Genomic DNA, 106,155 nt, shown 5'->3' with positions numbered 1-106,155 from the left:
CTGTATCCGCCTGATAAATGACCTTTGAGAGCATGTCAGCAAAATAGCTCTAACTCACAATGCTGTCTGCCCGTCTGGTGTTCCTGTACTCCAGAAACATTTCCTCTGCACTGGTGTGTGTAATCACGACCGGCTTCTTGTTTTTGTCAATGCAGTAAGGAAACCCATTGTTAAGTGCTTCTTTTGAAAACCAGTTTAGGTTTTATTAACGAAAAAACATGGTCAAAAATAAAAAAAGTGTCTTACAATCTCCCTTTACAACTTTTAAACCTATTAAAAAAAAAAAATCGAATTCAATTTTAGCATAAATATGTATATCGTCTATGTTTTAGTTATTTAAACTGCAACATCAGTGTGAGAACATTTATTTAATCATTTATGGCCTTTTCATAATGATTGTTGGCTACTACTGCTACCAAAAGTAAACACAATCTGTATTACAATAAAAAATAATAAAACTAAGGCGAGATTAAAAAGAGAGTTTTGTGCATCCAATTTAAACATAGTCACTGTTACATAAAAGCCTAAATTACACTATTCTCATCTCTTTATGTCTTTTTAAAAATGTTTTCTACAAAAAAATGCAACAAAGACAGTTTTCTTGGATTCAAAGTCCTGCAGATCACAAGGGCGGCTCTTTGCTTCAGCGGCTGTTTTCTGCTGACTAAGGTAGCTCTAACTGCCCAGTTTATTCCCAGCCTCTTTCTGTTGCTCAGAAAATCCAGCCATGGCCAAGGAAAGCACAAAGCCGTTACCCCCGAGTGTCTCGGATGAAGAACATGGAGATGAGAAAGTGTACGGAAACATTTTTGCAGAATTAGAATCTCTGGATCTGCCTATGGGGACAACTTTAAGGTAGGGAACACAATTTACCCCATTTAAAGATGGACATCTAAAGCTGAAGTAGCCTACTTATAATGGTAAGTGTGGATATAGGGATAATGCATGTGACAATGCACTGTTCAACTGTAGTGGCATTTCAGATGAAGAGAAAATAGCCCAAGTGAAGAGCAGAGAATGGACTGTGGACTTGTGTGGAGTAATCATTAAACACACAAAGCCCGTGGGCGGTTCCCGGTAGGACACTCGAACCAAAGTACAGGACTTCCATAAATCACAGCCCGGGTGTGCTGTATAATAGCAGCCATTGTGTGAGTAGGCTATTTTTATGCAGGAAAACAATTCAGCGCATGCTGGGGTTGTCTCATCCCCGGAGAGGACTGGAATTAAAACCAATATTGACTTAATTGCCAGGGCTGGATTACTCATTGGGTTCGGGTGTTGTCTCATCTGATAAAGTCTTGAGTTTCAGTTTCTTTGAAGAAGGCCAAACTTCTTCCAGCAGTGTCATTGAAATAATACGATCAACTTGATAGATAATAGTGAAAATCAGGAATGGATAAAGAATAGACTCCAATCTTACAGCACGCATTCATACAAAACTGGATTTTAGTAGCCTGTTCTTCTGGTAGTGACTTGAGATATTATTATAGCCTACTGTATATTAAAGCCTGTCTATCAACTTAAACTTAATGAAATAAACTCAGTGTAAAAATAAATTCACTGATCAGTCAAACTTGTGTAAACACATTAGTAGTTGCCTGGGGAGAAACTTGCAGTCAAACCTGCCTGCAGGAATGTGCACAGTTTTCTGTTAGCCTATATAAGAATGCATATATATGTATAATGGGCAACAGTGCTGCATGAGATATATATTTATACTCTGCACAATGCACACTATAAGTTCATGACATGTATTGCCATAAGCTATAAATAACGGACTCCTGCAACAAACCCCGGAAAAGCCATTCTCCCTCCAGCGGACACCTGCGCGCCTCGGCCCTCCGCCGCCCCCTGCCGGCCGCCCGGCGCAGCCTCTCTCCCCGCAGTGTCACTGTGTCGCCGAGAGCACAACAAACATGGCGGACAGCGAAACCTTGGAGAGTATCACGGAGCATGAACGGATCCTGCAGGAGATCGAGAGCACCGACACGGCCTGCGTCGGCCCCACGCTCCGGTATGGAGAAAAGCGGCTGTTTGTGGCGGCCTCGGCCCGCACAGGGGTGTCGTTCGGCGGCGGCGCGGCGGCTGTCCGGCCGGGCCTTTGTTGGCGGCGGCGGTGCGGGGATGAGCGCCCGGGCTGCGGCGGCTGCTGCGCTCGCTTCCGTGTTTCTAACGCGCTGGGAAACAGGGCGGCCCGGTTTAAATTGCGCAGTTTGCGCTAAAGTCTCCCCGAAATGAGTTTATTGATATGGGGGTGTGCTGAGAGATGGGGCAGGGCGCAAAGGCGAAATATGGGAGCTGCGCTTCAATGAGAGGCGCATTCACAGCCATGGGCCGGAGGACCGTTGTTTCTGTACGTAGCGGTCCGTATGCATGTATAGAGACCACCATGTCATTTACCCGCTGAGGCGTGAGCAGAGCCCCTCTCCACCACTGGCTCAAGGGGGTCGGGGTCGGAGCATTTCTCGCAGAAACTGTCATTGTGTGGGTGTGGCTGGATGCTGGGAGCTCAAGGTTGTTGCATTAGACACAAATCAGGTGTTTGGATAACCTTTGCATTTTTATTGATGCATTATGAGGGGAAGACCCCCATTAGACTCTGACTGCCCGCACAAGATGAGATGCTGGAGTTGGATTAAATGAGCATCAAAAGCCGGGCAGTTTCTGCAATAAAAGGGACATCTGCATTGGGCGCAGTGGAGGGAGCTGGATCAGTGGGGATGCAGGGAAGCGCTGCGTTTTGCAGCCCATCTGTCCACAGTGTAGCCAGTTATTTTCATCTGCTATTGTCAGTAACGTGCTTTCCATCCAGGTTTTGATCCGGGGTGACCAAATGCACCACCCACATCTCGGTGCATTACTGATGATGGCAGATGAGATTGTGAAGGGGTGATTTGGAAGTAAAATACCTCTTTAGGTTTAGAGTTGATTAAATAGGATAAGGCTTGCTCATCTTTGAGATTTGATTAGGTTGTGTAAAAGTTCAGACAAATCCACATAGCATCTGGGTGGGTGATGTCTTATATGCTCTTACAAAGCCAAATGAATAAATAATGACCCCATTTTGTCCTGATCTGAGGTATGGCGTGTGTTGTACCTTGTCAGATGTGAGCAGTTTGTATTTACCCTGATAATGAGGAGCTGGTGGTACTGTTTAGGACAGAAAATTAGCCTGTGCCCGACACGGTTTGACCTGGGGTTATAGCTCATGTGTGAATTAAGCTCAGTGCTCTCCTATTGCCATGTCGTCATAAGGTCACAGCTCCAAATCCTCCTAAAATTTGGCTCTGTTCATTGTTTTGCATGTCTGTTGGGTAGTTTGTTTGATGCACCCAAGTGAATCATGAGTGACTATGTATATATGGCCGCTGTGAACAAAATAACCTGATAATAAATTATTTAGATGCATGTTTTTCTGTGTGTGATTATAATTTAAAGTGGCTCTGAGGTGAGCACCGGGCTAAACAAGGAGATAGTGACTTGCACTCATTTCACTCTGAAAAGTAGGTCACGATTACCAAGTTGCCCTGATTTGCAGACAAGCTTCATGATTTTCTGTTAAATGTAGTTTCGGTGTGAGTTTGCGCAGCCTGCGCTGGAGTTTTGTGACGTTGTCTTTTTATTTCCACCCTACTAATAGATGCTGTTTATGTGACGGTTATTAAACAGATGCTTGGAACTGCAATTTGCTGGAAAATGTTGAGCTGTCTTATGTACATCTTATTGTAAGTGCTATAAAACAAGTTTTTCTCTGGATTGAAGTTCGATTTAAAAAAAGATGAAATCCAAGACAGGTGCAGAAAACAGGTGACTCATCAGCCCAGATTTACATTAAACACATTTGTTGGCTGGTGGTATCAACAGTAATAATAATAAAGACCATTTCCTGTTAAAATAATCTCTTTGCATGGAAAATAAACCTCTAACCTTCAACTAAGGCACACTAGATGTACTGTAGATTGCTTTAGCCAAGTTACAAACGGTTGTTTCGGGCAAAGGAGTGATTACACCTCTCCTACTGCTCTTCACACTTAGACGCTTGTGCCCTGCGAAACATTGGGGTTCATCATTTCACTTTCAAAAATGGCTTCATGATTGTCTGCCTTAATGCGCTCCAGCTTTGCAACAGGCTTTTCTGGCAGCACAATCAGTGAGCGAATGTAAAGGTGAGGCTGTGCTGCTCTGTATAAAACCGCTCTGGCTTGCGATCTTTTGTTCGAGTTGCAGTTTGTCGTTTCAGATCTGTGCAGGTGAATCATCCCGTCCTGTTTCGCGAACGCACACTATTCAGATACCAGTTTTTCACGTTTCTCTCCATAGCATTGTTATTTCAATTTCTGGAGGCTCTCTATACGATTTGCTTTCTTTGTGGTTACATATTTTTACTTTACGGTCAAAGTGCTTTGAGGTTAATTCTCACACAACGGTCAATACTTTCCCTTTTACACGTTTGCAAAAGCTGCAGGCCCATGCATGGTGACTTCAAATGTTAATAGTTTGAAGATTAAGCAATGAGACAGACACGATTTGTTCCTCTTCTCTTTTTGTTTCTTCGATATGCAGGTTTTACTCTCCTAAAGCTGGTCTATTAAGTATACGCAGAGAGAATCTCCTCCGAGTAAGAAGTATCCTTCAAGCATGCTCTCTGTTTTGAAGACAGATCTTCAGTTTAAGAGCCGCCCCTGCTTATTTTACAAACTAAGAGATAATCACGCCTATTCAATAAGGTTAATAGCCTCAAAGCCATTTAAATGGCCTGTAGCAGTTACACATTGACTTAATCACTATTGATATAAAATCACTCACATTATCTGAACCTCTCAAGCATATAGTCATTTGCAGATTCAATTTTAGTTTTAATTGTAGTCTAAAGGTAAAAAACAAAAACAGAACTGATCAAAAGTGGGTTGAATCCCTACTTTATATTCTCCCAGGTTTAAATGTATTTTTATGTTTTTAATTCTATGACAAGAACAAGGCCCTTCAAGGGTAAAGCACTGCACATTTCCCTTTAGTGATTAAAGCTCCGGATATTTCCGTGATTTATCAGCTGGTTATTTGAATAAGAATTGCTAGAGGACAAACCATAGAATCGTCCTTAACGTTAACAAGCGAGTTTGTACCTTTTCTCCGGGCCTCACAAAACGACCCGATCGTGAGCAGTTGAAAGCCTTTGAAAGTGGAGCAATTCCTTGTACGCAGGCTCTGAGTAATGGGAAAATAAGTAGAGGAGTAAATGATTTAACCTTGTTTTATGAACTTTGAAAGTATAATTAAACCACTAAAGCGAGCGATGCGTAATGCTCATTCTCAAACACAGACTTTGTCTTCTCTCTCTTCAACAACTTGAATTGATCTATAAAGAAACACTAAAATCATTGAAATGGCAGCCTTTCAAATAAATGTATTTTGATACTTAACAACATTGGTTTTATGTGCAAATGCAAGGAGCCGAATGAGTCTGTTGTAAGTCTATAAAAATCCAGTCGGGTACATTTAATCGACTAGGCCTGAATCCTTATAGGCCTATATGTTGTGTTTTTACTTCTTTAATCTTTCGAGCAGATTTTATGGACATTCATGAAAATGACAAACACAATGCCTGTTTCACTTGGAAAGTATTGAGACAGTCACTTTGGTCTTTCCAGCAATAATAAGATTTCCGATGGATTTAGAGGCACTTTAAATAAATACGGACATGATTAGCTGAAGTCCCAGTATGTGCCCATTCCTATCCAGTCGTACTGTGTGAAAAAGAGCGACATAGGTTATCACCTAGCAATGTCTGCTATAGATCACTTCATGATTGTAGTGGATTATTGTTCAGTCTTTTAGGTGTAGCAGTTTTTAATGGCTGTTGTTGACAATTCACGATAAGGCCACGCTCGACAAGTGTGAATTGACTGCCCTTTCTTTCTAAATGCTTCCCGGTGCCCTCAGACTTCTCCTGGCATTGCCACGCCAGTTGACATCGGGCAGCTTTTGGTGTGGGCTTTTTATTTGAACCTTGAAAGGGTTGGCTGAAGCTAGCCTTGAGTTGCCGTATTATTTCAGGTCTCTGACTGTAGTTCCCTATTTTATCTCGCTCTGCAGCAGCAGGGGGTTGGCAGGAAGATACATCCTTTTAGTCTGCAAACTAAAAACAGGAAGGAGGAAACCTATTGCAAATATGGGGCTGCTGATTAACAGCCAGAGTTTGTGTGTAGAGGATGTCCATTAACCACAGTTCATGATGTACCGGGCTTATCCTCGTGCACAATGATAACGGCAGTGTCATTACAAGGGTGTATTGACCCCGGCTATAGGAAGCAATGTTAACTGAAAAATTGCGCGCAGCCCTTTCCTGCACATAGAAACAGGATACTATTAGTGAGAACAATTTACAGGATTTGCACATGCAGGAAAGCCGAGCAAGTGCTATTTAGCAGCAGGACAAAGAATTGAGCAGTAACGACAACAACAGATACGTTTAATGAGTCCGTTTCACCGCTAAAGCATTGTTGTGCCGCCACAATAGAACTGACGCGATGGGCCGCTGGAGAAACGATGTCATCTGGCAAGCAAAGTCAAATTAGTCCACTACTGATGGACTGTCTGACCTTGACTTGCTGAAATCATTTTGTGGTGGTTAGAAATAGCATTTCCATCAGGCCCTTAATTTGTCTTTTGAGGGGGCTTGGCTCTCCTGAAGTCTACTGCGGTACAGTGTCAGAAAACAGCGCTATAAGGTCTGACTGTGGTCTAAACAATCGGCGTCTCTGCTGCTGCATCTGAAGACCAGCAGACTGTGCTTGTTCTCCTCGTGGCCTTTACTCATACTCATGTTTTATGCAGTGATTTGTGAAGGCTGTAATCATCCTCAGATTGAAGAGTCGCAGGAGAATTTGGATCTGGGCCTATGGTCTCAGTCGAGCGTTATCACTCAGCGTTGCCTGCGGTCTCCTGTCATCCCTGCAGAAATGTATTAAAACAAGGAACTGTGCAAAGATTAGGCCTACGTGTCCTTTTGTTGCCCTGATTGTGAGGTATGGTGCAATCTGGCTCGAGTGTATAGCTGGTCACATAAGTTAATCGCCCTTGGAAGTAAAAGCAGGGGTTATTCAGCACTCCAACTTAATCCAAACACAAACCGCCGCTTCCCGTCAGAGCAGCCTGCCCTGCTTTCAGGCGGCGTTTGTGGGTGTTTGTGCTGCAGCTTTGCCGGTTGCATGAGGGTATCCACGAGGGTCGCGGTGGAAGTGGCCTGTGGGAGCGCAACGCAGACGTCCTCGTGTAGGAACGCACATTCACAGGAAGCACCTGCGTCTGGATTTCTTTCATTTGCCATTGTGAGGATGCAACCAACCAAACAAGTCTGTGTGTTGCAAGGTCTCGCTTTTTTTTTTTTTCTCAAGCTGCTCTCAGCCCATGCTGTATGAAAAATGGCGAGCCGTGCCTTCAGTTAGAGAAGGTTATTGGCAAAGAATTAAAATCACTAGAAAGCCTTAAGCCCTTGAAACACTTTTTTGGTTTGTTTTTGTCTTATCCCTCAATAAAAAGATGTACATTTTGAGCTGGAAAACATGATTGTGTTCAATTGTATATTTTTATTCGTGCCCTGGCATCTATTTTTTTTATGCAGGCATCCATTTTAGAGTGGATTTTGAAACACACGGTCTGATTTTGATGCATTTTGATGCTCCTGTTTCCTAAAGCAGGTCTGCTGATGCCTTTCCTTACCTCTCAATAATGGCGCAATGGCCTTTATTGACGTCTATCCACGAGGATCAGACTTCAGCACGGAGCGCGTTTCGGGAATTCAGTGACACGTGAACTGCACCTACAGGAATGCTTTGCGGTTTGTCGGAATTTGTGTAGTTTGAACCGCAGGCGTGCTGCGTCTGGAAAAGAAACGGGGGGAAATGGATTTGCTTATCTGGACGAGATATCGTTAGTTTCCAGCGAAGACCTTTCTTTCAGGTGCAGAACTGGAGTCCATGATGTTACGTGCCCCTCTAGTGGAGATCTGATTAAGTGTAGGAAGGACAAATATTTGTGATGTGAAATCCAAAGGCCTTTATCTGGAAATGCACTACATATTTTGTTCTACCCATTTAAATAATCGGGTACGTGTGTGTTATCAGCATATAGGGGCACTGACAATTTATTCTGATAGATGTACTTGTTTTGAGATTTGTTACAGACATTGCTTGTGTGTGAAATATCAAGGTATTTACATTTGCCGGTATTTCTGACTTTAACGGGGACGATTTTAAACTACACTGATCTCATTACCAGATGTGGCGACCATATCATTGTCATCTCATCCTCTGAAAACAAAACATAATCCTAATTCAGTGTCCTTGTTCACGTGTCGCCACGGCACGTGCATCCCTCCCGTGAGCCGAACACGGAACTGTGACAAAGTATTAATCTGCGTAAAATGAGAGGTGAATGCAGTTGGTATGCCGATCCTATACAATCCTGTGCACTTGCGCAGCCAATCTGGATTAAAGTAGTTTGCGTGTGCACCCATGTCTGTGCTGTAGCGTGTCTGAAGCTGAGTCCGAGTGTGTTGTGCACAGAATGGGTTCACCATCCATTATGGAAAGGTGGGAATTTGTAAGGCAAATTACAGTTTTAGTTCAGTGTTCGCTGCAATCGCTCTCCATGGCAGCATTACAGCACTAGAACCGTGCAAGGCCCTGCGCTCTCTGAAACGGAGATTTTAAAAACGCACACAATAATCATTCTGTGATATTGGTGGTAGAGGAGAGTCCTTTTCTTTTAGGAAAACTAAATAAATAAATTTTAAAAATCTAATGATCCTAACCATGATATCATGTCTTCAGACTGTTCTTTTATGGATTTCTCTTTGTTTATTGCATCTTTGATAATTTTTTATTGCACTGGGAAAGTATGGGGCTGTAGATGCGGTTTCATTTGCTCTGCTGAAACATGGAGGTAGTAAACTACATGGGTCTCTTGTCACAATTGGGTTATTGTGTGCTTTATCAATTCTGATAATCTGATATACTGAAGTGATACCTAAAGCAATAGACTTCCATCTTATATGCCCGGCAAAATGGAAATAAAGGCTTTGCGGGAGATCAACGTACAATTAAAGCATTATTCTTTTCTTCGAGTGAAAGGTTAATAATTCAAAGCTAATTGAAATGTCTTGCATCATTTTATGTGTCTATTGTAGAAACAAAGCTGTAAACTGTCCCATAAACTGCCGTTGTGTGGTGGTTTAGATGTTAATTGCTTTTAGATGTGTTTACCTACCTAATCCAGTGACATAAATTGGCTTAAACCAAGTTTTATCGGAGGGACAGTATCGACAGTAGCTTTGTAAGCTTGTTTTTTAAGAGCTTAGAAACTGCCTTGTTGACTTCCATTTACGATGTGTGTTTAATGATGGAATGAGTTTTGAAGGAGGCTTTATTGCACCCATCACTTCAGTGGTGTTGCGGCCACTACAAGGCTGTGACTTTTGGACTTTAGATCGTAACCCTCAGATTATCACGAGCAGACAGTGTCTCATATTAGGTCTGGTAATTGGAGATTGGTTTCCTCAGTGGGACTCTTTTATCATATCATCGTTTCGAGGTTTGCTCATGTTAGGTCAGTCGCTGTCCTCAACTACTTCTTCCTCAGCCCTGTTTGTGTGTGTGAGGAAAATGTGTCTAATTGATAGTGTAGTGTACAAATCAGCCAACACAAGTACTAAAGGGTAGTCCCACTTCCTGGGCCTGTTACCTTGCTCTGCATTATAAAAATAAATGGGACTTTCATAACCTTGTGCTAACAGCCTCTCGGTATTGCCCAAATTACACGATTCTCACTTCGTTTTCTTATCCCTGCTCAAGTATGTGACGGAGGAAGGGCTAATTATGTCTTATTTACCCCTTCCTGTGTGTTCCTAATTGGTAGGTGCGTTCGACACTAGACGGATGTGGTCAGTATTCGTGCATACCGTGCACCACATATAAGTATCCTTGTTTCTGCATTGGCTAAAGTGAAAATTAAATGTAAAGTGTATTTTTAATTGGATCTCTTAAGAGAGAGCCTAACACTTGTAATACAGTTTTACAGTTGCAAGATCCCCCTTTAACGCCGAAGCATGCGACTGTTTCACTTTGAACGCGTAAATGACACCGTGTAACAATCGCGCGATTATTCCTTCTCATTGATCTGGGGAACACAAACGTAATAGGCATCCTGTTTATGATGTCATGTTTATCTCTCCCTTCAGAGATAACCGCATCTGAAACAACGCGGGGGGTTCTGTGAGAAGTGTTTGCAGATTGCATGACTTTTATTGCAGGATAATTTCGGTGCTTAGTGACATGTCCCTGTCTGTGTTGGAATGGACTAGTTAAAGTGAATTGCTGCAATAATAATACTGGAAACCTATTGTTTTAGATGGTGACATTATTTTGCTAAATTCAACTGCCTTCTCTCCCTCCCCCCCATTCCAAGAAAAGTGTTATAGACTCTTCCCTCCATTTTCAGTGTTTCCATTCCAATTCCAATTAAATTCTGATTCCAGTAGAGCCTATTATATCAATGACAAAATGTATCGGAATTGGTGTGAGAAAGGGAACTGGAACTGGGAAAAAGTTGAATTGCTCCCAGCCCTGTTCATTATAAAGTAATATGAAACTGGATAATATTCCTCTTACCCAGAATAAACCTTTTAAGTTGAGTCTTTTGCCTCGTGATTGTTTTGGGCGTGGTGTTTTGCTTGTTTGTTTGTGTCTTTTTATTACTCTATTTTAGTTCTCTGCTTGAATTAAACTAAACGAATTGGTCAACGTGCAGCTGTTATCTCTGATTGAGACAACAGTGGATTAAGATTGTCAAAATGATACTGGAACAAACAACATTTGCTGTCCAGGAGTTTTACAGAGTGCTTCTGAAACAGCCCCGAGGTATAGTAGAGTTATCAACAGCCTCAACAGTTTGCAAAACAGTAACTTGTCAGTGGTGTCATTTGAGTTCAGTGTTTCTGTTGTAAATCATCTGTAAAGTGGCCAGTAGGGGATACCCTTCTCAAGGCAATGCAACAACTTGAACTGTGCTGCATAATGAGGTCATACTGCCCTCTTGTGGCTGTTGGCTTTTTCCTGTTCATGAAACCAATAGAATAAGTATTGACATGATTGGTAAAATTGTTTTATTGTTGGTTTTAAAATGATACCCAAACTGTTACAAGAGGAGAATTTTTACGATCATTTATGATTGAGTTCATAGGCAGAGAGATTCTGACTGTTAATTTGTTTCTACAAGGAAGTCGTGTCTGCATTGTGAATTATAAACATATTTAATTCATGCACACATGACAGTCAGTTTGGTTAACTGTTAGGTTTATAAAACTCTTCATTGGTTTCATGTTGTGGTGAGATGAAAGGGAACAATGTGCATAAAGTGTGAAGAGTATATGAATTCCATGAAATACTTTGAGCCAATACTACATGACATCATCGCAGTGTGTTGATGTGTGTGTCTTTGGATTTGCTTTTATTTTGCCTATAGGTGCAGTTTAAATGCATTGTAGTGTTAGGCCAACACTAGATGGCAACATAAAACCTAAAATAATATCCATGCTCACGTTTATAATTAAAGTGTCTGAACTATTGTCTGTGTACTTCAGTATGTTTTGGTTGATACAAAAAATGCATATATGCATGTGTATAGATATATGGTTATATAGATATATGGAGTGTGTCTGTATGTTTTGATGTTTGTAGATGTACCAACACACTTAACATTTTATATCCTTATGTTTTGGATAATATATCACTTGTAATAAGTAGAAAGCTGTAACAATTAACATTTTATTTCCTGGGCTTGGATTAATATAATTTAGATAATTTGTGTGATTCCTTGCATTTGCAATGTGTGTTTGTAATTTACACAATTGCATTTAATTAGAAATACATATATATCATTTGTATTCATTTGTTTAAGTTAGTTTTTAGTGGGGGGTTAGATTTTAATATTCCTTGATGTGCAACTACAGTGTTTGTCCACAAGGTGGGATCAAGTATTGTAGTAAAAGTGAAGTGGTGATCTTTAAAAGTGACAAATATTTCAGCACTACAAGCAAAGAATATGTGAGACTTCGTGAAATCTAAACTCCAGAGATATAAAAACATGACATCCAGTCTTACTGTGGCCGAGTCAACAAGCTGGGTGTTCTAGCGTAACCTGGACTTTTTGCACTGCACTATGTCTACAAATCTTATTTTTGTTTAATCAACCAAAACACGCTATCCAGGATTGAAAGAGCCTTGTAATTATGCCTTTTCAAACAGGAAAAAAGTTTCATTCTTTTTGTCCCCTCTGATGAACAAAAGGATGCATTGCTAGTTAGCCTGAAAAAATAAACTTTGCACATTCACAGAACATAGTCTCGGGGCACACTTTGATTGTTCAGGTTTTTCATCTTGTGAGTTTGTTGTAACACGTTAAACAGCCTCCTTCTCTCTTTTTATCCACACGGCCTCCTGTGTGTGATAGTGTTTATAATGCACTCTTAATAGTGTGTTTACAGTTGTGATGGCTCCTTGTTTGCGCAGCATCAAAGCGTATCCAATGGAGGATAATGGAATTTTAAGAAGCTTGTGAAGTTGCCGACTTCCCCCCCGTTTTCTGCACGAGTGACAACAGTTCGACGTCTGCACTATCTTCCCGAGCAATTTAAACCAGCCCAGTGCTGCTGAAGAATTTGGGTATTTATGCCTCGGAGTAATCCTGTGACACATTGTATTAATAAGACAAGGAACACCTGCTCAATTTAGATAAATCTTTGAACCAAATAATTACCCAGGAGGATAGCAAGCCTTCTTAGTTAAGAGTTGAAAGTGCTGGGGCAGACGGAAGATAACCCAGTCCCTATTTACCTGTCAGATATCCTTTTAGTTAGATAAGACACTCTCACTGCGTTCTCTTTTAAAGTGAACAGATAATGTGACATGCTTTGTTGTGGTGCATCCTTTCTTGTGTCCTGCCTGAAATAATTATCTTAACCGTGTGTGTGTGTAATATTAAAATAAACTAGATTCACATTGTAGCATTCAAACCAGAACCGAACCAAAACAGACGGCGGCTGTTCCGTACACGTGTGCCTTTATCTTTGCTGCAGTAGCACCTCGGCTCCATACATTGCGATTGTAATTGTATTGCGGCGAGATCACAGCGTTGTTAAATGGCAGTGTTGTGAAGTATGAGCTGCGTGGCGATCCTGCGGCAAATTAGCAGAGGGCATCTCTTTGCTGCCCTGTGCGATGAGTGATCTCTCGCAGGACGCTCTGTGTGCTCTCTGGAGAGAGGAAGTGGAATGTCGATCATTAGGCCGGGCCAGGCTGCTGCCCCTGGAGAAAGGGATGTTGTGAGTCCTCTCTCCACACACCCCTGGATCTTTTATTTGATTGTTGGTAGCTTGCAGCCTTTGGAAATGAGATGATTAATACTTTGTTTCCTTGGTCAAGCACCTTCTCGCTGCTCTGGGCTCCTGCCCGGGCCCTGTCCCTGTCAATAGGCCTGTGTGTGGTCCAGCTTCTGCACTTTTATTGTGATCTTCATAGAGAAAATTTGCCTGTCGGAGTGTAGCAGTTCAAATATCTTCAGCTTTGAAATACAGCGTCCGTATTTGAATCCCATTGTCTCAAATATGATTGTGAGGAGAAAAGAATTACACTGATCGATATTTGGATATTTGGAGTTGTCAGACTGAGCTCATTGAGTGAAGGTGGTGTTTTTCTGATTTTGTGTCTGCCGTGTTTTTCAGATCCGTGTACGATGACCAGCCCAATGCCCACAAGAGGTTTATGGAGAAACTTGACGCCCGCATACGCAACCATGACCGAGAGATTGAGAAAATGTGCAACTTCCATCACCAGGGGTTCGTGGACGCCATCACAGAGCTCCTGAAAGTCCGAGCGGACGCAGAGAAATTAATGGTAAACCGTACAGCACATCGGAATCGATGTTTGGGGGGCTTTCATGTCTCCCCCGCAACTTTTTAAGTGATATTGTTTGGGTGTTGGGTATTGTTTTTACTTTAATATATGTTATGGAGGGATTTCAAAAGCACTTCAGTGGTGCAGTAAAGAAGTGACTTTCATCGGTGGTCCTTAGTTCAGCTTATATCTAGAGAGACTTTCTTGTAGAGAGGGATAGAAGAGCAGATTTCCATACGTTTAAATTATGCTTTTCTTTTTTTTTTTTTTTTTTTTTTTTTTTTTTTTACGTCAGACATTCATTCCTGTGTTTCTGCTCTCACCATTGATGAGATGGTTTGAAACCGAAAGCAGATGATGGGGGGGCAGTATGCAGAGGTCAATCTAGCTCTTTTTGAGCCTTTCCCCCCTGAATTAGAAATATGCAGACTTCAGAGCGCAGCGTTTCTCTCATGCTGAGGTGGGAGCACATTGTGCCCCCGTCTTTCTGCAGGCTTGCCTCCTAATCCCATTGCCTAATGCCCTGAGCAAAGAATACCCTGAGCAGAAGTAGTATCATGTTATACTTGCTCTCGGCCCCCCCTCTGAGTGTGTGTCCAGTCCTCCCCTCCGCTCTCTGTGACCCCAGTTTAAAGGCATGAAGGGCCCGGTGAGAATCTGTCTGGATTAGCATTTATATTGGCAGGATGGGCTGCTCACCAGCTCCGCCAGCTCCGGCTTACTCACAGGCTTTAACATAACACGGCCTAGTGCCACACATATGCCGAGGCAGAAAAGAGCAAGTTGTGATCCGACCACAAGCAACAGCGATCGGTCTGTGGTTTCGGTAATATCCTAATGTGTAGAAAGTGTCATCAAAAGCATCAACCCTAAATACAATACTGTTTCACTTTGACCACCGTATACAGTATAAACCCCGAATCTGTGGACATGCCAGCGCGATGCGAGAGAGCATCCATCTGCGGTTTATTGGTAGCGTTAACCCTTAAACAGCACCCTCTTGATTTGGGGTCGGAGAATTGAACATGCAGGCCCAGGCCAATTCTCTTTAGCTCCCTTTACACTTCTGAGAGTGAAATATGTGCAGCAAATGGTGCAAGAGTAGTTCACCCAAGGTTGTAATTAGACAAGCATTATATAAAGGATATTCAGATAACAAGGGACCAAATACAGCATCAATGAGGTCACTGAGCATCTTTGTTTAAAAATTAATGAGATTTTTAATAAACCGAAATTTGCTTCCTTATTATGATGACCTAATGAGTCACTTAATATGTGGGAAAGTCTGAGGTCGGGCTGCCCCTGCACCTGCAGCATTAAAATGTTGCTGTGTTGTGGAGGTTTCCACATTTGATGTTAATCAGCCACCCAGTGTTTGTATTCAGCAAAGATGAATGTTTAATTACCAGAAAATGCAATCGGCATTTTGTTCTAGACAAAGAATGGCATATAGAGCTCATTGAGGTTATCAAGAAGGGACCAGTGGTCAATTGGGTCAATGATTTGAATTGTTTGACAGACCTAGAGGAACAAGTAAAGTTCAAAAATCCCAAGTAAAATTGAGAAGTTTGTCACAGAATCTGTTAGAAAGAGCTGTCATAAGTGATTAAAGTGTATAAAAGCCCTCCGCAATCAAAAGTTCAAGTTCCCGCTGCAGATTTAATTTGAATTTGCATCTCTTTGTTCTTGACTCCTCATGAAGCTTGATCTGATTACAAGGGTGAGCAGTTACAACAGGGAATTATGTGCTTATTTGTCTAACAAAAGTGATATTATTTTTAAGGGCCAAGTTACTGATACCAATCGAAGACTGCAGGATGCAGGGAGAGAGGTAAATACAATTTGTTTTCGTTTTTCTGTGACATTTAGATTTTTATTTGTTAAAAGAACGTTCACGAACTGCTTTCTCATTAAATCTGAGTATTTACACTCTTTGACCTTTGTGATGTAAGGTGACAGCCCAGACGAAGGAGGTGATCCGATGCCGGGTGCAGCAGAGGAATATTGCCACCACAGTTGAGAAGCTCCAGTTGTGTATTCCTGGTGAGGAATTAAAAAAAAATGAGTTTTTCTTTTTTTTTTTTTTTTTTTTTTTTTTTTTTTTTTGAGGATATATTTTCCTCTTTAAAGTACCCCAAAAAAACTTCTGCTTTAGTCTAGCACTAAACTGCTTTAGTCTTAAAGGTTTTCAACATCAAACAAAAATAGTTCACCCCACTTCCCCACAAAACACATTTTGAATATTAAAACATGTCAATTGTTTACCTTAAGATTTGGGGTCGCTTATTTTTTTAATCGTTTTTAATCTAATGGCAAGAGAGAACACTTAAACCATTTTATTATATTTATCTATACCATTATCTTTAACAAGTTGTATGACTGCTTTCATTAAACTAATAATGTTTAGAAAAGTATCCAGATTACTCTACAACAACTAACAACTAAATAGCGTTCACACCATTATTGTTCGCTTAGCTGTCTTACCTTTATTCACTTGTTTTTGAAATATACAGTACTTACTGGAACTGTCTATCTTTTATTTAATTTTAATTTGGAAATTAATTGGGGATAAAGTAAATTAATTAAGTATAATTACCATAATGCTAAATTAGATGGTTGACTTGGAATTAATTCAGGAAACTGATAAAGCATTGTAACTGCAGTTCTAGGTCTGCACTACAGGGTTTCAGGGTTGGACCTGTAGGTTATAGCCAAGTTGTGGTGAAATTATAATTTGATGTGATTAAAACTGTTTTCTTTACATATTTACCTTTTATTTAGTTATAATCTGTTCTAAATAACCTTAATAGATTATCAGTCTTTCCACAGTACTGTTCAGGCATGTTATTAACGGATTTATTTAACGTGTTTTATTTCCTTGCAGTTCTGGAAATGTACAGCAAGTTGAAAGAACAATTGGACTCCAAAAGGTGATGCAAATTGATTTTGTAAATTTGTTTCTTTGAATTCACTCTACATACATAACCTACATTTTAAACACACACACACACACAAAATGTCCTTAATTGATGTCCTTGGTTAAAAACAATGTGGTCAGGTATGAAATACGAAATACATGGAATCTGAAAGAGAGACAAAATATGACGTCAAACGAAATGAAAGGCTTTTGTGATCTCAAATAATCGGGAGAAAAAACGTTCCCTCATTGAGTTCAGTCAGAACAAGGAAATAATGACCCTTCGCCATTCATTTAAGGTCTTCTTAATCAATCCTATTACATTATAAATGAATTTACTATTCAAACAGAAAGACAATTGACCTGGTATGTGCCTTTCTTCACAGTACTGCGGTACAGCACAGGGCCGTCAGAGGCGTCGTCCAAATTGAGGCAATTAGTGGAATGTGTTTTTCATTAATCTGTGGGTCACTGCGGTGCACTAATGACTCTGGTGTGGACACTGTGTACTTTAGGCCCTGGTCCGTGAAACGTCGCGACTGAATATTTGTTTGTATTCAATTAAACTCTACAAATGTAACGCAGGAAAAGGTTGTTTGTTAAAGATGCATTACGTTTTGTGGACGTCAGTGTGGTGTTGCATGGGCGTTCAGGATGTCACACGTACTGTACACATTGAGATTTCATCGCGGGCCGACCCGACCCATTCTAGAAGTGTGTCAGGAAAGCGTTTTGATGTTAGGTTATATTTTTTAATACGTTTTTAAAAGTTGAAATGAATACTGTACCTCTTGTCTGATTGAGACGCCTGCCAAACATCTCTTTCAAAGTCCGTCTAACTTAGTTTTCATTTTATTTGAAAGATGACAGGCTTGCGCATAAACAATTGAAGGGACAAGTTCAGATGTGTGACAGCGGTGTGCTTTTTGTTTCCTTATTGGAAGCTCACAATTATCTCTCAGTCATGAGTGCACTTTGACGTGTGTAGGATTTGCACAGGATATGCATTTTTTAGACTTTTTTACAGTTCTGGTACTGTGTACAACAGGAAAAGCATAGAGCGGCCTGTGAATTATGCCCCAGACTATAGTTCATCACTGTCATTTTTTCAATTTTGTATTTGATTGATTTATATATAAAAACTCAGTTTATAGTTGGGCTTAGCCATGCGAAAACTATGCAGAAGTCTATACTATTGGTAACCCTCACTGTCCAAATAGCAGGATTCTTTGCTTTCATTGCATGTAAAACAAAAACAGACAAGACTTTGAGATGCAGAAATCCTGAAGTGTTTTCATTTGTATTATTCAGAGCTGAACTGTACTTTTGAACCTTGGAAACGCCTTCAGCTTTGTGACTGTAATCTTAGGATTTAGCTGTCTGTGACTTGTAAAACAAGGGCCCTGTTTACCTGTCTGGCAGAAGGATTGCATATTTTTGATTCAGAGATCCAGTGAGGTTTTTTTTTTTTAGGTTTTTTTTAGTTCCTCTTCACAGACGTCCACGTTTTAGTGAAGCTCTGGTTCTCTGGAAGTTTCTCCTTAGTAGGGTTTGTAGGGACAGCAGGGTTTGGTTGAATAAGTGATTATTTTGCTAAATTGCCAGCAGTTTTCTGGAATAGATGTGAAAACGTTATTTATTCCTCAGGAAATGCTAGTTCTTGCTGTATGTGGATCAGTGTCCAAGTCGGCTAATATCACACCTCCCCTCAACAGCAGAAGCTAATGAGCTCTTTACTTCCTTTAAACTTAATTAGAACAATATGCCTGCTTTTGCTCTCTGAGGAGAATATCGATAATGGCACCTTCATGCCACCGCCCCCACGTGTGCCCAAACTAATGTGTCTATTTCCACGGCTCACTTTAGAAAACATTGTGCAACAAATGTTATTTTGTGGAACACTACAGATATTTAAAAAGAAGAAAGTTAGTGCATTTTTATATATTCATGATTTATAATTTTTGTGTAATTATTTCAACATTATACCTATGCGGTGTGTTAAAGAGGCCGTGGATCAGTTCAGTGTTTTTCGTATTTCCGAATGCATTATATTCACACCATCCGGGCAGGGGGGTGTTTGAGCCACAGCACTCTGATTTATAATTGTATTTGGACTTCAAACACTTTATGCCATTAATTAAGTCTAAGGATTCCTATTTGTTAACAATCTTTATTACAAGCGGCCTTTTATTGGCGTAATCCGATTACATGGAATTCAAAAGTGGAAGCAAGCATATTGAATATGGCATCAAATGGTATGCAAAAATTATGCAGTTTAAATCCTGACCTGCAGCTGACCTTCAAATTCAAAAGGCCTCGATGTTTTATCAGAGCAGATGTTAAAAGGGCAAGGCCTTGAGCTGCAGATGTATATAATTAGTACGGGAGTCGAGAATGGATTTGAGATGGATTATATTAATGCCGATCTCAGAAACAGCAGTCAGGACCCTCCGGATGAACTAACTCGGCTCTGATAAGCTGATCCGTATAATTTGAATAAAACCTTTGATATGATTTTGATGCTATTATGGATTTATCCCCTATGAAGCTTCGTGATATGGTGCTCCTTGGGCTTTTGCTCTTTTGTGCACAGTGATAAGGGCATAACCTATCTGAGGAGCCACACTGCACTGGTATTATAAACATAATGGGGTGATGGCGGGGTTGTGGTGGCGTGGGGGGGGGTGGCTGACACTGTGGAATGTATTACCTTTTTACGCCATCCGGGATGAGAGGTCTTTGGTTTGCTTTTGAATCCTCTGCTTCCGCGTGAAGGAGAACACAAGCTCTTTTGGGTTCCTTGTTTAGTGTGCATCTTTAAACCACCACCATGTTTGGATGTGGTCGAAGTCTGGGTCATTGGTGTGCTGGGAGACCAAGCTGTCGCACAGCCTACAGAGGTTTACATCATGTGGCAACATCTTTTACTTTAAATGCACAACCACCAGAGTCACCTTAAAGCAGTACATGTTTAGTGTATATGAAGCATTACAGTCAAAGCCATAACTGTTGTATTATGCATCGTTTTCTCTGATATTTACAAAACATATGCTGCTTTTGTTTCCCCATTTTAGATTTTTGATTTGATGTCAAATTATTATTTTTTTTTCCTTGCATCCTTAATATTGATGTAATTTCCCATTTTTGTCTTTAAATAAAAACACCAACAATGGTCTATTTTGTCTTACAGATACTACGCTGCATTAAAGACCATGGAACAGCTTGAAAATATTTACATTCCTCGAGTTAGTCAGTACCGTTTCTGCCAGATTATGGCCGAAACTCTTCCCAAGCTGCGAGAAGAAATCAAAGAGATCTCCATGTCTGACCTGAAAGATTTCCTGGAGAGCATTAGAAAGCACTCGGATAAAATCGGTGAAACCGCAATGAAACAGGTGAGCTTTCAGTGATTAGTAATGCTGTACCTTATCAAACTATCATTTCAAAACCACAGAGTTTGTTTGTGTAGGATTTGGGGTCCGGTAGGCCGGGCCTCGTCTTGCCTGGTCTCGGCGTGGTCTGACATTTCGGTGGTTCACAGTCGGGCCAGGCAACGTGAGTCATGCCCAGACTGCAGGAATTCAAATGCTGTTCTTTGTCCCCTGTCCAAGAACAGGAGCAGGGTGTGACTCGGAGCGAAAGAGGAATGCGTCCGAGACGTGAAGCAGCTTAGATACGGCACGCCGGACTGTTCACCGGATGAGCCGCCTAGGGCAAACGGTGTCATTTATTTGGGGTGTATTTTCTGTGTTCTTTCACCCCCCGTTAGGCGCAGCAGCACAGAACATTCAACAGCGCCGTACAGAAGCAGGCCAGCGCTGGCTACGGAAAGCCGGTTTACATGCTGAACGGCAAGGGCCCCAGCCAGCAGAACGGGACCACGTCTCAGGAGGGAGTGGAGGAGGAGGAGGAAACCGACGAAGAGGTATTAACCAACACGAAAAACGTACCACCTCAGTTTGCACCCAATTTAATATTTCGCCACTTTACTGCACTTTTCTCTCTACGCACTTTAAATGCCCCCTGCCCTTTCATTGATCATTTCCTTGAGGAGTTATCTTCTCCTTCAGCTCACAAACGCACAAAATCTCCATGCGTTTTCTGCTCTAGTTTGTGATGATGAGAACGCACTTGTACTACTCCGCTGTTTGTTGTATCTGCAGACTGAATTGTTTTGGAAACTGCAAACGTTGACACTTTCTTCTAATTAGGTTTTTCCACCCGCTGACCTACTGTGTGCTTTGTATGCATTCGCTAGGTTTTGACCGCACAAGACCTGGTCGATTTCTCACCTGTGTACAGATGTCTTCACATTTACACAGTTCTGGTAAGTAGTGTGTTTGTTGGAGATGGCTACAAGATTTTATTTCACAATATGTTACGGTGCATTTCTAAGTTCAGTTTTAGGGTATTATTAAGACCTTATAGTTAGATACTATAGAAAAAAAAAAAAAAGTAATTCCTTTCTTTACATTTAACACAGAACCTGAGGTTTTGTCACTTCTGGGCCGCTAGCAGGTTGGTTAGTGTTCATCAACTGCTCACTTTCATCTCTGTGTATCCGAGGTCATTAGGTTATATAAGCGGCGCATTGCCTTTGATTTCTAAAGGCTTTATTTTGCTGTTATTTCTGTGAAATATTGAATTAAATATCTGAGGACCCTGAGCCAGTTCTCTCACTGCTAAGCCTGTTATCTCGTCTGCATTAATCCTGTGTTCTTAAAGATCCTAAACACTTCAGTGTCTAATAGGTTTGACCCAGCAATAACCCCTCGCAGTAAAAACAAAACACAGAAAATGCTAAGCTGCTTTATTCATCTTGCACACAATTTGTGTTGCATTCACCCGGCGGAGGATGAGTCAATGGTGCGCTGGCGAGTGGAGGGGGGCAGATGGCTCCTGTGAATAGCTCTGTTAATGAGAACACAGGGATGTCAGTGGAGCCACTCACAATGCAAAACGCAGGCAGGGTGCGAGCCTCCGTCAGCACCAGCCACGTGACTTTAATAAGAGCTTGCGGCTTCATTAACTAAAATAAAGTCCTCACGGGGAATTAATGAGCGTTTTCCGAATTTTCCTTTTATCACTAGCATTTTAAAACTTGCGTATGATTAACAGCTGGGCGCCAGTATTTGCGCCAGGGCCTGCCGATGATCGTTTTCATTTCGTTCCTCAATCAGGGTTTGCCACTCTAGCTTGACGGCAGCCATCCAGACAGTACCAGATTGATCTCGGCGAGACGGTTCATTGAGCACTCTTTGACTTCACTGTGAGAGACCCAGAGCAATGGCTAAGCATCCACACGGGGCCGGGACAACCAGTGTCTGCGTGTTCCCTAATTGTACCACATTGGGATCACTGTCTATACTGTATCATCTCATTTGCCAGTGGGCTGGGCCAAAGCTAAAACTAAGTCAAATATAATTACAATGTTCACCAGTACAGTATTTATTTTACTAATTGTGGGCTTAGTCTTTTTTTTTTTTCTTTCCCTACCTTCACGTAACTTCCAGGAGAATCCACAGTTTGCCTGCGTATTCATTTTTAATTAAACTTGCGGTAATAAATACAGCTTGACACATGTTTAATTATGAGTGTTGCAAAGTACACTTGAAATAATTGGTTTCTCTTGCCTTTGGGCATTGTTATTCTTGGATCCAGTTCTGTTTTTTTGAAGAGGTAAAAAAATATATATAGACGTAGCTTTATGATGTGGTGAGTCGCTATACTATGCAGTGCCTGATTGTATTTCACTGAAGGGCAGGAGAATATCGGATATTAAATGTGTCACTTTTCATCCGTTTCATCTTCCTGCTATTTTGATTGAGCTTAATACAGCAAAGAGATGGCTTTTTCATATGTCAGAAATAGTTAAACATTTGAAGTAAAACATTATAATCTGTAGCTCCCCAGGCTTTTAGTAGGATTTGAGTATTTTTATTATTTTATTTCAAACGTATCTAAAAAATGTCCGAAGTCTTTCTTGCTCTGTGCAGTGAGTAAACTTTCTCCTGAAGACTGGGAGGCATTTCAATCAAAACAATGGGTTACTTTTAACTTAAAAACCTGGAAAATTAAAATAATGTCAGTATAAAATCACAATACAGGATAGTATTTTTAAACGGGGGAGGTAAGGAACAAGTGACCTTGATTTTAAATGTCTTTTGTTTTGTAAGGATCCTAAGAATACATTGTGATTTTAGGAATGTGATACCAAAGTAGGAAAAAGTAAAACATTTTTCACATGATCATTTTAATCTTCAATTGACCTGCGGCAAAATATGCAATGGTTTCATGTCTTAAATGTTCATAATTTATTTTGCTTTTACACATTTTTAGGGAGACCGAGAAACCTTTGAAAACTATTATCGTAAACAAAGGAGAAAACAAGCGAGATTGGTGTTGCAGCCACAGTCCAACATGGTGAGTAGCAATTCATCAAAAATTATAACCGGACGATGGTCAAATTAGGTGTTTTTGTTTGGTGAAATCTAAAGGCATTTTTTCCCCGATTTGTCTTTTTCAGCATGAAACTGTGGAAGGTTACCGGAAATACTTTAATCAGATAGTCGGGTAAGTTATATATAATTTTCCTACACCAGCAATCGATGTAGATGCATGCTGCCAGACTTATCACAACACACCGAATTTAACTGGACTGGGGAATGAAGATAAAAATGTTGACTTCTTGCGAATGTTTCTTTCAGATTCTTTGTGGTGGAGGATCATATTTTGCACGCCACGCAGGGGTTGGTAACCAGAGCCTACACGGATGAACTCTGGAACATGGCTCTCTCCAAAATCATCGCTGTGCTGAGGACGCACTCGGTGAGTGAGCGGAGCATTTTGTGTGCCGTTTTTAACCGCCGGGATCGGAAGGAGGGGAAAAAAAAAAAAATGCAGATCCGTGTGTTTCCCCAAAGTGGGTTTGTGTCAAACTGAAAACTTACACCACCACCATGGCTTTTTGTAATTAAAAGTTAGTTAGGTTTGGGAGCTGGCCTGCCAGGCTTTTGTTTCCCCCAGTGGTTTCAGGCTGTGAGCCTCAGTTGTGGGGTATCTGCATAATCCTCCTGTGATTTACAACTGACTGGGCCCTCCAAACGTGCTCTTAGTCCGGCAGTTTAGAATATTCAGAGTTAATCTGCTGTTATTGTTGCAATCTGTCCTCATTAGTCTCCACTGACCTCTTCATTAGATCAGATTGAATAGTTCACTGAAAGCACCACCAGGAAATAGTTCCTAATTATCATTCCAAATGCCTTGTTTCCAAAATAAACTCCACCGAAGAGAAGAAGGAAAAAAAAAAAGAAAAAAAAAATCCTCCCTGTGCTCTCCTCCCTTCAAGACCAAAAGAGAGGATTTGCAACACAGTAGCATCACTCCTCCATCTAAAAGTTTTTGCAGAGTTTCCTCTGAAACAGTCTAAGTGGTTCGGTGACCGGAGGTAAGGGTTAAGAGAATTTGCCGTTTTTAGAAGTGCACTTTTAGCTTAAACTGTTGCTTAACAGGTTAATTTATCCTCTCAGTTGCAGGCTTATATTCCATTTACTCAATACATTAATTTAGTATTTTAAGATATGCAACGGATACCTTTTTGCCTTGGTTTACCTTTGTACTGCAATACTTCGCAATATTCTGCCAGCTTATCTGATGCAGGAGAGCTCTTTCTAGTCCGTATAAGTGGTTGGTTTAGCCTGTGATATAACTGATTTGCAACAGATGTTTTAAGTAATTACAAATGGTTTTGTTCATGTTTCTAATGATTGTTTTTTATTATTAGCAGTAGTATGATTGTTGGGTTGTTGCAGGTCCTGTTGATCTTTGTAGAACTTAGCAGTTGCTTTTTTATCTGATATTGTGCAAGCAATGTTTGGGAACTTGGCAATGGGACGCAAGACCCAAGTCACGTCAAGTGGGATTGTTACAGGCTTTGTGCCCTGAATCCATAAACAGTGGGAGTTATTGCTATTACCAGTGTGGTCCGGGGCTGGGGGTGATGCTACGTGTCTCGGTCCAGGTCTTGGTCATTCATACGGGTGATTTACGGACTCTGAGGTTGCCTGTCTGACAGGTAGGGGACAAAGGGGCTACTCTGGGTCCTTGTGTAAATGTTTGACTAGAGAGCCATTCAAGACTTAGGGCTGTAAATCAACTTCGAAAGGTTGAGCAGAAAGGTTTTGAAAAGTTAAAATACGCTTTATCTTGTTGTTGTTGTTGTTGTTGTTGTTGGGGCAGGGCTACTGCAATAAACCATTGTGCGGTGTAGATTTCTCTTGTCTAGAAAATAGAAATAGATCTTTATCAGAGGAAATTGATATAACCGTGTTGGTAGGCACATTTGAAAACCAAAACCTGTGCAAATGGATCCATGTTTGTGGTTTATTACATCTAACAAACAGTGTTACAAGTGTAACGCACATGTTTGCCAAACTGCTCCCAGCGTTGTTGGCTGCTTTTGGACGAGAGTTACAAGTGGACTGCTGCACATGTCAGGGCTGGTGGAGGTGACGACAGCCGCAGTGTTTGTGTGCGAGTCGTCACCAGCGTGAGGACCATGTCCCCCGAAGCACTGCTCTTTCACACAGCCCTGTAGGAACGAGCCGGGCAGGGGGAAGACCATGTGGAAGTCTTCACCAGACCCGTCTGTCAGCACTGTTGGGCCCGGATCACTATTACACTGTTCTGTTCCTTCACTTCAAACGTGACGTTCCCACAGAAACACTCTTTCATCCTTTGCTTCTCAAGCTGCATCAAGCATACCTTCTCTTACTGACTGACACGCTGCTGGGCAGAAGAAGAAAGGAGGCACAAGACCTAATTTTATTTGTTCATGCACTTAATATATTCAATTTAGTGTATTGAGAGAGAATAAATAAATCTGTTCTCCTGAATGTGCTTCAGTACTTGGCCGAGTCATGTTTTTAAAATATATGTTTTGAATGTGAATTGAACCTTGTCAAATATTTAATTTTGTTTAACAATACGTGGCTTGATTTTAATCCAAATCGATTTTCATGATTCCCTCCCCTTCTTACAGTCCTATTGCAATGATCCCGACCTTGTCCTGGAGCTGAAGAATTTAATTGTCATATTTGCGGATACTTTGCAGGTTAGTAAAAAAATGTCTTTCCTATTAGAACAAATATTAATAGTTTAATACTTCCAGGAAATGAAGGCATGGGTTTGGCAAGTTGTCTTTACATTGCTGCCCTGTTCTGATCAGTGATTGCTGATTTAATGAGTTTGAGCATGGTTTATAGATAGAAAGTGAGACCCAGCTGAACCAGCACAGATTTCAGTGTGAATCCACACGGCACCTCACTGCTTCACTTGACTGAATACAGGCACCCCTAACTGCAGTGAGACAGAGAGGGGCAGAAATAACCCGGGGCATTTGGAGGGGCCTTTGTGTTGAGCTGGGCTCACAAATGCAAACTATTCATGTCTCAGATCAGAGACGGTTAGCAAGAGCAATCTAGAATTTGATGCTGTGATTCTAATCTTATGCAAACTATATGCATGTAATTTTAATTCAAATATACAAAACAAAGACGGTGTGTAAAACATGTGACATTTGCCAGAGATATGACGTTTTGCTAGATATTGCAGTGTTCCCTCTCTCAGCCTGCGTGGAAATTGGCTCTTGTCCACAAGGGAATTTCTGTGCTTTGCGACTTTTGAAATTGATCACATTGAGCAGCTTTAGGGGCTTAGGTCTCTGGCCATGGCTGTTTAGACTGATCACACAGCACTACAATACACAGTACTTTAGCAGAGACTGCAGTTTACACCTGGACCAATGTTTTCACGTGCTCTTCAATTTGGTCTCCTGCACGTTGAATAGGAGTTTTTAAAAAGCAACATGAAGTGTTTAACTGCCTGTTTTTACACAACACCTTTACGACACACTCATCTCATTTGATTTTATCTAAAACTGTACCTCTCACTCATTTTTCCTCAGGGTTACGGGTTTCCGGTGAACAGACTGTTCGACCTGCTGTTTGAAATCAGGGACCAATACAACGAGACTCTGCTGAAGAAGTGGGCTCTTGTGTTCAGGTTGGCAAAGATTTATTAAACATAACTAACTATGCATTAAGGCACTGCATTTGAATCCCCAGGTGTGTGTGTGTGTGTGTGTGTGTGTGTGTGTGTATATATATATATATATATTACACACACTTTATTTTTATAGTATGAGCAAAACCATTTCAGTTCTTGAATGAATGAATGGATGAATGCATTTGATTTCCATATTTCCCAACACACTGGAACATGGCAACCTCTTTGTGCTTGGTCTTGTTTGATGTGGGATTTGCTTTCACACTCATTAAAGAGAGGATTTGAGGACAAAAAAGGTCTTTGCCCGCTCTTTCTTCCATTATTCCCATTCTGCCCCCACCTCCCCCTTAAGAAAATAATAAAATAAACCATACTACCTTTCAGCGCTCACAAAGCTCCACCTACCCACCAGGCTTTGCTGTAGAAGACCTCTGCTCGACATTAGGACCTCTGTGCCTTGCGAACAGTCCTATTAAGAGGTTTCAATGTGGCCCCTAATGCACGGGACACCAGCAGAGTTTTAGTGTCTGTCGGACTACGTTACTAGGGTGATGGGGCCCTGAACCTGACCGGTTTCTATATTAATTACTGGTGCGGAACAGTCCACAGACATCCTAATTGACAGGGGAGCCTTTCCTACCCGTGTCCAGCTGGGATGTCCTCCAAGCCTTCCTTATTACAAGACTCTGCGTGTAGCATGGCCTATTGTACACTTCACCGCAGCTATGCGTGCGTGTAGTGTGTTTAAGTCACAGACCCGTTCCATCATCGGGCAGAAGGCTTTTTCATTTAACACATCCTCGACAAAGGCAAGCAAAACTAGGTATTAAAAGGATCAAGTGCAATCACGTTGAACTTGTGTTGCACTCCCGCGTTTCACGAGTGTATTAGCTCTTTGTTCGGCACCGAAATTAAAACCAGTTATGTCTGTGTACAACACCACTGCTGTCTCCTTCATTTTCATGCCCAATACCCCTATTATTATTGTTATTATATTATAATTATTGTGTTTCTGTCATCAGAACCTTGTTATCTTTTATTGTGAAATGACTTGCTTTATGGTTGCATAATGGATGGAAAAAATGAAGCTTTTTTCTGTGTGTGTGTGTGTGTGTGTGTAGGGAAATATTTGAACAGGACAACTACAGCCCCATCCCAGTAGAAAATGATGAAGAATACAAATCGGTCATCAGTAGATTTCCCTACCACGATGCAGAAATTGAAAAGGTACATCAAACTGTGACTGATGGTTGTGATTTTGATCAGTCTAAAGAAAACCATTAGAAATAATTATAAAATGGCAGTAGGAGAGTATAATGTTCATTGAAAAAAATGCTAAGAAACAGTATTTTAATAATTTGTATTACTTTACATTGATAATTTTAAAATAAACTTGTATTAAAAGCACCATAATTACAGTAATAAGGTGATGAAGACAATGTTTGCAGTGATTTATATACTTTTGCTTTTACCTTAATATATTTAACTGTTCTCCTCAGATTTAGGTGAGTGGTAACATGGGTTTGTTTACAAAGCTGTTTACACTTTTAAAATCTGATCTCGTTTTCTTTTAACAGCAACAATTTCCAAAGAAACTTCCAATGTCCCAGTCAGTGCCTCAGATCTACATTCAGGTGAAAGAGTTCATTTACGCCAGCCTTAAGTTTTCAGAGTCCCTTCATCGCAGGTAAATCATTTTTATTTATATATTTGTATATTTCTTAAACTAATAAAACATTAATTAAATCCCTTTATAGTGATCGCCTGTGTTTGTATGTAGGGAAAGCATGTGGCGGCTCATTGTAAACTCTACATGACAGATGGGCTTTCAACCTGCCAATGGAAACTAGCAGAAATCGCATAGTCGGGGATAAATATGGGAACAAGGCAATGACAGACTGCTCGTGTCATCAAATATGTAGCCATCTGTTGTACTGACTGGAGTATTTCAATTCTAGATGGATATTAGATTATAGATAGAGAATTAGGGTTACAATTGACGTGTGTGTGTGTCAGTCACATAGTGTTAATTTATGCACATCTGTTGTGATTAGTTGCTGTAGAACTCATTCAGATTTCTGTGCGATTAATTGTATTGCCGGTACTTGATCGGGAAATTGTTTATATAATGTGAAGCTATAAGGTAAGACTATTGTGAAATGTATGTTCTTGTAACTATTCGCTTAGTATAATACTACGCATGTTGTAATGCATTCGGAGAAGCAGATGGCACTTTTATAAAAGACTTACTGGTAGTGTAAGGCTTACCAAACACTTAGACCTGACTTTGTTTTTCCACAGAAGAGACAGGCGAGAACACGGACTAGGGTATTCTTTCTGAAGCGTGTCTTGTCTTGTCATTTTCGGGAGCAGCACAATCCTATTTAAGCCCCAAACAATAGATTATTAAAGAGTCGCTGGAATCCCAAGTGTTCCAAACGGTGTTGTTTGAAGCTGTTAAAGCCCTGGGTTTTGGAAAGAAACATGGCCTGTTATACCCAAGTTTCTGTCTTGTGTAATATTACTTTATCAAAAATGTTTTGTGTGACTCCCATTTTCTACTAGTTTCCTGCAAGATTTCTGTTCCAGTTTTGTGTGTGAAGTTATTGTCCAATTGGGCCAACTACAACTAACCAGTATGAATAGACAACAAAAGTACCAAATCCATATCTAAACATCTTTCCTGTTGTCCACAATAACTGACCCAGTCGAGTTCCTGCACGCTTTCTTGTGTAAATTGTAGCCTCTTCTAAGAAATATATAATAATAATACTAACTGCCACCCCTAATGCTGAGCACAAGGCTTCCAACACCAGCGGAGCCGTTTCCTGACACGGATAGTGTGTAAACCCTGATACCAGCAGTCAAAGGCTGTGGAGCGAGTGCAGGAAAGTAACACTCCTCTGTGCTGAGGTTTATGAGCTTTGTGCACTGAGGACAAGCCCGGGTTTATTTTCTCCATGGCTTCAATCCCTCCTGCCAATATTTGTTCTTTTTAAGCTCTATGGGTTTTGCAGTCCTGTTGTAATGGGTCTGTGTTGTGCTTGTTATTGGCACCCCAGGTCCTTTCCCAGGAAGGTTAGCTTTAAATGTATCCATCAGGCTTACTGTCCTAACTGCAGCATAGCTGTGCACCAGCTCATTATGAGCTGCTTTGTGACACCAGACATTGTGAAAGTGCTGTGAGTCGCATTCAATTTCTGCCTCCAATCAAATGTGGAACAACAGGGAAAATTCCAAGGTGTTTACTCCTTATCTGGTTAACCCACCGCCATTTTTGGTTTGCATAATCCTTCTATAATTAACCCACTAGTGGTTAGTCAGCCAGTCTGTAGCAGGTGATAACTCTGACGTGCATTACATTTTATGTTCAATAGTTTTCTTCCTCAACCAATTTAATTTCTTATTGTGACGCCATACTTGGGAAAACAAGAATAGTCATTAGACACCAGTGAGTTAAAAACGGGCTTCCATTGGGTTTTTGAGAAGTTTATTTTCTGTGTATCACTCAACTTCACAAGTATTAAAATTGCTTTTGGATAACTGGGTGGGGGGGGCGTGGAACGTCAGTCAGTCAGTCGTCATCAGTGGTCTCTCATTCCATTTAGCGGGCTATCAGTAGGTATTAGTCTCGTTATCCGAAATCTGGAAGGGTTTTGCACCTCCTGTTCCCCAGCCCTCCTGTTAATTAATGCAAATGATTGTTGATTCACACGCTGCTAATTGGTTCTTTGTAAAGTTGACACTTGGTAATGACCATCCTGTTGCCCTCCTATATAAATGTTTATCAGCCTGCCCACTGGCTCCCAATAAACGCCTCGTGTACTTGGCTCCTATCTGTAAACTCGGCACACTGTGGCGGTGTCGTGCTTGTACACACAAACATCTGCACAGAGCCCACTCTTGTCTGCCTGAACGGCTGGATTAATGCTCCAATGGGCAGCTTCGCATTGGCCTTTGTAGGAGGTGTCCAGTGTAGCTAATTGAATGTGTTTCTTAATCAAAGAATACTGTCTGTGCAGAGATGTACACTGCAGTGGGATTTGTGGTGAATATAATTATTAAAAGTGTGTTTAGAAAGCAATTTCAGTGTCTTTATATACGTATCATGAGTCTAAAAGTGCTGCTCTAAGATTTTTCTTCTCTCATGAATCATTTTTATTTGTATAAATCTTTCCTGGAAAACCAAAGGGTTGGCTCTGTCACTTAATTGCCCTCTGTGTTCACATTTACTATGAACAGAATATTCCATTACGTTCTTGGTACCATTTTACAAGTTATTTTATGAACCCTCCCCCCCATCTGAAAAGTAAATTAAAGGTACACAGATAAAACCAGGGATTTAAAAGTTTGCGGTTGGATACTATAAAGCTTGTTCAGTCCAGTGGTTTCAACATCACAAAAATCTATGCAGGAGGCAAATGAGAAAAAGGGGGTTGGGATGCTTAAGTGAAGAGCCATAAAGGGGAAAATTATATTTTTCTCCATCTAAATAAAAAGTGTAGTTGAATTATTTAAAGCAGTGTTGAAATTATAGTTTCAGTGTCCGAAGCAGGTGGACCTCAATCGTAAAATACTGTTCTAGTTTATTTCCCACCCTTGGAGACATGGTGACCTTTGACTTTAAAGAGTGGTTTCTTTTGAGAGAGACCTGTAGACCACATTGTTCACCTGTCCACCGTGCTCTTTTATAATACACCCCACTGTGAAGTTTCATTAGTCCTTATGGTTTTGACTGTTTGGTCGGACCAGTTCTGTATGTGGCAGACTTTGAAACTTTAATTACATTCCCTGTATGTTCAGCCATTACTGATAAAGACTCTAATCCATTCGAACTTTCCTTGACGTCTTACTTCAGTTTGAAGGGACTGAACGTGTTGAATGGGTTGACGCATTGCCTGCACTTACAATTGTCTTTAATTCCAGTTCAACGGAAATAGACGACATGCTGCGGAAATCCACAAACCTGCTGTTGACCAGGACATTAAGTAGCTGTTTGCAGAACCTCATCAAAAAGCCACATATAGGTTTGACCGAGGTATGGCATTTGCATTTGATTTGTATTTATATTGTGAAGCTGGAAATGGAGATACTGTAATAGTTGCACAAACAGTTGTGGCAGAAATAACTAATTTGTTTTGTATACAGATAAGTCAATTTGAGTGCTCTTATCTTTACCCTGTGTAGCTGTGAACGACAGCCCTAGTGTAATAAAAATAAAGGTGGGAGACGAGTCCAGCCAAATTGTAGATCCGCACCTTCTTCAGCTATAAGTCACGTTGCTCTGTTTATGAAGCGTCACTTAAGAAGCCAAGACTCCTCCCCCGATTCAGAAACAATGCACTTTTAATCTAAGAATGACTTGTTGGCTTCGGCCGTTACAGGAGCTAAATAAGGTTAAGTGCCGTTTCCTGCAATATTCTTAATCCCTGGAAGTCATTCTCTGGGTGGCGGCTCATCTGGTTTTAATGTCAGATAGTGAGATGGGGGGCGGGGGTGGATGGGAGGTGCCACCGGGTGATGTTGTCATTCTTGTGCGTTTTGTGTTTTGTAGCTGGTGCAGATCATTATAAACACGACACACCTGGAACAAGCCTGTAAATACCTGGAAGACTTCATTACAAACATAACAAACGTGTCCCCAGAAACCATTCACACTACCAGGCTATATGGGCTGTCCACGTTTAAGGTATGCAAAGCTCCTCGGTGACACGTTTTCCGGGCTCGGCAGCGGCTCAAGTTGCACAGATTGTGTGCAGGATGTTTTTTGGTGTTTCAGTGCAAAGAAATGCAAGAGGCCAACCATATTGTTTCTCAAGGTGTGTGCAATGATTTGTTAAAAAATCTTTTACTGGACAAGTAGTTTCCCTTTTGGATCTCCATGTGAGGTGTGGTTTGACTTCACAAGGGACTCCAAGTGAGCTTTTAGGAAAGAAGGCTTTAGCGAAGAATGATGACTGTCACACAAACAGTCTCCGTGCATAATTTGTGCTTTTGTCCTCTGGCAAAGTCCAGATCTACAGTTCTCCCTCCGGTTGTAGGAGTAGGAGAACACGGTAAATACGAGTAAAATAACTGTCAGACCAAAGTCACTGCCTGAAAGAAAACCACCCCCTCTCTCTTTAATGCATTTTAAAACTCAACTACTTTCATAAACCCATCAGCTAGGAAAGGAATGCCAGCTAATGGAACTTAAAAAGGAAATCGAATAGTTTCTTAATTACGGTTTGAATTATATTGAAGGTGATATTAATGATTACGTACCTGTTGTATGTAGGATGCCAGACACGCGGCCGAAGGCGAAATCTATACGAAATTAAACCAAAAGATTGATGAGTTCATTCAGCTGGCGGATTATGAGTGGACCATGTCGGAGTCTGATGGAAGAGCCAGTGGATATTTAATGGATCTCATAAATTTCCTCCGAAGCACATTCCAAGTCTTCACGCACTTGCCCGTGAGTATATAAAGTTTATCCAACGGTGTCTGATAACCTCACACGTGGTTGAATGGCTAACCTGCTATTTGTCTGTTTGTTTGTGTGTTTGTTTTTTTGGTTGTTGCTGTGTTTTTGTCTCGACTGCTTAGTGTGTTTAGCTCTCGGTTTGAGACGTTGTCTATTTGTGCAGTTAAGCCTGGTGCCGCAGTGAGGGAGTTCAAGAATAGTGTTAGTCTTTCCTGTGAGGGATTTTTAATTTAGCTAAAAGGTATCTAAACCTTTCCAGCCGGCAGAGTGTTTCAATTAACTACATAGGTGGTATTTAATCCAGTTAGAGGAATCCCCACTAGGGGAAAAAGACAATTATACTATTTAGACTGCTTTACACTATACGTCTGATCCTATTGCAGATTTAACTTCCTAGATAAACAGAGGAAAAGAAGTCTTAAGGTACCAAGCAGAGTTCACTGCTTCTAATCTCCTAAATATTTGTTTGAAATTGGACCGCTTGCTCTAGCTTGCAGCTTCCTTTTTTTTTTTTTCTTTTCTTCTTCCTACTCTTGAGCTCGTTTCCTTCATATTTAACATTCGGGATTTAAAGCAGCATAGGAGTGTTTTGCGTAGGTTTTTCGTAAAATTGAAACCTGTCTTTGGTTCTGATTTTCCTTTCTTTCCATTCATTGTTGCCATACTTTCTTTCCCTGTTCACGTTTGATTTTTGATTTCCTTGCTGGGTTCTACTCAGAATAACAACAATGACCATGCAGCCATGTCGGTAAGTAACTACTGAAAAACAACAACGATGAGAAAGCATGCACATTTCAGTACTGTGGACTGCCTCCAGGCTTTTTGCTTCGTCCAGGTTTAACCTGAGAATGACTTAACCAAGAGTTAACCTTTTAATAGAAATACAACCAAAAAACACATCATAGACGTGTTGTTTTTTTTGGTTGGTTGGTTTCCCCCGTATCGATTTATATATCAAGTCACAGGATTGTAACCGCGCTCCATTGTTCTTGTTTTCAAAGTGTTTGCCGTCAATATCTCTGTCATGTATAACACAAACTGGGGATTATGGATTCATATTTGCTTGGGCTTGCTTGATCCATTACCCCCACTGAAAGTTTGTAAATGATGCAGTGAAACAAACAGAATCCACATAGATAGTGAGAATTTTGCCATTGCTGAAGTTTTCTTGGGGAAAATATCTTGCATGCACAAAAACTGAAACCATTCTGGCATATTTTTGCAACATCTGCCAAAGCCAGTCTAGAATCCCGATTAGGAAATTATGTAACAATTATTTCATATCACAAAACACTCCTTTATGATGAGATTCAACAAGTAGGAGCTGAAGTCTATTCATTCTGAGGCAGGAATAATACTTTAGATGACTGTCAGATTTTATTGGCGAATGTCAGTAATGCGTGCGTGTTGTTGACAAACTTCAGCAACTGGAAATCTTTCATATATTGTTGATTTTTACATTCATTGCCAGGGTTTGTCATCAGGGTTTTCTTGTTTGAGCAGTAGTAAAGTTAATGAAAAGTCTAATCTCCAAGAATTTAAATGTTTTGTTTTACTCTATCCTATCTAAGGCACACACGATTCAAAAGAAAAATGATTTACAGGTTTGTCAAAGACTTTAGTGGATGCAAAAAATAAAAGAAAAATGAAGAAAAAACCCAGACACATTTTCCAGCTGAAGATTTGGCTGTAACTAACTTTCCACCGCAGAGCGACGATGTTGAGGGAATTTTCTCCCGAATCGGGGGATGGGCAAGACTGTTGCTCATTGTTTGTGTGATTGGCAGGGAAAGTCTTAACTCACAGCTGGCAGTGAGGGGCTGGTGGGTAAGGGCTGACTCTTCTCCACAAGCGAGATTGGAAATGTGTCAATCAGAGGGCCGCGCAGGCTAGCGAGAGAAAGGTTCCTCTTACTGACCCAACCAAATGTCACCTCATGCTGTTTTTGATTGGCACAGCCTGGCAGGGAGGATGGATGAAACTGTCACTGGCTGGATAATTGTGTTGCTGGTCTCAGGCTGACAGCAGGTCTTTGACTCTTAAGTGGATCAATGCAAAACAAATTAGCAGATTGTAGTCATATTTCTCATTCGGGATGCTTTGACTTTGGTGAATGTAGTCCATAAATCATATTGACTGACTGACGTTCTACTAAATCATGAAAGACCCTTTTCAGGCAGTCCGGGCCGCTTAAGAAAGCTGAGTAAGAGGTTTTTTTTGTTGTTGTTTTTTTCCTTTCTTTGTTTGTGTTGAAAAAGAAAAGTGCAGTTTAAAGGATGCGTGTGTTTGACCCTTTGGGAACTTCCTAGGAGCTAAATATCTTTGTTGCAATTGTCCTTAAGTTTAAAAAGCTTTTGGCTGCTCCAGAAAGGATTTTGTGTGTCAGCAGACCTCCTTTTGAAATATAAGTTGTTTGCTAAGGGGTTTCTTCCTTTACTATTCTCTGGTATAAAGAGGTTAAAGAGCACATGCCTGTGACCAGGTTTAGTGCCTGGAGAATCACTTGTGACGCCCTGTGTAGTCTGTAGGACCCACAAAGTAGGTGTCATGTGTTTAGATCTCACTCGCATATCCCAACTGAAAGACATTGCAGATTCGCCCCCGAGATGATCTATTTAAGCGGAAAATGTGCATTTCATGTGTATTTTATTTTATTGATACCATTAGTTTTGAAGAACAAAATAGCAAAGCAACCTTGGTGGGGAAAAATGTTTTGTTTTGGTTTTTCAATCGTATCTAAAGAATGCTTAAGATTTTAACACTGAAGTCCGTTATATTTGATCAAAATACTGTTACAGGTCAGTTTCCATTGAGTGTTTTCTTTTGAGTCTTGAGGGAAAGAAATTACTATTCAGATCTTGTGTGTCCCTGTTTGAAGTACGTACGTCAGCGCCTGTAGAGGACTTTTCTTTGCTGCTCCCTTTAAATCGGGGAGGTGTTCGAATGTGATCTGCATAGTAAAAGCACGGTCAGCATTTTTAATTAGTGAAGAGCTGTTGACTGATAAGGATTAACCACTCTTTCAGACTTTTATTTCCATGATTGCTGACTGAAGCCTTCTTGTCATACACATATGCTTGGTTCCTTCCAAGAAAAGTAATATGTTTCTTGTTTGGAAAGAGAGAGAGAGAGAGAAACAAACAAAGTATAGGAATGGAATAGTGTTAATTGGATTAGTCGGGAATGAAAGGTTAGTTATGGCAGTTTCCCTAACTCGGTTTTATTTTTACGAACTAAAGCAAGCCATTTAGCGCCACAATAAGCCTGTAGACCAGTGCATGGTTGAAATAAAGATCCTGCGAAATTCCTGTGCATTTTTGAGTCACCACAACTTCTTTACCTTACCTAAACATCATTCGTTTTAAAGCCGTCTTGTACGTCATCCTGTTCTCGAGTTTAATCTTCCAATCAGTGATGCTTCTGTACTATACCTGCATGCCAGAGTAAATTTACCGAACGGGCAAAACCAAAATGCTGCCTTACTTCGAAAACTATAGCTATATATTTGTATTTTAGCAGAATGGAGGTTAAACTTTTTGCTTGACAACCTATTAATCTGCTTACGCTGTTATTGCATTAGTGTAGCAGAATAAATAGAACCGGAGCTGATTTGATGGAGCAGTGCATTAAACCAAACTTGTTCCATTAAATTAAAATGACATTTCCATTAAGTACCTCAGACCTATTACACTGTAATTAAATGAACTGTGGCCCATTTCTTTCTTTCATACTTCCTTTCCCCTTTCATATTGATATTGTCCTGCTTGGGGAGTGGAGCTGCATGTCTCCCAATGTAATTACCATTGAGACTGGGGGACTTTCCAGCATGCTGCTTTTGCATTGTTTCTTGCATTCCTTTTCAGCAGTTCATCTGTTCCTGTCAATTTCGGTTTTGCCACCACTTTTCTCTCCAAGGTCCTCAGTTAAGATATTGACATCTCATCTGTGTACAGCGCTCTGTGTGGTTCCCAGAGCCGTACCCCTTCAAAAAAAAAAAAAAAATCAGGAAAGAGTACAACACGTTCTGTTTCATGATCTCTAGTCGGTGATGTGAGGATTTAAAAATGGGATCGGTATTCGTTTATTCATTTATTTAAACTTACTCTTGGATGTTTTTTTTTTTTTGTTTGTTTTTTAAAGGTTCATTCTTTAGAAACCGCTATACAAATATGACAAACCTATCAATATGTTACTGGCAGGTATTTAAGTCAATTTAATTACTAAACCGCTTGGGCACATCTTTAATAAATCCTTTACGCATTGCACAGTCACACGGGTGGGTTTGGACCCTTATCTGTGCATGTATACCATTGACGTTATGTTTAATTGCATATTAAGAGGTGAAAGATACTCAGTTTCTCCTTTCAAGCGTTTCTCCCAATTGATTCTTGCCTTTCTTACCTTTATTTGATCAATATTTGTTATTTCTGTCTGATGTTAATTAATTGAACCAGTGACGTGTTGGTTAAGGAAGAAGCTTTTAGCCATCGAGAAATAACCAGGGTTGTTAGACTATGTACTCAATAAGTGTTCCTGATACAAAAGATTCATGGATGGCTTCATTTGAGCATCAATGTCCTCGTATCAAAAAATAATAATAAAATAACTTTTCATGACTTGGATAAAGTGGATTACCCCCCGCCTACCGTGGAAATGTCTCATTTCTGTATTTCTTTTTTAATCATTGGAATGTACTGTATCAACATTGATGCCAAAAATGTAGTGCATGCCTCTGTTTTGTTTGCTTGTTTTTTATGTTTTGTTTGTTTTCTTGTACAGTCTACAACCCTGTTCATTTCAAGGCAGTGTGTTCAGAGCTGTCAGCTTTGCGTGGCTCTGCTTGTGTGGTCATGTTTGCGTATGTGCTGTGGATATACGTGTTAAAAGATTATGCTGCAGTCTAGGGAAACCGATATCCTTTGGCGTTGCCTGACAGGTACAGTAGTCCGAGCCCTGCGCTCTTAGCGCGTCCTGTTCGCTTGGCTCGTGAGTGGAAGTCCATAGGTCTGATCTTGTTTTTTTTTTTTCCTTCTGTCGTTGATCTTTTTTCTCCTGCAGGGAAAAGTGGCCCAGACCGCCTGCATGTCCGCCTGCAAGCACCTGTCCACGTCACTGATGCAGATGCTGCTGGACAGCGAGCTCAAGCAGATAAGCATGGGTGCCGTGCAGCAGTTCAACCTGGATGTCATACAGTGTGAATGTAAGTAGGCCTTGCTAAGCCTAATAGTGTTTAACCAGGGCTTCCCCCCCTCGTTAACGCGGTCGCCCGCTGCTCTGGGCAAGTCTGCCCCCGGTGGAGTTGAAAAGCTACAGATAGGATTATGAGACATTATTTGGGCTTTTGACTGGGCCGCGGACCTAAACGAGAAGGATTTACTCACCGTGTCTTATCAGGAAGTGATTAAATGTGGGGCTTTAAACATTAAATATTAGGTGACCATGTGGGTCAGAGGTGAAAGCTAGCATGTGGCCAATGAGAGAGACAAAAAAAAAAAAACGTTCATGTGGAACCAGGCCAGGGTAAGACCTGGGAAAAGGTGTAGTGTGTATTTATCACCTTCACTAGTTTCATTTCAGTGTTGCCTGGCTTCTTCACACAGCAAGCAGATAACCGTGCATCTGGACACTTGAGTATATACATTAAAACCTCAAACTCTTTGACTTATGTTTCAGTTCTGCTTATCTTTACCATGTGTCTCCTGGTTCTATGATACTGATGTTATACTAATACTAATATACTAGTAGTAATATATTTATCTCTATTCTCCTTCCATTTATTAAGGATATATATAATTTACACATACGTAACTCTGAAATTTGTTATGAGGTACTTTTGTATCGCAAACAACAATATTCATCACTCACCCAGCTTCTACAGTTTCTTCTGATCATCGGGTGATCTTTGAAATAACGGATGATTAATGGAAAAAATTAAGAACAGCAAACCGCCATCAAAGTCAGTGTTTTTTTAATTATTATGATGATTGATATTTTGTTTACATTTAAGACTGTACATTGAAATCACATTTAATTAATGAGGATATAAAATATTCAATTTGTTAACACTGTAGGTTGTGCCCAGTCATTTTAAAAAGAAAAACATTTGACTCGCCTAAACCATATTGTGGTTTACCAGCACCTAACAAGTTCAAAGAATGAAAAGCGCTGACCTGCTTTTCTCAAGAATCCAATGATTTATTACGGTGGAGTGTACAATTTCAAATACCAGCTCGGCTATTAGTGGGTTTCCACCAGACGATGTAATTATAGCTTTAAACAATATGAAATAAATTGATGTACATCTAAAGCGTGAAGTTCAATCTGATACACTTTTCTAATTAAAGTTGTGACTTGTTAATCCCAATATGAAGTCTAATGGCCTTGAACTTTATTAACCTTTATTACGAGATAGAAGTGAGACTTGCAAAAGTTCAGCCTCGAGGGCCGGGTTTCCACACTCAGTAAGTGGTATTTAGCTCTTACAAGTGTCTACATCAGAGACTGTCGCCAGCCCCTATCTCTTGTTGCCCGTTTAATTGTAACTGGCTGATCGACACTCCTGTTCGACTCATAAAAACCTATATAACGGTATATATTTTTAATGTATATATTACTGTCACAGAGCAAGGAGATCTCTTCTGTTTCTTTTTGTAAATTAAAGAAATAGCTGAGACTAACACGCTCAGTATCATCTCCTATAATTTCGGTGTTTTGTTTTGGTGAATTGCCATAGCTCTGAGTGAGACAGTGGCTCTGCGTGTATCTGAACCTTACAATTACACACAACGTTCGTCTGAGGGGTGCGTCGGCGGCCTTTGGTTACTTTCTTGGTTGCTGTCATGTGAGCTGCGGAAGACGGCACATTTTGACATTTTATTTGACCAGGTAGTCCATGGCTTTTGGCTTACAGAGCAGCATACTCCACACACAGCGTTGATGAAAGGACACGTCGGTAGTGCTTTATATCGGTCTCCGCTTTTCACTTCCCCTGCACCTCTGTCCGGAGGGGGACCCCTGGCCCTCCTTATTGTAACAGAAGTCGGTGAAACTTGCATGATAAATTAAAACCGCAGTAAGCAAGAGCGGGCTTTGTTGTTGGGACTTCATTCAAAAGGTCTGTCGGAGACGCATTCCAGACATCGCTCTGCTGCCGGTGATTTATGCTGCAACTCCTCGCCTCCTCCGGCCTTTCCTATGACATTTCGGGATTAATGGTCACAACAGTGACATTTCCATTAGCACTCGGGGTGTGCAAATAACTCACTCATGGCAGGTAGCTTCCTACTGTACATGATAAATGGGTGAGGGGTTTGACCATCTCTGGAAGGGAGCAGTGTTCAAACGCATCTTAAATACAACATGTGGAACCTGAGACACAATGGGGTTTGACTTTAAAAGGGAGTTACCACCCCTTTCTGTATCAAACAAGATGGAAATGCCACAGAAAAAACATTTAAAACAAAGCCTTTACTACGTCTGATTGTCTGGGGAATACTGTTTCTATAGATTCCCTCCAAGAGGCTACCGGGAAACTGTAGTGATGCTATAGATCAAAGCAAGTGGAGGCCTTCATCCAGCAGTGGATCAGTATGGGCTGATGATGATTTATATACACGTATATAAGTTTTAATTTTTTTACATTTTTTCATTCCTAACCACATGCAATATCATGATGAGTCTTGTTTCAGCTCAGCTGATAAAGATGTGTGTTTGCAGTTATGAGGTTAGGCAAGGAATATAGCGTTTATAGAAGAACAAAAGAGGGAAGCACGCCAGATGTTCTGTGACAGTGATTACAAATGGCTTTTCTGCCATTGAAGATGGCTACTCTCCTTTAACTCGATAATATTCAGTTTTGCGCCATCTGTGTATTTGTGTAATACAATTAAAATGTGTAACATTTCAAGCTGCTTTCAGTACACTGCTTATTTTTGGTTCATTTTTTTTGTGATATCTTTTAAAGCTCCTTTTCATAGGAGGCAAGTCATATTGCAGGGATGCTTTGGGTTTAAGGTGCCCTAATGCCAGTAATTTAAATGAAAAGTATTGATCCCTTTTCTACTCACAAATATTAAAATCTTGACTATGAAGTAACAACCTATAAAACCTCGTTATAAATCTGCCTCTGTAAAATAAGTTAATGAAAAATGCTGACATTCTCGCTTTCTCCTCGTTTGATCTCTTAGCTCCAGGAAATGCATCTTTAACCATCAGTTTATCCTCTCGTACGAACTCTAAACGCTCAATAAAATGTTACATCATTATACCAGAAGAATCAAAGTATGGAAGCAATTATTTTAAAATGCTTCTTCATCACTGCACTTATTATTTAAACAGAATTAATTGGAACCCTTCCCCTGATGGTTGACGTTTTTAACATAATGGAAACGCTCTGTATGTTTAGGATCAGGTTTTTTACTTGATATATTCTCTGTAACGTGGTTCCGTCATGCTATTTCATTATGTTTTTATTGCTCAGCCGAGACCCGTAATTCCGTGTATCTGTCCATTTTTAATAGGGCATTTAACTGCCGTCCCCAGTCGGATGTATTTAGCAGCAGGGGCTGGGAGCGTTGATCTCACACCAGTCCCAGAGTGCCCTTGTGGTCACCTCTGCCCATAACTGATTGGCTGACAGAAATAATGATGCAGACCCTGATGTGAAAAGGATCTGTACACTTCAGGAATGGACTTAATGAGCCATGTTGTAGAAAACAAATTTGCATGAATGTCGCAATTAATATTTTTTTAAGACGCTGGGCAGGGAGGCCTATCCGTCCCATTCTGTTGTTTGTTGGGGTGTTTTGTCTATTGATGGGGGGCTTTCGGCTTGATCGCACAGCAGCCATTGATAGTGCCCTTTTGGTCCGTCGTCCTTTCTCTGCGCCTCCTCGTACCTGACTGCTCCCGCGGCGCCTCCGGGCAGGTTTTAATATTACCGGGTTACTCAGAGTTCATCGACGAGTTCAGCAAATGTGGCAGAAGAGGAAAAACTTGCTTTAGAAAAGTAGATTTATTTATTTTATTTGACAGTGTGTGTGTGGCTAAATTACACCTGACCTGCGGGTGTAAACAATGTCAACAGCAATTTTTAGAGATAAGCAAGACTGAACTGAAAAACGCTCACTGAAATAATTAATCATATCAATTGTCTTCATGTCAGCCTTCCCTTCATTGCCTCATCAGTCTATTTAAGTTCATAATCACGATCATTTATACTGTGCTTTCACTCTTTTTGTGTTTATAGCTCAGGATTATTTCTGTAACAGCTTCGCAAATTAATTTATTTCACTTCCACTATGTCTATAAACTGATTCAGTTGATTTTCGGTTGAGTGACAGCACCTATGGTTAGTTCCTTCCGCCTAAAGGCATGTAACAAGAGACGTATTGATTATCAGACATAAGAACATGGGGCCTGATAGGATCACTGTTGTTTCTGTGGTGTGCAAGGGCAATAAATCCCAAATCTGACCAGTGATTGACCAAAAGAACAAACTACATCCGCTATTCTTCATTCGATAAAATCATAGACTAGTCAGAACAAATTGGTGATTTTAATAGTCGCAGATACTTGTACGATGCTTCATCACTGGAGAGATCTGGTATGAACCCCTAATAATCCCATCTGTGTCCAGTTCATGTTACCTGAGGATTATAGAACCAGTGAGACTGTGAGCTGTGAGCCAGTCTTTGCGGTTCTGGTGCTTTTACCATCAGACGCTTTGAGGTTGAAATCCATTGCGCTTGTCATTCCTGTACTATGATATATTTGTGCGTACAGATGATCTTTTAATTCCCTCGCCTTCATATTTCTGGTAAGATTTCATGGCCGATCTAAAGCTCTGATCTGAAGATGCATACCTTTACCGTGATCTAAGAGCAGTTTCACTTTTTGAATTTCAGCAACGTCCTGAACAATAATATTAGCGCATGCCTTTGCTATACAGTTTCCACTAATTCTTATCCTTAATCTTAAACAGAGCTATAATTTCAGTCCTTGAGGATTAACGGGAGAACCAAGGCTGTTATTATCTATAATTTCAGTTATTTTATGGTGGTTCACATAAGCAGCGAGGAGATTGGTGTCTGCGAATAACGTGTGATTTCAAAGAGAAAACAAACTTTGAAACGTTGGAGAATTCTCTTTCCAGGTTAAAATCGACTGAACTGCAAAACCGTCGCTGCGATCGATTACGATAAAGTACATCCGAATTCACTTTAATTTTAATAGGTATAGATTCACTTATCTCAGTCATTTTTTGGGGGGGGGGGTTTAACGCCGGAAAGCAGAAGCTTTTTATTTATTCCCCTCCAGAGGTGCTGGTTCTTTTGGCAGCAGTTCTGTGTCTCAGTGTTTACGTCTGGTCTCCGATTATTCGATGACCCCGCTTTAAACTTCTAAACTTTGTGAATTCCATCATTGGTGTCTTGTTAAAAAGGCAAGAACAGACACTGCGGGCCGACCGTGAGCTTTCCACCTGTTGTCTGCATGTTAAGCTAACCCCCACCCTACTGTCTGTCTTTAATTGCTGTTTGGCTAGAGGTAGGATTTTTATTGAGCAGATGCTATAACAAAAGCAGATGTTTAAAAATATGTTGACGGCAATGGAATTGGTGTCCTCTCAAAATACTTTTGTAACCATTCCCCCCCGAGGGCGACAAATAGAGCAGGAATGCTTAGCCCACATGAATGTAACATATCACGACTTGTAAACTTTATACAGGCTAACCTCGATGAACCCATTGTAGTGAAGGATTACTCAAATTAAATGCAGGATACAAAGGTCCAGAATTACTAGGATTTTTGTGGGATTGGGTGTGGAATAAATTTAACAGCAGTAATTGCACTTTAATGGGGGTAAATCTCTTGTCTCACTACGTACGTCAAAGCGGTTCAGTGTACAAATAATGAGCCGTATTTGCAGCGGCATGTACCAGGGGTTTCTGACAGTTGGTTTGATTATAATGCATTGCTTGAATTGCTTAAGAGCTCAGCCTGAGAGTGACTTTTTTGTGTGTGTGTGTGTGATCTTTGCTTGCAGTGTTTGCGAGCTCGGAGCCCGTGCCCGGATTCCAGGGGGACACCCTTCAGTTAGCGTTCATCGACCTTCGACAAGTAAGGCTTTCACCTTTCCTACTGCCGTTAAGTGATGCCAGAGTGCCGGGAGGATTGACAAACCTTAAAGCTTCCCTTAGTTCTGTCCTTTGGAGTTCTTAATGGATTATGGCTCAGCGAGCTTTGCCGAAAAAGGAAATCCTCAAATTGTGGTGTCTTGTGTCCTGTCCACTTTTTTTTCTCTCTCTCTCTCTCTCTCTCTCTCTCTCTCTCTCTACTGAAGCAATTTTGACCTCTTAATAACTGCCTCAGGGTGTTGGTTTTAACAGGTACTTGGGGTTTAAGAATAGAGGATACGAAATCTTCTGCCAAATGCCGACCACTCCAGTCTGAAAAGAAATTATAACCGACACTTTGAACAAGAGGACGCCGTGCCTCATCCCTGCTGACGTGCGTTTGCGATCCAGAGCCTTTCACAAGCTTGTGTCTAAACATCAGCAGGGAGAGATGGGCCTGGTTTAGGACATTCAGCTTTTTCTTTCTTTCTAACTAGCTTATGAACTGCATAACCTAAAAACAAGAGGTAAAAGTTGTTTTTAAATCTTTACAAAAGGGTTTGTGTTGTGCAGGGAAGGTGAACCACATACCTTATAGGTGTTTAGTGCAGCATTGTCAGACCATTGTGACAACTGACATCAAATACACACGTATAGTTAATATCCCTGGCCAGCAGTGGGATATCACACCCCTTGTTTTGCAGTTTTTGTTTCATTCTATCCAAACATAGTGTCACATTCTTGAACAGACAGCATATATACTGGAATCTGAGTAAACCCCTACAGATCGTACACCCCCTTAGGGACCTGATACCCAGTGTGGCTGTTAACTATTGTCATCAGTTAATATTTAAAAAATACAGATCAGTTGAGCTTGAATTAGTTTTAAAAATTCTTGACATAACTGGGTGAAAATTTGTATACAGTCATGTGGGAGGAAAATGTGTGACAAAAGTAGTAAATAAGAGACCACACGTATGGGATACAATTAGTTTCATACTTAGCCCTGATTAGAGTATTTCTTTTTTAAAATATTGACACGTAGTCTTTCCTCATTAAACACTCATGGTGATACATTCCAGTAAGAGTGAACTGCATTTCTTTCATACATTAATTGAGGTTGTCTTCTGTACTGAATAGTAATATAATCAGTAGCATAACAATAATGTGCTGACAGCTGGGCGTTCAAATGAAAAACTAAGTTATGTGTTCTTCGTGACGACTTCTGGAGCGTATTCGGGATGCAGAAATGTCTGAACAAATAAATAAATAAAGTGCTCAGCAACTTGTTAACTCAGTGACGAAAAGGCTTACCTTGTGTTGTGAAGTTGGAAGGTAGGTCATTCTGTTGGTCCTTCAGAGGCGTAAGGTACAACCCCTGCCCTTGTATTAGCGCTGTGTTGAATGTTATATAATCTAGGCCCTGCATGTCACGCTGTTACACAGGACTCTCTTTTTGTGCACTCGGAGGGAGGCGATTAGTTCTGCCTGTTGCAAATGTTAATGATGTCATCATCTGTGGTTGATTTTCACGTCATGTTGATTACTTTAATATAGTGCACGGTTCCCTGTTAATCATTTTCGTTGCCTTAAAAATAACAAAAAATAAATAAAACCTTGCAGAACGTATCGGTTTCTCGTGTAGGTCCTCTGCTGTCCGGGGAAATTGTGCGGCTGCACATGCTTATTGCAGCTGGAAAGCCACGAGAGTCGAGTCATGTTTTCCGACACAATGAATATGCAAATGTTCAGCCTAATCAACAAATGAGTTTTGAGTTTAAAGTCAAAGTAAATGATTTCCCTTTGAAAAAAAAAAAAGATAGTAAGCCAAATGCAGGTGTTGAGGGAAGGAGAGGGGTTTAAATTTGGCAAGGAGGTAAAAGAGGCCAGAGAACCTGGGAATTAAAAATGCACCCGCAACAAAACAAACAAAAATCATATAAATTGTTGTTTGTACCAGATTGATTCTAGAAACTCCAACTCGTAGCCGTCTTGGGTGCGTACTCCTTCCGTAGAGATTCACTTGTTTGTTTTTGAATGGGGGGGGGGGGGTGACATTTCTTTTCAAACGTGCTTAAAAAGAAACGGGGCCTTTTCAGAAAGCGCTACTAAGGGGAGGGGTGGGGGGGTCGCCGTGCTGTTTTTCAGTTTGAATTCGATACTGCTCTGTACGGCAGAGCTTATGAAAGATAAGGAAGTAAGCCCAGTGGTCAGGCATTACCCACTCACCCCAGCCGTGCCCCGGGGTCAGCCGCTCTCGGCTCGCGCTGCTCTCTGCAATAGCTGATGACAGGTAGTGGCTGATACAAGGGAAAGCTTGAGAAGAATCAAAGCTAAAAGCCAGGAGACTTGGGATTCGATGAGAGACTGTAGCTAAAAGATGGATCAGTGGGAATGCCCTTTTTTGAAAAGGAGCTGACCCGAGATTGAAAGATCATGATCTTTCTGCCAATCACCTGATCACTAATGGAAGCCAGTTATCTCAACAATGGTGCACTTTTTTTTTTTCTTTCACCCCCCATTCATGTACTGTCAGCGTGCCTTAGTTTAAAATGCTTTCCTTAACCCTATTTCTTTATTTTCCCGTTCTGTTTTTTGTTTTGGTTTGTTCCCCCTCCCTGCCCTCTAAAACTATTTTTTTTTTTTTGCTGCTAAACCCAATTTCTTTCTAGATGAGTTGAATGTTTGTTTGTTTTTCTGTTGGTTGTTTTTGGGTGTGTGTGCGTTTAGTTGTCGTATTTCACATATCTGTGCTGGATTTAGATGTGTGTTAGTCATTGCATACAGTATGAGCTTTTCTACGCCCGTTTTCAGCAACTCGATCTGTAAATGTAACATTCCAGAAGGGTATTTAAATTCCTCGCACAACGTTTGGTTTTCGATGGTATGCGCTTCGTCTTGGTTCTCTCTTTCAAGCCCGAGTCAATCGGTGTTTTGGAATAAAAACAACTTTCTCTTTCCTCTGTGCTGTTTTCTCAGTCTGAAGTATGAGGATGTTGATTGAGAAGTCTGAGATTCCTTTGACTGGGAGAGGTACAATAACCTGACGGGTCTCCCAGTGGCTTCTCTACAGCCCAAGCACAACGGTTATTGCTTTTACAGTGTTGGCAGGTCTGCCTATGTTTCAAGTTGACCCTCGGACTTATTATTTTTATTTTCTTAATGTGGTAAATCCTGCCTCAGACCATCCGAGCGGGCCTGTGAGGAATTTGCAGAATAGCTATTCTATGGTTTTGTAGTGGGCTACCATACCAGCCATGGCATAGACGTCCATTTCCCAAATATCTGATCACCCAGCCACATCTGCACTGAGATTATCAAGCGGACCTTTATGATGATTATTAATGACAGTCCAGTTTCAGGGGGGCATCATGTGATGCTTTTGTACCAGAGGCAGCTGCTGAACCCAAAGGATCTTTACTTATAATCCAGAAGCTCCAGTAACGTGGAGTTTTGCAGACCCATGAGCGGGGAAAAACTAAAATATTTGGGTACAGTACCCATCACAACACTAACCCAGTAATTATCTCTTAGTTTTAGATTTTGAATGTGAACTTTTAGCTAAGGCTTACAAATCATTATATTCACCAGCACAATTCAGAGCTTGTTTTCCAAATAATAGGTCTGCAGACGTGCCCTGAACATTAATGGTTAGATTGTGTAGCGTTTATCATTGACCACTTTGGTGTCTGAAGTTGCAGACAATTTCCCAGCAATGTGTTCATAAGTTCATTTGTTTATTATTATTATTATTATTATTAATAATAATAATAATATTATTACTTTAATTGATTTGTAAAAGCATTAATCAGGGTTCACTTTTTTTGGTGGGGGGTCATTTTTCAAAACGCAATATCAACGGTTCTTTAAAAATAATCAGGTTCTAAATGATTTGCCCCGAGTGGTTTGTTTACAGAAATGGGGCATGTCTTTTATTCTGTATAAGAGCCCTGCTTATTTAGTAAACGTGACTCTTGGTGCAGACGTTTGGAAAAGGGATGACTACAAAAACTCAGGTACAGCAATTACACCAACATGAATAAAGGGACTCCGACTGACAGCTCCAGCCCTTCAATTACCAGAGCTAACGGTTTCTGCTGTTTTTTTTTTTTTATTCATTTAAGGAGGTTCAGGGGCTTTTAAACCTTTTGAACTAATTTGCACGCCACCTTACAAAGAAGGCAGAAAAAGAAGAAAAAAAGCCCTTCTGCTCCAGGGCATTGTGAGACAGAACATTCAAAGGTTTTAAAATTTGAAGAGAAAAAAAAAACGACTTTGCCCAGAACAGTTTCTGAATTAAAAAAAGAAAAAGAAAACTTGTTATGGAAAGTACAAAATCACACCTATGCTAGAGATTACGTTTTGGCAGAGAGGAAGCACAGCTTTCAGCACTTCAGCACAGATTTAATTTGTGTGTGAGGTTATTAACGGCCAGATTTGCACACACATCTGCAAGAAGGTAACTTGAGCAAGTATGGTTTCATGAATAAAAATCTGACCGACCAAATATGATAGTGCTGTAGCTGGAAGACTGGGTGTAGGCTAGTGTCTTTGTAAATATAATTTTATCTCTTTGATACTAAAATGGATTTTAAATTATTATTCTAAAACCTACTATGGGTTCTTGAGTAAACGGAAAACATCAAGAAAAAAGTAGTTGTGTAGAAATCCCTACAAACCCCCTAATTCATAAGGATTTATGGAGCCAGTGGCTAATCCATGTTGTGTCAAGCATGTCACTGCACTGTTGAGAATTGAGTCTTTAAAGAAAGGTCTTTGCATTAAAAAACAAGAAAAATATGAAGACAATACGATAAATCTGACCCTTTTTTTTTTAACTTTTCCAATTCCAAATATCGAACAAGCATGTATTGTTTACATTTAGATCATCAGATCATCTTGGGGGTTTTGTCAGATTGAAATAAAACTTTTCAGTTCAACAGCATGGAATTAATATCCAGTGACATTGATTTAAATTCACCTTAAGGTCTATTAGTTTCAGTTGCCATTCTCCAACCATATTTGATGGGATTTATTGTCTTGTACGTAGATTCCCGGAGACACCTGCCCTAATCCACATTTAAGTTCTCAATTTTCGGTAGATCTTCCACCAAAGGCTGCTTTTTGATTCAAGCGGGGGTCAGTGTTGCAAACTGGATTTATTTCATCCCATCAGCAGGCGGTAAGGATTAGGATTGTAGAGCAGAAGACCTGATATTTAGGGTTTCAAATACAAGCGATTTGTATTTTCAGATCAAAGTGAAGCCAGGAAGGGCATGTCATCATAGACTACCTCCAGGCTAAACAGAAGCAGTCTTTTTTTAAATGGTTACATTCAGCACTTTTTTTTTTTTTTGCCGTAGAGGCTTCTGCAGTGACCTTATCGCTGTTGAAAGTCAAAAGTGCAAACGGTATAAAATGCTGTTTACTGTGGCCATTGACACAAGATAGGAATCATTTTTCGCTTTATAGTAATCTGCCATCGTCTCAGTCTCAGTCTTCGATGACTTCCAGAGCAGTTGGGATTGGATTTTTATTCAAACCCATCTTTCAGGTCATGAACAGCTGGAGGTGTTTAGTGGATACAACAGGAAAGTGCACATAATTCAATTTCTTATTATGACTTGTAATACCTTTCAGTAATAGCCGTATATTGTGGTTTTGTATCCAAGTATTTTAAAGGGAGATACCCATATTTTTAAAAGCCGCTCGGGCACTGTGTTCCCTACACTTGGTGAGTTTCCAACAAGCTTCTGCTTGCCTCGTAGCCCAGTTGCTTATAGCATTTCCTTTGGTATTTTGTGTCCTTGGCTGTTAAAATTAATAATGGGATTTGCTAAACATCTAAACTGGGGAATGTTTCCACCATCACAGTAAAAAGCCTGTAAACAGTCCCTGAGACAAGCTCCTTTCCACTTCAAAGTGTGAGTCTGACACGATTGCCAGGGTATTAGAGAGAGATGTGTTCTGGTTGGCTATAGGGCTTGACAGACTGCTTGCGCTGTTTAACTTGAGGACTGGATTTCTGGATTGAAGTATGCTGCCCTGTGGGAGAATCCGATTTAAAAAGGATTAGTCTGAACCCAAATAACTTCTGTCTTATTTCTGGCACTGCATGCCGGTGTTTACCTGGTGTGTCTTCTGTGGGAATTCACTCGGGTATTCTCCGGGAGAGCCTCTGTGCACCTCCTCCAGCACAGCGGGGAACCAGGCTCAGGTGTGAACGCAGGAATGTACCAAGTTCACCAGAAAATATGTAAATTGCTTCAATTCATATTAAATTACAAGCTTTTTTTTGTTAAGCTCTGAAAGAAGAGGGGTAATTATTTTTAGGCGTAGGGTGTTGCTGTTTTAAGGTTTTGTTTTGCCGTTTTGTTTTTTCGGTCTCAAATGTAGCTGGAACAGCGGTGACACCGAGATGAAGAAACAATTACGGCTCCTAAAAATAAAGACAGACGCGACGTCATGTTAGAAAACGCAGGAATTTATTCTGACCTTTAAAAAAATGGGGGGAAAAATGCAGTATAGGCAGATAACCTGGTGCATCTAGCAGTTTGAATGATTCATGCACTACTGGAGATCAAGTAACAGTAGAAAAGGTGCATTTAAGCTTCTCGGCTGATATGGCCGTGCCCCTGCATCTCAATGAGAAACAGCACAAGGAACTGCTTTGAAACGCGGTTACTTCCATTTAGAGATGTTGAAGATTTTGTCAATTTGAAGAATGCAGACCGACAAGCTTGCATATATTCCCCCATGCCTCGTCTGTAAAGTCTCCTCCTTTGAGCATCCCTGACACAACACTGTCACGGGCAGAGGTTCGCTGCACTTGGTTTGGCTGAGCTGGACTGTTAACCGTAGTGAGCCCCCTGGTCAATCCAAAGATGCCATATCCATTTGGGAAATGTTTTCTATCCTTACTTTAGTGTCTGCTGTAAACAACCTACTACTGCTCTTTTCTTGAACACCAAGCCATCACTGTCGCTCTTTTTTTCCAGTTTAGATTGAGATACAATTCAAGATAAAGGTTGTGCCGGAACAAAAGAGGCCATGGCTAGAAAGAAAGAAGGAGCTAAAGAATGAAAGAGAGAGAGAAAATCCTGTCTGTATTAGACAGGCATAAGAATTTGCCAATTAGGCTCTGAGCTGCCCCCCCCCCCCCCTCCGCCAGCAGGAGACATTAACAGCCCACTGAGAGGGGGGTATATCACAGAACAAAGCACAGACACAGTCCAGAGAAAGAGCGTACCAACACTTTAAAATATATATCAAGTGAAGGCTTTCACTTGTTTGTTTTTTGGATGTTTGTCAGTTGCGTGGCAGACGTATATACCTCGGACCCGAGCCCGCCTTTCCCAGCTGGTCAAGTCTAAAACTGGAGGGCTTGGCGTTTCCTATTTTCCCCTCCGTATCTGCAGTATCTCCCCGAGCCAGAGAGCGGGGGCTGTGCTCACGGGGTCAGTAAACAACCCTGCGCCTGATAAAGAGCCGTCCTAATGAGCCCTCGGTGCAGGTGTGAAAATGGCGCGGGGGGGTGTAAACTGTTTTTAAACCACTCCACTCCAGGTACTTAAGCACCCTGACCTACGGCTCTGTTTATTCATACTGATTTACAACAAACACAACAGTACTGTTAGTTAAGCCGACACTTTTAAAGCTAATAGGCTGTTTTTGGTTTCTTGCCCCCCCCCTTAAGTATTAAGTAAAGAAACCGGGGAAAAAAAAAAAAAAAAGTTATTCCACCAGCCCAGGTGTAAAAGTAAAGAGGTGAAAATGGCTGCTTTGTAAGGCCTTCACACCGCGCAGAGGCTGGGCCCGGCCGTGCGATTGCTTTCCTGGTTGGAAAGGCACTAATCTCCTCCAGGGGTCATCCAGGGGTCGGGCACGGATTTCTTTTCTCTCCTCCCCGTGAGTGGAGCAGCTCCTGTGTGTTTTAATAACCGCCTTCCCTCGCCATTAATGATGCCTGCGGGCCGCGAGGAAAAACAGCATTTATCCGTCGGAACAGACTGAAGCAGCCAGGGTCCAGACATGTTTATCGGCCATATTGAACTTCCAAAAAAGGTAATTACACATGCAATTAGGCGCGTGGCACAGGGAGGGTTAATCATTCTCTTAAAATGCATTTCTAGCGGCCGTGGTTTTGGCCTTGGATGCAGTGGATTTGAAACGACTCGGGCCGGCTTGTGTTCATGGAAGATCAAACGCACGATCCAGCTGTTGGGCCACTTAAAACACAACAGCGTAATTTTGGCTTGTGTATAAAATATTTAGCCGCCCACTTACTATTTTCCAGTTTGTCTGCAGTGTTAAGATTCTCTTCACTTTGATCATTTATGTATGCCGCTTTCATATCTATTGATTAATCTTTTTGAAATTATTCACATTTAGTCTCTGACTCGAGCTGTGCGCTGTTGTGTTGCTGGCTGTTGTCAAGCCCAACCCATTCCCTGACAGACCGGTATGCCGAGCATGATGGGAAGCATGTCCTGTTTTTTCGTCTTTCTTATTGTTTCTTTTTTGTTTTGTTTTACATGACAGATAAGACAGGCTACGCTGGGAAAGTTCATTTGTTTCATTGTAGAGTGATCGCACACCTCCATTTCCCATCACACATAATGTGCCTAACCTACTTGAATACAAAAAATAAAGAACGCTATATATATATATCTATCAGGTTTGAGGGTAAACTACACAGTTCAGACTCCCAGTGCTTCAGACAGGTGCAGGAAACTTGTTCCTGGGAAGCGACTCTTTAAGGATTACTTGGGATTAAAGTAAAGGCTTATAAAAAGGTATCCTTTTTTCTTTTTCCTCATTACACCTAATTCCTGCATTTTTCAAGGTGTTGGCTTGGACTTAATCTTGCATGGAAATGGAGAGAGATTTGTATCTAGCTATTCATGTGCGATGGCGTTTGAAATCCCACAACAGGAGTATTATGTCTTGAAAAGCATCCAGGCTCTGAAGCCACAACGAGCTTGTGTACTTAGACTTCACTGGCGGCCTCATGTTCCACCATAACAATGTTCCTTCCTCATGAAGACGCTCTGCATTAAAGGTCATGTCTGTACAGACTGAGTAAAGAGAGACAAATTCCAGTAAACATTCCAGTTTCTGTTTATATGTATGTATGTATGTATGTATGTATATGTATGGAGGTTACAGTTTGGCACACTGTTGTACTCTGTTATTGGACTGACTGCTGCCCATCCATCACTCGGCACAACTCGTCATCCTCTTTTATCTACAGGCCCTTTCCTCAACTAATCATGATTTTTCATGTATCTCCCCTCAGCTTCTTGACTTGTTCATGGTGTGGGATTGGTCCACCTACCTGGCCGACTATGGACAGCCCACATCGAAGTATCTGCGCGTCAATCCCTCCACAGCCCTCGCTCTGCTGGAGAAGTGAGTAGTTGTTTTTCCTACAAGTGAACGGAAGTAGTTTGATCGGCGGAAATGTCTGGTGTCGTTGCTCCTGCAGATGAAACGTAGGACCAGTAGCTTTTCTTTACACACCTGATCATCTCTACACCGTAAAATCTGCACGGACATCGTTAGATTCCTTTGGTTTTCTGCTGTCAATTACCAATTTATTTTTGTATACGTGAGTTTCTAGATACCAACTATTTATGTGTGTCTTGGTAACTAGAAACCTACTGTTTCATTCTTCAAATACCATTGCAATCTGGAGTGACTTCAATGCCTGACAATACTTTGATCAGACATCTTATACACAAAAATGTGGTTTGTATATCTTAATATTAAAGAAATCACCAGAATATACTAGAGTATGTACTGTAAATAAATGTGCATACGTTTACAGCTATACACCTGTCAAATGTTACCACTGCAGTTGGACCGACATGACGAACCTAACGTTTGTGCTACTGACATACACTCACCTAAAGGATTATTAGGAACACCTGTTCAATTTCTCATTAATGCAATTATCTAACCAACCAATCACATGGCAGTTGCTTCAATGCATTTAGGGGTGTGGTCCTGGTCAAGACAATCTCCTGAACTCCAAACTGAATGTCTGAATGGGAAAGAAAGGTGATTTAAGCAATTTTGAGCGTGGCATGGTTGTTGGTGCCAGACGGGCCGGTCTGAGTATTTCACAATCTGCTCAGTTACTGGGATTTTCACGCACAACCATTTCTAGGGTTTACAAAGAATGGTGTGAAAAGGGAAAAACATCCAGTATGCGGCAGTCCTGTGGGCGAAAATGCCTTGTTGATGCTAGAGGTCAGAGGAGAATGGGCCGACTGATTCAAGCTGATAGAAGAGCAACTTTGACTGAAATAACCACTCGTTACAACCGAGGTATGCAGCAAAACATTTGTGAAGCCACAACACGTACAACCTTGAGGCGGATGGGCTACAACAGCAGAAGACCCCACCGGGTACCACTCATCTCCACTACAAATAGGAAAAAGAGGCTACAATTTGCACAAGCTCACCAAAATTGGACAGTTGAAGACTGGAAAAATGTTGCCTGGTCTGATGAGTCTCGATTTCTGTTGAGACATTCAGATGGTAGAGTCAGAATTTGGCGTAAACAGAATGAGAACATGGATCCATCATGCCTTGTTACCACTGTGCAGGCTGGTGGTGGTGGTGTGATGGTGTGGGGGATGTTTTCTTGGCACACTTTAGGCCCCTTAGTGCCAATTGGGCATCGTTTAAATGCCACGGCCTACCTGAGCATTGTTTCTGACCATGTCCATCCCTTTATGACCACCATGTACCCATCCTCTGATGGCTACTTCCAGCAGGATAATGCACCATGTGACAAAGGTCGAATCATTTCAAATTGGTTTCTTGAACATGACAATGAGTTCACTGTACTAAACTGGCCCCCACAGTCACCAGATCTCAACCCAATAGAGCATCTTTGGGATGTGGTGGAACGGGAGCTTCGTGCCCTGGATGTGCATCCCACAAATCTCCATCAACTGCAAGATGCTATCCTATCAATATGGGCCAACATTTCTAAAGAATGCTTTCAGCACCTTGTTGAATCAATGCCACGTAGAATTAAGGCAGTTCTGAAGGCGAAAGGGGGTCAAACACAGTATTAGTATGGTGTTCCTAATAATCCTTTAGGTGAGTGTAGTTTGTCTTATTCCTGTAAGCTTGACTTCTATGCGTTAATCTTCCCCTTTCTGTCTGTTAAACGCACACTCTGCAGAGTCTACAGGGGGTACGTATTCACCGTTTCAAATGGGTCTGTCATCACTGTGTAGGAATGGGACACACAGTGCAGTCGTCTGTAGGTCTTGTTAGCGAATTGATCGTTTAAGAAAATCAAGATGTTTTTGTTTTCTTCTAAAAATGTATTCGGTTGATTGTTGTCCAGTAGTCATATTAAGATACATTTTCCCAAATCCACACCCAGTGGTGCGTAACAGCCTACTTTGTGGCCGGCTAGATGTGATTGATTTGTATGAAGAACGGATTGCTAAACATGTTTCAGTACTGATAATTTGTAAAGCCATTAAATAATTCAAACGAAGATTTAGTCTTGTCCCCTGCAATTAATAAAAATGATAAAAGTAATCTTAGTTGTCCTTCAGACAGTTTAATGTTCTAATTGTTTTGCAAATCTGTGAAATCAATGCTTGCTGTATGCATGTATGTATTCATTACACGTGATGCAGTGTCAAGGTTGGTGTTTTTACCGCAACTCACCTTCTTGTGATCTTTGTTTCAGGATGAAGGACACTAGCAAAAAGAACAACATCTTCTCCCAGTTCAGGAAGAATGACCGCGACAAGCAGAAGCTCATCGAGACGGTGGTGAAGCAGCTGAGAAGCTTGGTCAACGGGATGTCCCAGCACGCATAGGCCCGCCACTCCGCCATATTTGTACATCCTCCCATTCTCCAGCATTTCAATTAAAAAATACATTTCTTTCCGTTTATATACGAAACTGGATATAGTGTAAATATCAAAGACTGAGAACACGTATCGAAGCCTGAAACAAACGAGCAGTCAAATGTTTTTTAATGTATTTTTAATGGCTGAGAACTATGTTTTGTATATTGTGAATGTGCAATGATTGTATCGCCACACCGATGGTGTTCCAAACCAAACGGGGAATGTACCATTCGAACGACTGGGAGCGGACCATGAAGTCCCGAACCGAGACTGATGTTCAATAAACCTTCCTGAAACATGCCGTACAGCTTTCAGTCGCATTGTATGGAGAGGTCCGTCTGTGCTGTAAATATGTCCTGGGATATTGAACACTACCTTATGTCACGCTTCTTACGAGTCTAATTTCAATATATAACGGCTTTTGACCAGTGAACCATTGGCTAGAGATTACAATGCATGACTGTATTCAGGTGGTCCTAAAAGACGTGGGGGGAGCAGATCCGTTTTATTTATAATGCCTCGGTTTACACTTGGATTTATTATTTTTACAGGTGAGAAGAAAATGCATAGTATACGAAATTTTAATTTAAATTTCCATGTTGATTTACGTCCCAAACACTACTACGCTTTTTTTTAAGTTTCTCAGGGTGAAAATGTCATATTTTGGGTGCGTATGCTTTAGGAAAATAAAAAGCAATAACAGGTAAATGTGCAGCCTCTTATGGGTGTAGTTGCTTAGGTGAAAAATGCATAATATGTTGTTGTTGTTTTTTTAAATTGGATTATAGTTTCTACTGCTTCTGCACTACTTTAATACACATTTTGCACAGAAAACTATTTAAGTTGGGCTTTTGTGCGTTTCTTTTTTATTAAGAGAAGAAAATGTGATTGAAGGTTAACTGTGAAAATACAGAACATTTTGTTAAACCTAAAAATACAATGCAATAGAAAGTACAATATGTCTATAGCCACAAACAAAGGGATGGTTATGTGAGGGGAGAAATTTGAAGCATTTTTATAACTTAATTTCAAATTGTTAAATACAGTATATGGTCTACTGGGGGAGGGGGGGTATTTTTTTTTTTGTTGTCTTGACTTTTATATTTAAAAGATTTAAAACAAAATTGGTTGTACCTGCTTATTCCAAACCACACTCCGCTGTGATGTAAGAGCGGTACAAAAAGGATATTGCTTAAGAGTTACTCTGGCAGGTATCTTAAGTGTCACTGCCATTGCTTTCAAAGGAATTCCCTGTACCATTTCATTTCATGTGTTTTCTATGTGTTGTATCAATAAAGCGAGTTCACTTTAACGCTGAATACCATCTATTGTGATCGGGCAGTCAGATTGAAACTGTTTCTAAGAGGATTTCCAGTGATCATTTTAGTGGCACATCCTGGAAGCTAAAAAATGTATGCACTCATGTGTCCTATATACCTCAGAAGTGCGCATCAATATTTAAATTGACTTCCATTAGGATATGCAATAAATATGTACATTCAAAACACATCTGTCATTTACCTGTTTTAAGTAGATCTTAAATGCAGAAGAAAATAACGATATATAGCCCACATCGTATCTTATTTACTAAATAATTAAACATCCATTTAATACGTTTCATATTGAAATATTAGTCCTGTTTCAATTTATAAGCTGATGTCGTCGTCCAGGTGTTTTTGCCACATTATAAATAATTATCGTTAAATAAAACGTGTGTGTGCTAGTTGTCAGGCACACTTGCATTGTTTATCGCCCATATTCGCACCTTTATTTGACATTTGAATTAAGTTTCCGTTCTGATTACCCCATGGATTACTATTTAATTAATTTTAAATGTATGTTTTATGTGCAAATATTAATTACAGTCGAGGCTATGTTGCATTGGATATAAAGAAAAATACAAGTATAGCAGGATTAGTAGAGCCATGCTCTTGTTGATTAATAGGTCTTAAGTACATTTCATATATTTCGAATCTTAATACGTCACAAGCTCTTAGGGTCCCGGGATCCCGCACAACCATAAACCCGCTTTCTGTGGCCACTGATCCGAGCCAGAGCTGGCACTGATGGATTCAAGGGCATGTAGTGAATTAAATACGTTCATTTGACTTCTGCAACGTATTTGTATAGTTTAAAACATGCAGAAATGTGAAAACTGATAGCTGGATCATTTAATAATAGCTACAGAAGCGTTGTTTCTGTATTTATTTACTTTGCATTTGATTTTGCCTGCTTCTCGCATTACTGTCGAAATAATTCATGTAAATCGGAGGCTATTGATTCAAATATTTGATACGATTTGATGTATTTGGAGTGGTAGGCTACAATTTCTTACATACAATTAATTATTCATATTTATATTCTTAATGAGATTTGTTTAAGGCTGTGGATATACCAGAGGTTGCTACTTATTTTTCACAACAGATTATTCCCAAAATACACGTAGAATGTCAGTTCTGGCACATTTCTGAGACTGGCCTTAACAGACCTTGCACTACATTGCACACAATGTGTCACAAAATGTGTTTAAAATTAATTAAAAACATTTTGGTGTAGAAGCAGGACATATCTATGGTTGGCATTTTATTGTGGTTTAATAAGCTTTCTTTGAAAACAATGTATTTTATGAATGCACACTAAGCTAAATGAGTCACTGATATTCGATACTGAGGAAACAGACTGAAATAACTGCCTGCATTTCAAATACTTTTCTGCGGATTGACTTTCGTCCGAACACAAAACTAAAATCAGCACATTAACCAAATGTAAGATACATGAAGTCAGAAATGCACTGATAATTAGCTAATTAACATGCAAGCTATAATACGGTATCTGTTTGATGAATGCAGATTTGAGGCAGTGGGCTTTATTTGAACTATATTGTCTTACAGAAAATGCAAGTCGCACAGAAAAGGTTTGGTCGACTAGCTGGATGGATCACTAATTAAGTTGACTTTTAATTGCCTCGCTTCCAAGATGCTGAAGGAAAACGGAGCCAGCTCCAAAGTGGCAATCCCCCAGAGACTGGCCAAGGGTTTCACTGGAGGGAAGCATGCACAGTCCGGCATCAAATCAAACTGGAACAGGTGGTCCCTGTACCCGACGGAAAAGGATACCTCGCACCTGGCCACGCTGCGATGACCAGGAACTGAAGCATGTCAGGACAACTTCATTCCCACTGCAATCCGTGCACTGAGAGAAACACGCAGAGCAGTTACTCTGATGTAACTAATGCTTCAACGCAATAATTCATAATTACCTGCTTTATAAATCACGCACACCAAAGACAAGCTTTTCAGAAGACATCAGTGTGCGCAAAGAAAGCGGAAGGAATGTTAAACTGGATCTGTGGTTCGATTATTAATGAACGAAACGTGTGCATCGTAGTTAATTAGTGCTCAGTTTAGCTAGCCATTCCCTTGTTTGTTTACTTGACTTAAATAACGGTTCATCACATGCTTACTGAGCACAAATTATGGAAAACTATGTTTAAAGTGATGCATCCTATACAAAAAAATAATAACAATGATTCAACTAATTATTAATAATTACAAGAAATCATAATAATAGTACTGTCCCAATGAATGCATTCACTGTTGGCGCTGAATAAATATTTGGGTAGTGAATGGAGTTGGGCTGGAGAGGAGTGACTCAGGTCGGATTAGGCAGCTGAATGCCACTGCCTGTTAGGCTGGGGATTTCCTGCGATTGGTTACCTGTTTCCTCAATGAACTGCCATCCGATCCCCATGCACTACTACACTATTTCAGACTCCCCATACCCTCCCGCTCTCTCGATCTCCCAGTGCTGCTACTATATGATCACAACCTTGGCTCCACTCCTGTGGATGTATCAACCTCTTTACATATTCAAAAAACGCGTCATCTGCGAAGGTGGATCATATAGTGTGCCAATATCTATAAAGCGCCGTGCGAACAGAAAGCATTAAAGAAGATTACATTTTGGAAAGAGGCTTTCACTGCAGAGATCTCACTGTCAGCGACATGATTCTGCACTTTAAACAAAGTAAGTCTCCTGCTTTTTTCCTTTCTTAACTTATGTTAATATGTATACGTTTTTTTTTTTTTAAATATGCTGTTTCAATCGTGCGAAAGTTGAAAGTGTTTAAACTTGTGGCAGTGGTAGGATCAGTGCACAGGAGACTGTCAGTCACCATGCGCCTTTTTATACTCCTATCCAAACTCCGACCAGCACTATCTACACCAGCGCAATATTTCCAGCTGTGCGATGATTTATTACCAGGCGCACATGCAACCAGGTTTCATCCCTTGGGATGGTGAGCTCCTGGACCGGTACAAACCCAATATAAGTAGAACTTCCCGAAACTCGCACCGTGTCAGCTGCTCGACTTTCAATGGGAAAACACTGCAGGAAGAACTGACGTCTGTCTTGAGAGCAGAAAACTTGCTGGTTGGGGTTTGTTCATGAGTTGCAGGCACACCTCGGCGAATGTGAAACAACTTCACAGTCCATATATGCAACCACTTTGCGGTTTGTTTCTTAAGTAATATTGTATATCTTGTTTGCAAATATGATCCTGTTTAAATAATGTACATTTCCGAGAAGCAATAACGATCCTGTGTTAAAATCAAAAGCAGTAACAAAGCATTTATGTAGGTGCTAATTTTGAGTTATGCTTATTTAAACAAAACATGGTTTGAACGATTGAAAAAAAAAAAAAAAAAAAAAAAACGCCGTTTCATTTCCAGATTTCTAAAGGACAGAAGAGTGGCCACACCGGCATCACCTTGGCTCAAGTTTAGACAATCCCTCTGTCAGCCCTCAAGCCCGGCTGTTTTTGCGCAGTAATAATGCCCACGCCGGAGTCTGGGAAGCACAGTATGATTTTGGAGATGTTTCTGTTCGAGTTCAACCATTACACCGTGCTGGCCACCGTCCTCACATCTGTGCTGTCCGTCCTGCTGCTGCTGACTGCAACCCGCCAGCTGTGGACATTGCGATGGACCATGACCAGGGACAGAGACTCTCCGCTGCCCCTTCCCAAGGGCTCCATGGGCTGGCCCCTCTTTGGAGAGACTTTCCACTGGCTACTTCAGGTAACGTCTGCGCGTAATTGTACTCAGGCTCTGTGCCACATAATGCGGGTCAATGTGGAAACTTTTGCGCACTTTGGATTGATCACAATAATGTAAATGTTGAGATCCAAATCACGTTAACACCACAACTGTATTCCAGTGTCCCTTTTAGCTGATCAATGTAGGTGGAATCCTCCCCTTGCAAGTGTGGACTTGCAGATATAAAATATATAATTAGTGATTTATTGCTAGCACATGAGTGTATTTGTACTAAACTCCTCGTCAGTCAGATGCACTCTCTTTTCGGAGACAATTGTGTTCCCAGACTAGGCGTATCTGTTTCAGGATGCAGAGGGTGGTAGTTGGACGTCATTAGTTATGTGAATTTAACACCTCTTCCACCGCATTGTGTTTTTTATGGCAGGGCTCCAGATTTCACATCTCCAGGAGAGAGAAGCACGGAAACGTCTTTAAGACCCACCTTTTAGGGAAGCCTGTTATCCGTGTGACAGGGGCTGAAAACATCCGTAAAATCTTGCTTGGAGAACACAACTTAGTGAGCACACAATGGCCACAAAGCACACGGATCATCCTGGGAGCTCACACGTTGGTCAACTCTGTTGGAGACCTTCATAAACAGAAAAGAAAAGTAAGTGGGGAATTAAATTATCTATCCATTCCTTCTTTTACCATTTTTAAGCACATTTTACAATCAAAACTAAAAAAATAAGCAAGTGCATATTCTCTATATTATTATGCTCTATTACAGATAAAGAAAATGGTTTTGTATTTCTTCGGATGAAATTGAAAGCACTTTATTGCACGGTGTATGTAAAATATAGTGATTGCTAGATCTAAGAAGGGAAACATTTTAGATAAACGTACCTTATGATTTTCTTAATTAAAGCGCAAAATTGTTCTGTGGAAAGCTTGTTGGCTCGGACATAGGAGCTACCTATAGGTATGTCTGTTTACTTTAAATGTATCGTATCTGACTTATCAATGTTCTGATCTTGACTTTTATAAGCAGACTTTTGTGTTTTAACGAATTTATGATTACATACTCGATCTGGCACTCGTTAATTCCTCATCCTTGTTTTCCCATTCCCAGATCCTGACTAAGGTGTTCAGCCGCGCTGCTCTGGAGACGTATGTGCCTCGTTTGCAGGACGTGGTGAGGGCTGAGGTTGCCAAGTGGTGCTCGGACCCGGGCTCCATCAACGCCTATACCTCGGCCAAGGCGCTCACTTTCCGCATCGCTGTGCGCGTCCTCCTGGGGCTGCGGATCGACGAGCGCCGGTTCAACTACCTCTCCAAGACCTTTGAGCAGCTCATGGACAACCTCTTCTCGCTCCCTCTAGACGTGCCCTTCAGCGGGCTTCGCAAAGTGAGTGCGCCTTTTTGTTAGGGATTTTGGTTCTTGTTTTCTGTATTAATATATTATATCTCCAAGCTGGTGTAAAAGCTATGGGAAATTCAAACCATCATGGCGATTGTATGTATTGGATATGCTTGCTCTTGTTTATCTGAGCCACCAGCAGGTGCATTGAGTATTAAGCCATTTGTGGTTTACTCCTGACATGTTAGTTAAAAAGTGTTGTCCCCGGGTCAGAACATTTTTTAAATGAATACAGAATTAATCTTTAGATATGTTAACATACAAGCCGTACAGTGTTTAAAACATGGTTAGTATAAACAAAGTAATGTCTGTGGTTTATTCTCTGCCAAACAAAACAGCATTTAAAAAAGTTTGCAATGATGTACTAGGAGCTCATTGGGCCATTCAAAATGTTAAACTCTCAACTACAGAATTAAAACCCATCTTCCAAAATCACAAGTCAACATATATATATATATATATATATATATATATAAACTAAAGTAAATATAAATAATATTTTGTTACACAAAACTACAAGTGGCTCATCAGAAAAAGAAAGAAAACGAAAATTCAGACATTTCCATGCAAAAGACTGCGTTGTATAGAAATCGTACTTTTACTATTTTAAACACGTTCTTCATTACAAGAAAGATTGACAAAAATGATGGACTTTAGATACAAAGTCTTTACAAGTGAACAGCTGTGTAACCGTAAACAATGCGTCTCTTCTAATCATAATGCATACAACCAAGTATGGTTTTCACATATTTCAATAAGAATATATTATCGATGTAGCTAATGGTTTCGTTTTCTGTTATATATACTGTGAATGCTGGCCTCTTTAATATATATATTAAATATATATATATATATATATGGAAACTATGAAGACAATAATACTTTTTGGTTTATTTTGTATTATTATTTTCAAAACAGGGTATGAAAGCTCGAGATATACTGCACGAATGCATGGAGAAAATCATTGAAGAGAAACTCCAAAAAAAACAGACCGAGGAACACAGCGACATATTTGATTACATGCTGGGCAGTGCCAAGGAGAACGGATATGAGATAAGCATGCAGGAACTGAAGGTAACGGCAAGTCCATGATTATAATACACCCCTCTATCCTTTTGGCTATGAATTGGGATCATGCTATGCTCTAAGACCAAGTATTCACTTTGCAAACCAAGATTAATCATATTTTCCTGTCACTGTAATTAGTTGTGTTTATGCCACATATGTTGACATATGCCAATAGGCGCAGAAATGGGGTGGTGGTTTTATGAATCCTGCAGAGGACACCCGCTTGATGTGTCACACCTCTGAATTGCAGGAGAGTGCCGTGGAGCTCATCTTTGCGGCCCATTCCACCACCGCCAGCGCCAGCACGTCTCTCATCCTGCAGCTGCTCCGGCATCCTTCAGTGGCGGAGACGGCCAAAGCGGAGCTGGAGACCCAGGGACTTAACTGGGGCATTCACCGGCCGCAGTGCCCGGCCTGCAAGGAAAGGAGCTCCAGTCAGGCCCCAGAGTCAAAGGAAGAGCCAACGACAAATGGAAAGCACGGAGACTGGAGTTTAAGAACAGACACTGCAGTTCAGAAAACCTTGAATGATAACATGGGAGCCGGTTACTGTGACTCGGAGGGAGAAAACTTCTGCCGCCATTCGCACTATTTGAGTCTGGAGAAACTGAGCGGGCTGCGTTATCTGGACTGTGTGGTGAAAGAGGTGCTCAGGTTTCTGCCCCCGGTGTCAGGGGGTTATCGGACTGTACTGCGCACTTTCGAGTTACAGGTAAGAGGACAGACCTTGGTGCGTATTTACGCACGGTGCAAAGAAAACCTGGTGGACGCCGAGTTCACCATGATAGACCAGAGATGCTCCTGCATGCCAAATAAAACAATATTGACTATTACAATGAAAAAACAACAACAAAACATTGTATTAGGAGAAAACAGTAGGCCTTCACGAACTCGTGTGTTTTACGCTCTCCTCTATTTGGAGATTAGTATGGACCGATAGGCCAAAGTCATTCTCAATGACAACCCTGTAGAATTACTGATAATGAAATCATATGTGTTGGAAAGCAATCAGAAGCATGTTTAATCTCTGCTGAAGCACACTGGCATAGTGCTGTAGAGCGCGATTTTCAAACCCTCATTATTGGAGTGCATTGTGCGCCTTATAGAGAGAGAGAGCGGCCCACACGCACACTGCGCTTTTTGTCATTGCAAAATTAGATCAACCAAGGTGAAACACAGGTCAGGCAAGAGAGTCCTATACACATGAACGCAAAGAAAAGTGTATAGACTGATGGAGACATAGCGGGTTTGTACATACAGAATGGGGTAATATACATGTATGCACCATTTGTATAAGTATTCATCTTATCTGATTGTCGCATTAGAACACACAATGGCAATAATTTTACAGATGGTAATTTGTCTAGGAAATTGCTGTAGCCTTTTATTAGCTGCCCATTTAAGCGGTTTAATGCGGCATTGAATACCCCGAACATTATGTAATTATTGCACAACAATATAAACTAGTCAGTGTGGACAATGTTTTTAGCTGCAACTTTTAAAAAGCGACAACTTGTAGATAATGGGTATGTGGGGGGGGGGGGGGGGGGGTGACTTTTAACACAACGTCTGATGTCGCCCCCTATTGATCAACCTATTGAAAGTATCCCCATCTGAAAACGGTTGCGATATATGCAATGGCAAATTTAAACAGTTTTATTAATGACGTGGTTGTTTCAAATGTTCAGGGCACAAAATGTAAAAAGTATGTAACACATAGATTATTGGCATATGAATGATATGCATGTAGTATTTTAAAGTGAAGTGTTTAAATGACATGCCATCCCCCTTATTGTACCTGTCCTGTGTTATTTCTAGGGCTATCAGATTCCCAAAGGCTGGAGTGTGATGTACAGCATCCGGGACACCCATGAGACTGCGGCGGTGTTTGAGCGCCCGGAGATGTTCGACCCGGAGCGCTTCGGACCCGAGAGGGACGAGAGCAAGGCCGGCTCCCGCTTCAGTTTCATCCCCTTCGGCGGGGGAATCCGGAGCTGCATCGGGAGGGAACTGGCGCAAATCATATTAAAAACTCTGGCTGTTGAGTTACTCAACACTGCCAAGTGGGAACTGGCCACGGCGACCTTTCCAAAAATGCAGACAGTCCCGATCGTGCATCCTGTCAATGGACTCCATCTTTATTTTAGTTTTCTAGATTCTGATGCCAGAAAAACGACTCCACAGGAATAGCCAGTCCACAACCGTACTTGTAAATAGCTTATGAAACATTTGGTATCCCTCCAGTATCTATATTTTATATACTAGTTTAAGTTATTTTGTTCGTGTCTCCATATGTCTGCGCACGTTCAGGATGTGCACCCATGCGAGGTGCGCAGAGTTGGATGTACAGCGCAGCGCACAGGCTCGCCACTGACGCACTGGTGGCAGAAGCAGCAGGTCGTTTGGATTAAAGGCCACCTTTGTGCATCTGGCATCTGCCTGTCCGCATTAGGACAGATCTCACAGCGGATCTCATGAGGCCCCGACAGGACGACAGTCGTGTGAGTGACTGACTGTCGATGGCACTTTTCTAGTCTCGGAAACATTCCCAAAGTCTCTGGATCACGTTTTTACTTGCATCAGGATCACATCCCCCAGCTATGTGATAATATCCAGCCACCATCTCACCATCAAAGCCTTTTCTCGGATGTATTGTATGTCTATATATTGTGTGTCCTCATTGATTTGAAATGTGACGGTGTTTTCAGAGTGACAAGCGACACAGTATTTGCTAGCATGCTGAGATCAAGCACACCAGGGCATTAATGTACCCGATCACCACGCTGAGAGCTGGTCCAGCGTCACTAGGGTTTCTGAACTCTGTGTATATTACTCATGGGGGATACTATAACGTTATTATTCATGTATACAAAAATGAAGTAGTATAATGTCGTATAAGCTTTATTTATAGAACAGTAGATAGGAGTTAGATCGAATATGTGGAAAATGTACAAACTATTTTATGTATACATCCAGTAGCATTTCCCCATATAGAGACGTATGCTATAGTTAAACCTCAACGAAGAATGCCATCAACAAAACGCATCTAATGGCCTATTGTAACTCTTCCGCAATTAAAACGAAATAAATATTCACACATTTTATTTATTTGTTTTTGATCAATAACGACGCCTGTGTCACACGTATGAAATGTAGAAAGCACTACTGTTAGACCTACCTGACGAAGTTTCGTATCGAGTCCTGCCTCAGCCAGACAAGCTGAGATCTGAATCTCAAATGTGAAGCATCAGTTCAAAGCTGTGTGAAACCGGTGTGAAACCGGTGTGAAACCGGTGTGAAACCGGTGTGAAACCGGTGTGAAACCGGTGTGTGTGGGGGGGGGGGCAGAAGGAGAAACATGAGCCTTTAGCACTTTTCAAACTATTCACTATTTCTCCTAATGGAGTTCATTGTTACATTTGCATGTACATGCATAGTTTCATTATATACATATAAGGGATTATATTTATGTGTGCATTCATTATACAGCATATATTGGTGTCCACATCAAATGTCCTTCAGTGTTTCTGTGTAACTTTTCAATGTTGTTTTTATGTGAAAATACATTATATTATTGGCATTATGTTTTGTGATATATATTTGTGAGTATGAAATAAAAACTACAAGTTATTTAAAAAGGCGTGCCTATTTGTTTGCTGATGTTTTCTTTTTAAATTTAGATGAATACTGAAACACAACATCGAAGGTCGAGTTAATGAACTTCATTCAACAATAACCAGGCTACATTTAATCACAAGCTGACTAATATAATTAATTACTACTCATTGATTAATGTTATACAAATATTTATAGATTGTTCATTATTTCAATAAAGATTGGTCTTTCATTGCTATGGCAGCGAGTACTAATGCAAGAGACATTTGCTGTCAGACGGAACTGCAAATTATGTTTAATCATTTATATATTCAATCAGTATAAAATTGTGTCGAACACTAATTATTATTATTATTATTAGTAGTAGTAGTAGTAGTAGTAGTAGTAGTAGTAGCAGTAGTGTTGTCGTTGTTCCTGAAACCAATACTAACCCTTATCAAACACATTTACTCCATTATTCTCAACAAATGAACAGGAATGTATTGGGGGGAAGCAAAACAGCGGCTAAAACCAGAAAATAGTGCAACAGAAGCCCGCATTGTGTGGGTGTGTGTGCGCATTTTATTCATGTACGCATTTATTTTAAAAGTGTTGTTACACCCCATGCTAAACGCTTGCAGTGACAATAGCGTTTGAAATTGTTCTGTTCTGGGTCATAATTCGCATCAAATCGTACTTTAAATGGGCAAATTAAAGCTGTATATTGTTACATATTTGAGCTCCAACGTCTTAAGGTGTGTGCTTATTGTAAAGCAGTGGGTACAACTTTCAAATACTAACTTCAAGCAGCACAACACGGGAGGCGCATAAAAAGAGCTGTATGACTGTAAAGACGTACAGTAAAACAAAATTGGATCAAATAATAAATGCAACATTTTAATGGAGATGTAAGGCGCGCACTGTAATCGTTTTGTCTATGATCGGGTGGCATATGCGTTCTTCCATTGTAAATACAATCGGTGCAAAATATCTCAAAAATTGTATGAAATGCACAGCTGAAACTCTTAGTTTTAGTCTAAAGTGTGATCCCCATTGTGAAAAGGCCGCTTCCACAGCTCCTGCAGTCAATTAAAAGTCTCTTTACAGACAAGTGAAAAGGCTGTTTATCTCTTGACCCAATTACAAGATTACTGTAAGTGGTTTTAATTGTCCCCTTTATTTGATTCGTGTGATTGACGGGAGCAGAACGGATCGCTGTGCAGATAATAAGGCTGTCCGGCTGTAATTATTGGTGCTCAGGCCCCGTATCTCGTTATTTGACGGACAGTGAACTTGGCGAGGTTGGCGCCAGAGGTCACACAGAGGTCGCGGGCCGTGCGGGAGGTCAGCGGCAGGTCAGCGCCTGGGAATGGGACAGACCAGGCCAGGCCAGGCCGGGGACTTCAAACTTCACGGCCTGAGCACTGTGTGCACACTAGCCTGTAGGGTACCGGGGTCACAGAGGCAACCATCTTTTGACCTGCAGCAACGGTTCAACTTCATCCACACATCCTCCAAACCCCCCAGAAAGAGCTCAAACCGCAAGAAAGTCGCCAGAGTGAAATGACGTTGGTTACAGTGCGTTGATTCTCTGCAACTGCGCCTAGGCGTGTTACTGGTTGCAAACGTTTTCATGTGTGCAAAAGAAACGTGGAGTGTATAAGACAGTGCCAGTAATCGTTATCGCTGTTTAGAGAGGAGAAAACGTGTTCCCGGAGAATACCTGACAGCTCAGAGATGACTGGCGCAGCAAATATGCGCTCAACGCCGGCGCCACTCCCTGTACAGTGCGCTGAACTATACTTGAACTTCAGCCGGGCAGCATCTGTGCGCAGGGTGGGACAGGATATGGTGGCATCTCAAGTATTTTAAACACTTGTTGCTACTGCCAGCCCTAAACATCCCAGCCTATTGGGAAACATGGATATCCCGGCCAAGAAAAAAAAAAAAAAAGGCTTTAGAAATATAAGATGGTATTGTTCTGGTACCGGGAATACCACGTACAAACCTATGATTCCTGATGAACAATTGCATGCGTACAATCACCTATATATACTCGGGTTGGGTTTGCATGTTGCATTGAAGCTGTAACTAAACCAGGTTTTCAAAGTGACCCGAGTTTGAACCTCTGCTGAGCACGATATCATTTTTTTAGTCATCCACTTGAATGTGGGGAGGATGTGCGCAATATTCATTGACTGTGGCTGCACCCGCTGCTTCACAATTCAAATACTGTGTATAATAATGTGAAATATATCATATTTCAGATTAACAGTGCAATATTGCAAGAAATTCCATTTGAAACCAGTCAATGATTAGGTTAAACATGTTAAAAAGCACAGTAATATCCCTCCTAGAATTATTAAAACCCATGCATGTCGCTGTACAAGTATGGTTTGATTTGCTGAAACTATTGGTCTAACCTAAAACGACAGACTACTTAAAACACAATTAAAATGTTGCTCAATTAAGCCCGCCCCAGGCATTACATCCATCAGCTCGCCAAAGTAATGAGTGTAAACTGGGGGATATCTGCTACAAAGAGCCCTCGGTGCTCCCTATTGTGCGGGGGAATTAACACCTTTTCAGAGTGAAATCCCAGGATTGTCTAGCTGCTGCAGGAGGTGCTATTAAAATGCGCTTATAACAAATGGTTAAGGATTTTGGGCAGCGTCTCTGCTGGGGGCGGGGCGACAGGAATGACACTACAATTAAAGATGAACTTTGTGTGAACTAATTGATCTGACCAAGGTAACAGGAGGCCGAGACCTGGAGGAGAGTATAAAAGGGGTATAAACACCGAGACTCACCCAGTGGCGCATCACACAGAGTCCAGCAGCGGCTCGTCCCGGGCACTGCGGTCAGCATGGTTTTGTACACACTGTGCGCCACGTTTCTGTGCACCCTTGTGCTCCCGCTCCTGCTGTTTCTGGCAGCAGTGAAGCTCTGGGAGATTTACATCATCAGTGGACGAGATCCAAACTGTGCGAGTCCTCTCCCTCCGGGTACCATGGGGCTGCCCTTCCTCGGCGAGACTCTGCAAATGGTCCTGCAGGTAAAGCATCCTTTTCCATCCTCGGGGAAGGCAGTGTTGGTGTGCGCATGCACGGGGGTACAAGAGCGCCACCTTCGCTTCATTACAGAAGAGAGAGCTAAACTGTGAGATGTGCAAGAAACTGGCTTTACTGATACTGATACTGATACTGGGGGGGGGGGCAAGGTGAATTATATTAAACTGCGCACATTTATCCCCACAGAGACGGAAATTCCTGCAGATGAAGCGCCAGAAATACGGCTTTATCTATAAAACGCACCTCTTCGGCAACCCCACGGTGCGGGTCATGGGCGCTGAAAACGTCCGTCAGATCCTGCTGGGGGAGCACCGGCTGGTGGCGGCGCAGTGGCCGGCCTCGGTGCGCACCATCCTGGGCGCAGACACGCTGTCCAACATGCACGGCGCGCAGCACAAACTCAAGAAAAAGGTGGGTTAAAAGGGTAGAACAGGGCACCGCTTTTTTGGGAGGTGTGTGTAGGGTTGGTGGGGGGGGTGAATTGTGTAGTCCGCTTTTAAAATCCCTTAAATGTCCTGTACAAAACCACGCATCTATAAATGACTTGTTTTCCACCTTGGCTCCAGTCTTTTCTCGGTCGCCTGAGTGTCTTTGCTCATCTCCCTCTCTCTCTCTCCATTGTGCAGGCGATCATGAAAGCTTTCTCCAGGGAAGCCCTTGAGCACTACATCCCGGTGATCCAGGAGGAGGTGCGCTGCGCCGTGGCCGGCTGGCTCCAGAGCGACTCCTGCGTGCTGGTGTACCCCGAGATGAAGCGGCTCATGTTCCGCATCGCCATGAGGATCCTGCTCGGCTTTGAGCCCGAGCAGACCCGGACTGACGAGCTGGAGCTGGTGGAGGCGTTTGAGGAGATGATCAAGAACCTCTTCTCCCTGCCCATCGACGTCCCGTTCAGCGGCTTGTACCGGGTACGTGTCCAAGGATGCTGCGCCCCCGCTTGTGCGCTCTGTCTGGTACCGCGGCAATACGGAGGCGCTCCTGTGAGACGAGATATTATTACAAGATACTGATCCCGTTTCCTTTCTCGCAGGGGCTCAAGGCTCGCAATTTCATCCATGCCAAAATTGAAGAAAACATCAAGAAGAAGATTGTGAAGCGGCTGGACCAGGCGCAGCACATGGATGCGTTGCAGCTGCTCATCGAAAACTGCAAGAAAAACGGAGAGCCCCTCGGCATCCAGGTGAATGTAGTCTCCTGCTCCTCCCCACCCCCTCTTTCTCTGGTTGTCTGTTGCATTTTCTTAATTTGCAATGACTTCTTCTTCAAACAGGAGCTTAAAGAGTCGGCGACCGAGTTGCTGTTTGGGGGACATGAGACCACCGCCAGCAGCGCCACATCGCTGGTGATGTTTCTGGGGCTGCATCCGGAGGTGGTGCTGCGGATGAGGCAGGAGCTGCACGCCAAGGTAAGACTGGATATTACAATCTGCTGCAAAACGACCCGAGTCGCATAGGGGACCCGTTTTCCTAAACTTGCTTTGTTTTTATCGATCATCTATGGACTGTAAAACCTCTCCTGCCGTTTCAGGGTTTATTGGGGGCTAATTCACAAGACAAAGCTTTGAACATCGAGACGCTTGAGCAGCTGAAGTACACTGGGTGTGTTATCAAAGAAACGCTGAGGATAAACCCATCTGTCCCGGGGGGCTTTCGAGTGGCTCTCAAAACCTTTGAGCTGAATGTAAGTTGAAATTGAACCTTTTCAGATCATCTCGTAACTCTTATTGCGAATTTGCATGTGTATCGGTATTTATTTTTAAAATGACTATAGGAATGTGGTGCAAATGAGGGGCAATGTTATTAATCGTTGACCAGTGATTTTAATTTTAGCAAGGACATTTGTGGTTGTCGGGAATCTTCTTTTCTAAAATATGGGTTGAACAGTCTACCCACAAATTGCATTGTACTATAATTTCCCTTGTGAACACCTGGAAGATTCATAATATCCTATGAAGTTCAAAAGCACTCCTGAAATAATGGCCAATGTCATCTGATTTTAAACTGCTGGCACTCTCATGTTTAAATTATGAAGACATTTGACAAAACACTGTCCTCCTGGCTCACCTGGGATTTCAGAGCAGTATAAAGTATGTCACAAAATTAACAAATAGGTTTACTTTTTAACACAGTATAAAAACTACAGGTTCATTCTAGGGAGCTTTTTCTAATATCTAATATTTGTTTTGCAGGGCTACCAGATTCCTAGGGGATGGAACGTCATTTACAGCATTTGTGACACACATGATGTTTCAGACATGTTCCCCAACAAGGAGGAGTTTCAACCTGAGCGTTTCATGGCAAAAGCCCCAGAAGACTCATCCAGGTTTAATTACATACCCTTTGGTGGAGGCTCCAGGAGGTGTGTGGGCAAAGAATTTGCAAAGGTCGTCCTCAAGATATTTTTAGTGGAGCTGGCAACAAAATGCAACTGGACACTCTTGAACGGACCCCCTACAATGAAAACCGGCCCAACGGTTTACCCAGTGGACAATCTGCCCACAAAGTTCAGTAGTTTTGTTGACACTTACAATTAACCCCCTCCGAAAAAAAAAAAAAAAAAACTGTTAGCATTTACATTGTAAATAGACTTTTGTATTAATTTTAGGTCAAACATAAGTTTTGCGTTTTATATCTGACTTGTATATTTTTAATACAATAGATATGTATATAAACCCCTTTAATATTTTTGTAAAGAAAAACAACTTTCTAAGCACTATATATGCATGGATCCAAGTGGTTCATAATTGTTGACAAATAACTTTTATTTAAAGTGACAAAGCTGTACATGTAGTCATGTCATATTTAGACACTTTTCTACTTTTAATGCAACTTATTTAAACTAAACAATTATTGTATGGGACTTATTTAAATAAAATATTTTTGAAAAAAAAAAAACTTAACAGGGAAATATGATTGAACTTTAAATTTGTTAAATATAGTTTATTTGTATGTTAAGCAATATGTTTGCCACCAGCAAACCTGAGATGCCTGTGCTAATGTGTGTTTTAAAGAAGCATGGCACGGCATATTCAGCCTGCACTGCAGCCTGTACTTTCAATGGGCTTTTTCATTTTAAATAAAGCCAGACGTTTTTCAAATGCTTACTGATGCATTTAATATCTCAATTGTAACTCTAAGGAGCGATTGCTTCTCTGTCTGCCTGCCTGCCCACACCCACACACCTCTTACACAGCAATGACTAAGAGTATTCAGGTATGTGCATGGATAGGATATAACACCTGAAGTGGTGAGTGTGTAGGAGGATGGTTATATGAATTCCAAACAGAACAGTAATATTATACAATTAACCAGCCAGTATAAAAATGCAGCAGCAGATTATACCTATATATATATATATATATATATGTACAATCTTAAACTGATCAATTCACTCCCCAAGTAACCAAGCCAATTAGGAACATTTTAAAATGCATCATTCCTCACTTTTCATAAATCAATGAATACCCTTGTTTTGGAACACAGGACCCCAATATTTAGATCTGAAACCATACATGTCCGTTACTAAGTTAATGTGTGATCAAAATGGTCTGTTGATCAACATCCATGTCATACTTTTAAGTGATCCAATCCAAAATGAGCACACAAGCTCAGGAAAGGATGATTGTGTGCCTGTAAACATGAACAGGATTTTGAAGTAGTCACATGACCTTCTGACCCTGATGTTGTGCTCTGTCCAAAACACAGGTTTTCCTGTCTTTTGAAATCGGTCTTGGAAACTTGTATTGAACTTCTTATTCTTGCCAAAATGGCCACATCCCACACACCTATGTGGTTTACAATGATGAATGAATACATGAAGGATTGGTGTCATAGGAGCAGGAGGAGGTACAACGCAGAGTAGCAGAAAAACACTTTCAGTTCAGGATGTTTTCAGGCTCAAATGTCTCCTCAGAGGTTTTGTGTTGATGGTCTTCTAAAAAGACTGAAGGCAATTCAGTACTTGTCCTGACTGACTTGTTTTTAATGTCTAGTACAAATGTGAACTGTGCATGGAGCGGACACCCCCAATTTAAACAAAATGGTTCTGTAATCCTGTTAGCCTCCCTAATTTGCTGCATATCAACTGCTATTTGGAAGTAGTTACAAAACCTTTCCACAGTCACTGTTGAAAACAAACAGCACAGTATGACCCGATAAAACAAGAACAGCTGAAACTCATTTAAAGGTTAAAATCCCTACAGCAGCACAAGAACCGTAGTCTAATGAAATGGTTGAGATAAACGTTCAAGCTGGGATATTGGTTCCATATGCACCAAGTTTGTTTTGAAACACTAGGAAGGACAAATTCAATTACATGCTTATAAACCCGGGATAACATCATGTCGTGAGCTCATTATGTCTACAAAAGTATACACATGATTCATATAACATACATTGTAAATTAAACTAACACAATCCAAACATCCCTTTCCATAATTGATTAGGTTTGCTTCTGCTTTTTTTAAGCTTTTCACATGTATTTATATATATATATATATATATATATATATATATATATATATGTAAATATTATGCCACACATTAATTCGAAAGCGATCCTCAATGTTACGTCTCGCACAGAAGATTATTTCAGGCGAAATTCGTTTAAGAGATGCTCGTCACTCGGGCTGGCTGTGTCTCTCAGCAGGAGGGGTCAAGGAAAAGGGATGTGTCCTTGCTTGACATTGAGGAAGGCGACGCTGCAGCCCTGGCAGATGCATTGCTTTGCCATTCCTGGGCCTACTCCACGGCCCCTGATTTATACCCTCCCAGATCCAGGGCTGACACCTTTATGTCCCTCCCTCCTATCCCCACAGGTCCCGGCACAGTGATGGATGCAGCTGAACTTTTCCTCCTATCACCTTGTAAAGAACATCCGCTTCGCCCATTGTTGAACATCACAGCAGACAACAAAACGTTTTTTTATATACTTTCAATTACCAGCCATTTTGGTCTAAATTCGCAAGGATATACAGAATTTATTACTGCAGCGTGAAAGAGGTTTTAAACCCACTTCTCTGTATTCAATCCACTGAGCTGAACATTGTGCAGAGTAAATCAATGTAATTGCCGCCGGACCCACATTGTTACGAGACTTGCTTTACGCACTGTGCCATTCGTTGTTTAGCAGTTTTCATTTAAAATACCAAGATAAAGGGATAAGGGCTGCAGTTAGCGTCTAAACTTCAGTGTCTGGAGACACCGATCCCACAACCACGCCCCCTCTAACTCCAGAAACAAAACTGTCCCTGAGCAAAACTTGAATCTACAATGTTGAAAAACGCCAACAAAAATAACATTTGTTTTCTTGCATAAGCAATCCAGAGGCAGTTCTCACAGAGATTCATTAGCCGTTTCTTTCAAGTAAAAACACAACAAAACATTCTGTTTCGCTGATAATTTACTTTCAAGAATAACAGAATAACAAATACTATTTCTTCATCTAGCTAATCCATGACTTATTGCAAAACTGTTGTTTTTAAAACTGAAAATGTTCACCTCTTTACTGCAACACTGTTTGAAAGAGTTATGAAAGGTTTTAATATGGTTTGAGAGCCACTGAATACATTTCAATCCAGCAAGGAGGTTATAATCCAAGGAAATACGAAGACTAGTCAGTCTTATTAGACATCTTAATAGCAAAGCCCAAAGACATACTTGAATAATTGATGCAATCGTGCATAATGACAAAAGGAAAGCTCAATTTATTTTAATGAGTTCCTGCAAAATATCTGCACAGGTAGGGTCACCTTTTAGCACCTCCAACCCGGTCAGATCAGCCAGAGTTCACTTGGGGTTCAGCTCCTTTCTCTGCAGGTCAATAGCTTGGCAGTTGACGGTGTGGAAACGGGCAGGAAGATCTGAGGAGACTCTGGCCACAATGCATTTCACATGAGTTTAGCTGACATTAACCCATATGTGTCTGATAGAAAAGTAAATACAAAATAAAAATGTTGGTATGTTTCAAATTGCTGCAGTTGAAAGCTAGAAAAGAATTAAATAAACAAGTCTGATGAGCTGCCCGTGGGTCTTTCCTTTGGCGCAGGAAGTGTGAACATAAACTATAGCACATGGGAGCACTGCAGTGTGTGCAAGGTGGTGTATTCATTAAAGGCACTATACCAGCAATTAACATCTAACCTGAATCACCCCAGATTGAGAGGACGGTGACTGACTGCAACACACATCTGGTGACCTTCAAAGTGAACTCAGGGCCATCCTGAGACAAAAAGCTGCTTGAGTCAGATAAAGGTCAGGCTTTTTTTTTTTTTTTCATTAGGGGGGTGGGGGTTTCCAACAGGCTAAACAAGACCACAACATGGAGCAGTTAAAGATTCAGCAACGATTCGACACCTGGCTTCAATTACTATCCTATTGGGTAAGAATTACACTGTACCTCTGCCCTGCTTTACCACGACACGTCATGCCGCTATGAACGGTCGCCATATTGTTTATCCACTTTCTCAGCCCCAATCTCACCTGGACATTCGCCCTTTCATCCGCACTCGCTCTTTAATACATTAGTTTAATTAACATATTCACTTCAAATATGAATAGACTCAAACAACACCACCACAAGAAATTGCTATTTTATTTTGCTATAAAACGATGCAGTTTGTTTGATTTATTTACTATACATGATGCTTCCGAATGGATTCATTCCCATCTCACGATTCCCTCTACTTCTGTCTGTAATGTGCCCTACCGCTCCATCTCTGACGCTCGGAGATTTAAATCGGATCAGTAACAGATATCGACTCGTTCGCGTTGAGTGGCGGCAGGCGGCACAAACGCAGATGAAGACCAGTGAATGATCTTTGAGACAGTATATAATTTTACGGATGCGAGTGAAAATGGGGCTTTTCACTTCCAAGAAAGCCAGCGAAAGTGCTTCTCACATCATTTGCATGTCTGCTGCACTGTTGCCCTCCTGCTGAACCACATCAGACCTTAAAACTCAATCAGATTACCTATTCGGCAGCCCATTGCTATTATTTATAATCAAGGCAGGCTTCACAGGGCTCCGCTGGGTCAGGCAAAGTTCAGTGATAGAATGAAAGGATGGCATCACAGGAACATTGTCTTAACTATTTCGGACTCCATTTATTTTATGATTGTTTGTTTGTTTGTTTGGGCCCCTCAGAAAGAAAAGACGACAAAAAAAAACTAAAGAAATGCCTCAAGGTCACTCCAGTGGTTTTTTCACTAATGGCTATGAAGAGACCAGCTTCTCGAAACATTCCCCTGACAAGGGAAGACTGAAACCAATGCAAAAAAAAACATTTAACAGTCTTCTTAAAAAAAAAAAAAAAAAAGCTTGACGATAGAAAGAAAGGCATTCATACCAAACAGCTGTTTTCTGCAGTAACTTGAAAAAACACCTTCCTTGTGTATTCAAAACTTAATTGCAGTGTTGGGAAAAATGTACTGATGATTGTTTACAAAAACGCAGTTTCGAGATGAGAGAATTTCCAGGAAAAAAGTCAGTACATGACTGCCCTCACCTGCTCCCACACAAATGACTTGGTTTTGAGTAAAGTTTTTCTTCTTGTGCTGAATGGTACCTGAGAATATTCAAATGATGGGGAATATTGGATACATTACTGAAACCTAGAACAAACTCCATAATGGAAGGCTTAGTGATAGTCGGAAGGAAGACCAAAAAAAAAAAGAAAAGATTCTGGTTGAAAAAGTGGTCGAAGAAGAAAAGAAAAGCTTGAGGTACCGTGCACCTTTTCAGTCCAAAGGAAATGTAAATTGTATACGACCTTTTTTAACCTCAGACTTAAGTAATGTCCCTGGTATTCTAGCACGGTACAAAAGATACACATCAATAACTACTTCTTTAAATAGCTGTTGCAGGTCATTGAAAGAAGCTTTAATTACAATAATTGAGGTAAAGAAGCGGTCTTTGGGAAAAAATTAACTAGCCTGTGTAGACTCAGCTCACAAACCCACAAACGTCACAGTCACCAGTGCTTCAATCTCCAAAAAAAACCTTGTTATCTTTTGGGGAAGGGGGATGCCACGGAGTTGGAGTCTTACTGTAGCTTCAGGACAATTACAGAGAGCGCGCCACAGGCCTCCATCACACATAATTAACTGTGGCAATGCACGGTCATCGCTTCCGTTCACAGCTTTAAAGCACTCCATTTAAATTGTAGTAAATACAGTTCGGAAAGCTTTCAGAGCACAGTATTAGTTTTGGTTGTAATCCTCATCACAACAGTCAGGCTTGGCATCCTTGGGAAGGAAACAGTTGCCAAGTAGTTCCCAACAGGCCCTGGGCGAATGCTGTGGACATGGAGGGTGCTCCCTCTTCTGGAAAACAGTCTTTGGATTCACACACACTATCTACCAAGAAAAAATCATCAAAAGCAGTTTGCGCCGATTAAGCAGACAAACTACGCGGCTCGGGATTTTATCCTAAAAGCACCAACGCTGCCCCCCCAACCCCATGTTCTGTGACAGAGTGCACAAGCATGGCAATACAACACAATACACTGTTCACTTACTGTCAAGATCAAAGCCCAGTCCAGCGAAAAAACTCATGCTGCCCCTGCCCTGAATTTAATACCATTTCAATACTGTCTCGGCACAAAAGAAGCTCATTAATTATCTCCGAAGAGGAACTTGATAGCAAGGGATAACCTGCATTCCCACCTTAACAGGGAATGCTTTCATTCGGCGCACATGGCAGATAACTGGGCCGCGACACACTGGCCGAGTTCAAGTGCTGCTTCTCTTCAGACTCGGCAAAGGGAGAGCGAGTGAAGATTCTCAGTTTTCGGTGAAAGAGAAGCATGAATGGCAAAGATGGTTCCGTTTATTTTCCTTCTTCTTCTCCCTAATGGAAAAGACATCAATAAGTTCTCCTGTATTAAGAAACGCAATCGACCCTGCCCAGACATAGCCTGGGAGATATTTAAAGAATGTTTGTTGTGTTTTTCTTCCTCCAAAGATTAAGTGGTTTGCTGTATTCAGGGCAAATACAGCACAGTCGGAGGCCGTCTACTCTCACTGTCATTAAGCTCTTACTATGTCCACTTCAGAACTGGACAGGGGAAGGGATCGGCAGGTGGAGAGCAGGTTACTCAGTTTCTATACTCATCCAACCTGTGCTGATGTTTACAGGGTTTCAGGCATGTAACTCCAGTCCACACGGATCACCGGTATACATGAACAAATTAAGTGACTATTCACAACCAAGTTACATCACCTCTCATCACATGGGAGGATTCTTTAAAGTTCAAACCCTGAACCCTGATCACCACAAAACCAAACCAGCTGAGCCTGCCAGCCCGAATGAAGCGACACAAACACAGTTCGTGGATAAGATACATACATTGAAATATGCAGCATACAATGGATGCAAACAGCAAACATTGGCCCTTTTACAGAATGGGAATTTTACACCAGGGCACGCCACACAAAGCCTTATAAAAGCACAGACATACGTTCTCCACAGGAGGTGCCGCTTATTCCACAACATAAACAGAACCTCCTTAAGAAACCGCGTCGGAGAGTCACGAGGAGAGAGAGGCAAAGCGACACAGAGAAGGGCTTTATCCCTCCATCTCAAAGTCGTGCTCTTTCGAACGATACAAAAGATCCCCGCTCCCAAATACGAAACAGATTAAAACAGGATCGACCCAGGTGAGAGATAATTATAGGCTGTGTCAGACAACATCTGTTACGGGAGCATTCCTCGCGTCAGATCACCTAAAGACAAGCTGAAACCTCACCAAAGTTCATGACTGACAATGGCCTCTGGCTGTTCCTTCTCGAGATCACTCTCCTTAATTCCAATTACTGTACATGCGTCTGACATGGTACGGTAAGGATATGGCAATAGAAATTAAAAACATTGTAATGATCTCAAAAGAAAAACAATCATGAGAAGCTTGTAAACCTTAAGAAAAATGTTTAGTCATAGATGCTCATCTTTTCTGTAACATGCGTGTTGGATAGACTTTGGTTTTATAAAATGAATGTCCCAAATATTCTTGAACCAATGCCACGGTTTGAAAAAATCTCTAAATTTTTGCAGTAAAATGTCCCCCTTTATTTCCCCAGCAGCAGCTAAATTGCTGAAATATACATGTGCAAATATATAATACATTTGCTGATTCCAAGTCACACAAGAAATAATACAAATTAAAAACTCTGGCTTCACCACTGTACCTCATATTAGAAAACAGAAAATGTCTCTTAAAAGAGGGGGGGAAAAAAAAAAAAAAAACTTTCCCTTGGCACTGGATACATGAAGATAAATGAACGTGCTCCTGGAAGATATTTCTCAGCCTCCAGTTGACTTGTACGGTAAGTTGTTGTTTCTAAGCCTGGAACACAGCATTCTGACGGAGGTATTTTCACCCTATAAACTGCTAAGTCTGATGTATACTGCCAGCGTGAACTCCCAGCCCTCAAGCATGTGAAATAAGATAGGAAGGTTCATTCCCATCAGAAATACTGCTATGACTTGTTCTAGGGAAGCCTGTGATATGAGGTCAGGTAGAGTTCGTTGAACTGTTAAGCAAACAGTGCTAAATCAGCATTTAAGGTTCTGTTTTCATGTCTCTCAGTCTCCATTGCGGCACCGACAATCGACTTCTGTCCTTCCGAAATGGGGGGGAGCACAGGAAAGAAACTTGTAAACTTCTGTATCTTTCCACCCAGAATAAACTCGATAGCATCACTAACGTTGCCGTTTATGCTCTAAAAACTTTGCATAAGGTTGATTTAGACTGTACTGCTGTGTCACATACCGCAATAAGTTCAAAAGTTCAGCTGAACCATGAACTTTGTCACGGCACAGCAGGCAGTTCCACAAATGCAACTCAAAAAAAAAAAAAGGGGGGGAGAAGAGAGGAATACAGAAAAACAGCAGAAGGTGCACACGCACATTCACTCAGAGTGACAGGTAAGAGCTCCGCCCTCCACCCCCCCCACAGTAAATTTATAACTCCCTCTCTCACTAGGAGCAAAAATAAAGTCAGAGCGAATGAAAATCAAGCTTAACTGTTTGATCAGGGCCATTCACCGGGACCGTGTGTGCTTAAGGGCGCTGCGACTCGCACATGTTGGGGGAACATTTCTATGTGAAAGCCAAGCTCATCGGCGCAACGCAATACATTCTTTTGGAGGTTTTGTGTTCATACTTGCGTCTGAGTCCTGGTGGCAACTTTCCTCCCTGTCTGGAACAGAGGAGAAAAATCCAAACAAAGGGGTCATGACTCTTATGTATTTGTTTAAAGCTGAGATTCGTGTCACCTCCGGTTGACGCCTTGACCAGGCTATGCAAACCAGCACTAAGCATAAATGGTTCAGGAATGAAAACAAACTTGTGCTGTTATTACAGCCTCATTTAAAAATGTTTTTCAAGAAATAATTTCACAACACAGAATGTTTAACTCAATCAGGGAATGGTTTTGATGTAACCATTTTTTGACTGGATACATATATGAAATTAAGTCATGAAATAAATAATGAACTAAATATGAGGAATTGATAATTGATTCGCTGCTTTAACGATGTATGTGCATTGGAAACTAAACCCTGATACTTGCTATTTGATTCACAATGAATGCTGTGTAGGATTTCAAATGTATATCATAGCAGAAAGGAAGCAATTCACTTTTAACACGTCCCTGAAAGGTCCAGTTCATGCAAAACGGCTCTCGGTCGTAAACAGACAAGGAAGGAGCTTACATTTTTGCTGAGCAAAAGAACGCGACACATCCTTGACACATTAAAGTGAGGACAGCCCTTTGAAGAGCATTGTCCAGCCTGATGCAATAACAAATTCATTGCCCTGCTAGGACACCTCCCTACATGGGCAGGGAAGGTATCGGCTTTGTTCTCTCCTCATCATCCACTTCAAGCAATAAATGCTACTACCTGATACAGCCTTACTTGCCGGGCATACCATCTGTGCAAGGCAAGGTTTACTTCTGAGGCTATAAATATACCAAAGGGGAACGTCGATGCAGTTCATGAGAGGGACCTCATCTCATGAAAATCTGACATACATGCAAGCCCGTCTGTTTATTACAACTTCAATTATCTGAATGTACAGCTGCAGTAAAGACGTCAAATGAATACTCCTATGAGGTCTCGTGAAATCTACACCTGAGAAGTTGTTTAACGTTTTTCTGTCGAAGGAATATCAGGTCAGAATTTATACCATATGATCGTAATTAATGATTCAAGATATTATTGCTTATCAAGTATAGTCCAAACTAAAAACATTCACTTCTTCTGCTAGCATTGAATGCGAAATATAAACCTGAAAACAAGCAAACACCTTGTTCAGAGAAGCAAATAACCATTTCTTAGCGAATTGTAAATGCATTTTTGGATCAGCTTGGAAAAAAATAAAATAAAATTTAGGAATGATGCGTGTTACACTTTAATACTAACTTGAAAAAAAAAAAATTCCTATCCATCACAATGAACTTAACTGAAAGAAGAAAACCCTTCTCCATACTCGTCGAGTCACAGGGGCAGTCTGTGTGATGCCCAGGAACCGGACGAATTTAGGAGAAACACTACTGTCTGATTTTCAGCCTCTACAGCTTCAGGAGACACAAGTCACAGGTACACGACTTGTGGCCCTGCAACATTACGGGCAATTCTTAATCATGGATGATACTGAGATTTCATTATAAAATTGGGCAGAACAAGCTGCTAATTAGCTCAGTCTTATAGCAGCGAACTCGGCGGCCGTCACGAAGCCATAGGACCCCGCCACCTCGAGGAGCCGAGTCCGACACCCCTGGATGAGGAGGAGCTGGGGCCCAAGGATGGTCAACAGAGGGAGTGCAAAGGGTCAAAGGTCAGGCCTATAGCCTCATAAAGGACATATTGGGATTCCATTTATTGCCTTGCCAGGTCCTTTAGCAAATCACAACTTGGTATGGGAGTCGACTGTTTACACAGCCTTCAGAAGGACTATAAATGGGGTACATATTCCCAATCGACTTTCAGCATCTCACCACGACCCTCACAGTGCACAACATAACCGTGCTGCACAGTGTCTGCTGGTTCCACATTTCTAAACACGATTACCCTTAATTCCTTTCCTGTGCCACACACACCCAATTTGTGCTCGTTGTCATTAACATCCGGTTTGTAGCTGTAGTAGTAGCAGGGGAATAAAAGAGATTTAAAAAAAAGCATTCGATACTTTCACAGCACTGTATCCGCAAATGTATAATGTTTATCTGCTGGTATAAAAATACCAATAGTTTATCATGAGGTAAGATCCTTCTCAATGCAACAACCATTTATTAGTAAGAAAGCAGTTGATGGGAGGTGTGCAGAAGCCAGATGGAGTTCACTGGAGTACTAAATTATGTTTAATTTGAAAATAGGATCGTAATTGTAGGGTTTGTACTGTTCATATGCCAATAATTACATCAAAAGCAATTAGAAGAATTTACAGAGAAATCTTTAGCTCTTGCCAAAGTGTCAAACCTGCATTAAACACACATGATTTACTGCTTGCCAGTCATTTCCATTAAAGATAAAAAAAATAATTTCCTGGTAGAAGCCGTGAGATAGAAGAGGAAGATACTGCATAGAATAAGTCACGTCTGCTCCTCTGACATACCGTCACAGCATTGAAAAGTTTCTCACACTGAAAACGGATTAATTTAATCAATATACAATTCACCTGGACTTAGTGGCTTGACACCGACTATGTCTTAGCTTTCATTCGCTGGGATCCGTCCATAAATTGAATGCCAGCAATTTAATTTGATGGGAAATGTAACACAGCCAAATAAAATAAAAATCATATTACGCTTCATTAAGCTATTTAAAAAGAAAATAAACATTCAGCAATGGTGGAAAAAAAAAAAATGTTAATTTCCATGCAAGAGTTGTAGTCCTTTCACTAACTTCAGCGTTCTGCACATTGCCTCTCTGTGTGTATGATCTAAGGGTATAGCCATCACCGTTCAGGTCAGTGCAATGCAAGCAGCGTCTCTAGGAATATGCGAGTCTCGTCTCTTCTCTGTCTCTCGTCTTCACATTTGTCAAAGCAGTCCTGCACACAGCAGCCTCTCGGGAGTCTCATCTGGCCCGCACATGAACTCCACTCAACTTTCTCCCCTGCTTTATCACAACCCTGACGAGTACCAGCTGCCAAACAACACACAGATCCATGGCAAGTCCTGAACAGGTTGAAACTGCATGTTACAAACATGGGGCTTTGTACCTTTTCTTTTTTCTTCTTCTCAGTCTCAACTTCTCCCTGATTTCTTACTTTATATATATTTAAAATATATATAAAATATCCCGGTGTGATCAGTATAGGATATACAGACTGGCTGGAGGAATGCAGTTGTGCACTTACACGTTACATCTGTCATCCAGTGTCAGCTTTTATAATGGCGAGACCAAATATATCAAACAGGATTGTGTATTAAAATTGGACTCACACCCTCTCTCTGAAAGTAAAAAAGTGGGGGGGAAACTTAAAATGAAAAGGAGTCAAAATGCTTATCTGATTGGAACAGTTTGGCGAAAAATACTTGTAGGTTCATTTGACTATACTGCCACTACACGTGTGCTGCTTTTATAAATAACCTTCCTCTTCACATCAATGCTTTAGGGACGGTATTGCTTTGGTATGCACCCCTTTATAGTGGGGTGTTTTGTTTTGTAGAAATGCAGCATGCTTCACCGCATCGTAGACACTTAAGATGTTTTTCCATCCATCGAGCACACAATTTGATATTTCTTGATGTCGTGGTATGTGAGTTTGGGCCGTTGAAGATCTTCCCGACTGCACACAGCGAAAAGGTTCATTTGCTTTTGCTGGCAGGCTTATTCCAGCAAGTAGCAAATTTATTTTAAAGCGCGTCTGCAGCCTTCAGACAGCTGCCATGGTGGGAATTAAAATAAACCAGTGAAAAGAAGACTGCCCAGTTCACTGAGAGGGCAGGAACGATATAGAGTAGCAAGTCCCTGACACTTCTGCACACACATATGCTGAAAGAGTTACCCCTGACTGGCCCGCCACAAATCTCCCATTACCTCCATGAGAAGAAACTCTCTTCGCAACATTTCACTCTTATTTTAGCAGTCATTATCTGTACCTTTCATTCTCGATGGGTTCATTCCCATGTCAGGCAAACGAGGCAGGTTCATTTATCGGGGCAGTCTATCATTACTAATAGAAAACACTGTTTCGCTCTGTTGGAAAGATTAAACTAATGCATACACTTCAGGCTTTTTAACAGTCTTTGGAATTTCTTAAGTTACGGGGTCAACGGAGGAAAATGTGCATTTTGACCCAAAAAAAAGATGCCTGCACAATAGTAAATGACAGGTAATTAAAGAATCATACGAATACCTCCAGCGTTTGTGAAATGCCTCTGAGGTAATAATATCCAGGTGCAGAACAGAAAGGTAAAGTTAAATTATAAAGGTGTAATAAAGGTGAGTTTCTGACCTTTGGTACTTTTGACTTCTCAGACGCTGAGAACTTTAATGGCACCAGGTCCTATTTGGCTGCTTTCCCACCTCATTCTTCACTTTGCAGACCATCTGACAAGCACAGCTACTTTGGTTTCAGAAAGAAACATCAACCACTGAAACTGCCTTTAATATTACAGTCCTGTACAAATTAGAGAAGTTTCATCACAACTCGTTTCTCAAGCAGACGAATTCTTGTAAATTACCTTGTTTGTCTTAATATTAAATGTGTGCTGTTGTTCCAGTGTTCAGGTGCGCTTGTCTGTGCCTAATAGAATTAAATTCTTTGCAAAACACCATCTGTTGATCAAAGAACCTTTATGACTTTACATAATATTATTTCCACCAATTGTTTTCCTCGGGACAAGCATCACAATATATAAACAATATTCATATTCGAATCATGCTTCCTCCTTTGCAGGGGGAAGAGCTCCACTCAAAACCTCTGTGCTCAGCTACCATCACCCATTTTGCAACCTTCTCGAGTTTACCTTTGCTTCTTCAAGGAGGTCTCCTTGTTCCTCGACGATTCACTCTGCTTGCTACATGCCCAGTCCATTGCCATTTTCAACTCTGTGCTCGAAGAGACGGATTATGACCTAGGCTGCCACCAGACGTTGGCCCAGAGGAGACCTTGTTGAAAACAGGCCAAGGGAGAACATTTGCAGAGATGGAATATACTTCTAAAAGGGTGGGGAATGATTGAACACACAAAGAAGTATAATCTCTAAGGTCACTGAAGTTTGCCCTCAAAGTAGACGAATAAAGTGGAGATTCTAAATGACCCTTGGAGGATTATAATGAGACTTCTATAGCAAAACAGGATGACGGCCACAGATGCATCGCTATCTGAAAGTTTTCTCATGGTGTCAGGGATGAGGGGGTTGACAAACTCATCCGATTCACAGAGAACATGAATCTGTTTATTTCGAATTCCCTTATCCAGAAGGAATCGGACAGGAAATGGACCTGGAGAAGATCCAATGGGGTGAGGAACTAAAGCTGTCTACATACTCACAAACTAGGTGCACATGATACAGGACATCTCAACAATGTGAGCACAGAAATAGTCTGGTGGGTCAACAACTCAACATTCAACCATCAGACCTATAAAAACCATCACCATCTGTATGTCTCCACTCACTCTCATTCTGCAGCACTGAAGGTTTTATGTTGTTGTATTTTGCAGTACAATAAGACAACATGGCATCTGCTGTATACAGGCAGTGATCAAATCTGATGATACCTCTTTCATTCAATTTATATTTATACATGGTTTAAAATACTTATTTTCCACACCAGTTTTCAAAGGACGGCGATACTTAATACGATGCATAATACCCAAAACAAGAAAGCAACTTCCTTTATGAGTTACTGTAATAATAATCCTGAGAAATGTAAACATGCATTTGTAGGTTCATGATCAGCTGTCAGCAAGGGCCTTTAAGTGGATGAAATAAAAATAAAATGAAGTGAGGGTTGTGTTTCAGTCAGCATTTGGCCACGTGCCATTTGATTCCCAGACCTGAAAAGAGGGTAGCCATCTCCGTGCCATATTCTGTTACCTGTGGTTTCCAATAAATAATGCATCTCGCTGCAGTTCCCTAAACAAAAGACAAAGCTTCCAATAACAAGACAATTTACTCAAAATATCACTTTACCCTCTTTTGTCTGAATTATTGTTTGCGCCACACACCGCGAGAGGAACAACCCAACGTTGCTTTCACAATCGGGAATCGGAAAGAAAAAGAGTACAGGGTAAAACGTAATTGATTTTAAACTGCTTATCATAACATAGGGGTCAGAGTCGGAGGCAAGTTTTTTTATTATTCTTTGATGGGAGTTATTCGGTCAGACAGTAAACACTTAAGGTTTGCATACAAAACTGAAAGACTAAGCATCACTATAAATATACAAATTCTGACAATGAAATAAAGGGAAGCCTATCTGCTTAAAAACAGTGGCAGAAGAACATTTTTTATATATAATTTATTTTTTACAATCATTAAACTATTATAAATATTCTTATCCCAAATGCCAGAAGCCTAGATTATGAGCCCAATATGGAAAACGGCTATAAACTTATAAACTAGTATAACATTGTACACCAACTGCAAAGCAGAATTCTCATCACTCAGTTGAAAGGTCTTTTTGAACGTGTTGTGTCGAGGCTTGAAAGTTGGGCGTAGATTTAATTCTTAGAATACAGTATGGAAGCTTTCACACTTGCCACATTGCATAACCGACAGCATCAAAAGTAGACCGCATCCGATTTTTTCGTTTGCATGCGTGTTTTTGTCTAACCAATCACATTCCAGCTCTTAGCTGTATCTCCGTGACACAAAACATCAACCAATGCCAATGCTGATGAATTTCTAATTGCAGTGTCAATATATAAACAAAGATTATTACACAACTAATACAAACTACAAGGTCACATTGACACAAGAAAATATATAGAGGAGAAATCGGCCCCAAGATAAATTCCTCTTTTGGTAAAGATCTGTTATAAATCATGATTGTCCTAACTTCAATTGTTTTCTCATGTATATTGTGTTCATGCGGAGCACCCCAACATCCTCCATCATAGCTTCCTTGAGTAGCAGCTGTATGGTACCGAAGGTGATGACAACAAGGAAACTGTGTGTAGTAGAATAATTCGCTCATGTCACCAGGTGATGACTAGGGATTGCCTTTGATGGTTTCATTGTTGGCTTATTCAAAACACTCCTCTATAAGGTCTTATATTAATATTTATTTTTGCACAATTGAGTCTGCTTTGGGGTTCAGTTTCTTTAATTATTTTTCTTCAGTGTGATCAGTTTGTCGAGGGCCTGAAACTGGGTCCCTTGCAAGATGGAGCTCCAGCAAGTGGTATGCAGGGACCCTGGGCAAGCCTTCACTTTAGTTCTACAGGAGGCCTAGGCATTGGAACTGAAGGGCGGAGAAGAGGAAATCGTTACTCAGGGAGTGACTTTGGCTGCACTGCACCCAAGGTCTCAGCCAGCCCCAGGCAATGTTACAAGCGCAGCTGCAGCAAAAGCTCATCAGTCAAGAAGCAGTAGTCGAGCACCTGCTGCAAGAGGAGTGTTGGGGGCCAGGTACAACCAGGAGAGATGGGGCGGAGCCTGTCAGCGTTGGCTTTCCGGTACATTCAAAGTGTTTTCAGCATTTTGAATCAACACAGAATACATGGTGTGCTATTCATATAATGAGCAGTAGTATTGTTAAGCTTTGGAAAAGAACGATTCCAGGTTGTCTTACCATGATCAACATAAAAATGAGTGTACAAAACATTAGGAACACCTTCCTAATATTGAGTTGCACTCCCTTTTGCCCACAGAACAGCCTCAATTCATCGGGGCACAAACTACAAGGTGTCGAAAGCGTTCCACAGGGATGATGGCCTAGGGTGATGCCAATGTGCCCCACAATTGTGTCAAGTTGGCTGGTACTCTCTACTCCGAATAGCTCATTACACAGATGCTCAAATGGACTGAGATCTGGTGACTGGGGAGGCCCTGCAATAATCTGAAATCACTGTCATGTTTGTGATGTTTTGTACACTCAGTGTGTGTGTATAGATAGATGGATAGATAGATAGATAGATAGAGAGAGAGAGAGAGAGAGAGAGAATAAAGCCTAGGAGCCGGACTATCAATAGATACAATTAATAATTAGACAAAGTTGAATACATCTAAATGAGAGGTTAGGTAATTAAATAGCATCTATATTCCAAACTGTGATGTTGGGATGTGTCAGTTGCACCCAGGCTGTATCCAAGAGCAAATGACCAATCTGAACAGAGATCTGCATTAAAACCTCATAGAAAGATCTCTTCCAAAGACCCAGGAGATACCGTAGAAGAGCACATTCATGAATACCATTGTAAAACAATCCACCCGGCAAGAATAGACCAAGATTTCAGCCAGGTGGGCCAAGGGTGGGTCGTGTGAAGTGGAGGCCCGTGAAGGGTCACCATTAAGCAGGAGACAAGGTGTCTAGGTGAGGGCATTGTGAGCTACAGCCAGAACTTCCTGCCGGCTGTTGAGATGCTAATTGTCCGCTGCCCCTGCATGAGGACGGAGGTGTGTAATGGGCCGAGAGAGAGAACAATGAGATCCTGCTCTCCGAGTCGCTGGAGAGAGAGGGAGAGGGCAGCAGGTGAAACACCAGCTCACAGCCATAACCGCAGCGCTGTGCAAAGGCCTGGCAATCTGTGCTTTTCCAGATCAGATATGAGCAAGTAAAGGTCACTTTACCGGTTGATCCAAGTTAAGGGCATCTCAAAAATATATATACGTCTAAATAAAACTAAAAAACTTAAGACACTGATATTACCCCCCTCTCCCAGGTCTCAGCATATACAGCAATTTCCCCCCTCTTCCATTCACCTATTTTTAAAAGAAACTGTCCATCACCACTACTAGTAGGTATTGTTCACCAGCTCAGGCGATGTCTGAAACATTTCCACAGTGAGATGGTGGTCGTAATTTCCACCCGATCATAGAGTCCGGACCCTCCAGGCAATGTGCTCTTCGATCTGTTTAGAAATCAGGAGACTCCGCAGAAACATCTGCCCTTCAGGGATCATGAAAGTGCACTCCTCTAAGAAACCCATCTACATAAAAGATCTCAGGTACACCGTGGTTTATGGTTTCTGTGTTTCAAGAGACGAGACACACGTCAGCTGGGGACAGCCTTTGTCTCGCTAGACTCAGCCTGAGGACAGTACTACTAAATGGATTTTCAGCTCCTGAATTGCAGCCATAGACAATTCAGTGTGTGATATGTTCCACTCTAATCCCATTTGATGCAAACTGCTAGAATTACAAACCTGCTCTCTCTCATTTTATACATTAATTTACCCCTAAGATTCATTAGCAATACAACAAACTCAGCTTGCCCGAGTTAAAGTTCCAGTACAGAAGAACATTATAGTGCACACCAACTTTACAATTTGAGTAAAAAAAGACATACACTGTAATATTCCATACAATCCAGCCTTACAGAGCTATATAGCTATATAGAGATGTCAGTGCTGCATGGATTGGAAACCGATGGACAGGACTTTAAAGCAGAGAGAGAGAGAGAACACAAACCATATAAAATACAAATAAAACATGCACCAAATCATGATATGCTCACACATCAAAGCATTTGACCTGATCATGGTCGGTCAGTTTTTTAATTGTTGAAGATAAATAAAAGACTTAAAAATGTACTACAACTTCTGCTTTATCCGTTTTCAGTGTGAGAGTGATGACTTATGTCACAAGAGAGATTAATTCTCTATGCAGATGTTACATATGGTTCTGACATTAGAGCTACATAAACTTTGTCCACATATATAAATGACAAAATATGATCAGTATAGAAATCCACACTTGGGTAATTAGATTTATAGATATACATTAAATGAGAAGAAAAATAATTATATATAAGAATATACCTGAATAACCTATGGCCAGTAATATATGGGTATCAAAAAGAAGATCACACAATACAATATCCCAAAGTTGTGATTCACATTTTTTGGTATTTGCGTAGATTATCCAGCTTTGCCGAGGATAAAGACACTCTAAACATTTGCATTTGCATTATACCCAAATGTGTATTTCTACATAACAGTTAACCATAACATGCCACTGCACGACTCTGACCAATTGTGCTTCTAAAAGCATTAAATGTGCTGCGGCCATGCAACGCTTGGCTTTATTTACCGGATTTTTAAACAACTTAATGCCAATTTGCAAACTGTATTCAGGTAAGGCACAGAAAACTGTTGCTGGTTCCATTAGCTTTTGTAGGCAGACCTCCCACCACTATGTGTTTGGCATTGCATTCATCATTCATTTTCACTTTTGTTAAGGCCATGCATCAAATGATCAATCATAGTAAAGTGTTTGTTTTAGCTTTGCCCATCTTTCATTGTCACCATCAAAGGTTTGTCTTGTCTTCTTTGTAGAAGAGAAAAAACAGCATTGCGATCCGTCCACACAACGGCTAGGTGCCGGATCGCCTAAATTGTCTGTTACTAATATTTTTGAATTTTTTTTGTATTAAAAGGAAAAACCTGCATTGTCACCAATCTGACCCGAAGTTCACCTTGAGAAGCTGCCATTCCCCATCAGACAGAGCAGCTCAGTTTTCTCCTCAGTACTGTAGATACGACCCTTGCCAAATTACAGGTTTCACAGTGCAGAAAAGGTCCTGTCGCAGCAAGCACGAAGCCGTCCCTCAGTGACATTTTAATGCCGTTAAATAATATCAGATCTTTGACCAACACTAAACAGACTCAGCGGCCTTTTCCACAATATAAATCAATCTTCTTTTTAAAATGCAATCCCTGAAATAATCTCTGCTAAAGGTAACCATAGACTGATTAACCATGACCTGACAATGCAACAATGCTGAAGTTTTGATCATTTACTCACTCCCCCAATGAATAGACATGTGTTGGTGTCTTCTTTTTGTGCCGTTTTTCTGTTGTTTTTCAGTAAAGAAATACACAATGCTCAGACCTATTGCTCAAGAGACCGCTCAGACTAATACAGTGAGCTGTATTAAAAAATAAAAAATAAAAATAAAACAAAATCAAAACAAAAACACATTGATAAGTTACTAGTTTTGGGATGGAGTGCTTCCAGTTTTTAAATATATTTTTAAGGACTGTTTAGAGGGTTTGGGGGATAATAAAATCGCAGAATACACAAAGTTACACAAACAAGGAGGACGGTATAAAGATCGATTCAAAAGAAAATTGAAAACAGTGAAGCTGTAAGATTTAAACTTTGCAGCTGGAGGAGACAGACAGAAGGAGTCTCTCTCTCAGGGAATGCTGTCCGAGATGATGAAAGAGATGCATTCCCTTTAAAAACAACAACAAAAAAATCCAGTGACGGCCACAAAAACGACTTTGAGGAGACATCTGCACCAAAGAGACAGAAAACAGGTGAGAGGTGGAGGGGAAGAACTGAAGCAAATCTCAGAAGAAAAGGGTGTGAGATTCTGAAAGAAAGGACAGAGCCGAGATACCAGGAGGTTATGATAGTGGAGGAGCTGCGAGCCAGGAAAGTGGAATGCTTTTGTTGTTAACATCAGATCTGGGACGTGGAGACGGCTCTCCAGACTGTCTGCTATCATCACTTGCAAGAATCTTTTTGTTTCCCCCCTGGTCACAGATCTCAGGAGGACTGACTCGACCCTAAACAACCGTCCAGTAGGAGTCGCTGTGACAATGCTGCTAAAATAAAACCCTCAGTAGCTCCCCCCACCAGCAAGAGTGAGAATCACAGCTCTGATGCGTGCGCTGACCACAGATCCTACACTGGCCACGCTACACACACACAGCCCACAGGGTACACAGAGCCTGACCTTCACCTCTCGCTGCAATGTCTGTCACGGCACGACACAATCGCCCATCAACGGTTGTGCTCAGCTTGACTTGGAGGCTTTTATGAAGAGGGTTACCGATTCTGCGACTCATCAGACCGACTGTAATTCTTAACGAAGGCCGAACACCTTTCAATCTGAACTCAGTGTCCGAACGCTTCAGCACAACACGGTTTGACACGACACAGCGGCTGGAAGCCCGTGGCGGAGAACCCACATGCGTGTGTCAGAAGAGTCTGCCAGATCCGTATCTATGAGGTGTACAATAACACACCTGAGGAGGTTAGGCAGCTGTTAGAAAGAAAGGTAGAGCAGATCTTGATCACACATGGACTGTATTAATAGTCCTTTCCACACCTGACACAGATATTTTACTATATATGCATGTGCGTTTGTGTGTGTGTGATGTGTATCTATATATACACATCATGTTGTTTCAATTATTAATAGTAAATTATTGTAGTTATTTACTTTTTGGTTAAATGTCAGCAGCTGTTGAATGTGGTTTGTAATTTGGAATACTTTAAATGAGGGGAAAGAAGAAGAATTGAGATAAGAAATAAAAATCTATTTGGTTTTGATTATGGTTTCTATTAATGATTTTTACCCTGTAACATATGTACAAAATATGTTCCATGCACAATATTTTGAATGCATTCCTTTAAATTAAACTTTTCCCACGGAGCAGACATCTTTAAATCGTAAAGTGAGGAATATTCCATTCCATTTTGTGTTATTCAGCGAAGAAATGTTGCACAAAATAACCCTGTTGCGTAAATCATATAGAAATAATCGTCAGTGAAGACCTATCACACCGTCACGATCAAAATGGATTTTTTTTTTCCTTTTGCGAGTCACCTTCTAAAATGTGCACCATCACACTCCAAATACCAGTCAGGCCGAACCAATATACACTACTTAATGCTTTCAAAGCTGAACGCAGCAAACTGTAACTGACATGGAAGTGCTTTTTGTTTTACCCAAAAAGACATATTACGTTTCGCTTTTTTTAGGCTACATTTAGTTCAGCAGCTCTGTATCAACTTATTAGGCTAATGTCAAGCAACATGTGCCTGAAATGTCAAAGCTATCTGAGTGCATATCAAAATAAAGACATGCATAGAGCTTCCCCTGTTGCTGAGATTATGATTGCGTTACCCTGAACTGCAAATGAACCCATTGTGCTTATAAAAGAAGCAGCTGCTCATGCGACTGAAACTATGGTTCATTACAAGTTGACCTCGAATTAAGGAGCAAAACTTCCTCTGTTGTAGTACAACCATTCAGAAATGAATTGGAGTTCAACAATAATCGAAACCAGGACCAAGAGGTAGTGCAGAGAACCTAGTGAACCACTTTGGCAGAATTATTGCAGCGTTTTGTGAACTGACCCCAAAACGTTCCCTTGTACTTATGCAGTAAGCCAGTGTTGCCAACTTTGCTGCAAACAAAAGGCCGATTGTAATGACTTTTTAAGCATATCACTATAAAAGCATTAACCATCATAAATTTTGCACGTTCAAAGCACTATACCTAGGTCAGATGCAGTCGACTAGTTCAAATTCCATACAACCTTTCTCCACATGCGATGAATAAAACAGCATTATTTACTGCTTTCAACTCTGGACCTCTTTCCTGATTATATAACATTTGGACTTGCCTCACCTCATACAAATCTCTTCATGGTGGGGATAGACTTTTTTTTCCCCACCTCTCTGTTACTGTACTGAGTTGCCAACGCCATCTCTTTATCAAACAAGACGACAGTTTTATTCCAATTCTACCACCAACGGCGGCTTTAAAGGTTTCACCTCTAGCCGTTTAGCTTCCCCACTGGATTTGTTCCAAGCGGAGGCCTTTATACGCTCTCCTTGATGTCAGTGTGTGAGGAAATCAGGGATACCGCCCAGAAATGCCGCACTTCTGCCAAAGCAGAGTCACGAAGGGTATTTGCGCTCTGGCAGGTAGTTCCAGCCGGTCGGTATCGTTTGAAAGCAATTTTTATTTATTGCATAATCACAATATAAAGCCAAAGTAATAGTGCGGCAAGTAGCAATGGGTGTCAAAGAGGATTTGGCGAGGTGACGAGTTGCGCGGGTGCCTGTCAGTCTTCAGTTTCCCACATGCGGACGTCTCTGGCATGACAGGGAAAGTGAAACTGTACAAACAACATTTTTAAGAAGTAAATAAGTTGGCTGCTTACAGGTAGGAGTGTCAATTGTGGAAATCAATTTTAAAATACTTTTTTTTAAGCAGGAAAACAATGATTTGAAATTACAATTGGTAACTATAATGGCTAGTTTGTCTTTAGGCCTACTAGAAGCATGGAGAAGACTCTCACTTTCATTCACAATTATTACAACCATAACAATGATGTACAAACATTCAGGAAACTCACAGTGTTTATTCTAGGCTATTCCCTTCCAAGGTAACCTGTAATCGCATGAGAAATCTCTGAGTAATGCCTACTCGGTACTTATGCTTCATAGATCACTGTCAATCAAATTACTCTGCAACAGCATCATTCTTCCTTGTAAACTGCACCTCCCAAGCAACAAGGAATCCACTGCTACAGCAAAGTCTGTGCCTAGTTCTCTACCAGACAGCAAACACAGGATAAATGCCATAATAGTTTAAACTATGCGATCAGAATGTGCATCGATACATAAAAGAAAAAAAAGCGATTCCTGCACAAAGTCAGGCAATATTTCTTACAGTTCTTTGTGCATCACTACAGAAGTGTTTTGTCTGTGGGGGCCTTCAGTGGGGGACAGTGCAATCATTTCTCTCATGGCAAAAGTGACACTGTTAAAGCGGCAAGTTAATAAAAATACAAAAGAACAAAAAATGCATCAAAACGCCACCAGAGATATTAATCTGTCATGTTTGACGTGGTTTTCCTCTGGTGTGGCCTCAATAAACATGTGAGTACCTAGTAATTACTGTGTACATATTTGTACTAGCAACAATTGAGTTTCCTATAAATAACACAATTGCCAACAATTATTTGCTAGATGTTTGAAAGTCGGCGATATGTGAACCATAGCGCCGCAAGAAGAAAGTTCAACAAAGTCTCGAAAAACAGGGTGTTGGAGTGCGTGTTTACGATCTGCCAAAGTGAAAAATAAAAAAAAATCCCTGGCCCAAATCCAAAACCATTAGCGCTCTTCCCTCCGGCCACTGCACGCTCCCATCTGATCCATTACAGGCTTTGTAACTACACCTGCACCAGGGGGGGAAAAAAGAGAAAAGAAAATCCCAAAAAACGAGCAGCCGGGGCCTGTTTTCCAGTTGATCGGTTTTACGTCGCTGTCATCCTCAATCTCCCTCACTGTAAAATAGCCCCGCTTTGGCTGCCATTCAGCCACGGAGAGAGAGGCCTGGCGTTTGAGATGCATTGACAGCATACTCTTTACATGGTGTAATTACAACCAGAAGCCGCACTGAGTGTGAAAGCAACAGATAACATCAGGTCACCCAGCGTGCAGGAGTTCACTGGGAGCAGCAGGGTAAATTATAGTTCCCTGACATGTTTTTATTGCCCTGGCTTTACATCCCGTTCACGTGTTCGAGCAACATCCCGCCTGCCACTTAAACCCCAAAGCCCACCGACGGGATCCTATCGGCCTCAGTGGCACAAACCACCTGTGAGAATGATGCCCATCTTCTCTCTAAAGAGTGCAGGTGAGACGGTGGCTTATTCCCAACAAACTCCCCGTCATCCATGCTGTGGGAGACGGAGGGTGGGGGGGGCGGGGGGAAGGGGAGACGGGGCAACAGGAAGCTCCAGCGAAACATAAGCAGGCTTCCCTCTCCACTTCGGCCCCCGTCCATTGATGAACGCAGATTCTACAATTAGATTTCTCTGTTTTATCTCCAGGTCGTGACCCCGCCGTCTTTGGGAATGTGAACTCTTTTTATTGGTGGTCATCATGCTGTGAGCTGCGAATAACAGCTGGGTGTGGAAGGTGCCGTTGAGTGGGCCAAACATGGTCTGCTTCAATTAACCACAAAACACAAGTCAGTTGAAATTTCACACTGTGTTTAAGATACATGTGTACAGCGGAAAGGGTGCAATCGCTTTTCCCATGTCCTCTTTCTTTTTTGCACCAAATGCTAAAGCAACTGAGGGAAGTAGGCCTATAATTTAAAGCAATAATTACATTTTTAAGACACAGGACTTTTAAAAAGACTTGCAAAGACTTAAAAAAGTACCCAATAGTACTAGATGAGATCACATATAGAGTGGCTTTCATTAAAATTGAATCCAAAACCGAATCAATGAGTTACCATTCTGTGGAGTGAAAGAAATTAAAAAGTGACTTCCTTTATTCACACTCTCCTCTTACCACCCCTAAACCGAGCCCGGTCCGCTCTTCATACATTCGACCCCAGCAGCACTTTTGATTTCTTTCTCACGTGCATGCGTGTGCCATAAAGCGCACATTTCATCCCTTCCCCTGTGATCTGCCATCTGTGTTGTTTGTTTGCTGACCCCTGAGGTAATCCAAATTTGAAAACACAGGGAGGAGCAGTGACAACCAGGAGCCAAACCGATGTACTGTCTGCTGTCAGAAAGCTGAATTTATGACACGTCTCCCCACTTTGAAGGGGCGTTGTGTTTACTTAAGTCTCCACTAACTACTTTGCATGTCCTGGCCCACGACAAGTTACTGACTGAGAAGGGTTTGGATGGCGCTGTCTAACAGGTATTGCTGTGTCTGGTCAGTTTTAAAGTACAGAAACTATTTACTTGGTTGTTTTTTGTGTCATATTTGTTTATATGACTTCAAACACATTTATATTCTTACATGGACTTCAGGACTTACCCAAACAGAGCACAAACTAAAGGAGTGATAGGAAGAGCTATGGATTGGTGGGGATATCAAACCAAAGTACTGCCATATTTGTGGACAATCACTACCACAGAGGACTGAATTGAGTGCTTGTGTGTGAAAATATTGCAACGTTAAATTCAGTGTAAAAATGTATCGTCTCAATAAACACATTAAAAAAAACAATACAAACAAGGTCTCGGCAGCAGCTTAAGACAGGCATTTTACACGCAGATACACACAACTGGAGCAGCCTGCTGACAGCCCAGTCTACGACTTCAATAAATCATTGCTGTTGCTCCAGCCGTCAGAGGTTTCTTTCTGAAGGCAGTCATATACACTGACTGAACACACGCTGTTTGACAGGAAGTCGCACGAGAGTTCAGCACTGGGTCAGCACAGAACCCCCCCAACACACACACACACACACACACACACACACACACACACACACACACACACACACACACACACACACACACACACACACACACACACAGTCCCCCTCCCACCTGAGCAGCGTCCGGGACCTGGCGGAAAGCTGGATAATTCAAACCATTAAACACAAGTGTGACGTCAGCAATACTGTCAAGGGGTGCTCTGTTTGAATGACCGATTCGTGAACTTGTGACTCGACATTTTGTTTGGTTTGGTTTTAAATATGCCCCAACAGCTTTCGCATATATTCATTCATCAAGGAAATAACATCTCACGGCCTCAGTCTTTCAGTTTCTGTATTAAAATCAGCCACATAAGATCCCAAAAGCTCGGAGTAATAACAGTATTTCAAGTTTTTCCCCTCATGAGAGCATAACCGATGTGGGGGGGACATAAAAAAACGATTTATGGCAGAATTCATTGCTGTGTCACAATGGAGATCGTGCTGCAGATAGTTTGTTCTTACTCCGTTGTGCCCTTTATTAAACTCAATAAATCTACTTTTCAAAGAGATCCTCGTTTACAGTGATGCTCTGAAGGTCACTGCAACCAGAAAGGGCTTCCCTTCGCTTTCTCACTGCTTACAGCTTCAGCTCCTTAGCGCCATAGAGAGCAGCTGAAATAAGTACTTTTTGCAATACGTATTGCAATGCAGTATTAAAAAAAACACTTCATATTCACAAAAAGCATGAGAATATTGTTCTCACTCTTTAACACAGAGCAGATTCTCCCAGTTCAGTGTTTGTAATCTGCCACTCTCATCTTTTAGCATGCTTGATCTGCTGTAATTGTAGTATCCTGTGTTTCGATATTTGGTTGTTTATCTGTTGTTGTTGTTTTAAATGGGTGAATTACATAGTCTGTAAACATTCAAAGAGATAGAGAAAACTAAATAATTTAAACACTCTAGATTGTACTTTAAGGCCTTTATATAAAACAACTTCCCCCCCCCTACTGGAAATCTTCCTTCAAGATAAAATCATAGTAAAAAAACAAGGATTACAACTTCAGCTATTAGATGTGCTTGGCCTTCCTGTTCAACCAGATGCCCGAGCCAGTTTTGCCAAAGGGTATCGTTCTTATGTATGGGAAAAAAATACTTGATGTTGACATTTGTTCCCTGAACTGGCATCATATGAACTTTGTACTTATTTGCAGTCTGTCCTTTGTTTCAGTGGGTGACAGTCATTAAAAAAAACCCCATCTAGGTCTTAAATGTTACTACGGTGCCCTCTAGTGGAAATGTTGCGTTTCATGTTATATTTGACAAGAAAGCTGCAAGACTTAGTGCTGTATTTAATGCAAACTCTAATCTAGCAAAGAAACGCAATCACTTCCTCTTGAATAGATCAGGAGTGGATTCATTTCCTCATACAGCAATGTGCTTCAAGTTACATTATAGGAAATAAATACAAATCAAAATGAATATATAACCATATGGAGGTTCACGATAGCCCAGGCCAGTTGCCACAATCACCGCAGTGCAAGTAGTCTGACTGTCCAGCCCAGGGCCATTTCTCTGCACATTTTAGTGTATTCCAAGAACGGCCACAACCAGAGTAATTAAACCAAAGAAGAGCAATACAGACCCTAATTCAATTAAACACTATCAACCTATTTCAAATCTTCCCTTCCTTTCTAAGGTTCTAGAGAAATAGTCGCAATTGAAACCTTTTTTTTTTTTTTTAACTAATAATAATAATATTTCTGACAAATTTCAATCTGGCTTCAGCTCTGCCCACAGTACAGGAACGGTTTTAGTCCACCGACACTTATTATTTTACTAGACTTAAGTGCAGCTTTTGACACAATTGACCACGAGTCGTGATACACCGTTTAGAAAACCTTGGCCTGTCTCACCATGTTCTGTCATGGTTTAAATTAGATCTGACACACCGAGCCCAATAGGTACAGATTAAAGAAAACCACTCAAATGCAACTGAGGTTAAGTACGCAGTATCACAGGGCTCAGACCTCGGACCTATACTTTTTTTATTGCACATGCTCCCTCTACAATTAAAAAAGTATAGACCCGAGTCAGAGTCTAGGTGATCTAATTCGACAACATAATATTAACTTCCACAGCTATGCAGATGACACAATTATATTTGTCAGTAAATCCTAAAGATAACAAACATACAAACCCTAATCTACATTCTGTCCGGGATTAAAACTTGGATAACACGTCATTTTCTTATGCTTAATTCTGAGCAGAAGTCGTTATTTTAGGGGACAAAAATCAAAATATCTATACACTAACAAAACCGAGTAATTATTAAAATTTCACCCCTACGGCGCAAAATCTGGGTGTCATCAGTGACTTCAGAATGTGTTGAGATCTTCCTTCCTCCAGTTTAGAAACATTGTTCAATTAAGACAATTGCTCTCATTACATGATACTGAGAAATTGATAAACACTTGAGTTACATCTATTATTTAGATTGGATTACTGTAATGCCATTGTGTCAGTAGCACAAACAGAGCTATTTCTGCACTTAACAAAAAGACGAACACATCACTCCAGTACTGGCTTCTCTTCACTGGCTGCCCATGTGCTACAGGATAGATTTCAAAGATCTCTTATTAGCATTTAAAGCACTTAAGGGACTGGCACCTCCTTAGGTAAAAGATCTCCGTATCGAATACACTGCAGGTCAGCCTTTGAGATCCCAGGAAGCCGGTTACTTAGTGGTCCTTAAAATACAATTGAAAACTGCAGGAGGTCGAGCATTCAGCTATAGGGCCCCCAAACTGTGGAATAATCTGTCTTAGTCTTTAAATCACAAATGCTTAATTGTATTTGTCCAGCAGGAGACACCATGCATTGCATGACCAGTACCTGAGCACAATTTTCTTCTCGTCTTCCAGCAATAGCCCCCTCTGAGGGGCCGATGAGGCACCTTGTCCCCCACCACGGGAGCCCGACGAGGCACACACACCTACACGAAGGATGGTGAGGGGTATAAACAGTTGTTGTCTGGGGCAGAACGATTAGAGCTAAGAAAATGCGCAGTTGCTGTCGTTACAGATCGGGGTTGAGTATGTTTGTACTGTGTGGGGTTCTGTAGTGGTAGTTCGAACGCTAAGGATGATGGGTATGATAGTTTTTGTTGTTAGTATAAAGGGCTTTCCTGAATTGATGCGATACAGTTTTTCAGTAACAATATATTTAATTAATCTCTCCGTGGCAATTCTGAGAGAGTCTTAGTTGTTTAGAAGAGTCAAGACGTGTCATAATCCTCATTGAATACCCAAAGTGGGGGTCTGTGGTGTTTCGGGATGTGGACGTCTCAACACTTACCCGACAGGATGCAGGGCTGCAGCTCCCGGATCGCCGGACTCCTCTCCCCAGGGCAGGTGGGTCGGCAATCAGTGCGGGTTCAGGGCGGTCACTAGAGGGAGTCTGTTCTCGTATCTGACACACGACCCTCCCCAAAAACTGACACCATCCAATCCAGGAACAGTGACGGTGTTGTCAGCTTCGTAACATTGCAGTTGACCAAGGCTGTATTCGAAACCGCATACTACACATACTACACCAGCCAATGCCTAATATGCAGTATGCACATTGGACGTAGAATGGGAATTTGTAGTATGGTAGGATGTAGGATGGCTTGCTACATTGCTACAATATGGAGTATACAACCAGAGCTCACCACAATGAATACTGCATCCCATCATGCCTCACAGTCGGCCGATGTTCCATTCTCTTTTACTAAAACTATGTAGTGTACTACTCACTAGTCAGAAAATCAGTATGTAGCCTGCAGTGTGCGTTTATGGAGTATGCAGTACGTAGTAGGGTGCAAAGCCGCGTCCAAAACATTACACCACCATCAGTTAGTCCAAATACATGAATATAATAGTATGCGACGACTACCCGGACACTTTTCGATAAAGTCACCGTTTATTCCCATTACCTATTAATCAACTTCTAATACTTACTGACCTAATGAGGCCTGTGCCTGTTGTGCTGTGATGCACGACGCAAGAAGAGCGTGTTGTCAGCAGGTGGTGCAGTTTCCAATACGACAACCCTGTATAAAACGATTTTATAGCAGAGGGGAAAAATGACAAGCGTAGTATCCTTACTTTTGGACCTTTTCCACGCTGGGTGGTTCTGGCTCAGCGGTCAAACATAAACCTGATGTAACATATGCAAGTCTCACAGTCACAGAGCAAAAGAACCAAATCAAAACATTCTCTGGACGCTTTAACTTTGTATGACAAAGATTAATTGTGTGTGTGTGTGTGTGTGTATGTTTTGTAAACATATGTCTAGAAAATGAAAGCCTATTAAGTAGCAGGCATGTTAACAGACTCAAGGTGATGGTAAAGGAATAAGGAATAATAATAAAAAACTAGATATAAAAGGCACCAGTATTGGCACCGCATTGAAAAAAAATACACAAGCAAACGGTGATATTCAGAATCCATCACCCCCATCATCATTAATGGAGCAGTGGCCCTTATTAACATATTAAAGGAGAGGAAATGGACACCAGCTTGACATCTGCTGCCCATAAATGACGCAGGTAAATCCTCAACATTGAGAAAAAGGCAAAAACAAACAAGAGACACGGACACCTGGGAGCCAAGATCGTCCCGATGCCGAAATTATTCAATATTTGTACACGCTTCATTCATTTGTGCCTTTCCCACCCTCTCTCCCGATGCAATTATTTAACACATGCCAACTGCTTGAGACGACCATTTGAGAGGGAAAAAGGTATCATTTTAATTTGTAAAACACATTTACAAAACAATCTTTCAACTTTACAGTGCAAGGTGAAAAGTAAAGATCTGACCTGCAGACCACACCGGTAGAAATCTAGAAAACGATGCTGGGGGTCTCGAACAACTTTGGCAATACACTGACAGCTTGGTCCCGATAAATGACACTTAATGTTCAAGTCCACTGAGGTATAGTCAGTGTAAACCTAAGGCACTGTCCTAAAAGGCACCAAACAATGGCCACTGAGGAGTTCCTATATGATTACCCACAACCCCCTGCCTCACTGACATCACATTTTGGCAGGAGAGAACTCTTCTGAAAAGCACGACCAACACAGTCCAGGCAGCTTTACGGAAAATACTTTGTCCACATACAGGCAGCTTTCTAGGTGCCACCACGCATTGCACATACATGTATTTAGACAGCCACTAAAGGTGCACTCTCAACACTTTATGCTGCATAATGTGCTCGTGGGTGACTTTTCTGTCCAGTTTTGACCAAACAGCCCTTAATGGCTCTGTTGAGATATATATTCATCAGTAGCAGAGCATCTTACTCTATAAAATGTAATTAGATTGAATTAACATTTTTAAAACCCTCTCAATATAGTGCAGGTCTGCCAAATGCATCTTTCACAGCAGGCCTCGGCAGTCCAGGGGTGGACTGTGTGTGCACAAGCGTGTGTGTGTCTCCCCTCAATCCGGCCCACCCAGCAGAGCGCTCGGCAGAGTGGGGAACCTTCCTCATCTCTGTGCTTTGTGTTTGGAGTTTGACTTATCTTCTCCAAATGGATAAACCTGTTTAACACAGAAAAACATAAAACATGAGAGAATTGAAGTCTTCCTTTCAAAGGGTGCAGCTTTTAAGTTTATGATCACTGTAGGGAAATGTGGAGAGCAGATGAGGCGTAGCCCACGGGGGCCGGCTGGAATCCAGCGACACAGCGCTGCCTAACATGGGGTTTTTAGCTTTCCGACACTGAAAACCACTAGCGTGACCTCTGCGCTTTGAATATCTCCTGTGCTGCTGCAGAATTTGTGTGACAGGTGCCTGTGTAGATTAGCATCTCAAAATGCATCTTTCGTGAAGAGCCCTTTAATTTGGTTCTGCTGGTTTCAGAAGCATCTGGTTTCTGTCGAGACTGTCTCCTGCCGTGGCCTGCAATTTGCCATGTAGTCCGCGGCACTGTAAGTAGGGTGCTGACGGATACATATTACCCTTAAGTATCGATATAGTGTGCATATCTTTAAGCTTATTTTTGCTGTAATCAGTGGTTCTTTTTGTGAATAAGGGTGCGGCCAATAGTGGGCGGTTGTGTCTTTGCCTCTTTCTCCACTATGCGCTGATAAACCGGAGTGTGCAGGTCCTCGATGGTCTCTGCGATGGGCTTGTTGAGCGTCTCGGGCAGGAGAAGGTCCAGGCAGCCGGCCGATATACCCGTCAGACCAAACACCACGAACGGCATGGACTGGTGGAGGCTTTTCTGAGAAGGCAACAGAGAGGAAACTGACAAATCTCTGACAAACAAAGCCCTGAAATCTGGACGGTCGTTTCGTGTTTTTCATTCGCTCGATTTCAAATGGATCAAATGTCTTTAAGTGACTTACCATGGAAGGCACGAAAGGAGCGAATATTCCACCAAATCTGCAGGACATCGAGCAAACTCCCAGCCCAGCGTTCCTGTGGAGAGAAAACATTACAAATATGACTATAGTTTTTGTGATCGTATTATTGCATAACTTGGATAGATTTAAATAAAACCCTGTGGGCTACAGTACCTTATCACAGTGGGATAGAGTTCAGATGTGTATATGTACACGATGTTGAAGGCAGCACTGATCATCAGCTTGCCCAACAAAGCCAAAGAAGTAATGTTGATCCAAGAATCTAAAGATATAGAAAGAGAGAGAACAAATAGGAAATGTGGTTCTTGTTTTTAAATTAAAAAATAAAAATAAAGAAAACAGACTGAAATAAGAGTGATGAACCATAACTGAACTCACCAAAACTATCTGATAAAAACATTGTAACCAGACAGGAAGAGCCTGCAAACATCAAGAAGCCAGCTGTTGTTTTCCGTCTTCCTGCCCTTAAAATAAAAGCAAACAAACAAATAAGCGCGTCCCGCCTCAGGCCACGAACAGACAATACAAGCGCACCATTTACAGAGTGTTTGTATGTGTGTTGAAATGATCCCAAACTCCACACCTCAAGGTCGATACCTGACCAGTGACAGACTACAATCTGCTGCAGCGTTTGCATGCCCCACTTATGCAAAACAAATACAAACACATAAGCAAACGACAGCCGTTACCTAATGACACAAGCAGCTTAGTTTCTTTATACTGATCTAATGCACCTCGACTCTCCCCCCGCCATGGGAAATTAATGCAATCCTACTTCATTTCCCGTAAGAAAGGAGCAGAAACACCATCTGAGCAAATACCGGAGACTTCTGAAATTAGAGATGTCTAAAACTCTGCAGCCCAGGGTGACTGTCCCCGTCAGCGCCGATTAAGGCGACCTACCACGGTTTGTTAATGAAGTACATGCAGAGCGGGTAAGCCGGCAGTTCCACAAGGCCGTACATCGCCACGTTTACATAGCGGTTTCCTTTCTGCTCACTCGCGTTCATCGTTAACCCGTAATACACCAAACTGCAGGCATACCTACAAA

At 41.2% G+C, this 106,155-nt stretch overlaps 4 protein-coding genes across 8 annotated transcripts in view; 3 read left to right on the top strand and 1 right to left on the bottom strand.

The window, feature by feature from the left end:
• The first annotated feature begins 713 nt into the window (after positions 1-713).
• Positions 714-57,721, top strand: exoc6 (exocyst complex component 6). Of its 4 annotated transcripts, none has more exons than XM_066693628.1 (23): positions 714-855; positions 13,781-13,952; positions 15,736-15,783; positions 15,905-15,995; positions 16,837-16,882; positions 20,060-20,264; positions 20,639-20,794; positions 21,128-21,196; positions 23,209-23,292; positions 23,396-23,442; positions 23,577-23,697; positions 25,910-25,981; positions 26,834-26,931; positions 28,056-28,161; positions 28,512-28,621; positions 31,861-31,972; positions 32,489-32,623; positions 33,212-33,391; positions 34,119-34,148; positions 38,459-38,600; positions 44,445-44,518; positions 53,813-53,925; positions 56,237-57,721. In XM_066693628.1, exons 1-23 carry the CDS (start codon positions 728-730, stop codon positions 56,367-56,369), a joined length of 2,472 nt encoding a protein of 823 aa, XP_066549725.1. In that variant the 5' UTR covers positions 714-727; the 3' UTR covers positions 56,370-57,721. The 4 variants fall into 4 exon arrangements, with proteins under 4 accessions (XP_066549725.1, XP_066549726.1, XP_066549727.1 ...); XM_066693630.1 differs by lacking the exon at positions 714-855 and adding an exon at positions 1,872-2,017; XM_066693629.1 differs by lacking the exon at positions 34,119-34,148.
• Positions 57,722-60,181: 2,460 nt separating this feature from the next.
• On the top strand, positions 60,182-67,564 carry cyp26c1 (cytochrome P450, family 26, subfamily C, polypeptide 1). The gene is made up of 7 exons (XM_066693632.1): positions 60,182-60,428; positions 61,133-61,480; positions 61,884-62,108; positions 62,571-62,846; positions 63,777-63,932; positions 64,177-64,638; positions 65,745-67,564. Exons 2-7 carry the CDS (start codon positions 61,235-61,237, stop codon positions 66,114-66,116), a joined length of 1,737 nt encoding a protein of 578 aa, XP_066549729.1. The 5' UTR covers positions 60,182-60,428; positions 61,133-61,234; the 3' UTR covers positions 66,117-67,564.
• Positions 67,565-70,318: 2,754 nt separating this feature from the next.
• On the top strand, positions 70,319-73,692 carry cyp26a1 (cytochrome P450, family 26, subfamily A, polypeptide 1). Its single transcript, XM_066693347.1, has 7 exons — positions 70,319-70,575; positions 70,778-71,002; positions 71,218-71,499; positions 71,622-71,771; positions 71,862-71,996; positions 72,119-72,271; positions 72,780-73,692. Exons 1-7 carry the CDS (start codon positions 70,387-70,389, stop codon positions 73,122-73,124), a joined length of 1,479 nt encoding a protein of 492 aa, XP_066549444.1. The 5' UTR covers positions 70,319-70,386; the 3' UTR covers positions 73,125-73,692.
• Positions 73,693-103,457: 29,765 nt separating this feature from the next.
• The window catches only part of slc22a15 (solute carrier family 22 member 15), a 6,178-nt gene continuing 3,480 nt past the window's right edge, over positions 103,458-106,155 (bottom strand). For both annotated transcript variants that reach the window (XM_066693215.1, XM_066693216.1), the window contains exons 7-12: positions 106,008-106,148; positions 105,483-105,568; positions 105,258-105,366; positions 105,087-105,159; positions 104,804-104,962; positions 103,458-104,276 (exon numbers count right to left, since the gene is read on the bottom strand). In XM_066693215.1, the coding sequence (XP_066549312.1) occupies positions 104,223-104,276; positions 104,804-104,962; positions 105,087-105,159; positions 105,258-105,366; positions 105,483-105,568; positions 106,008-106,148 (622 nt within the window). In that variant the 3' untranslated portion in view covers positions 103,458-104,222. The remainder of the gene's footprint in view (positions 104,277-104,803; positions 104,963-105,086; positions 105,160-105,257; positions 105,367-105,482; positions 105,569-106,007; positions 106,149-106,155) is intronic.

Source organism: Amia ocellicauda, chromosome 20, assembly GCF_036373705.1.
Source record: "Amia ocellicauda isolate fAmiCal2 chromosome 20, fAmiCal2.hap1, whole genome shotgun sequence".
Lineage (NCBI taxonomy): Eukaryota > Metazoa > Chordata > Actinopteri > Amiiformes > Amiidae > Amia > Amia ocellicauda.
Note: the sequence above shows the minus strand (reverse complement) of the source record. Positions and strands in the feature narration are given on the sequence as shown.

Bases quoted from the DNA above. Each gene is read 5' to 3' on its own strand.
- exoc6 (XM_066693628.1), top strand. From the start codon at position 728: ATGGCCAAGGAAAGCACAAAGCCGTTACCCCCGAGTGTCTCGGATGAA. The intron at 20,265-20,638 runs GTGAGCTTTCAG...ACCCCCCGTTAG, and splicing joins GTGAAACCGCAATGAAACAG to GCGCAGCAGCACAGAACATT. The intron at 31,973-32,488 runs GTATGGCATTTG...TGTGTTTTGTAG, and splicing joins CACATATAGGTTTGACCGAG to CTGGTGCAGATCATTATAAA.
- cyp26c1 (XM_066693632.1), top strand. From the start codon at position 61,235: ATGCCCACGCCGGAGTCTGGGAAGCACAGTATGATTTTGGAGATGTTT. The intron at 62,109-62,570 runs GTAAGTGGGGAA...TCCCATTCCCAG, and splicing joins TTCATAAACAGAAAAGAAAA to ATCCTGACTAAGGTGTTCAG. The intron at 63,933-64,176 runs GTAACGGCAAGT...TCTGAATTGCAG, and splicing joins TAAGCATGCAGGAACTGAAG to GAGAGTGCCGTGGAGCTCAT.
- cyp26a1 (XM_066693347.1), top strand. From the start codon at position 70,387: ATGGTTTTGTACACACTGTGCGCCACGTTTCTGTGCACCCTTGTGCTC. The intron at 71,997-72,118 runs GTAAGACTGGAT...CTGCCGTTTCAG, and splicing joins GGCAGGAGCTGCACGCCAAG to GGTTTATTGGGGGCTAATTC. The intron at 72,272-72,779 runs GTAAGTTGAAAT...TTTGTTTTGCAG, and splicing joins TCAAAACCTTTGAGCTGAAT to GGCTACCAGATTCCTAGGGG.